The 144,179-nt window shown below is 39.3% G+C and overlaps 10 protein-coding genes, 3 non-coding genes and 1 pseudogene across 13 annotated transcripts; 4 read left to right on the top strand and 10 right to left on the bottom strand.

The window, feature by feature from the left end:
- Positions 1-21,184: 21,184 nt before the first annotated feature.
- On the bottom strand, positions 21,185-22,509 carry LOC103222331 (histone H2B type 1-M-like; annotated as a pseudogene).
- A 131-nt stretch (positions 22,510-22,640) lies between these two features.
- On the top strand, positions 22,641-24,740 carry HIST1H2AL (histone cluster 1, H2al). Its single transcript, XM_073005748.1, has one exon. The coding sequence runs from the start codon at positions 22,692-22,694 to the stop codon at positions 23,082-23,084; it is 393 nt and encodes a 130-aa protein (XP_072861849.1). The 5' UTR covers positions 22,641-22,691; the 3' UTR covers positions 23,085-24,740.
- Positions 24,031-24,776, bottom strand: H1-5 (H1.5 linker histone, cluster member). The gene has a single exon (XM_007973405.3). It carries the CDS (start codon positions 24,709-24,711, stop codon positions 24,031-24,033), a length of 681 nt encoding a protein of 226 aa, XP_007971596.1. The 5' UTR covers positions 24,712-24,776.
- Positions 24,777-28,468: 3,692 nt separating this feature from the next.
- On the bottom strand, positions 28,469-29,580 carry LOC119626717 (histone H3.1). Its single transcript, XM_038005623.2, has one exon. The coding sequence runs from the start codon at positions 29,531-29,533 to the stop codon at positions 29,123-29,125; it is 411 nt and encodes a 136-aa protein (XP_037861551.1). The 5' UTR covers positions 29,534-29,580; the 3' UTR covers positions 28,469-29,122.
- Positions 29,581-30,333: 753 nt separating this feature from the next.
- On the bottom strand, positions 30,334-30,749 carry LOC103221945 (histone H4-like). Its single transcript, XM_007973407.3, has one exon. The coding sequence runs from the start codon at positions 30,723-30,725 to the stop codon at positions 30,414-30,416; it is 312 nt and encodes a 103-aa protein (XP_007971598.3). The 5' UTR covers positions 30,726-30,749; the 3' UTR covers positions 30,334-30,413.
- A 13,451-nt stretch (positions 30,750-44,200) lies between these two features.
- On the bottom strand, positions 44,201-46,933 carry H3C12 (H3 clustered histone 12). The gene has a single exon (XM_073005749.1). The coding sequence runs from the start codon at positions 46,893-46,895 to the stop codon at positions 46,485-46,487; it is 411 nt and encodes a 136-aa protein (XP_072861850.1). The 5' UTR covers positions 46,896-46,933; the 3' UTR covers positions 44,201-46,484.
- A 1,698-nt stretch (positions 46,934-48,631) lies between these two features.
- Positions 48,632-49,300, bottom strand: H2AC17 (H2A clustered histone 17). Its single transcript, XM_007973397.3, has one exon. The coding sequence runs from the start codon at positions 49,251-49,253 to the stop codon at positions 48,861-48,863; it is 393 nt and encodes a 130-aa protein (XP_007971588.1). The 5' UTR covers positions 49,254-49,300; the 3' UTR covers positions 48,632-48,860.
- Positions 49,301-49,515: 215 nt separating this feature from the next.
- Positions 49,516-49,996, top strand: H2BC17 (H2B clustered histone 17). The gene has a single exon (XM_007973396.3). It carries the CDS (start codon positions 49,565-49,567, stop codon positions 49,943-49,945), a length of 381 nt encoding a protein of 126 aa, XP_007971587.1. The 5' UTR covers positions 49,516-49,564; the 3' UTR covers positions 49,946-49,996.
- A 3,247-nt stretch (positions 49,997-53,243) lies between these two features.
- Positions 53,244-53,306, bottom strand: LOC119626932 (U7 small nuclear RNA). Its single transcript, XR_005243104.1, has one exon. It is a non-coding gene; the product is annotated as a U7 small nuclear RNA (small nuclear RNA).
- Positions 53,307-58,285: 4,979 nt separating this feature from the next.
- Positions 58,286-58,357, bottom strand: TRNAM-CAU (transfer RNA methionine (anticodon CAU)). The gene has a single exon. It is a non-coding gene; the product is annotated as a tRNA-Met (tRNA).
- Positions 58,358-58,731: 374 nt separating this feature from the next.
- Positions 58,732-58,802, bottom strand: TRNAG-GCC (transfer RNA glycine (anticodon GCC)). Its single transcript has one exon. It is a non-coding gene; the product is annotated as a tRNA-Gly (tRNA).
- Positions 58,803-75,521: 16,719 nt separating this feature from the next.
- LOC103221927 (olfactory receptor 2B2) lies at positions 75,522-76,463 on the bottom strand. Its single transcript, XM_007973369.3, has one exon. It carries the CDS (start codon positions 76,461-76,463, stop codon positions 75,522-75,524), a length of 942 nt encoding a protein of 313 aa, XP_007971560.2.
- Positions 76,464-103,158: 26,695 nt separating this feature from the next.
- LOC103221924 (putative olfactory receptor 2W6) lies at positions 103,159-104,754 on the top strand. Its single transcript, XM_007973366.3, has one exon. It carries the CDS (start codon positions 103,240-103,242, stop codon positions 104,176-104,178), a length of 939 nt encoding a protein of 312 aa, XP_007971557.2. The 5' UTR covers positions 103,159-103,239; the 3' UTR covers positions 104,179-104,754.
- Positions 104,755-129,533: 24,779 nt separating this feature from the next.
- LOC103221925 (olfactory receptor 2B6-like) lies at positions 129,534-131,479 on the top strand. Its single transcript, XM_038005791.2, is given in 2 exon segments — positions 129,534-129,974; positions 129,976-131,479. Coding segments are annotated over 2 exon segments (945 nt in total). The 5' UTR covers positions 129,534-129,605; the 3' UTR covers positions 130,552-131,479.
- Positions 131,480-144,179: the final 12,700 nt, after the last annotated feature.

The raw sequence follows: 144,179 nt of genomic DNA on the forward strand, positions 1-144,179 counted from the left end.
GTGTGCACCTGTAATCCCAGCTACTCGGGAGGCTGAGGCAGGAGAACCACTTGAACCCAGAAGGCAGATGTTACAGTGAGCCAAGATTATGCCACTGCACTCCAGCCTGGGTGACAGAGCACGATTCCATCTCAGAAGAAAAAAAAAAATTTTCTATTAATTTCCAGAGTTGAACACGCACACAAGTATCTCTAGGGGTTGGTAAATGTGAGTGATGAAACTTAACAAGGTTTTATTGAGGGTCAGAGAATGCAAAGAACAATGGGGATAGACTGTGAGAACAAATAACTTCATCCCCTGACAGTAAGAATTCCCACCGATATAAGGAAAAATAAAAGTGCCTCAGCCATAGTTCTTTAGTTATACTAGAGAAAAGGAATTATTTTTGTTGGAGAAATTAAGAAACACTGTAAGAAAACACTGGGATTCTAAGTGTATTAATTTGGGAAGAGCCTTAAAATCCCAAGGCACAAGGGCAGCAACTCAGGCTTTGAAATCATATAGTCAGGTCCTGGTGCAACCATTTGGAGTAGCAGTGAGGGTTGTGACCTGTATTTATTGACCTTCTGTGAGGTTGGTGCTTGTGTAGCTCATTAAACAGGGCTTACAAATGAGAATTTATAAAAAGCAGTGGTTCTCACACCTGTCAGGCCTAGGCTCCCTTTTTATGTCTAATATTTTTATGGTCCTTTTTACAGCCTAAAATTAAATTCTTAGGTAATACTATTTAACTTAATTTTTCAAAAATTGCTAAAGCACCTTAATATGATATAAAAGCTAAATAAAGGATGGTATTTTAATAATAAAGATGATACTTTCAACCTACAAATGCTTGGGCCCTATACTAGAAAACAAAATGAAGTAGTTGGATGTTTTAGCTCTGTATGGAACTATCCCGAATGCAACAAGGACCAAACCAACTGACTTAGGTAACTCAAATACCACAAGGGGCATTACTCTCAGCAATGTGATTTTTTCTTTTTGAAAAGACCAATAATGCGGAGTGACATTTGAATACAACAAAATACAGTCTTCTCTTAATTTGTAAAGTGATTACATTCTTAAAAAATTCAGTGCACATTAAATTATGCACACACACAAGCATTGCATGCTTATGTGTAAAAGGAATTCTGTTTTAGCCTCAAATAATCAGGTTTTTCACCTTCAGATTGATTTTGAGATACCTGGAAGTCATGCATGAGTTGAGACTTCTTCACAGGACATCTAGCATCCCTGGTCCTTCCCTAAATGTCAGTACTGTGCCCTCTCCCAATCACCAGGACATCAAAACAACAACAACAACAACAACAACAACAACAAAAACCCAACTTATTTAATTTCCAGAATGCTCCCTAAGAACCATCACTGTTCTATGAGAACAATTACATTAATTACTTTCATTGCAGAAACTACATAGAGGACATGTCAAAGCTGAGAGTGGCTGGAGGGCTTCTAATAACGCCAGAATGTCCCCCAGAAATAGTCTGCAGTGCTGATAGTCAGTTGCAGAAGAAAAATACTTGAGGCATCTGCCCTAGGTAGGCCAATTTGTCCATGCGCCTGGTTGGGTATCTCTAAACTTCTTTTCTTCCCTCTAGAGGTTACCTGTGGACATGTGAATAAGCAGAGGGTCTTATTACTGAGAAGAGGTAGACAGCCTGTGATGGCAAAGGGTCATCAACTCGGAAGTCCTCCCCATTTGCTATTGCTCAGGCCAGTTTATTAAAATTCTGCTTCTGTAGGTATAGCACTCCATTGGCTTTGAACTATGGCAACAGCCATCAGATTCACATTCAGCTTTAGCCTGATAAACAAAAAAGCAGAGAAAGCTAATTGAAATGTAAGTAGTTGGCCACTTCTGTGGGGTCCACTGTGATACCAGAGCTCCTGTATACATCCTAGACCTTAAGAACACATGGAAACTCAACTATTCTAAAAATATAATACAGAACCATGCTGATCCCAAAGAAGGAATGAGTTCCCCACAGCCCCCTTCTAGGTAGGGCTTTGCAACAGGTGCCTCACTGCAGATGTCTCAATAGCTTCTCTCATCTGGCCACCAGCAATACTTCTTAAACAGATAATGTCTTCACTGTGTTAAATCAGTCAGAGAGATGTTGATGAATTCCCCTTCTTGGAACTTTATTGCTAGACGTGGAGCAATATGTTCTGGGAAAGATAAGGCATATTGCAACTGCTTATTCTGAGACAGATTCTCCAAATCTCAGAATTTGCTTTCTGGTCTTGTGTCCTTTTTACTGACATGTTGTGCCAGACTAGAAGGAAAGGAATGAAAATAAATGTGGGTTTAGGGGAAGAGGAGGCATGGAGGAAGGCCTAGGTAGGTCAATTTGTCCATGTGCCTGATTGGGTATTTCTAAACTTCTTTTCTTCCCCTCTAGAGCTGTGGGCATGTGCATAAGCAGAGGGTCTTAATGCTAAGAAGAGGTGGACAACCTGTGATGGCAAAGGGTCATTAACTCGGAAATCCTCCCCATTGATTATCACTGAATGTGCCCTTGGAGAAACGGTCAGTACAAAAGAACGTGGTCATCGTCCTAAAGGACATACATCATAATAGACGACAACTAAAGAAGCCTTAATGATATATATAATTGATATATCAGGATTTAGTGTGGTATGTCCTAAGTCAGAGAGATGAGACAGAATGGGCAAATTCTTCAACAAAACAGGCACCATCATCCAGGGCTCAAGAAACACAATGCCCAGGCTGATTAGTTTAGATTTGTTTGTGTGGAAAGGAAAGCACTGTTTTGAACAGTGTTTTTGCCGGGCACGGTGGCTCACGCCTGTAATCCCAGCACTTTGGGAGGTCGAGGCAGGCGGATCACAAGGTCAGCAGATCAAGACCATCCTGGCTAACACAGTGAAACCCCGTCTCTACTGAAAATACAAAAAAAATTAGCCGGACGTGGAGGCGGGCCTGTAGTCTCAGCTACTCAGGATGCTAAGGCAGGAGAACGGCGGGAACCTGGGTGGTGGAACTTGCAGTAAGCTGAGATTGCACCACTGCACTCCAGGCTGGGCAACAGAGCAAGACTCATCACAAAAAAAAAAAAAAAGAAAAGTGCTTTTAAGAAGAAAAAGACGTGACATTTGGAGATTTTAATTGGTCAGAATTGAACAGAGTAATAACACTAGGAAAGAAGACCTCTTTGGCAGTAATCTAGGGATAAATAATCCATACTGGGAGCCCTTTACTTTCCATTGCCAGTGCTGACCTACTCTGCACCCACCTCCTGTCTCCTGGTTATTGCATAGCTTCTACCTGTAGTACCTGCTCCTATCTCTGTGCCTCTCCAGTCTGTGCTCCCCTCAGCATCCTAATACCCTTCTAAAATTTTCGGTCAGATCACCTGCTCCTTGACTCAGAAACGTCCAAAGCCCTTACCTTGCCTTATGAGGTTTTGCATACTCTGGCCCCAGTGATGTATTTGGCCTCGTCTCCTAGGGCTGTCTCACTTGTTTCCTCTACTCTAGCCACCCTGGCCACCTTGATGTTCCTCAAACTGCTGAGCATTGTGTCCCTGTGAGCCCCTGTACTTTATTTTACCTCTGATTAGAACACACCTCCATCATTTTCCCCTTACTTCTGGCAAGTTGCCATCTAAAGGTGACTTTTCTACATTTTTGTTATGATAGAGGGTCCTTATTGGTACCATGTGAGAAATTACCTTGATGCCCTGGTAGGCTCCAAGTACAGTCCCATGCAAGCTCTCCCAGAGGACACAGCACAAATAGGTTTGCAGACTATGCAGTAAAATGCTCAAATCACAGCTTCATTAAAAGACATAGCAAACAGCAAGGGGAAAAAAAAGAGCAAGTTAACAGTTTAGTGTGTAAGTGAATTGGAAGAACCGCACTATCTGAATCAAGTGTGAGCGATATCCATATATCTGAGCTCTCTTACATTGTTGAATCATCTCTTACATCGTTGAATCAACCTGTAGGACAGACACAGAGATATATATGCCTGGTCCCAACCAATTAGTTAGTTGAACAGCCATGGATTTTATTTTTGTTTCTGAAGTAGAGAACTTATGGTGTCTCCAATGTGTGGCTGACTCAAGGCCTCATGAATAATGAGTCAGTGCTTCGATGTCTCATACATCTGTGAATTCTGAATGTGTGGCTCCTTTTGTATATTTTGTGCCTCATGAACATTAGGTATCTTTTGACCCTTCCATCCCTTATATCTATATTTAACAACATATTCTCTATTTACTAACTAGTTATGTCTACTTAAAACATCTTAAGCGTTTTTGCCTACGTTTTACTAACTAAAAGCATATTTATCTTTTATAATAGAATTGCTCATTTACAAAAGTAAATATGTGTTACAATCCATATCATTTATTGGTGTATCCCTGACATATAGTAGGCACTCAATACATATGTGCTGAATGAGAGAATTGTGCTTTCTCTCTCCTTTTCTCCTTCCCCTCCTCCTGCATTTTCTCCTACTCTCTCTCTCTCTCTCTCTCTCTCACACACACACACACACACACACACACACACACACACATTGGACAGGAATCCCAGAGATCTGGGTTCTGGTGTGACAGCATGCTTTTCACAAATACTTCTTGGTTTCCATTCCTTCAAATGTAAATAAAGGTAGGGTTTAGTAAGATGATCTTTGAGTTTCCTTCCAGGATTCAGAGTTTCATCAATAATTTCTTTATTCCTTTGCTCTATGAGGTTTCTTTGTGCTGTGGCTTTAATGTAGCCTATCAAACACATTTCAACAAAATCAAAAGCCTTTTGTTTTGCCCATCATCATTGCTAGGAGGATCACTGCCAAGATCCCAAAGTAGAGGAAATTTTTCCTATAGAACATAACTGAATTTTGTATTAAGCAAGCTAAAACCAGAGAAAGATTAGATTTTAAAACCTTTGAAAGTGAAGCTAGGAGAGGTGCCTCATGTGTATAGTCCCAGCTACTTGGGAGGCTGGAGTAGGAAGATAGCTTGAGCCCAGAAGTTCAAGACTGCAGTGAGCTAGGATGGCCCCACTGCATTTCAACCTGGGCGACTAACGGGACCATGTTACTTAAAACAAAACAAAAACAAAACAAAACAAAGTACACAATCTTTAAAAGTGATATGAAATCAAAACAATAACAATAAGTAAGTCTATGGAAGTTTCCAGAGCTGTCTTTTTAATTACCAAAAAAACTAGAATAACATTCTTATGAAAGGATTAAACAACAATTAAATAACATTATGGATTGCCATCATTGTAAAAACAAGAATTAAAAGGCAATATAGGCTGGGCACGGTGGCTCACACCTGTAATCGCAGCACTTTGGAGGGCCAAGGCGGGCGGATCACCTGAGGTCGGGAGTTTGAGACCAGCCTGACTGACATGGAGAAACTCCATCTCTACTAAAAATACAGAATTAGCCGGACTTGGTGGCACATACCTGTAATCCCAGCTACTCAGGAGGCTGAGGCAGGAGAATCACTTGAACCCGGGAGGCGGAGGTTGCAGTGAGCCGAGATCACGCCATTGCACTCCAGCCTGGGCAACATGAGCGAAACTCCGTCTTAAAAAAAACAAAAAAAACAAAAAAAACAAAAAAAAAAAACAAAACTAATATAAGGTTGTTTATGTATTTCTTATCTATTTAGCTACTAAACTTCTGGAAAACATCTTGTTACTGAAGAACAAAAATATACACTATTCGGCCAATTAACCACTTACTGCTGTATTTCCCTTTTGTTCAAATTGCATATGAAGATACATATAGGTGACCTAATTTGTTTAATTTGCAGTATTCCCAAGATATAAGCTAGTGGTTGCCCATTGAAAGTCTCTTAGGCTGTGATCTTGAGATATGGAAAAGAGAGAAATTTTGAATTTTTGCTTAAAGCCTAGCATTCAAAGCTAAATAGGTATGGCTTATATCTTTCTGGAAGCCATATTATGTTAGACACTACTTTAAAAATAATAATTTTAGTTTAATATATTATACTAAAACATCGATACAAACTATTTGCCAGAGGATTTCTTCAGCTGCTTAGAATGAAGAAAAGTATCCATTAATAAATTAAGGGATTTTTTTGTGTGTGTTTTAATTTCTTAAGGCTATGTTTTATATCATACTTGCTTTAATAGTAGAATTAACACAGAATATAAAACTGAGAGTATAGGCATCACCTATTAATGCAAAAATTCAAGTTTTACATAGAACTAGGAGGTCCTGTAATGATAACTTCTAAAGTGTCTGCACTTTTCAAAGAAAAAAAAACCCTGTAAATTTACATCTCAGTTACCTTAATTAATATTAGAAGTTTGTACATGTGATGTGAATATATATGGAGTTGCGCCTAAAATACATTATTACCCAAGTATACTACTATCATTTACTAGTTGGTTCTTGTGAAATGGTGTTTCAAGAATATTGAACTATATAAATAATTGCACTAAAATTTTGGAGACAACATTGACGCTGGACTTTAAAAGTAATTCTAGATATTAATTTTAATGCATTGTAGCTTGATCATAATTTAATTATTTTTTCCAACATTTTAAATTGACATCTTGAAAATAAACTATAGAATATCAAGAAATTCTGTGTTTATTAAGATATTTATATTTGGCCACATTATTGTGTGCTTATGAAGCTCATCTCAGCAGTGAGATGGAGAATATAGATAGGTCCAATCTTTTGATGCTTTAGCTACATATTCCATGAGCCAAATGACACTTTATACATACATACACTCAATATATTATTCATATTATATTTAATGGAGTTAATGGAATAATAATAAACTGGACATCAATGATACCTTTGTAATTTTGTTGTTCTCTTGGAGTAAGAGTGTTAGAAAATTAAAATTCCATTTCATTTTCTTTTCAAACAACTGCTATACACATAATAAAAACTGGGAGGCATCATTTAGAACTCTAAAGTACAAAAAAAAAAAAACCACACACAGTAACTACATACATTTATTAGCTGTGGAGTATATTAATTGTCCTAAATGCTCAATGTAGAATGTTAAAGTCACTACTGTGACTTTAATAATATGTGGATAAAAGTCCATTGTTGTGCTTTCTAAAATTTTAAACAATATTGTTCTTTAAACACATTATTTAAATTAACAACCCATAATATAGTAAATTAACCTTGGTAAAGGAATTTTTTTTATGACAGAGAAGAATGAAGCTTTTAGATCGGGAAGAAAAGTGAGTTAGTTTTAAAAAGGAAAACTTTTTAGGAAGGATAAAGGACATTCAGTGAAAGGAGTAACATGCACTCATCCTTTAAAAACACTGTTCTTTGATATGTGAGAGAGGAGGAAATAAAAGCAAAAAATGTCAGTGTTTTAAATCTGTCACTAAAAAATCATCTAAAAGTCCCAGAAGTCAACCAGGTGCATCAGTGCACACAGAAAACAATCTAACGTAAACCGTAGTGTAGAGATTTTTAGTTTCTAGTCAAGAACCCAAAGTTCTTGAAGAGGATCCAATTACAAGTTTTGGGGAATAGGAAATCCTAATGAGTGTAGGACATCATGCTGACAGGAGGTGAGGATAATCTCAGATGTCTGGAGAAGCAATAAACAGTAAGTTAGGGCAGGAAAGAGGCAACAAAGCCTGAAAGAATCCCCACTAAGAATTAGTATTGCTAACTCGAGAATTTTAATTAAACAGAACAATTACAGTTGTCAATTGGAATAGATTCAGCATGTAAAACGCCAGGAATCCATGACGATAATCAATCGGAACAAACACTATGATGAGCTGAATAAGAAGCTTACACTGTGGTCTAGGATTTGTCTTCTCCTAGGTCATTGTGCCCTACATCCCTGAGATGAGCATCATGCTCTCCAGGAGGGTCCCATCCTTCCGTTTGTAAGGTTCTGTTGTATTTACGTTGGGGAAAACTCCACCTCCTACCAAGCTATAGATCAAGATTCAAAAGAGAGCTCCCTGGAAAACTCCTTGGTGCTTTGTTCACTGAAATGTTGTTTCAGGAGAGCATATTTCATCTTAATGGCTGTCATTGCTGGGAATCCAAACGCGAATTCCCAAGGCATTCTCAAATTATCATCTGTATCAGCTTCTGCCATAGTCATCCCTACCAGTGTCACCAACAATATTGTTACTAAGAACATAATTTTTTAAAAATGTTTGCTTTATTTTTTTGTCCTAAGGACAGTGATTTCTATAATGGCAACAATTGCAGTGATTTTCAAAATGTAATCTAGGGACCCTTGAGACCCTTTTAGTGGGTCTGTGGGCTAATATTATTTCATAATAATTCTGACACTTATTTTTCTTTTTCATTATTATTTTCAGATGACATTTATATTGCAAGAGATTGAATGCAGAAACAAGAATTCAGCTGTCTTTTATTAAACAAGACATAGAGAGATTTGCAAAAATGTAAAACAGTATCACTCTTCTTTTTATTGTAAAAATATAGCTATTTTTCATAAAATATGTATGCTAACATAAAATGGGTTTATTATTATTTTTAAATGAATTAACCAATTTTTTTGTTTTACTCTATAATATGGTAAATGTCAATAGTTATAACCTACAGAAACACAAATTCTTTGGATCCTAAAGCTCCACCACCTAACGTGCTATAGATCAAGGTTCAAAAGAGAGCTCCCTGGAAAACTCCTTGGTGCTTTATTCACTGAAATGTTATTTCAGAAGAGCATATTTCATTTTAATGACTGTCATTGCTGGCATCCAAACTCTAATTCCCAAGGCATTCTCAAATTGTCAACTGCATCACTTCATTACTTTTTAAGAGTATAAGCGGGTCATGAGACCAGAAGGTTCAAGAACTGCTGCCTTAGGGCATATACCACACTAGTAATGTTCATTTATGTTCAAATGACTATTTTTCAAAGTATTTGGAGTATCCCTTCCTGCACGCTTATGTTATGATCTAGATATACAAATCCATTTAATTCATTTTGCTGTTGATGTCTAGGGATTGGATTTTTTAATGTTTGGTTCTACCATTAAATAAAATATTTTTACATAGTCCCAAGGTCAAATCAAATTATATCCAAAGAAATCTTTCTCCTTCATCCTAATAGCCTCTCTCACCTTAGAGTAATAATTTTAAATGTTATGATATATCCTTCTGTTGTTTATTATAGGCATATATGTTTGTATTCTTAACACCCTTCTATTAAACAATAATGTGCTACATAACAATTTTCTCTATCTTGCCTATTTCACATGTATATCTTAAAGATCATTTATAATATGTGGAGATTTTCCTCCTTTATTATTTCACAGCTGCAAAATACTCTGGGTTTTCTTCCTTTTCAGATTATTGCTCTGTAGTTCTTCCTTGTCTTAATAGCTGCCTGACAGTTTTGAAGAAGTTCACAAAATGCCACCTCAAAATATGTCACTGGGGGCACTTAGGGAACAGCAAATGCAAGGTGGGGTTTTCTCTGAATTCCCCATATTTGCCTATAGACAATCCCTCCAAAAGGAACTAGAGTGTCATCAGTCCCCTCCCCATCAATCTCATCACCCAGGGAAGATTAACTTGTATCACCGGAGAGGAGACTGGAAGTTGATACTATGCAGTCACCTATTCTTTGGAGGGCCCATTCATCTTTTCCAAAAATAATTTCCTTTCCCCTACATTGCCTACATCCCCCTTCCTGTCTTCCCTATGAAGAGAGTATATAAACTTCTAGATCTCACTGGATTTGGGGGCATTCGCTTCTTTTTCATATGATACCTCCATGAACAAAATACATTTTTTTTTTTTTTTTTTAGACGGAGTCTTGCTCTGTCTCCCAGGTTGGAGTACAGTGGCACGATTCCGGGTTCACGCCATTCTCCTGCCTCAGCCTACCGAGTCGCTGGGACTACAGGCGCCAGCCTCCACGCCGGCTAATTTTTTTTGTATTTTCAGTAGAGACGGGATTTCACTGTGTTAGCCAGGATGGTCTTGATCTCCTGACCTCGTGATCCGCCCACTTGGCCTCCAAAAGTGCTGGGATTACAGGTGTGAGCCACCACGCCCGGCCACAAAATAAATTTTTGTGTCTTTCTCTTATTAATCTGCCTGCTGTCAATTTATTTCATACACTTAATTATCAAACCCTCAGAGGGCAGAGGGAGTCTTCCCTCTCCTACAGTTCCAGTCAGATTGTTTTCTAGTTGTTTTAAACATAAGGGTTGATCTAAGATGTCTGGCATAACATTACTGAAAATAATTACTAAAAATAGAATCAATAGTATAGTATTTGTTAACATGTTTTAAAAATATCAATAACTAAATTATTCTAGGACTTCCAGTTCTTAACATCTTCAAAATGTAGTTGTATAAAATGATATAGATCAGTGCTGTCATACTCTCTGGTCCAGGGATGGATTTCTCCTATAATAATTCAAATTCTCACTAATGATGTGTAAGTTAGCAAATTAGTTGGCATGTTTGTTCAGTTGTGTATCACCACCAAAGAAGTAAGTTGCTAAATTAAATATAAATAAATACCTAGCCATAGAACTAGAGGAAGAGATTAAACAATGTATTGTTGGATCAAGAAATCATGTTTCAAAATTTAAACAAATGAATGACTTTTATAGTTCAAGTGTCTGTGAAGTCCAAAATAAAAATACAGACATTAATTCTACCTTATTGGTAGAAGAAATAGCAAGTACCTTAAAAAGTGCATATCATATTGGAATCAAATCTCTTGAAGGCTAGGCAATTCATCCTGACTATGTTTTTCTCACCAAAGAGCTTAACATTGAACCATCAAAATATATTCACTTTACCATCTGGGACATTTTAATCAAACCTCTCATCTGTTCAATCACATATTTCACTTCAGAAAGAAGAACTTTCACTTCTGCCTTGTTTTTCAGAACTATCTATATCTACCACTTTTCACATTAAGATGATCCTTCTCAAGCCATCAGAAAACTAAGTGACATCTGCAATGAAATGGCTTCACCAGTTTTGTCCTTTGGTAATTCTGTCATCTATTTTTGCTGGATCCAATCCCTGGAGACCATCCTGCCTTTCTAAGGGATGCTTCTCTCTTTCAGCTACCTTCATGTCTTTTAATGCAATTGTTGCTTCTTTCTGTCCTGGTGTTGTGCTTTGGCAATGGTCACACCCATGGAGCATAGACTTCTAACAAGGCACAAAGCATGACTTTGAGTTTTCTGTTGTAATTTGATGGAATTGGCCAGGCGCAATGGCTCATGCCTGTAATCCCAGCACTTTGGGAAGCCAAGGCAGGCAGATCACCTGAGGTCAGGAGTTCGAGACTAGCCTGGCCAACATGGCAAAACCTTTGGTAATTCCTTTGGTAGAACTTTCACTTCTGCTTTGTTTTTCAGAACTATCTATATCTACCACTATATCTACTAAAATATATCTATCTCTAAAAATATCTATATCTACTAAAAATATAAAAATTAGCCAGGCGTGGTGGTGGGTGTGGTGGCGGGTGCCTGTAATCCCAGTTATTGGGGAGGCTGAGGCAGGAGAATCGCTTGAACCAGGAGGTGGAGGTTGCAGTGAGCCGAGATTGTGCCACTGCACTCCAGCCTGGGTGGCAGAATGAGACTCCGTCTCAAAAAAAAAAAAAAAAAAATGGAATTAAGAAACATTGAAAAATATATACCATTCACTGTGAGAAAAAACTTCATCTCCTCCAACTGGGAATCTCAGTCCATTCTATGTATGAAGGTGATGGCCTGCAATAACCTTTTGAGGCTGCTATCATCCTATCCCTATTTTATGGGTGAAAAAATTGGTAGACAGAGAAAGGGAGTATTTTCAGTATATCACTTAGAGAATCAGTGACAGAGTCAGTCTATGAACTTTGTGGTGGTGGGTGGCCTTCACTGTAGAAAGGATAGATTCCATGATCTTTTGTACCATCAAATAAAATACTTACAAACAAATAAGAACTAGCCATTTGTATTTGTTTTAATAATGTCATTCTAGATGACAAATAAGATGTCATTCTAGACCTAAAACAAATGTTTTTCTCCCTCTTGTTTCCAAATTTTAGGATAAAAGGCAAATAGAAATTTGTTCTTAGAGAACCCTGGACAAATTCTCTTTATGAGAGAGGATCAAGAAATTTTACCATATCATCACCACTCAATTAAATTTTGCCTTTCCTGTGAGAAACCAGCATGTATAGCAGTCTGCCTATTGAGTATCGTACAGAAATTAAGACAGATTAAAGTCTGTATGAAACTTTTTCAAAAGAGACTATTGAAAAATTGCAACTTATAGGTCACATAATGCCTGCAGACACCCTATATGTCTTTTGTCTAAAATGTCTGCCAACTTGCAGTTGACTATCATTGCTGTCTTGAAAGCAGTGATGAAGTAACATGAAGTAACTTTAGATAGGGAATTATGAGCACTCTCTGTCTAAAGTAGTAGCCCCAGTAGAAAGACCCTCTTTTTTCACCCTCCTAGAGGATGGAAAATTTAGATCTGCCCAAGTAAAGAGCTGAAAAATCTCATTGTGGAAAAGACATAAATGTTTAATTATTTGCAATACATTTTTTGAAAATGTAGCAGTTTAAACATTAACATATCCTCATTCTTAGTTTTTGTTTTGTTTTGTTTTTGTCTGCCTTATTGCTTATTATCAAATAACCAAACTTAGGCCTAGCCCAGAGAAGGGAGTCACCCATTTCTGACTCCTGTGGACTGTTCTCCATGTAGGAAAGCAGTTATTAAGGGCTAAATTGTGTGCCTCCCCATCCCTAATAAATGAAGTCCTAATCCCCAGTACCTCAGAATGTAGCCATAATTGTTTACAGAGTCTTCTTTTTGTTTTGCTTGTTTGTTTGAGATGGAGTCTCTCTCTGTTGCCCAGGTGGGAGTGCCACAGCGCGATCTGGGCTCACTGCCAGCTCCGCCTCCCGGGTTCACGCCATTCTCCTGCCTCAACCTCCCCCCGGGTAGCTGGGACTACAGGCGCCCACCACCACGCCCCGATAATTTTTTGTATTTTTAGTAGAGACGGGGTTTCATCGTGTTAGCCAGGATGGTCTCGATCTCCTGACCTCGTGATCTGCCCGTCTCAGCCTCCCAAAGTGCTGGGATTACAAGTGTGAGCCACCGCGTGTTGATAGAGTCTTTAAAGAGGCAATTAATGAAAATGAGGTAATTAGAGTAGGCCCTATTCCAATATGACTGGTTTCCTTTTAAGAAGAGGAAATTTGGGGCCAGGCATGGTGACTCAGGCCTGTAATCCCAACACTCTGGAATGGTGAGGTGGGAGGATAACTTGAGGCCAGGAGTTCAAGACTCCATCTCTTAAAAAAATGTTTTTTAAACTACAAAATAAGAAGAGGAAATTTGAACACAGACATGCACAGAGGAAAGATGACCTGGAGACCCAGGGAGAAGATGCCATCTACAAGCTAGGAGAGAAAGAAGAAAGAAGGAGGAGGAGGAGGAAAGGGAAGAGAAGAAGGAGAAGAAGAGGAGAAGAAGGAAGGAGAAGGAAGAAGACGAAGAAACTAATACTGCTATGTCTCAAAAAACAAAGAAACCACACCTTGATCTCAGACTTCTAGCCTCCAGAACTGTGAAAAAATTAATTTCTGTTGTTTAAGCCACTAGGTCTGTGGTACCTTGTTCTGGCAGTCCTAGCAAACTAATATAACAGTCAATACATTAATACATTATAATGCTACATGTCCAATCCTTTGTCTCCTTATCATAGATACCACTAGCACTTACTAGTGGATCATAGATACCACTAGCACTTACCTCCCAGGCCTGGAAAAATAAATTAAGTAATGCATAGTATCTAGAAGATAGTACACACTCAATAAATGGCAGCTGATGACTAATGTTATTTTTTTCCCCAATGTGGCAAAAGCAAGATATAAGTACCGTATGGTTTAATCCTTGTGGGCAGATCATTAAATGCAGAGCCATAATGCAAATTTTGACATTCAGGAGTCCCTAACAGAGTATTAGAGCAAACTAAATCAAGAATTTTCAGATATACAGGGAAATAAGCAAGATGAATATGTGAATAACAAAATACTGAAAATAGAAAAAGTAGATGTGGCACTGAAGCAGGTTGTTCTGATATTCCACATTAGTGAAGAACCTACCAAGCTGCCTAAAACAGAGGGAAGGAGTACAGCCCTGGAAGCCCTTTGGAGATTGACATCCTACTCCATATTTGCTAACCTGGTAACTTAAATACCTCAGTAAGTGTGTAATTCTCTTGATTGTCTGCAATACGGAGATAATAATAAACTCCCACTTTTCTTACAAGTACTTTATGAGATGATGTCCACTGCTTCTAAGCATGTTCTTGGAACCTAGATGAGGTGTATATATGAAAGTTACTGTGAAACAGTCATTACAATTTACTTTTCCTTTCAACAAAATAAGCTTGAGAAATAAAAGTAAGCATAATTTTGTAAATGTTCCACCACAATGTAAGCTTCTCCAGGTCATATACTTTTGTATTTCCTGAGTTGAGCATACAGTAGTGGCTCAAATAAATAATACATTAATGAAACTAGTGTTTTCTCAGATCTGTATCAAGTACCACTAGAGTTGTGGACAGTGTTTATGAGGAGTTTATGAACTTTGGTTTTTTAAATGTTGGAACAGAGAATAAGAATATCATTCTCTTTTCTATTCTCTTTAAATATTTCTGATTAAGTGACTGGAAAGAAAAGTGTCAATTTGGTGCTAGCAGATGTTTAAGGCCTCTCTAACACTTGTTAATCTTTCTCTCTCTTTTTTTTTTTGTTTTCAATTTTGTAACAAAGAACAGTTTTTAGGCTCTAAGTAGCAGACAGCAAGCAGCATATAACTAGAATTGAATACTACTGTTTTATTTTATGCTGTTTTATAGTTACCTTCTCTTTATGATCAGAGGTAGAAATTTTCCACTGGAATACTGATGTAAAGCTTTTAAAATAAATTGATTTCATTTTATACATAGTGTAGCTTGTATCCAAATACAGCAAAAAGAAAAAGAATTTTAAAGTGGTACTCACATAACTGAAGTTTGAACAATACTAAATAAAATAACCAATGTCATAAAACAGGAAATGGCAAAAGATACTATGGTTATACAGCCAGCCTTCTGTATATGTGGTTCTGCTTCCATGGTTTCAACCAACCAAGGATCCAAATATTTAGGGGAAAACATCAAAAATAACAACAATTAAAAAGTGACATAAAAAAACACAATATAACAACTATTTATATATCATTTACATGTTTTAAGTATTATGCGTAGAGATGATTTAAAATATAGAGAAGATATATGTGGGTTATATGCAAATACTACACCATTTTATACAACAGATTTGAACATCCAGGGTTTTTGGCATGCTAGAGGAATCAATTCCCTATGACACTAAAAACTACAGTATTTTATATTATCTTTATAAATTATGTCTATTTATATTATAAGAACATATAAATTATACTGTCTTTAATATTAACTATAACTGCTATAGGAATTCGGAAAGGGTAAATATTCTGGAATGCTGCAATTTGAGAAAATTTTTTGGAAGAGATATGACAAGGCTCAACCTTGAAAGAAAAGGTTGTATTATCCATTACAGTATAACACCTATCCCCTAAATATAGCAGCTTATGACAGTAAACAGTTATTACCTCTCAGAGTTTCTGAGGGTCAGGAATCTGGGAGCAGCTTAGCTGAATGGTTTTTACTCAGTGTCTGTCTCTCATGAGGCTGCAGTCAATGAGTGTGATTACCTAAAAGCTTGACTGGGACTGTAACTTCCAAGTTGCAAGAAAAGGCTCACTTATGTAACTGTTGGCTAGAGGACTCATTTTCTTCCACACGTCTCTAGAGGGCTACTCTTAATAAGCGCTGGCTTCCTTCCTCTGCAGTGAGTGATCCAAGAGAGACTGGCAATGATGGAAATCTCTTATATAATCTTGGAAGTGACACACCATCACTTCTGCCATATTCTGACCAACCCTGGTGCAATGTGGAAAGGGCTACACAAAGGTGCAAATATCAGAAGCCATCTTTTAGGCTGTTTCCACAGTACACACTGAAAAATGTGTCTCTCAGCCCTTACAGGCATAATATCACCTGGGGAGTTTCAAATACACCAGATGCGGCCAGGCGCAGTGGCTCATGCCTGTAATCCCAGCACTTTGGGAGGCTGAGGTAGGAGGATCACTTGAGGTCAGGAGTTTGAGACCAGCCTGGCCAGTATGGTGAAACCCTGTCTCTACTGAAACTACAAAAAAAATAAATAAAATAAAATAAAAAATAAGGCATGGTGGTGGACGCTTGTAATTCCAGCTACTCGGGAGGCTGAGGCAGGAGAATTGCTTGAACCTGGGAGGCGGAGGTTGTTGTCAGCCAAGATTGGGCCACTGCACTCCAGCCTGGGCAACAGAGCAAGACTTCATCTGGAAAAAGAAATGTGTGCATATACCAGATGCTCAGGCCCCTCTCCTAATCAATTAAATCAGAATCTCTGCAGTAGGGTCTAGTTAATAGTATTTTTTCCCCACAAACTTCTACCAACGATTGTGATGTATGATTAAAGTTGGGGACCATTAGTTGAAAGAAGAATGAGAAATAGGGAATATAAACCTGATAAATAGGCCAGGCGCGGTGGCTCACACCTGCAGTCCCAGCACTTTGGGAGGTCGAGGCAGGCAGATCACCTGAGATCGGGAGTTCTTGAGACCAGCCTGACCAACATGTAGAAACCCCGATTCGACTAACAATACAAAATTAGCTGGGCGTGGTGGCGCATGCCTATAATCCCAGCTACTCTGGAGGCTGAGGCAGGAGAATGACTTGAACCCGGGAGGCGGAGGTTGCAATGAGCCGAGATTGGGCCATTGCACTTCAGCCTGGGCAACAAGAGCTAAACAAAGAGTCTTCATACCCTGACTCACCCTGGGAGGTTTTCCTTCCTTCTATCCTTTCTGAAAGGTTGAGCAAAGAAACAAACAACAACAAAAAACAAAAACAAAAAAACTGATATATCATTGAAAGGGCCATTTGATTATTACCTAATTAGTGGATAATGTACTACACAAGGAAATATGAGAGATTTTGCTGCCTTGCTCTGAGACAGGTAGAAATAAGGTACTGATCTAAAGAAGTTACAGAACACCGGCCAGGTGCAGTGGCTCACGCCTGTAATTCCAGCACTATGGGAGGCCGAGGAGGGCGGATCACGAGGTCAGGAGATCAAGACCATCTTGGCTAACATGGTGAAACCCTGACTCTACTAAAAAATACAAAAAATTAGCCGGGCGTGGTGGCGGGCGCCTGTAATCCCAGCTACTCCGGAGGCTGAGGCAGGAGAATGGCGTGAAACCGGGAGGCGGAGCTTGCAGTAGCCGAGATCTCGCCACTGCACTCCAACCTGGGCGGCAGAGCGAGACACCCTCTCAAAAAAAGAAGTTGCAGAACACTGAAATTCAGAAGTAGGGACATGCACCACATGGTGGGCATGGCTTTAATATTTGAGACAGTCTTATTTGTCACAGGCCCATGTTTGTGGTGTTTCTAATGCTCCCAACTGGACGCAGATTCAAAATTCGTGATTCTCCCACCAGCATTTGCTTAGTTAAGGAAGCTATGGGGAACGGGTACTATTCTGGGAAAAAAGGCAGCTGTTGAGAGTGAAAGACCTTGAGTTCCCATATCTTTAGGGAAGGGTCTGGCACTTCTTTGGGATTCTTCATACCCTGACTCACCCTGGGAGGTTTTCCTTCCTTCTATCCTTTCTGAAAGGTTGAACAAAGAAGTAATGACATGTGGAGTACCTTGCATATTATCCCTTTAAAGTCCAGGAACAGGGGGTTAAAATGAGTACAGCTGATCACACAAAACCCACAGCTTTCTACAGCTACTAAAAATTTGAAATTTAGGACAATACTATCCAAAGCTACTACAGTGTGATATAAGGTCCTACACATTCTTGAGGCTGCTTCCCCATTTCTGTTACTCCACTTCCAGTTACTGTTCTCCTTGTTCCCTCAGTTCCAGTCACATTGACCACTTTGCTGTTTCTTGACTAATACCAGGTATCTCTCCTTCCCACAAACACCTCAGGGCCTCTTTACTTATTCATTTTTTATTCTGCCTACAATCCCCAAAGGCCCACTCCCTCATCTCTTCATGTTTTTTAAAATTTCAACTTCTTGATGAACATTCTATGATTATGTTATTTAAAATAAGAAATACAAAGCCTATCTTTCTTTTCTGCTTTATTTTCCTCCCCAACATTTAATATTATCTTACGTCATAAAAGATATATATATATATAGTTCCCTTATTAGAAAATAAACTGTGAGTGCATAACTTTTTGTCTGTTTAGTTCACTGTAATATTTCTGGTCGGCGGCCGGGCGCGGTGGCTCACGCCTGTAATCCCAGCACTTTGGGAGGCCGAGACGGGCCGATCACGAGGTCAGGAGATCAGACCATCCTGACTAACATGGTGAAACCCTGTCTCTACTAAAAATACAAAAAAATTAGCCGGGCGTAGTGGCAGGCGCCTGTAGTCCCAGCTAATCGGGAGGCTGAGGCAGGAGAATGGCGTGAACCCGGGAGGCGGAGCTTGCAGTGAGCCGAGATCGCGCCACCGCACTCCAACCTGGGCGACTAAGCAAGACTCCGTCTCAAAAAAAAAAAAAAAAAAAAAAAAATATATATATATATATGTGTGTGTGTGTGTGTGTGCGTGTGTGTGTTTGTGTGTGTGTATTTCTGGTCTAGAAGAGTTTCTGGAACACAGCATGTGCTCAACAAGTATCTACTGAAAATAAAAAGGAACTGGAAAACAGCACTGCATGGGCGGAGCTTTGTGATTCAGTTTGATAGATAGGTGAGGGTGCCCTAAGCCTTTCAAGTGCTGAATAAATATATAAGATTCCTCTTTAATGTACATGAAATATGTGTATAATCATAATTCACAAAGTATTCTCACTGATCCTTACAACACTCACACGACTATGAATTGCTGTTATCTCCAACTTACAAATATAGAAGCTGGGTGTCAAAGAAACCAAAATCTTGACCTCTTGAAGTGGTCATTTGTTTTAGGAGTTGGTCTCCTAATTTCAAAACTGAATACCGGTGTAAGTCCTGTAGGCCAACCATAAAAGAGAAGACAGGTAATGTGGGTTAAAAATAGATTACAAAAAATTTTTAAAAAGAAAAAAGAAAAATGGATTACAAAACAAAAATATTAAAGACAAATAGAAGACTATCTAGAAACAAATTGTATTTCTGAGATTATTGGGTCTAATGGAATAAAAATTATAAAGATACAGGAAAGATAAGATCTCTGCTTGCTCATAGGCAGGGTGTATATGTGTGGGAATGAACAGGAAGGAACTCTGGAGAAGAAGCTTCAAGACGGGAAAACAATGCAAATTGTAATAGACATAAAAAAGGTTTCAGGGGAAGTAAGACTTGGGATGGTCCTCAAAGTGTGGACAAAAAGTGACTTTACAGAAATGGAGGACAGCTATAAGAAACATTTCAGGAAATAATAATTGTACTTTGTGAGCCTAATGTTTCATTCCTTGACTGTATCAGTAACAGTACTAATTTCAGATTGAATAATATTGGTGGATCTAGTAAAGCAATAGACTTCTTCTTTCTTTCTTTTTTTTTTAGTTGGAGTCTTGCTCTGTTGCCCAGGCTGGTGTACAGTGGTGCCATCTTGGCCGACTGCAACCTCCACCTCCTGGGTTCAAGTGATTATCATGCCTCAGCCTCTGGAGTTGCTGGGATTACAGGCATGTGCCCACCAGGTCTGGCTAATTTTTTTTGTATTTTTAGTAGAGACAAGGTTTCACCATATTGGCCAGGCTGCTCTTGAACTCCTGATCTTGTGATCTGTCCACCTTGGCTTCCCAACATACTGGGATTACAGGGATGAGCTACAGCGTCAGCCTAGCAATAGACTTCTGCAAATGTTTCTAGCAACATTTTGGAAGTTGGAGAGAAGACGGTCACTGGTTTTGTCTGCAGACTTGGCTCCTTAACTGTGCTTGGCGCCTTAACTGTCCTTGGCTCTCTGAGCTCGTAGCTCTGAGCTCTGAGCTCTGAGCTCGTAAATTCAGCGAGCTCAGATTTTGTGCTTTTCATTCACATAGGCCCATCTAAGACCTCCAGCTTTTTAATGAGAAAAGATTGACTAATACCTAGAAAAACAACAAAGTTGTTAAGTTTCATGATTCTGGTATCTGATAGTCTGTAGCACAATTGGGACTTGTATTTCCACACTGATTACTGGAAAAGGCAAAATGGTTTTCCCAGCCTAAACACTGGGAGACTGCACTTCTGTCATGGAGAAAAGGCCTTCCCATGACTCTCCTGCCTTCACATTTCAAAAATATTGCCTTTTTGTTTAGAATTCCCCCCTTATTACAGAAAAAACCAGTAAGGAGAATATAAAGTGAGATGAAATGTGGAGCTGACTCAGAAAAGAAACTGACCTACATTCTAAACTCTTAACCAAGGAAAATTTTGATCATGTCAAAAGTATAGTAAACAGAAATGCCATTCTTTATAGTGGTGAGACATTAAAGGTGAGAGGAAAACATGAAGCATAATCAAGTTACATCTTAGAGGAGCTTCATAAGACAGGTGTGAAAGTCGGGAGAAGTGTGGAGTACTTTGGTCTACCTAGGACAAATGTAAAGGAAAGTAATTAGTAGAAAAATTCCATCTGCCAGCATGGCATGTGGATTAGCAGGGAATGATCCAGACCTCATTTCTAACTGGTGGGAAGAGGTGATGTAAATTGGTTCTTATTTCTTTCCTTCTTCTTTCTCCATTTTAATCTCAACACCTTTAGGTCATTTTGTGCAAATTAGGCCTAAAGTGGAGGTAGCAAGAAAGCACATTCCCAGCATTCATGTTACAAAAGAAAAATTGAAAGAGAATGCCACCTGGATTACATGCTAGTCACTGAGCATCCTACCAGGAGGCCTGAAAATTGTGGTGTAACCTGTAAAACGTGCAGTGATATTTCAGTAGAGGTTGATAGGACTTTTACTTTAAATAATACTTGGTTTTCTAGACAATAACTTACTCAACAGGGGATCCTCAGCGTTGAAATTGAGTCCGGATAAGTGAAATACGCACAATAAAACTCCCGTTTTGTGTATTTGACGTTTGTAACATAAAATTCTTGGTAGCAGATAATATTGGAAATATCATAAGGCCACAATGTATCTACTGCATAAATTAAGAAGCATTTATGAAAGGCTTTAGGTTAAAGCTAACTGAACATTTCAAAACTAGGGATAAACGAACGTCAGTTGTTTAGGAAGTGTGGGTATCTCTGAAAAGAGTCTTTAGGGTGTGGGTCAGGAAGAACCTGGTGGAGTTCCAAGTGGACGAACCAGAGAGGAGCTGACTTGGAGCTCGTGTACTTGGTGACGGCCTTGGTGCTCTCGGACACCGCGTGCGTGACAGGCGAACAGCCATCTGGATCTCCCTGGAGGTGATGGTCGAACGCTTGTAATGCGCCAGGCGGGAAGCCTCGCCAGCGAAACGCTCGAAGATGTCATAACGAAGGTGTTCAAGATCCCCATTGCTTTGGAAGAGATGCCGGTGTTGGTGGACCTGCTTCAGCACCTTGTACAAGTACACGGTGCAGCTCTCCTTGCGGCTGCGCTTTCGCTTCTTGTCTTAGTAATAGCCTCCTTGGAACCCTTTTTCAGGGCTGGGGCTGACTTGGTGGGGTCAGGCGTGCTGTAATTTAACTGCAGAAAAGGTACGAAGAATAGGAAAAAGCGGCCGGGCGCGGCAGCGCGAGCCCGTAATTCCAGTAGTTTGGGAGGCGGAGGCGGAGATGGGCGGATCACTTGAGGTCAGGAGTTCCAGAGCAGCCTGAACAAAATGGCGAAACCATGCCTCTCCAAAAACATGTAAAAAATTAGCTGGGCGTGTGATGCACGCCTGTAATCCCAGTTACTGGGGAGGCTCAGGGAGGAGGATCGCTTCAGCCAGGAAAGAGGTTGCGGTGAGCCACGATCGCGCCGCTACGTTCCAACCTGGGGGCAAAGCCAGACCCTGTCTCAAGGAAAAAAAAAAAAAAAGTGGCCGGGCGCGGTGGCTCACGCCTGTAATCCCAGCACTTTGGGAGGCCGAGGCAGGCGGATCGCCTAAGATCAGGGGTTCGAGAGCAGCATGACCAATTTGGTGAAACCCCGTCTCTACTAAAAATTACAAAAATTAGCCGGGCTGTGGTGGCTGGCGCTTGTAATCTCAGTTACTCAGGAGGCCGAGGCAGGAGAATCACTTGAACCCAGGAGCGGACGTTGCAGTGAGCCGGGATGGCACCACTGCACTCCAGCCTGGGCGGCAGAGGGAGACCATGTCTTTAAAAAAAAGAAGAAGAAAAAGCTGTGCGTTGTAACGTCCTATTCACGAATTATTATGCAAATGAGGTGATTAATACATTAGTGTGTGGGACTGGTGGCGATTCTAGATGACGTCATATGCATTTTTGTCCAATCCAAAGAAGCGTGTTTCATAACAGCGATTCCATTGGTTTAAATAAAACTGTAATTTGAGCCAATGGCACAGGTTTATTTTCGCGCCCAGTATTGACTATAAGTAGTGGAGTTCTGGCAAAGTTCTCTAGTCTCTTCTCAGTCTGTCTATTAATCGTTTCTTCGTCATGTCGGGACGCGGCAAGCAGGGAGGCAAAGCTCGCGCCAAGGCCAAGACTCGCTCTTCTCGGGCTGGTCTCCAGTTTCCCGTGGGCAGAGTGCACCGGCTGCTCCGCAAGGGCAACTATGCTGAGCGTGTCGGTGCCGGCGCCCCAGTGTATCTTGCGGCGGTGCTGGAGTACCTGACCGCCGAGATCCTGGAGCTGGCGGGCAACGCCGCCCGCGACAACAAGAAGACTCGCATCATCCCGCGTCACCTGCAGCTGGCCATCCGTAACGACGAGGAGCTCAACAAGCTGCTGGGCAAAGTGACCATCGCTCAGGGTGGTGTCCTGCCCAACATTCAGGCCGTGCTACTGCCCAAGAAGACCGAGAGTCATCACAAGGCCAAGGGCAAATAATGTCTCCATAGCGTCACTTTCCAATACAACGGCTCTTTTCAGAGCCACTTACTATTTCTGCGGGAGAGCTGGGCCACTGGTTAAACATTCGGAACGTTTATTGTGAAAAGAAAAGCATTTTTCATCTAAAGCTTAGTAATGACTTTAGGGACAACCTTACAGGATTCAGGTGACTTGTTTAAGTCAGAATGTGAACAAGTCATTTAATACAGGGCTTACAAGAGTGTTCGCTGTGTTTATTCATCGCGTGTTATATGTACTAGAGACAATAAGAAAAAAATCCAGGGCCAGGCGCAGTGGCTCACGCCTGTAATCCCAGCACTTTTGGAAGCTGAGGCGGGAAGATCGCTGAAGCTCATGAATTCAAGATCTGCCTGGGCATCATAGCCGATAGAAAAATTAGCCGGGCGGCGTGGTGCATCATACCTTTAGTCCTAGCACTTCAGAGGCTGAAGTGAGACAATCGTTTGAGTCGGAGAGGATGAGGCTGCAGTGATCCGAGCCCGCGCCACTGCACGCCAGCCTGAGTGACAGAGCGAGACTCTGACTCGGGTAAAGAAAAAAAGGAATCCAGTACAGAATGATAGTCACATCAAATTGGCTGTATCAATGCCGAACACAGTAACGCCGAAGTAGCTGGCGCCTAAGTGGCTTAAACGCGGAGAAACCACGTACTGACGACGGAACAAAAGTGACCAATCAGATTATAGAGCGGGGCTTTTAAAATTTAAGAAGCTTCTTTGTAGCTAGGCGTCAGACAAAAAGTTTGACACCAACTTCTTAAACCAACTGCTGGAACTCATGCCTTGCGTTTCTCGATGAAGATAGAGGGAGGAAAACTGCCTGCCTGATCTAACACGTTGTGCACAGCAATTTTTTTAGAGATCTCTGGGTGGCTCTGAAAAGAGCCTTTGGGGCTTTGTTGCGGTTTTCACACGCCAGCTTCCTACTTCTTTTTGGCAGCCGCCTTCTTGGCCTTTGCAGCTTTAGGTTTTGCTGCTTTGGGCTTAGCGGCTTTGGGCTTTGCCGCTTTCGGCTTAACTGCCTTAGGCTTGGCAGGACTCTTGGTTGCCTTTTTCGGTTTGGCTGCGGCCTTGGCCTTCTTAGGGCTCTTCGCCACTTTTTTGACGCCAGCTGCCGCGGGTTTCTTCGCCTTCTTCGGCGTCTTCTTCACTGCCTTTTTCGCCCCTGCAGCCTTCTTGGGCTTCTTAGGCGTGGCCCCCGCGGGCTTCTTAGCTTTAGCGGCGCCTGCCTTCTTGGCTTTGGGCTTAGCTTCCCCGGAGGCCGCCTTCTTGTTGAGTTTAAAGGAGCCAGAAGCACCAGTGCCCTTGGTCTGCACCAGGGTGCCCTTGCTCACCAAGCTCTTGAGGCCCAGCTTGATGCGGCTGTTATTCTTCTCCACGTCGTAGCCACCGGCCGCTAAGGCCTTCTTAAGGGCTGCCAAAGAAAGGCCATTACGCTCCTTAGAAGCAGCCACAGCCTTGGTGATCAGCTCTGAGACTGGGGGTCCAGTCGCTTTGCGCTTAGCCGCGCCAGCGCCGGCCGCTTTCTTAGTTGCCTTCTTCTTAGCGGGAGATTTCTCCACAGGCGCTGGGGTGGCTGTTTCGGCAGGAGCGGTTTCCGACATGGTGGTAAGAAACTGCTAGAAGAGAATAAGCTCAAAATCCAAAGAGCAAGTTTTGCATTGCTGCTATGCTCAGGCCCCGGGCTTATATAAGCCGGCGCTGCCCTGTGATTGGTGGAGCGTCCAATCCGCCGCCCTCTGGCCGCCGCCGCTCCCCGTTGGACTCCCAAATTGTGTTTGTTAGTCCTCAAAATTTGATTAAATGCTTAAAACAACGGTACAGAATTTGGCACTTTGAAGCTCCAAAGGAGGAAAACAGCCTCCAGGTTCACATACTTGTTTGTGTTTTCACGAATCTCGTGCAATTGATGAAAGATATTTTTAAAAATCCCTTCTGCTTTTCACAAGAATCCAATGGGCTGAGGGCATCATGTTAGTTAGTAGCGTGTCGCGATAAATTTCTATTAAGTATCCGGAGAAAGTTATTTTTTAAAATTTTCCCATGAGTTCACGCTTTGATTTCTGCAAGAGAAAAGACACTGGGTTCCTTGGTTTGGGCATGAACTTTGTTTCTAACTGTAGCAAGTAACACAGGCACGGGACAGCTGGTTGCCTACAGCCCCAACTTAACCACACAGACTTGACTTTACAAACTGGTTCTGTGTCCTAGGAGTTTCCATGTGCTGATGTCTTTACAGAATGGGATTTTGCAGCTTGGAAAAGTTCCACGGTCAGAGTGACTTCTTCTGCATTGCAGCACCAGTAATTCAAGTCGCTTTGACTTAAGAATCCAACTACCCAGATTCAAATTCAAACTTAAATGTGTTATGTTTCTAATTGAAGTGTTTTCCCTTTTTAGTTCCTGGGCAAATCCATTAAAAAGGGGAAGAAAAATAATATAGATAATTCAGTTTAGAGAAAATTCAAACCTGCAGAAAATTATTCAAGAGCACCCTGTCATCCTCAAATACACAAACTGTTTAGGGGACCCAGGATTCTGTTAGGTTTTCAAAATGTTCTTACTGCTCCCCCTGAATCTCCACCCACATTTAACAAGCTGCACCATCAGGAGTACTCTCTTCTATAAGCAGCCAGGATACATCAATATGGGTATTTTTGTGTGTTTAAATGGTAATATTTTAGAAGAATATCTGGCTATTGACTGAAAAGGTTGGATTGGATATTGAGCGACTTCAGGTTATAGACGTTCAGAGGAACTCAGGAAAACACAGGCAAATACACTGAGGTTGAAATAAATGGTGAAGTTTACAATTTATAAGATGTGGAGGGGATTGGACAGGATGCCTGGATGATAAAAATGATCAAATAATGATTTGGATTCCTAATGAAATCACCAGTCACTTATTTCTCACCCTTGAAATGCTGTGCAAGAAAATTTAAAGTAGCCAACACATTTCATCTTCTCTCTAAGAACTCCTGGAGAGGTTGGCAGACTATGGCCAAATCTGGACAATGGCTTGTTTCTGTATGGCCCTCAAGCTAAGAAGTGCCTTTACGTTTTAACAATATTGTTTAAAACAAAAACAAAAACAAAGGCTGGGCATGGTGGTTCATGTCCATAATCTCAGCACTGGGGAAGACCGGGATAGGAGGGTTGCTTGATTTCAGGAGTTCAAGACCAGCCTGGGCAACGTGGTGAAACCTTATCTCTACTAAAAATACAAAAAATATTGCTGGGTGTGGTGGTGCATGCCTGTAGTCTCAGCTACTTGGGAGACTGAGGTGGGAGGATCACTTGAATTCAGGGTGTCAAGGCTGCAGTGAGCGGTGAGCACCACTGCACTCCAGCCTGGGCGATGGAGAAAGATGCTGTCTCGAACAAGCAAACAAACTAAAAACTAAAAAGAATGTGTGACAGAGACTATATATGGCCTTTAAACTCCAAACTATTTATTATCTAGCCGTTTTGCTGTGTTATAAATTTATCCACAGAGACACAGATATTGTATAGGCCTCTTACCAAACAATGCAAATTGAGAACTAAAGAAAAGGAGATCTTCACAAGAAAATGTTCAAACCAAGCACTTTCTGCTGTTCCAAACACAAAACTTAGAAGGTCCAGGAGAAAAAAACCCCAAAACTCCATGCGTAGTGGGAGCAGGGGTGTAACAATAAGGGCTGACACTCATTCAACATTTACTACCTGCCAGGAAGTAATCTTAAATATGTTCTACAGGTTTCTATTAATTTGCCACATTTACAGCTATACAGCATGAGGCCTAGACAGAGAATGAATAACTTGCCAAAGGTTATACAGCTATAAAGTGGCAGCTCTAAATTTTAAACCTAGAAACATGGCCTCAGCTCCATTATGGAGGGAAAATCCTTGAAGAGGTGAGAAGAGAACTATCTTTGAAGCTTGGAAGAGGCAGTGTCAAGTTGTTCCTACACCTAGCAGACAGCCACTAAAAGAGCTCTAAGTTAATTGTGGGAAGAGGCTTCTGGCCCCATGGATCAAAAGTGGTTTGTTGTTGTTGTTGTTGTTGTTTTTCTGAATCAAATCTTAAGTTTCTGAAAACTGTATATGCATATCCAACCCTTTAAATGTGAGGACTTTTTTGCTCATCTGTGGTGATGGATATCACAAAAATTATGCACAGACCTTTTCTTCTTTCTTTCCCTTCCTCCCTTTTATTTATTTATTTATTTGTTTGTTTGTTTGTTTATTTATTTTGAGATGGGGTCTCACTCTGTCACCCAGGCTGGCGTACAGTGGCCTGATCTCGGCTCACTGCAACCTCAGCCTCCCGAGGAGCTGGGATATTTTTGAGATGGAGTCTAGCTCTGTAGCCCAGGCTGGAGTGCAATGGTGCGATCTTGGGTTCAAGCGATTCTCCTGCCTCAGCCTCCCAAGGAGCCGTGATTACAGGCGCCCACCACTATGCCCAGCTAATTTTTTGTATTTTTAGTAGAGACGGGGTTTCACCATGTTGGCCAGGCTGGTCTGACCTCGAGATTCACCCACCTCCCTCCTTCCTTCCTTCCTTCCTTCCTTCCTTCCTTCCTTCCTTCCTTTTCTTTTCTTTCATCAATTATCCTTAGTGATCCTGTATTTTATGTGTGACCCAACACAACTCTTCTGCTTCCAATGTGGCCCAGGGAAGCCAAAGGGCTGGACACCACTGCATGCCTCTTTGCAAGAGTGAATCCAATATGAGAAAGAAGGGAAGGCACAGATACATGGCTGAGCTGGCTGAGAGCACTCGGGAGAACAACTGCCTTCACATCTCTGCCAAACTCTAAACAGCTGAAAATACTGGACAAGTTTGGTTAGAAACCAGGAAGAGCTTTAAATACCACTTGAAGTTGAATACTCAGACTGATTATCTCGAAAAAACCAAACCAAACCAAACCAAACAAAACAAAACAAAAAACAACAACAAAAAAAACACCTCATGAAAATCCAACTCCACAATCTATGACAAACATATTGTGAAATGACAGGAAAATACTTTTTAAGGTCCACTTACAGAGCTAGAAGTTCATTTCACAGATGACAGCATGCGGTAGGTTAAAGTATCCCTCTTCAGAGGCCCACTACCTAACACATGGCTTGCTAAACATTACATTGAAACAGAACAAAAGTGTTGAGCTTTTGGTCAAAACTGTTACTTGCGTGGGGTACAAATGGCAACTTTGTTACATGCATATGCTCCATGGTGGTCAAGTTACATGGGGTATAGGAGAGCTAAATAGCTTACGTTGTACCAATTAAGTAACCTATCATTCATTCTTTCGTCCCTTCTGAGTCCTGATTGTCTATTGTTCCACTCTCATGTGTACAGTTTTTAGAGCCTGATTTTTGGTTTTTGGTTTTTTTTTTTTTTTTTTTTGAGAGGGAGTCTGGCTCTGTAGCCCAGGCTGGAGGATAATGGCGCGATCTCGGCTCACTGCAACCTCCGCCTCCCAGGTTCAAGCAATGCTCCTGCCTCAGCCTCCGGAGTAGCAGGAACTACAGGCGCGTGCCACCCTCCCGGCAATTTTTTTTTTCAGTAGACGGTTTCATCGTGTTAGCCAGGATAGTCTCGATGTACTAACCTTGTGATCTGGCCGCCTCGGCCTCACAAGAGCCTGTGTACACTCACTATATTACTCGTTCCCTTCCTTAGGGGCAGATAGACAAGCAGGAAACACATTCCTCAAAGAACAGGAATACTTTTCAAAAGTTAAACTTCATCTGCACAATTGTCCCTATGACATGTCTTTTTTGAATGGTAATCCTCATCGGTAGGAGCAGGTTCTGTATGTGGAATTGATTTAGCATACCAACAGCCTGTGACCTAACTCCTGCATTACAGTGCGTTGAGCCACGACTACATTTTGTCCACAACTTGTAACTAACATCGATTTAAGATACGTCTCAAAATCTACAGCTTCCTTTCGGTGACAATTGAGGGGCTCTGAAAAGAGCCTTTTGGGGTTGGACAGACTTTTTGGGATGATAGAAAAACATTTATGCCCTCTCCCCTCGGATGCGGCGCGCAAGCTGGATGTCTTTGGGCATAATAGTGACGCGCTTGGCGTGAATGGCGCACAGGTTGGTGTCCTCAAATAGCCCCACCAGGTAGGCCTCGCAAGCCTCTTGCAGCGCCATCACTGCCGAGCTCTGGAAGCGCAGGTCGGTCTTAAAGTCCTGTGCGATCTCCCGTACCAAGCGCTGAAAAGGTAGCTTCCGGATTAGCAGCTCAGTGGACTTCTGGTAGCGGCGGATCTCGCGCAGAGCCACGGTGCCGGGGCGGTAGCGGTGGGGCTTCTTGACTCCACCGGTGGCCGGAGCACTCTTGCGAGCCGCCTTGGTGGCCAGCTGCTTACGCGGCGCTTTGCCGCCGGTGGACTTGCGAGCTGTCTGCTTTGTCCGTGCCATTGCTAAGTAGGCCTAACTACTCAACACAAATGAGAGAAAAAAAACTGATCATCCCTGTATTTATAGCTGCCCTCGCGTTCTGATTGGACAGTAGACTGTGGCATGCCACGTCTCACACACGGAATTGGCTCCCAGTTTAATCTGCCAGTGAAAGGGAGACATTCCGCCTCAGCTTTGGGTCAAGAAACGTAAAATGGTTTTGATAGCTAAAGAAAAACAAAAACGGAAACAAAAAATCCCCCTAAACTCTAGGAATTTTCGTGCATCAAAATCCTGTTTAAATGTAAGCTTGAAAAATCTAAACTTGCCTTGCACTATTTGAATTATGTGGTGTCATTATTGGTTTGACAAAAAGTTAAGGAACGTGAAGGAAAAGTGAAACTAGAGTAAATTTTTAAGTGGAGGCATTGAAGGGGACATGAAACTCGAGCGTTGTAGGTATGCCAGTATTTCTCAAATTTAAACGTACTTAAGAATGTTTTAGAAGTTGGCCGACTTTTTCTGTAAAGGGCGATATTGAGGCATTTTGAGCGTTGCGGACCAGTGTCATAGTTACACAGCCCTTGCATTCATAGCGGGAAAGTAATCGACACAAGGTAAATGAGACCGGATGTTCCACTGTGACTTGCAAAAACCGGAGGCGTTATAAATTTGGCCGTCTATCAGAGAATACGACACTTTTAACCACTAAGTAATGCTGAAAGGGGCACCGAACCGCAATAAACCTTAGAGACTGCTTATGTAGAATCGCTAATTTGCCAAAACTGCCATACGTTTAGATGTTCTTAGGAAATTAAGGCTCTAGTCTACAGCTCTTTCACAGATTTCATGGGTGGCCCTGAGAAGGGCCTTTGAGGAATGGGATAAGTAAGGAAAACACTCAGCCGCCAAAGCCATAGAGGGTGCGACCCTGGCGCTTGAGCGCGTAAACCACGTCCATGGCCGTGACTGTCTTGCGTTTGGCATGTTCCGTGTAGGTAACTGCATCGCGGATCACATTCTCCAAAAACACCTTAAGAACTCCGCGCGTCTCCTCGTATATAAGGCCTGAGATGCGTTTAACGCCTCCACGCCGTGCCAGGCGTCGGATGGCTGGCTTGGTGATGCCCTGAATATTGTCGCGCAGGACTTTGCGGTGGCGCTTAGCGCCTCCTTTGCCCAGACCCTTCCCACCTTTGACGCGCCCAGACATATCTTGTACTAAGTAAAATGCAACACAGCGAGTCTCGCAGCAGTACTTATAAATATAGTGATAAATCGGACCTGATTGAGAACTGTCCACACCAGCTGCATCCGGTCAGTCAATCGCAGACCTTGCGCCCTGCCAACGACTTCAGGAAAAAAATGGAAAGGGCGGTGCTTAAACTCCAGATTCTGAAAATGATGCCCAATTAAAAGTTACTCAGCTCATCTTGCCCTTCCACAGTGTTTTAGGTTGACCGCCGCTGCAACGGCATTCCTTTGGCTGGATCGTTGCAGCCTATTTTTCCTGTCACCTCTTAGCATCGATTGCTCTAGTGCTTTGTGGCTGCTGGAATCAAGTGGCGCCATCTCTAGAGGGGTAATCACAGTCGTTTCGGGCAGTTGTGAAATCGTGTGTAGAAACTGCTTCCGTACAATCTCGAAGTGATCAGCCTGTGGAGTGGCTGACTGCAAAAGACTACACCTGATGATAGCTCCAAGGTGGGATTCCTCACCTTTCCCAAATTTGGTTCTCTATTCTTTTCCTTACCTTTTATTCTTTCTGTAGCTGTCCTTTCTGTTCGTTTACCTCCCTCGCCGACCACATTTTTGGGGCAAGAACTGATTTCCTATTTTTTTTTCCCTCATTCCACCTAGAAACATTTCAGGAAGCTGTTTGAGAAAGAAAGGTGGCTTTTACCCTCTAGTTCCTTTGAGTGGTGAAGATGCCGCTTGAGCTCCCTCCTGTTCCTCTTTTCTGTTGAACTAGGAAATCAGCTGTGCCCGGAAACCCTGTCTTTTACATTTACAAATAAAATGCAGGAGGGAAAGACCAAGGATGACTTTATCCCAAGAAAAAGAGTTTCAAATGGCTGGACTCTGTGGCTTACGCCTGTAATCCCAGCCCTTAGGGAGGCCGATGCAGATGGACCACGAAGTCAGGACTTCGAGACCAGCCTGGCTGAGATGGCGAAACCCCTTTTCTACTAAAAATAAAGAAAATTGGCCAGGCGTGGTGGAGGGCGCCCGTAACCCCACCTACTCGGGAGGTTGAGGCAGGAGAATCGCTTGAACCCGGGAGGCGGAGGTTGCAGTGAGCCAAGACCTCACTACTGCACTCCATGCACTCCAGCCTGGGCGACAGAGTGAGAGTCCATCTCAAAAAAACAAAAAGCAAAACAAAACAAAAAAACAGTTTCATGTTGGGTGACCTTCCTGACCTAGGCTGGCCCTGCCTTGCCCTGCCTTCCAGCTATCAGATTCCGTTTCTCAGTAATGTTTACCTTTTATATTTCAAAAGTGTTAGATTATTTATGCCTTTAACAAACATGTAATTTTATTCTAAAAGTCAGTCTCTCCAAGTATATTATGAACTATTCTGTGATTACTGTATGTGCAAAAATTACATACTTATGTTGTATCAGTTAATCAATTTCTCGCTGAGCTAGGCTGGCCTCTTCCCCACCACCCCCCCCCCCCCCGCCTTTTTTTTTTTTTTTTTAACAGAGTTTTGCTCTTGTCCCCCCAGGCTGGAGTGCAATGGCGCGTTCTCTGCACACTGCAATCTCTGCCTCCCGGGTTCAAGCGATTCTGCAGCCTTAGCCTCCTAAGTAGCTGGGATTAAAGGCACCCGCCACCACGTTCAGCTAATTTTTGTATTTTTAGTACAGGCGGAGTTTCGCCGTGTTGGCCAGGCTGGTCTCAAACTCCTGACCTCAGGTGATCCGCCCACCTCGGCCTCCCAAAGTGCTGGGATTACAGGCATGAGCCACCATGCCGGGCCTTTTTCCCTCTCTTTTAACAATGGAACCTAAGTGCTTAAACTTGAAGGTTTAAACCCTGTATCTCATGTGGCGCATTAATCTCAGCAATCCTCTTTTCCAACTACAGAAAAACTAGGCAGCATTTTGGACCATAAAACAAGGTACTGAATATGTTATTTTATAATTAATTTTTTCAAGATGAAATCTAGAAGCACTGAAAACCCTTATAAGTGCTCCTTTATCTGGTGAAGGAAACTGTAGAATAAGAAACTTTTATTTTACTCTGTTAGGCTTTGTAGTTGGGCCCTACAAATTAAATTGACAAAAGACAGATTAACAGGGAAAAAGATTTATTGCTGTATATATGCATATGTGAGCATTCACAGAAAGGGAATAAAAGCCCATGGAGGCAGACAGACCCGGGAGTTTGTATACCATTTTAAAGAGGTGGTGGTTTCCTAGGGGAGTAAACTGTGGAAAGGAAAATATAGGGAGTAAACTAATGGAAGACAAGGATTATCTGATAAAGTCTTGTATGCAGGTTCAAGTCATCTCAGGTGGTAAGAATTGTCTCTGAGGGCCATTCTCCTCTTCTGATATAACCAAGGAGGACATCTTTACCAAGGGAAATGTCTTTTACACATGAAAGGAGTTTGTGTTTGTTTTTGTTGCTTCATGAAAGAGAAACTTTTACCGTTTTCAGTGCTTTTTCTGTGTCAGCTGTTTCTCAAAATAATCCTTATAGCCAAGTGGTATATTTTGGGGGAGGAATATTCTGGTTGTCTATATAACATCCTGTAAACCAAAAGGTATCTGAGGCAGGTGTCAATCAATTTAGAAAGTTTGTTTTGCCAAGATTAAGGATGGGTCTGTGATACAGCCTTAGGAGGTCCTGATAACATGTGCCCAAGGTAGTTGGGGTATAGCTTGCTTTTATACAGTTTAGGGAGACAAAAGATATCAATCAACATGTGTAAGATGTACATTGGTTCGGTTCAGTAAGGTAGGACAACTCGAAGTGGGGGCTTCCAGGTTAGAAGTAGATTCGAGACAAAAGACTGCATTCTTTTGAGTCATTGATCAGCCTCCCATTGAATACACAATTTAGTCTGGCTCAGTGAATCTGCATTTTTACATAAATAATAGGGCAGAGGACGCAATCAGATACACATGTGTCTCAGGTGAGCCTCAGAAGGATGACTTTGAGTTCTCTTTATCCTTTGTCCACAAGGAATTTCCTTATGGGAAAATTGTAAGGGAGGTATGTAGCTTTTTATTATAGCTATCTTATTTAGGAATAAAATGGAAGACATGTTTGCCTGACATAGTTCCCAGCTTGACTTTTCCCTTGGCTTAGTGGTTTTGGGGTCCTGAGATTTATTTTCCTTTCACAATCCTATGAAAGATCTCCGGTTTACTGATTGCCTTGAAAATATTTTGCCCTTGGGCTGGGCACGGTGGCTCACTCTTGTAATGCCAGCAATTGGGGAGGCTGAGGCTGTTGGATCACCTGAAGTCAGGAGTTCCTGACCAGCCTGGTCAACCTGGTGAAACCCTGTCTTTATTAAAAATACACACGAAGCGGCTGGGAGCGGTGGCTCACGCCTGTAATCCCAGAACTTTGGGAGGCCGAGGTGGGCGGATCACGAGGTCAGGAGATTGAGACCATCCTGGCTAACATGGTGAAACCTCGTCTCTACCAAAAATACAAAAAATTAGCTGGGCATGACGGCGGGCGCCTGTAGTCCCAGGGGAGGCTGAGGCAGGAGAATGGCCTGAACCCAGGAGGCGGCGCTTGCAGGGAGCCAAGATGGCGCCACTGCACTCCAGCCTGGGCAACAAAGCCAGACTCCGTCACAAAAAAAAAAAGAAAAGAAAAAAGAAAAAAAAAAAAACACACAAAAATTATCTGGGCATAGTGGCGCAAGCGTGTAATCCCAGCTACTCAGGAGGCTGAGGCAGAATTGCTTGAACCTGAGAAGCGAAGGTTGCAGTTAGCCGAGATCACACCACTGGACTCCAGCCTGGGCAACAAAGCGATACTCTGTCTCTAAATAAATAAATATAAATACAAAAATGCTTTGCCCTGGGAATACTTACATTGTTGGGGCTCAGAACATAATTCCCCAAAGTATGGCATATTGACATGCTATAGCTTCTCAGGAGGCTGAGGCAGGAGAATTGCTTGAACCCGGGAGGTGGAGGTTGCAGTGAGCCGGGATCACACCACTGCACTCCAGCCTGGGCGACAGAGCAAGACTCCATCTCAAAAAAATAAAGTAAATAAATACAAATAAATAAATAAATAAATAAATAAATAAATAAGTGCATTGCCCTGAGAATATTTACATTGTTGGGGCTCAGAACATAATTCCTGAAAGTATGACATCTTGGCATGCTGAGTACTTTGAACTAAAGGAGATTAGAGGACCCTCAGAAGCAAAGTCTTTCCGACCTCCTCCTGTTCTCCCCTGGAAGAGAGTCATACAAACCAGAAGGTCTCTTCCCCAAAGTAAGTCACAGAAACTACAACTCCTCTCCCTCAAAGCAAGCCTTAAAACCTAGAAAGTTACCCTCCCTTCTCCCTTGAAGACTCATTCCAAAGGGGTCCTGCCATATCTAGGAGGACGGAATGATATACAGAGAGGCCAAGAAGAATCTGGACAAGGTTTGCTAAGTTTCTTCAATACTGTCTTTGTCTAAACACATTTCTAAATGTCTGTCTATTCTTCATTGGAGGTACATATGAAAATAGACAGTTTTCCCTGGATCTTTGGAACTTCATTTCTGAAGTCTCTAGTGTCAGGTAAAACTTTTATTAGATTCATTTGTTATGCTTTACATTTGTCAACCTTTTTTTTTTTTTTTTTGAGACGGAGTCTCGCTCTGTCGCCCAGGCTGGAGTGCAGTGGCACGATCTCGGCTCCCTGCAAGCTCCGCCTCCCAGGTTCGCGCCTTTCTCCTGCCTCAGCTTCCCAAGTAGCTGGGACTACAGGGGTCTGCCAACAGGCCTGGCTACTTTTTTTGGAATTTTGGTAGAGACGGGGTCCCATCGTGTTAGGCAGGATGGTCACGATCTCCTGACCTCGTTATCCGCTCGCCTCGGCCTCCCAAAGTGCTGGGATTACAGGCGTGAGCCACCTGCCCCGGCTGTTAACCTCTTTTTTGTTATAGTTCAGGCTGTGACCCTTATGGTCTCCCAACTTCTGTGCCCTACAGCATTGACATCTGTGTTTTTCAGATATGTAAATTTTTTTTTTTTTTTCCCGAGGCAGGCTCTTGCTCTGTCACCAAGGTTGGAGTGCGATCTTATCACCTCAGCCTTCCCAGATCCTGGGACTACAGGTGTGATCCACCATTCATGCCCGGCTAATTTTTATATTTTTTGCAGAGATGGGGTTCCACCATGTTGCCCAGGCTGGTCTCGAACTCCTGGGCTCAAGCGGTCCACCTGCCTCAGCCTTCCAACCTGCTGGGATTACAGGTATGAGCCACCACACCCAGACCCTTGTAAATTCTCTGTGTTAAATTGTTAAATCAGATACTTTGTTAGTTCTCTTCTCCTACCAGCATGGAAACAAATAGAAGATTTCTTATTTTTTAAAAAAAGTTTGTTTCATTTAAGTACCTTTTAAATGACTCCTTTTTGTTTTCCTCACTTATGATAATGTTAATTGATATGACAGTTGCTCAGTATATCCTTGTTGGTTAACTGGAATATATTGTGTATTCTTTTCACATTAAAAAAGAGTTGTACTGCCTGAGGCAGGCAGATCACTTGAGGCCAGGAGAGTGAGACTAGCCTGGCCAAGATGATGAAACCTCGTCTCTACTAAAAACACACAAAAAATTAACTGGGCATGGTGGCCTGTACTTGTAATCTCAGTTACTCAGGAGGTTGAGGCACGAGAATCAATTGAACCCAGGAGGCAGAGGTTACAGTGAGCCAATATTGCAGCATTGCACTCCAGCCTGGGTGACAGAGCAAGAAGCTGTCTCACAAAAAAAAAAAAAAATTGTACTTCTACCATGCTCAAGATTGACTAGAAAAAAAGAAAACAAAAGAAATAAATAATAGAAATTAAAAAGATATTTTAAAAAGAGATTTAAAATATTTACTTTTCCTGGCTGGTCGCGGTGTCCCACGCCTGTAATCCCAGCACTTTGGGAGGCTGAGGCGGGTGGATCACGAGATCAGGAGATCGATACCATCCTGGCTAACACAGCGAAACTCTGTCTCTACTAAAAATACAAAAAACTGGCTGGGCGTGGGGACACGCGCCTGTAGTCCCAGCTACTCCGGAGGCTGAGGCAGGAGAATCGCTTGAACCCGGGAGGTGGAGGTTGCAATGAGCCGAGATCGTGCCACTGCACTCCAGCCTGTGCAACAGAGCGAGACTCCGTCTCAAAAAAAAAAAAAAAAAAAAAAAAAAAAAAAAGTTTTACTTTTCCAAGAGAAATGCTAGCAGTGTTTTCATTTCCATATAATTCCCTCTATGCTTAAGCAAATGAATGAAATGTACTTATCTTTTCGATGTTCTGGGGGATGCTTGCTGATCTGCAGTTGTCTCTGACAACTTCTTAATGTCCTTACTTTAGAGTACTGTAACCGCCCAAGGTTGCCCCCTGCCTAGACAGAGCCTATTTATCAATACAGGGGAATTGCAATAAAGAAAGGGTAACTGACGCAGAGCTGGGCATTCGGGGAGTACAGGTTTTTTGTTTGTTTGTTTGTTTTGTTTTGTTTTAGCGGTAGCAAGGTTTATTGTGAAGAGCGAAAGGACAAAGCTTCCACAGCGTGGAAGGCGACCCGAGCTGGTTGCCCAGGGAGTACGATTTTTAAGGATAACTTGGTGGATGGGGAGAAGCCAATGAGCCGGGAGTCCTGACTGGTCAGGGCTGAAAGCACAGGGAGTCGAAGCTGTTTTCTAGCACTGAGTCGGTTCCTGGGTGGGGACCACAAGATCAGATGAACTGCTTTATCGATCTGTGTGGTGCCAGCTGATTCATCAAGTGTAGGGTCTGCAAAACATCTCAAATGCTGATCTTGAAAGCAGTTTAGGGAGGGTCTGAATCTTGTAGCCTCCAGTTGCATGACTCCTAAACCGTAATTTCAAGTCTTGCGGCTCATATTTGCATCTAGTCCCCAGGTAAGAAGGAGATCTGCCCCAGAAAAGGGCTGTTATGGTTTTTTGTTTTTTGTTTTTTGAGATGGAGTCTCACTCTGTCGCCCAGGCTGGAGTGGAATGGCGCGATCTCGGCTCACTGCAATCTCTGCCGCCCAGGTTCATGCGATTCTTCTGCCTCAGCCTCTCGAGTAGATGGGATTACAAGCATCTGCCACCGCGTCTGGCTAATTTTTGTAGTTTTACTTGAGACGGGATTTCACTATCTTAGCCAAGCTGGTCTTGAACTCCGGACCTCGTTATCCACCCGCCTCAGCCTCCCAAAATGCTGGGCTTACAGTTTTTGTTTTTAAACTATAAACTATGTTTCTCCCAAAGTTAGTTCAGCCTATGGCCAGGAATGAACAAGGACAGCTAGGAGGTTAGAAGCAAGATGGAGTTGATTAAGTTAAATCTCTTTCACCGTCTCAGTCATAATTTTGCAAGGGTGGTTTTAGTGTTGGCTTCAATCCTTTTTAATATAGTTTAAAATTTCCATTTGATATGCCACCTATTTATCTCATTGACACCTAGTTTTGTTTGTTTTGCTTAAAGCTTTAGAATTGGTTGATAGGTTGTGTTTTACATGGCTTTTTCCCCCTCTTTGGTCTTCATTCACAAATAGTTTATTTATTAGTACTTCTAGTTCTCACTTCACCTGCTCCAATACACACACATAAACACACCACACACACAAAGACACCCCCCCACATATATATGTGTGTATATATATAGATATGTGTGTGTGTATATATATGTATATAAAACACAATGAGACCCTGTCTCAAACAAAACAAAACACCATTTGCAATTCAGTTTTTTCCTCTCCGTTTATTCTCTGAAATCTTGCATTCTACTTCATTGGCCTTTGCCAGGTCAGAACCTTAAACATGAGACATGGAAACATCAAGTTTTCCTTCTTCCTTGGCCTTGCCTCAGAGAAATGACCATCCCTGCTCTCATCCTCAAAGCATCTTTAAGCGTTTTTTTGTTTTGTTTTTTGAAACACGTTCTCACTGTTGCCCAGGCTGGAGGGCAGTGGTGTGGTCTACAGCTCACTGCAACCTACTCCTCCTGGGTTCAAACGATTCTCCTGCCTCAGCCTCCCAAGTAGCTGGGACTAAAGGCACGCACCACCATGCTCGGCTAATTTTTGTATTTTTTGGTAGAGACAGGGTTTCACCACGTTGGCCACGCTGGCCTCCAGCTCCTGACCTCAGGTGATCAGCCCACCTCATCCTCCCAGAGTGCTGGGATTACAGGCATGAGCCACCGTGCCCCGCCTGCATCTTTAAGGTTATAATGCTTCCAAATGGTATTAAGACCTATTGAGACGCCAGGTAAGGTTATAGCCCCAGCAACTCCAGAGAGTGAGGGGGTAGTATTACTTTAGCCCAGGACTTCACCGTATCAGTGAGCTACGATGGCACTACCGCACTTCAGCCTGTGACAGAGTGAGACCCTGTCTCTAAAAAAGCAAAACAAAAAGATCAATGAAAGAACTTTGAAGATACAGAATCCACTGCCCTTCTTGACTTCTCTTCCTCTTACCGTGCCCTTTTATTATTATTATTATTATTATTATTATTATTATTATTATTATTTGAGACGGAGCTTTGCTCTTGTTGCCCAGGCTCCAGTGCAATGGCGGGTGCAATGGCGAATGTCAAGGGATTCTCCTGCCTCAGCCTCCCAGGTAGCTGGGATTACAGGCATGCGCCACCACGCCTGGCTAATTCTGTATTTTTAGTAAAGGCGGGGTTTCTCCATGTTGGTCAGGCTGGTCTCCAACTCCTGATAGGTGATCCACCTGCCTCGGCCTCCCAAAGTGCTGGGATCTCAGGCGTGAGCCACAGCGACCGCCCTCTGTCCTCTTGCCTGACGTTTACTATGCCATATGTGCTATATTCTTTGAGTGCTTATGGTTTTTTTTTTTTTTTTTTTTTTTTTTTGGAGACAGAGTCTGGCTGTTACCCAGGCTGGAGTGCAATGGTGCGATCTTGGCTCACTGCAACCTCTGCCTCTCAGGTTCAAGCAATTCTTTTGCCTCAGCCTCCCGAGTAGCTGGGACTACAGTCGCAGGCCTCCACGCTCTGCTAATTTTTTGTATTTTTAGTAGAGACGGGGTTTCACCGTGTTGCCTAGGCTGGTCTCGAACTCCTGAGCTCAGTCAAACCGCCCGCTTCAGTGTCCCAAAGTGCTAGAATTATAGGCGGGAGCCATTGCTTCCCGCTGAGTGCCTACGGTTTTAAACCTGACTTGTAAAACTCTATCAGGAAACCTCTTAGTTTCTCCTGAAAGTCTTTCAATCATTGAAAGGATCAGAATTTACTTGTAAAGAATTTAATTGGCTGGGCTTGGTGGCTCACACCTGTAATCCCATCCTTTTGGGAGGCAAAAGCAAGAATGTCAGAGGCGTGTGAACCAGAGCAACTCCATCTTAAACAGCAGCTGGTAAAATAAGGCTGAAACCTCCTGGACTGCATTCATAGATGGCTAAAGCATTCTAAGTCACGGCATGAGATAGGAGATCAGCACAAAATACAGGTCATAAAGACCTTGCTGATAAAGCAGATTGCAGTAAAGGAGCCAGCCAAAACCAAAATGGTGATGACAGTGATCTCTGGTAGTCCTCACTGCTACACTCCCAGCAGGGCCATGACAATTTACAAACGCCATGGCAAGGTCAGGAAGTTACCCTATATGGTCTAAAGAGGGGCGGCATGAATAATCCACACCTCGTTTAGCATATCATCAAGAAATAACCATAAAAATGGGCAACCAGTCTGTTCTACGGAGTAGCCATTCTTTTATTCCTTTACTTTCTTAATAAACTTGCTTTCACTTTGCACTGCGGAGTTGTCCTGAATTCTTTCTTGCAAGAGATCCAAGAACTCTCTATTGGGGTCTGTATTGGGAACCCTTTCTTTAACAGGAAGATCGCTTGAGCCCAGGAGTTCAGACTAGCCTACCAGCCTGGGCAACATAGCAACCCTGTCTCTATTAAGAAGATTCTTTTTTTTAAGTTTATTCAAATGAAAGCTGGGAATAGCCATTTGGAAAATAGACTCCAGGATCAATGGAATCAATCAGAGAGCCAAATATAAAAGTAACGATCTTGCTTATATCGATAGAAAACAAAGAAATTTAGTAGAATTTTAAGTTTCTGTACAAAGGTGGCTTACGAGTTACAATTTGTAGGAGACAACCGCAGAGTGTTTACCCACTTTCCAACTAGTATACAGAAGTTTACAAACATTCTTTAGGCAGAAAGTGTTTACAGAAAGAATGTGCGCTTGGTCGTAGCTAAACAGGTTAACCGAAGGTTCTGAGAAGAGAGATTCTGCTGAGGAGCAGTAAATGATTACTAGGTAGAATGAGTGGATTAGGGAAAAGAGATTAACTTGTAAATAGTTCTCTTTGGAATTTGAATGCTCCTGGGAGACAACATTATCTTGAGGGTCTGTTCAGGTACGGTTACATTCTCTTTTTTTTGAGTCAGAGTTTCACTCTTGTCACCCAGGCTGGAGTGCAATGGCGCCATCTCGGGATCTCGGCTCACCACAACCTCCTCCCGGGTTCAAGCGATTTTCCTGCCGCAGCCTCCCGAGTAGCTGAGATTACAGGCATGCACCACCACGCCCTGCTAATTTTTTGTATTTTTAGTAGAGACGGGGTTTCTCCATGTTGGTCAGGCTTGTCTCGAACTCCCAACCTCAGGTGATCCGCCCACCTCAGCCTTCCAAAGTGCTGGGATTACAGGCGTGAGCCACTGCACCCGGTCAATGGTTATATTCTTGATCTTTTTTTTTCCATAATAGATAATGAGATTACAGGATAAAAAGAATAAAAAACAATTGTTCTCGTTGGTGGGCTGGGACTTTAGGCCGATAAAGAAACTTCAGAGAACAACTTCATCTAGTGCTTTGAGATAGAGGATTTAGAGATTTTGCAAAGCACGGTCAGAGAGAACTTGAAGCTTCTTCAGTTCAGCATGTCAACCCACGATATTTTTGGTTATTAGTTTCTGAGCCTCAAGAAGATGTAACTGTCATGAGGTCTTGAGCATCATCTGGTCTGAGTTGGACAAAGGACAGTGAAGGAGGCAGATAATGCATAACTAAAATCAGTGATTGGAAGCGGGGAGGTCTGGATCTGTCCTAGACATTTACAGAACAAGAACAATGAGGAAAAGACTTAAACTATAATCTAAGAGGCATAATTGAAAATATGCTACATGAATCAGTCTTCAGGGCTTAAGTTCACCTTTGGCATAATAAATTTAGAAGTCCCTGAAATTTTATTTTATTTATTTATTTATTTATTTTGAGACAGAGTCTCGCTGTCACTAGGCTGGAGTGCAATGGCTTAGTCTCTGCTCACTGCAACCTCTGCCTCTCGGGTTCAAGTGATTCTCCTGTCTCAGCTCCCCAAGTAGCTGGGACTATAGGCGCACCACCACACGCAGCTAATTTTTTGTATTTTTAGTAGAGACGGGGTTTCACCATGTTGGCCAGGATGGCCTGGATCTCTTGACCTCGTGGTCTGCCCGCCTCTGCCTCCCAAAGTGCTGGGCTCACAAGCGTGAGCCACCACGCCCAGCCCTTTTCTTTTACAGTATGAATTGAGTGGCAATAGTAAGGTTGATGGAGTCTTGAGTTCAGCTCTTGTTTTTGACATTTACTTATATCTTGACCTCAAAAAAGAGAGCATTGGATAGTATTCATCCACTATATTTTACTTATTCATTGACTCAAATTACCTCTACTTTCATGTTATCACAAATATCTTTGATGAATACTCTTGATCTGTCCTCATATGGGTCTACAGGAGAGTTTTCTTGGAGCATAGGCCTGGGCACAGAAGGAATGGTTCTCCAAATGTCTTTTGCAAAGCCACTATCACTAAACCACCACATGAGAGTGTGAGTTTCTCCGTCTCCCATCCGACACTAAGTTATACCTAGTGCTATAAACTGCAAGTTTGTGTCCTCACAGAATTCACTGTTGAAGCCTAGTCTCCAATGTGGTGATATTAGATGTGGCCTTTGGGAGGTGATTAGGTCAATTTCCCAAGGGAATTATTTACATTTAATCTCTGTTCCCCAAGCCATTTATTCACCCTATTAATTATTTATTGTCCGTAAACAAAATTACCTATATTTCCCATCTTTTCTCTCCCTTCTGAAATCAGGCTATTTAAGTATTTGGGCCTTATTGGGATATTGGATGATCACTCAATGATTCTCTCCCATGTATACATCATAACTTCATTTGCCATTTCTCTTATTAATCTGCACTTTGTGAGTTGATTTTTCAGTGAAACTTCAGATGGCAAAGGGGAAGTTTTTCCCTTGGTTCTCTACCCTACTTGTATAGATTAAAAATTTAATGTAGCTTGTACTAGTTTCCATCTCAGAAAATTCAGTATTTCTAATCTTGTGCAGATAAGAAACCTTATTATTATTAACAGATATATAGAAAAACATGTTTTTTACATTTTAGAACCTTTTTGTTGCCCAGGCTGGAGTGCAGTGGTACAATGTTGGCTTTGCCACCTCTGCCCAGGCTGGAGTGCAGTGGTACAATCTTGACTCTCTGCAACATTCGCCTCGTGGGTTCAAGCGATTCTCTTGCCTCAGCCTCCTGAGTAGCTGGGATTATAGGTGCGGGTCACCCCATCCGGCTAATTTTTGTATTTTTAGTAGAGACAGGGTTTTGTCGTCATGTTGGCCAGGCTGGCCTCAAACTCTTGACCTCAGGTGATCCACTCATCTTGGCCTCCCAAAGTGCTGGGATTACACGCGTGAGTCACTGGGTCAGGCCTAGAATCTCTTTCATATTGAGAACCATATTTTTGGGAAACAGTTTTTGTAGAATCTCAAGATTCCATTTGAGTGGAAATCTACATAAGCTTTATTTATAATATATTTTCAGTGACTTTGTTTCCTGTCTTGTTTTATACGCTTTCAGGGCTTCATCACTTCTGGGAAGGAGGAAGTGGTTCTGAAGCATTTGTTCTCATCTTTTCTGCCTCCTAAACAAAAATGTTTCCTGTTTTGGAACACAAGATTGGAAAATGTTGCTTTGTGAAGCAGAAGCTAACAGAAATCATAAAAATAAATAAATAAATAAATAAATAAATACTGGCCATTAGCAGAAGTGACATCATTACAGTGATTTGTTTCTGTGTTACTAATCAAACTGTATTATTTCCCAAATCTTGACCAGTGACAAGAGTGACTTCTCAATCCAATCTTATCAGAGAATTTAGGTGTATTTCCCCAGTTCTGTGAGGATGAAGGTTGTTTTAAACTTCTGCTTTGATTTCTGAAGTTTCAATAATTTGAGTCTCTGGAATTAACCAACAGTAGAAAGATAAACAGGAAAAAAAAAAAAAAAAGACTACAAATTTATTACCTGCATATGCACAAGAGCCTCACAAAATACAATGCTCCAAGAAATGATACTGTGGGCTAGGGGAGGTACCCAAACGCCGTTAGGATGTTGATCCCAGCCAGTGTCCAGGCCCTTGCCACTGTTGCCAGAAAGAATCCAAGGACAAGTCAGAAATTAGTGAAAGTACAGAGGTTTATTGCAAAGTGAAAAATACACACTCAAGGAAGGAAAGTGCAGGCTTACTCAAGAGAGTCAGTCTTGCCCAGCAGTGATTGGGGCTTCTATCTTTGTGGGTTTCTTTAACCAAGGGGTGGAATATTCATGAAGATTTCTGGAAAAGGGTGACAATTTCTCAGAACTGTGGTGCTATCCATTTTTCCATGAAATATGGGTGTTCTCAGAACTGTCATGGTGTTGGTGTGTGTCTGATTTGTATGTTAATCAGTGTATAAAGAGGTCCCAGGTGAAAGCTCGGTCAAATCCAGTGCCATGTTGGGTCAACTAGGACTTACTCAGCTTAGCAAACATTTAGGTTTTCAGGGTCTTTTTGGCTCCTAGCTTGTGCAGCTATTTCAACAGCTTCCTTTTTGCTAGTCATGTGAAACTGCTGCCTGGAATTTTCTATTCTCTTGTGACCACCCTATATTATTTCTCTCTCAGAAGGGCCAAATAATTGATGTTTTTATACCATTCTGAGACTACAGAAAGAAAAAAGGTCTTAGGACTTCTGCGGGATTGGAGGAGGTGGTGACACAAGTTGTAGGAGGGTGAGGGAGGAAAGGCAAAGGCACCAGGGGAGGAAAGGCAAAGGTTTTCTTGTTATATAGATAAAGTCTCTCTGGTAATCACAGAATAGCTGACAGCCTGTGACAAAGTAGTTTTCTCTCCTTTGAGTCAGTCTTAGATACTTCTTTAGGCAGGAAAAGGGGCCTCAGGGAAAGCCAGTACTTGCATCCATGGTTTACTAATGTAGATTTTCTTGATAGGTATAAATTTCTCTTACAAGAGTTTTTCAAAGCTATTCCTATGTTTGCAGTTTCTCTGAATAGCCATCTTGAAATAGGACAAAGTATACTTTGGGATGGCATATTTTAGTCTCCCACAAGGGGTACTCCACACTAAGATTCAGAGATAAAATCAAGTTCAAGGAGTATTTTTTGTGCACCTAATGTGTTTTCTGGGGCACTGTACAAGGCCCTAGAATATACTACTGCATTTAACCTTTAAAGCAATCTCTTGAGGAAAGTAAAGTGAAGGAAATAAAACTCTTTTACCCCAAAAGATATTTCTTTGACCTATTTTGAAATGGCTGCCTCAGGGCCCGCAGACCAATGAGGCCCTGCGAATCAGTCTTTTGTGGGGGAAATTTCCATTTGTTGCCAGGCCTTCCCTTTCTAGTCCTTTCCTGGATCTAGGAGAGATTAACTGAGAGTCTGATACCTTTTTTATTTTTACTTTTTTAAGAGACCGTCTTGCTCTGTCACCCAGGCTGGAGTGCAGTGTTGCAATCATAGTTCACTGCATCCTTGAACTCGGTGGGCTCAAGCAATCTTCCTGCCTCAGCCTTCTGAGCAGCTAGAACTACAGGTGTGCCCTGCAACACCCAGCTTTCTTATTTGTTTTTCGTGGAGACAGGATTTTGCTATGTTACCCAGGCTGATCTCAAACTGCTGGGCTCAGGGAATCCTCCTTCCACAACCCCAAAGTGGAGGGCATGAGCCGCCACGCCCAGCCTGACAAGAGACATTTACCATCTATTTTTTCTGAGGACTGCTACCTGTGAGGTTTCAGCTACATAACAAGACCCCCCACCCCTTGCTAGCCAAGCCTCTTCCTTTCTCCCTCCTATAATGTTTTGCCAGGATCCAAGCTTGCATTCTTTCTATAACCTCAAGGTGATATATAAATTTCTGTATCTCATTGGTGGGTGGGTCTTCATTTTGAAGTCTCTCGCGTCTATGTGCTAAATACACTTGTATGCCTTTTCTTCTATTAATCAACCGGCCTCACGTCAATAATTTTCTGGGAGTTTCCAGGGATCCAAGGCCAGTGCCCGTTCCACAGTTAAGAATGGCATTTCATATAACCTGTAATCTAATTGTTAGTTATGGGGTTCAGGACATGCTATCCCCAAAGTTCGGCCCCAAAGGACTGCATGTGCAAGGATTTTGGCTTTCCCCTTGAAGCAGATTGACCTTGGATGTACAGATTTACTCAGATAAAGTAAGACCCTTTTGTGAGATGGGCCCAGAGAAAAGGACCATCTTAGAATACAAAGGACACAGGAAGAAATCAGCATGAACAAGCCTTGACGAGTTTCCCCAGTTTTAAAGTTGATTTAAGATAGTCAACCAATGGTGTGACAGCTATCCTCCGTGAGAACGTAAGTGGCTCTGAAAAGAGCCTTTGGAAACAAGTAGGAAACCCAAGCTAGAGCAGGGGATTATGCTCGCTCACCACGAATACGACGCGCAAGCTGGATGTCCTTAGGCATAATAGTGACGCGCTTGGCGTGAATAGCACAGAGATTGGTGTCCTCAAAGAGCCCCACCAGATAGGCTTCGCACGCCTCTTGCAGCGCCATCACCGCCGAGCTCTGGAAACGAAGGTCAGTTTTGAAATCCTGCGCGATTTCTCGCACCAGGCGCTGAAATGGCAGTTTGCGGATGAGCAACTCAGTCGACTTCTGATAACGGCGGATCTCGCGCAAGGCCACAGTGCCAGGCCGGTAGCGGTGGGGCTTCTTCACACCGCCAGTTGCTGGAGCGCTTTTGCGCGCTGCCTTGGTGGCCAGCTGCTTCCGTGGTGCCTTGCCGCCGGTGGACTTGCGGGCTGTCTGCTTCGTCCGAGCCATAATTGAGAAAGCTATGCTCTGAAATAAAGCACTGAATGAGCAGTGGCTTCTACCAGAATTTATAACGATGATCTGATCCTGATTGGTCAGAACTGCTGTGGGAATAACCTGATTGGTTCTTAGTACCATCTTCATTTGGTTCCTGCCACCTCTTCCCCCGCCAACCCCTCCCCCCGACGGAGTCTCATTCTGTCGCCCAGGGTGGAGTGTGGTGGTGCGATCTCAGCTCACTGCACCCTCTGCCTCCCAGGTTCAAGCGATTCTGCCTCAGCCTCCGGAGTAGCTGGGCACTTGCCACGACGCCGCTAATTTTTGAGTAGAGAAGGAGTTTCACCATGTTGGCCACGCTGGTCTAAAACTCCTGACCTCAAGTTATCCGCCCGCCTCGGACTCCCAAAGTGCTTGGATTACAGGTGTGAGCCACCGCGCCCGCCCTCCGTGCAAATTTTATTTATTGTTTTCAACCAATCATGTTAAGATTCCCCCAATGAAAATATAATCTGACCTAGAATTTGTATAGGTCAGTCGTGGTCTTAAATTCATTTCCAATGGGTCGTTTTTCCTATTTCGGATCGTGTAAAAATATATACAGTAGAACAATGTATTTGCTAGTACTTCCAAAAAGTAGTTCTGTTTTGTAACTGCTTAATTAAATCTTTTAATGACTATACCAACACCCAGAACAAAAACAACTTAAATTTAGTCTAGCACATTCTCCGCTAAAACACCAAAACCTTAGTTTTGCCCAGTGTAGTGTGGGGAAGGAGTTTGATAGGAGCTTGAACCAATAAATGGTATCTGACCTCTTCATTAACTGAGTTTAAAGCAATCCAATGGCTTATTGGATTAATTATGTAAATCATTGTTTAATTTCATTAGCATGCGCGGAATTATAGGTTTGGGTCAGTGATTAGATTTTTGCCAGTGAATCTGGGTAGTTCTGACAACAGCATTTTATTAGGATGGAGATTTTAGTTGATCAAAGGACTACCAGGTTCTGGTATTGATAAAGACCCATAAAAACAACAAAAAGGTTGGTTTAACATTTGTTATATTCACAGGAGCAAATGATCACCAGAAATACTTTTGTTTAGGTTTTGTTTTTCTTTTTTTGAGACGGGGTCTCGCTCTGTCTCCCAGGCTGGAGTGCAGTGGCGAGGTCTTGGCTCACTGAAATCTCAAACTCCTGGGGCTCAAGTGTTCCTTCTGCTGTCAAGTTTCTTCTGCCGCCAAGTACAGGCAAGGGGCGCTGCGCCCTGCATTGATTTTTTTTTTTTTTTTTTTTTAGATGGAGTCTCGCTCTGTTGCCCAGGCTGGAGTGCAGTGGCGTGATCTCGGCCCACTGCAACCTCTGCCTCCTGGGTTCAAGAGATTCTCCTGCCTCAGCCTCCCTGGCAACGCTCGCCACCACGAACGGTTAATTTTTGTGTTTTTAGTAAGGACGAGGTTTCACCATGTTGACCAGGATGGTCTCGATTTCTTGACCTCGTGATCCACCCTCCTCGGCCTCCCAAAGTGCTGGGATTACAGGCGTGAGCCACCGCGCCTAGCTTTTTTTTTTTTTAAGAGGCAGAGGTCTCGTTATCACGGTGGTCTGGAACTCAAAGTCCCAAGAGATTTCTCCCCTCCCCACCCACCTGCCTCAGTTTCCCAAAATGCTGAGCACGCGTAAACCACCGCGCCCGGCCCCAAAATGTTTTTTAAAGACCTAGAAAGGTGTTTGTGGGGAGGGTACAATGAAGGACGGTCGTTTAACAGTATAATGAAATAATTGGATAGTATTCACTAGGCCTGATTCAATACCTGTATTTTACCCAATAGGAAACTAATGACCTCAGTGCTTGAACTCGGCCACAAATTTCTGATAGGTTTGGAGAACAGAGTGCTCAGTTCTTCCGTAGAAACGGTGGGTGGCTCTGAAAAGAGCCTTTTGTCTTATAAGTTTACATTTTTAAAGTCCAGTCCTTACTTGCCCTTAGCTTTGTGGTGGCTCTCAGTCTTCTTGGGGAGCAACACGGCCTGGATGTTAGGCAGAACACCGCCCTGAGCGATGGTAACTTTACCAAGCAGCTTGTTGAGCTCCTCGTCGTTGCGGATGGCCAGCTGCAAGTGACGCGGGATGATGCGAGTCTTTTTGTTGTCGCGGGCTGCGTTGCCCGCCAGCTCCAGGATCTCGGCGGTCAGGTACTCCAGCACCGCCGCTAGGTAAACCGGAGCGCCGGCCCCGACCCGCTCAGCATAGTTGCCCTTGCGGAGCAGGCGGTGCACTCGCCCCACGGGAAACTGGAGCCCGGCTCTAGAGGAGCGGGTTTTGGCCTTGGCGCGAGCCTTGCCTCCCTGCTTACCACGTCCAGACATAGTAAAACGACCTGTGACCTAAGTGAGAAAGTGACTGGAAGGAAACTAGAGGGACGCATTTTATAGCGGCTGCTGGGCGCGAAAAAGAAGCTGGGCCATTGGCTAAGCTTGCGGCTCTCTCTTAATGCAAATAAGGTTTCTGAATATACGTATTTTGATTGGACTATATTGATATCGACGTCATCTGAGTAACTTCCAATCAGACAGAAGAGTTTCTCAATCTCATCTGCATATAGACTTGTGAATAAATAGGGCATAACCTAGCTTGTCTTCATTCTTCTTTCTTGAGTGGTCTTTCACTCTCCTCCGCCATGCCTGACCCGGCTAAGTCCGCTCCAGCCCCCAAAAAGGGCTCTAAGAAAGCCGTAACCAAGGCCCAGAAAAAGGACGGCAAGAAGCGCAAGCGCAGCCGCAAAGAGAGCTATTCTATCTACGTGTACAAGGTGCTGAAACAGGTCCACCCCGACACCGGCATCTCATCGAAGGCCATGGGCATCATGAACTCCTTCGTCAATGACATCTTCGAGCGCATCGCGGGTGAAGCTTCCCGCCTGGCGCATTACAACAAGCGCTCGACCATCACCTCCAGGGAGATCCAGACGGCCGTGCGGCTGCTGCTGCCAGGGGAGCTGGCCAAGCACGCCGTGTCCGAGGGCACAAAGGCCGTCACCAAGTACACCAGCTCCAAGTGAGCTCGCCCGCAGCTGCCGACAATCCAAAGGCTCTTTTCAGAGCCACTCACGCTTCCAGAGAAAGAGCCAGTGCATTTTGCTTGTAGTCTTTTGAGTGGGCTACGGCCGGCCTCGGTTAGGAGGGAAGATGGCGGGAAAAAGTAAGCTAAGCTCCCTAGGCTTTTTACGTGTGAGTATATACGCTCAGTCTGACAAATTTAGTTTAGGTTCTTAGGTGCCCTTGGGGAAAAAGCCTTGCAGTTGTGCTTTAAACTACAATTACAAGTTTGCTTTCGCTTACTCCTTCCTTTTTTTTTTTTTTTTCTTTTTGAGACGGAGTCTTGCTCTGTTGCCCAGGATACAGTGCAGTGGCGCGATCTCCGCTTACTGCAAGCTCCGCCTCCCGGGTTCAACCAATTCTGCCTCGGCCCCCTGAGTAGCTGGGATTACAGGCGCCCGCCACCGTGCCAGGCTAATTTTTGCGTTTTTAGTAGAGACGGAATTTTACCATCTTGGCCAGGCTAGTCTGCAACTCCTGATCAACCCGCCTCGACCTCCCAAAGTGTTGGGATAACCAGCGTGAACCATAGCCCGCGCCCGGTCGGGTTAATCTTTAAACGCTTGTAACGTCCCCCTTCTCTGATTGGTCAACGCTCTATTTGAAAAGCCCGCCAAGAGCTGCAATTTGCCAGATAGTCTCATTCGGGTTGTGTTTTTCGAAGAGGTTCTCCGGGAATGGGAATGAATTTTCCGTTATCTGTAGGTGGGATTTTAAAGTCCATGATTAGGAATCCTGAGACAGAAGTTGGAGAATCCCTCATTTAAAGAGAAGCGGACCCCAGAAGAGATCACAGAAATAGGAGGTAAACCAAGAGCGTGGGAGTATAAGGGAGTGGAGACTTTCAAGGCATGATCCCCTCTTCTCAACAGTGCCTGAATTCTCAGCATTGCATCCTCTGCCACAGCGTTATCCTCTCTTAAATAAATTATTTCTACTGTAAATCTTTAAAAGCAAAATAGCAAGCCCCTCCACAATTCCACTCCAGGCTTTAAAATCACCCCGTAGCTTTTCCTTTATTTTCCTGCCGTCACTTCCTTTGCAGCTATGGGTGGAAGGCTATCTCGGACGAATAGTGTCGTCTCTGTCACAGGTGACAAACAGCCCCGAATTATGCCAACTGGTTAGCGGGTCGTGCAAAATACATGTAGGATTTGCCGTTCACTACCCTAAAATGTTCTCTTCCCCAGCACCTTGTCATTAGTTTGGCGCCTCGGGCTTGGCGACAGAGCTTATCGACAAGCTAAGCTACTTGGAGAGCAGTCCCCTAATTTCATCATGTTCCTTAACTTGGCATCACATTTGTCGCCTCCCTTCATTCCTCTTCGCTCTCTTTTACGAGATTGCCCATCCCGCGTCCCTGAGAGAACATCTGAGGGATGATTAGCCTCCGAGTGGGTGAGAGAGCACGTGTGGCTTTCTCTTGCCATCTTGTGGCAAAAAAAGCAAAAGCACAAGTTCAAGGCGTTGTGTTTTCTGGTCCCAGTTAAAATGCTTTCTTCTTAACTTTGTACTGAGTCAGTGGGCTAGGGTAGGGTTTCCATTTTTCACTCCTTTTAATTGCAGGATTCAAGCTTCTTCAAGAGTCGTTAGTGCGGAGGTTAAAAGGGAGCGGGAGGAGGGTGGGGGAGGTAAATAGAAAGAGCGAGGAGTGGGTAAGGGAGGAAGTCCTGTTGAGTTTTGAGATCTGGTCAGAGCTGTCCAAAAGAAATAAACAAATAAAATCAAAAGCCAAAATGCTTTGTACCCTAAAATAAATAATAATAGTATCATGCTTTCTAGTTCTATTAGATTAAGACCCCACACTTACAACTCAATTTAACCTTAATTTTCCGTTTAAAGGCCCTGACTTCAAATACCAACTACACTGAGGGTTGGGACTTCAACATTAAGTTTTTTTGTTTTGTTTTGTTTTGTTTTTTGAGACAGAGCCTCACTCTGCCGCCCAGGCTGGAGTGCGGTAGCACAATCTAGGCTCACTGCAACTTCCTCCCCCTGGGTTCAAGCGATTCTTCTGCCTCAGCCTCCTGAGTAGCTGAACTACAGGCAGGCACCTGCCACCGCGCCCAGCTAATTTTTGTGTTTTTAGTACAGATAGGGTTTCACCATGTTGTCCAGGCTGGTCTTGGACTCCCAAAGTGCTGGGATTACAGGCGGGAGTCACTGCACCTGGTCTAAGTTTGGGGGAACACAATGAAGTCCATAACAGCACTTAAGACCATTTTCCATGCTTTCATCCCAACTTTCTATTCCAAGTTCTCCTTTATAAAATATCTACATTTAGCTTAATTTGCAGATAAGGTGACAGTTATGATATTCCTTAAACCAGAAGTTAAAAGTCAGTTGCTCACAAAGGCCCAGCACATTAGAGCAAAAATATCTGGATATTAAAAATCATGCCTTATCTCTATAAAGAGAGGTGCTATTTGCTATTTTTCTTAAAACACACTAACTTCTGACACCATATTTCATTTTTCCAGTTTTGATAGAGATAATCAACCAAGACATATTTAACTGTTTTCTTAATTCTGCTGGAAGAACAACCATAGCACAAGCATATTGATAAATGCCAACTAATATGGAAACTAACAGGACCAGTGGGAACTTGAGAAGTGAAGACAAAACCTGTGCAATTTGGTTTCACTGATTTCTCCCTTCTAGCAATGCAAGCACACGGACAGTGTGACTTGTAATTTTTCAAGATTATGTGCAGCTTAATATGAAATATTATAAATTTTCAATATTGACAACTAATAAAACATTTATATCATGGTACAGACTATTAAAAAAACAAATCTGCTGACTTCATCAAGCCCTTCACCTCTAAAGTAGAGATCTCATGAAGCCCTTCATCCTTGAAGTTGAGATCTCTGGACATTAACAAAGATTCCTGTATCCATGACAAGCTTTTCACCAAGCTGCTCTTGCTGCCATCAGGGCCCACATCAAATGCCCCGACTTCCCAACTTTCTAAATCCTCAGCTGAAAGTAATTCATTCCTCACTTGGCCCCTCTGGATAGCACATCAGGCCTCACATACATCAGGCATTCAAGAGTTATTTTCTGCCAGTTAAGTAAACAGACAAAGTGAACTAAAGAAAAAACAAAAAATTCAGTTCTCACAGCTATGAGGTAAAAGTGGTGAAAGACGTTCAGAGTTGTTCATTGTGGATTGAGTAGCTACCCGGGTAAATAAACCTGTTCTTTTCTATTTATGTTACATTTGTCTTATTTTTAAATTAATGTTATTCTTTGTGGGGGTGGGGACTTCCTAGCGAAAACCATAAGGCCTGCTAGACAAATTCTAAAAGAGCTGTAACACTATTTTTTATTATTAATATTATTCTTAATTGACAAATCATAATTGTATACATTTTTGAGAAAGGGTATGATGTTTTGATATATTGTTGAGGCTCAGAAAACTATAACCCAAAATGAAGGCCTCAGCAGCAGCCTCAGAAGCAGAAGCTTTTCCCTGACCTCTTGCCCTTCTGTCTCTGATCTGTCATTCTCCCTCAACCTTAGCCACAGAAACTAAAATCTCTCTTCCCCAAGGCAGGTCATAAAAACCAGAACCCCTTTTCCCCAAAGCCAGCTGTAAAACCTACAAATATTATTGTAGCTCCCCTCACCCACCCCATTCCCCAAGGCTTTTTGTATGAAAACTGGCCATTTATGGTCAGAAATTATCTGCCCTCCTTTGTTTGACTGTAGATCATAAGATCCCTATTCCAGAGAGGGACCTGCCCCATACCAAGAAGGAAGGAATGCTGCTCAGAGAGGCCAAGAAGAATCTGGACAGACAGGCCTTTCTGGGTTTCCCTACTGTATTTATTATCATTAGATCCTACCCTTCATGTCCAATCATTTCTACAAGGCTGTCCATACTTTATAGAACCTTAAAAACAATGGACAATTTCCCCTGTATCTTTAGGCTTTCATTTTGAAGGGCTCCCCTGTGATGTACAACTATGATCAATTTTTTTTTCTCCTATTAATCTGCCTTTTAGTTAGTGATTTTCAGCAAACCTTCAGAGGGTGAAGGGGAAGCTTTCCTTTACTCTGTAATGTAATTCAAGGAGTGTTTCTTTCTTTTTCTTTTTTTGCCTTCACTCTGTTGCTGAGGCTGGAATGCAGTGGCTCCATCCCGGCTCACTGCTATCTCCACCTCCCAAGCTTAAGCCTCATGTCTCACTCAGCCTCCCAAGTAGCTGGGACCACAGGTATGCACCACCACGCCCAGCTAATTTTTATACTTTTCGTAGAAGGGGTTTTACCCTGTTGGCGAGGCTGGTCTGGAACTCCTGGACTCAAGTGATCTGCCCACCTTGGCATCCCAGAGTGCTGGGATTTTCATGTGTGGGCCACCATGCCTGGCCCCTTGCCTCTATAGTTTATACTGAAGGAGTTCAGTAAATATCATCCCAAATATTTGCCGCATTGTAAATATGCCGCATTGTCATGCTGATTAATTCATGCTAAAGTCATTTGGGAAATAGCAAATGCACAGAGGGGCTTTTTCTGAATCTCTTTTATTTGATTAAATGCAGATTCTCCAGGAGAAGGAAGTTAATTAATCATGAAAATCCTTCCTAGTCATTTTTATCTATCTTGGGAAGATTAACAGCAACAGAAGTGGAATGGAGAAGAGACTAGAAATTGGCTCCTCGTCCAGATAGGCCACTATCTACTCTGAAAGCCCATTCCTGTTTTCATTATCATACTCTTCCTAGGTCGCTCCAACTCCCCTTTCTCCTTACTCCTCTTAAATATTTAAATATTATTTAAATATTTAAATAATAGAGAAAGAATTTAAGTTGTAGAGAGTTGATAAGATGCTCAATGGTTCCGAGTGATGAATGTGGAAAGGAGGTGGGGAGAGAGGAAAGCTAGTCTTAATACCCTTTTCCTCCAAACCTGAGCAGTTCTTGGCCAGAGAAATAGTCTCCCACACAAGGAGTTTCGTGGCATCTCTAAGAAATTCTGAGGTTAGAAAATCTCTGTAGTTGGCATCCAAAAGAATAAAATGGGCAACTGAGGACTAATACTTTGAGGAATTAGAAAGTTTAAGTTCTATCCACCACTCGCCCTGGCTGCCATCACCTCATTTTATGTCATTTACTGGATTGTCTGTTCTTCCTGGTCTCTTTTTCCTCAACTAAAAGTGATTTCTAAAGTCTCTTCCAGAATAAATAGTTGGCTTGTGAAAATAGATCTCCTCCATATGGATCACATGAAGCTATCACTAACAAATGTCACATACCATAAGACTTGTTTCAATCATGGAAAAAGTAGTTCTACACTGCCAACCTAAATAACTGAGGGAGGCTCTCTAAAATAAAATATATCTTGGGGGACTAGAGCATTGTAATGGAAATATGCATGCCTGAGTAAATAAGGTGAGTATATAGGAAGGTAAAAAAAGACAAAGTTAAAAAATCAATTATTTACATAATTGTTTAGAAAGAATTATACTTGACCATAAAGACTGAGGACTAAACTCTGATTTTTATCTTGCCCAAATTCCCAAATAAGGGGTCTGGGGAGTCATGCCCTACAAATCATAAATTCTCATCAGATGGGTTTTATTTAACCCTATATATCATGAGTTACTTTCCAACCTGACTCTGGCATAAAACATTATGAGACAAGGAAGAAAATCAAAATATTTTACACCAAAAACCATGTTTCTTTGCCATATTTTGAAATGACCCTGCAAAGTTGTTTTTTTGTGTGGGGGAAAATCTGCGTCTGTAATGAATCTCTGTTCCAGAGCCTCCCAATCCTAAAGAGATTAACTAAGATCTGAATAGGAAACATTTGTTGTCATCTATTTTCTCTAAGGGCAGCCACTGTAAGACTTCAAAAGAACTTGGTCTCCACAATCTTTTTCTTAACCTGAACACTCCCTTTCTGTCAATCCCAGGTCTTCAGACAAATTCAACCAATTGTCAACCAGAAAATGTTTAAATTCACCTGTAGCGAGGAAGCACCCCATCCCCACCCCCTACCCCAACACTCCTGCCCCGCCTGGGCATCCTGCCTTTCTGGACCAAACCAGTGTATTTCTTAAATGTATTTGATTGATGTCTCCTGCCTCCCTAAAATGTATAAAAGCAAGCTGCGCCCTGACCACTTTGGTCACATGTTCTTAGGACCTCCTGAGGGGTGTGTCACAGGACACAATCATATTTGGCTCAGAATACATCTCTTGAAATATTTTACAGGGTTTGACTCTTTTCATTGACGAGATCAATAACAAAGGTAACACCAGTTCAAGGTTAGACAGACAGTTACTGGATGGATGTCCTTATAAAAATATTTTGGTGTAAATCTGCAACGGCCTTTATACAAGGTTGTGGTTTTTACAATGTTTTGTGATGGTTTTTATGATCAGATATACAAATATAAAAACTCACTCCTCATGGCCTTCCTGGGCTCTATTTGTCAGAGTTTTCTTAACATTAGTGATTACATTTTGATTCTGACAATTTTCACAATACACTGACAGTGTGCTCTGAGGTCCCAAAGTGTCTGTCTTTACAAAACGACTATCTTTATATAGCTGCTCTCTTTTCAATTTCATGCTTGCTAATAGGAAACTATATACAGAAAGAAGAATGGCAGCCTTGTACAAGATTAGGAGGTAAATTGAATTCACTACTTTGGAACGAGGCTCTGTCTACAGTCACGATATCCAAGAATAAACTGAAAATTCATTTCTTAAATAGGATCCAGGAGAAAATAAAAAGTACAGTTCCATTTTTCTTTTTTTTTTTTTTTTTTTTTTTTTTTTTTTTTTTTTTTTTTTAGATAAATCACATGTGCCCCTGCTTATCTGTGTGATTAGAAAGTTTCTTACTGAGAGCAGTGTTGAGTTTGAGACCAGCCTGGGCAACATGGAGAAACCCTGTCTTTACTAAAAATACAAAAAATTAGCTGGGAGTGGCGGTGCACACCTGTAATCCTATCTACTTAGGAGGCTAAGGCAGGAGAATTGCTTGAACCCGGCAAGTGGAGGTTGCAGTGAGCTGAGATGGTGCCATGGCACTCCAGCCCGGGCGACAGAGTAAGACCGTTTCAGAAAGAAAATTGTATTGCCATGGGCCTATATATAAGCAGGAGTGAAAACGAAACGTGACAGATGAACATCAAAGTCATAATAGACTTGCCCTGAGAAAGTCGTTAACAGGTCTGGGGATGGAGTTGAAGAATACTTACATTTCATGAGTGTTTTCCTCTTTTCTCTAAATATAAAAGAAACTTGTAGTGAATATGTCATGATGTTAATAATAGATCAAATCCTTGTGGTCACTTTTAACTCTTCTATAATTTTTTAAAAGGTAAAATAAGGTGATGAGTAATGAGAAATGCTGATGTTTCGGTTTAGTGAATTGAAAATTGTGGCTATTAACTAATATTTACCAACTCACCAGTATCTAAGATGTACCAGGCCTTGTTCTAGGTATGATGGCAACTACAGTGCCAAAACACAAAAATCTATCCTCTTAAATTTACTTCCCATGAGAGAGAAAATACTAAATGAATAAAAACACAATATACTGCATAGTAATAAGTGCTAAGGAAGAAAACAGAGTAGGAGCAAGACATTTTTTTGGAAGAGTTGTTATTCAAAATAACTTCATGGTCTGGCGAGAGGGTTCACGCCTGTAATCCCAATACTTTGGGAGGCCGAGGCAGGAGAATCATCTGAGCCCAGGAGTTCGAGACCAGACTGGGTAAAAAAAGTGAGACACCTTCCTCCCACCTCCCATCTCTACAATTAAAAAAAAAATACAGCTGGGCTAGGCGGGGAGCACTTGTACTTCCAGCTACTCCGAAGGCTGTTTAAGCCCACGAGTTCGAAGTTGCAGTGAGCTATGATGGTGCCATTTGGACTCCAGCCTGAGTGACAGAGTGAGGCCCTGTCTCAAATAAAATATAAAATAAAATATAAAATATAAAATAATAAAAATAGAATAAATACTTCCAATTCTCTTTAACTGAATCTCCAAAATTTAACTACCTATAAACTGGAAACTCTAAACTTAAATTATAGTTTACAAAATGATAGTATGTAGAGGTGGAGGAATTTCAGCTCATGGACTTAGTATCAATTCCTGCTCTGTAAGATGGGATACCTCTGATTTCTTAACTGAAAGCTGCTTTCTGATTTTCTCCTCTAAGGAATGTGAATACTTCCATTTGCTGTCACTTTCCCTTTGATTGACCTAGCAAGGGAAGGAAGGTTGGTGACAGTATGTCTTAAGTAGCTTTTTGGGGGGCGGGGGAAAAGAAGGGGCTAGCAGAGGATGGTTTCGATCCATCGACCTCTGGGTTATGGGCCCAGCACGCTTCCGCTGCGCCACTCTGCTACATGTAGAATCCTCTTTTGCCGGGAAATTCTTTGTGATGTTTACCTCAAAAGTTGGTGGGGATTTTGGTAAAAGTTGGTGGGGATTTTGGTTTTTTGGTACAGTTAAATAAATCTGATTTCCACCCACCACCAAGGGCCACTAGTTCTATTTATGCTGCAAACATGAGGATGAGTTCAGCGTGTATTGGTATCAAACATTCTGAAAGCAAAAAAAAGAAAACCTCGATGTTTCTGTAAGAAAATAGCCTGTCGCTACCCTGCCTGCTTTATCATGTAGTCAGGATGTAAGACTAAGGCAAAAAACCGTATAGGGAAAATATCCAACTTCTGAAATATAACACGTAGTTTTCAAGAAGCATAAAACGTCGTCGCTGCATTGGCCGGGAATCGAACCCGGGCCTCCCGCGTGGCAGGCGAGAATTCTACCACTGAACCACCAATGCTTGCCATGCAGACGACCCTTGTCGTCTCTAGGAATGCTTTGCCTGTTTTCAGGACTCCGACTGATACCATAGACTTTGTTTTCAAAAAGATATTTAGGTAGTTTTCCGTTCTTATTGAATAGGGCCTCATGACAGAGCCTTCTTGCCTTCTTCCCTTCTTTTCAGGAAGAAAAAAATCCCTTTCACTGCAACTTCAAAGCGTCTCTGGCAACACTGGAGGCTGGCCCGTGTGTGGGCTGCCCGGCTCCGGCACGGTCTCAGCGGCGCAGTTGGACTGCTCCGACTGGGCCTGCACCTTCACCACGCGGGTGCGGGCTCCTGAGCTGACTCTATCCGCCGCTGCAGGGCCCTGGGTATCCACTTGCCGAGTGCTCTCAAGCTCCGGACTCTTAAGTTTCAGGAAGCGCTATGGAAGATGCCACATTCCTTAGTTAGGGAGGCAGAAGACATTTTATGACCGTGGGGAGGCTCAAAGTCCAGGTGGGTTCTGGAGGGAACGGGAGAGGTAGAATAGGGTTATATGAGCACGAAGAATAAAGAAAATGAAGTGGAGGACCGCGGAGGAAGAGAACCCGAGCAGAGGATAAAGGAGGTAGGGCAGCCAAAAGAGGAGGGAGGAGGGGAGGAGCCAGAGGGAAGGTGAGGCAAACGGGAACCTAGTGTTGCTCTCCACTGGTCTCCCCAAAGAAAAGGGAGGCAGTGGGGGATTTAAGAGTTTTGTGGATTTACCTTATGCTTCAGTTGCCATGGTTATGGGGTGGCACTGGAAACTTCTTCCTGGCAAACTGAGCGCAAAGGTCTCATTGAAGAATAATTTCCACAACGGGTGCAGTGATGACTCTAATACAAATATAAAAATGAACCTCATTTGTATAACTCAGTGCGGTAATTGGTGAGGTGTTGATACCTGTTCAAAGGAGAATCCAAAGAGTGCTCGCTTCGGCAGCACATATAGGAGAATCCAAAGAACAGACGCTATTTATAGATCAGGAATATTAAAATAGGTGTGTAAATGAGGCCAAAACTGTTTTGGTGAGATGTTCCCCAAACGTGTTTAAAGAAGATGGCCATCCATTTTGTCCCTACCGCAGTATATAATTAATTTGCATGTCCATAGATACGAAGAATTTTGTATTGCCATCATTATCTACAATTTGCAGAGTTGTAAAATAGCTCCCGTACAATCGGAATCAGATGACACAGAAAGATGTGTTATAGTTTTCCTTTGAAGCACAAATTTTTCCAGCAATCTTTTCCTTTTTAAGGTAGATTGCTGCTCAACCTTACCTGAGCATAAATGTAAGGGCCAAACTCAGAAGTTAAGCTTGCTTTTGAAAGCTTATCAATGCCAAAAGCACTGGTCTGATATTCCTGATCATATTCTGGGGAAAGTCTTGGGTGGGGATTCTTTTCCTTTCCTTTCTTTTCTTTTCTTTCTTTCTTTCTTTCTTTTTTTGTTTTGTTTGTTTTGGTATCTTTCTGTCGCCTAGGCTGCAGTACAGGGCTGGGGATTCTTAAGACCTCGGTTCACAGAATGTGAATGTTTGTGTCTTTCCAAAATTCATATGTTGAAGCCCCAGTTCCCCATGTGACATATTTGGAGGTAGCTGGGAGGTAATTAGGTCATGAGGGTTAAGTCCTCATGAATGGAATTAGTGCCCTTATAAGAAGATACAGGAAAGACGTTACCTCTTTCTGCCATGTGAGGACACATCATGGAGGTAACTGTCTGCAAACCAGGAAAAATACCCGCTTCAGAACCAGGCTATGCTGGCAGCTTGATCTTTCCAGCCTTAGAACTGTGAGAAATACATGTCTGTTTAAGCTACCCAGTCTATGGTGGCAGTTTTTGTTGTTGTTGTTTGTTGTTTGTTTTTTTTGAGATGGAGTCTCGCTCTGTCACCCAAGCTGGAGTGCAGTGGCATGATCTCGGCCCACTGCAACCTCCGCCTCCCGGGTTCAAGCGATTCTCCTGCCTCAGCCTTCAGAATAGCTGGGATTACAGGTGCCCGCCACCACGCCCGGCTAATTTTTGTATTTTTGGTAGAGATGGGGTTTCACCATATTGGTCAGGCTGGTCTCGAACTCCTGACCTCGTGATCCACCCACCTTGGCCTCCCAAAGTGCTGGGATTACAGGCGTGAGCCACCGCGCCCGGCCTATGTTGTTTTTTATAGCAGCCCAAGCTAAGACAGTGATGAAAGATCTGGACTCACTCTCTAGAAGCCTGTGCATGCACACACATATCTGCATTCGATTTCAGATATGGAACCTAGTTTAAAAGAGGTAGGTTAGATACGGTGATCATAGCTTCTCTTAAAGGAGAACAAACTTGCTAAATAAATGGAGAGGACAAATTGCCTGACAGTGCACAAACCAGCCGCATCCTGGACTTATGGTTGGTGTCATGCGCGTCGGTGTGAAGAGACCACCAAATAGGCTTTGTGTGCACAATAAAGTTTTTTAATCACCTGGGTGCAGGTGGGCTGAGTCCGAAAAGAGAGTCAGCGAAGGGAGATAAGGGTGGGCCATTTTGTAGGATTTGGGTAGGTAAAGGAAAATTACAGTCAAAAGGGGAGTTTTCTCTGATGGGCAGGAGTGGGGGGTCACAAGGTGCTCAGTGGGGGAGCTTTTTGAGCCAGGATGAGCCAGGAAAAGGACTTTCACAAGGTAATGTCATCACTTAAGGCAAGGACCGGCCATTTTCACTCCTTTTGTGGTGGAATGTCATCAGTCAAGGCAGCGCAGGGCATTTTCATCTCTTTTGTGATTCTTCAGTTACTTCAGGCCATCTGGGCGTATACATGCAAGTCACAGGGGATGCGATGGCTTGGCTTGGGCTCAGAGACCTGACAGTTGGAACATTCTGCAGCAAAGAATTAGAAGAGCAAAAAGGGGGGGGGGGAATCCTCCAATAGGCGCAAGCACAGAAACCCGTGATTGGTGTCCTTAAATTGACCTGTACTCATTATAGTAGTAAAAAACACACCCCAGGGGGATATTTAACATGCTAATGAGACATGCGATGCATGTGCTACCATGCAAAACCACAGTGAAGGCATGCCCAAGAGACCACCAGAACATGTTTTATAGCAATGTCCTCCCACCTGCTCATGAATAATCATGTAAGACTCCCGTGAGGCGAGTTTGTCCAGTATCACCCAGTACTGTCTCTTGAACAGCCCTCTCTGATCAGCTTTATCAGAGTGTACTTTCGCTTTGCAATAAACTCTTGCTTATTTAGGACTCACTTTCAAATTATTTTGTGCAGTGAAGTCATGAACCTGAACTGGCCCACCAGCAACATTAGAAACCGTACTCCAGTAGTTCTAGGGCCTCTGCTCTCCCTCTTTTAACCAGGAAAGTGGTTTTCGGCCGGGCGCGGTGGCTCACGCCTGTAATCCCCACACTTTGGAAGGCCGAGGCTGGCGGATCACCAGAGGTCAGAAGTTCGAAACCAACCTGACCAACATGGAGAAACTCCATCTCTACTAAAAATACAAAATTAGCCGGGCCTAGTGGCGCATGCCTGTAATCCCAGCTGCTCGGGAAGCTGAGGCAGGAGAATTGCTGGAACCTGGGAGGCAGAGATTGCAGTGAGCCGAGAGCACGCCATTGCACTCCAGCTTGGGCAACAAGAGCAAAACTCCGTCTCAAAAAAAAAAAAAAAAGTAGTTTTCATCAGTACCATCCCTCTCATGCTGCTCATTCATTCATTCTCACACCTACTCTTCAGCCTGGCCTTTGTGAAAGCCCCCTCCTTGGGGAAGCAGCTTAGATGGGAAGGGGACGGGGAGCAGATAATGTGTAAGTAGGTACACACCAAGCTGTATTCCTGAAAATCACCCACGAGGCCCTACTTCCCTGCCTCCTGCCACACATGCCTCCTCTCCTCCCACGCCAGGCCTTGTTCACTGTGCTTCAACCAATGAAGAGCCAGGTAATTCTTTAGAGCCTTCCAACCACAGTGTATTAGCCTGTTCTCATGATGCTATAAAGAACTGCCCAAGGCTGGGTACTTTATAAAGGAAAGAGGTTTAATTGAGGACTGGGGAGGCCTCGGGAAACTCTCAATCATGGCGGAAAGGGAAGCAAACAGGTCTCTCTTCAAATGGTGACAGGAGAGAGAAACGAGAGCCCAGCGAAGAGGGAAGCCCCTTATAAAACCCATCAGATCTCATGAGAACTTACTATCACAAAAATAGCATGGGAGAAACTGCCCCCATAATCCAATTACCTCCCTCTGGGTCCCTCCCATGACACATGGGAATTATGGGAACTACAATTTAAGATGAGATCTGGGTGGGGACACAGCCAAACCATATCACACAGACTCAGTACAGGCTTTGCAGTTTCTCTTCCCTATGCCCATAAACCTCTTCCCCAAGAAATTCCTGCAGGTCTTTCACCTTCTTCAATTTTACTCCTCCTTTAAGTGTCCATTTGTCATCACTGGCGGCTTGCCTGATCACTATTTGACGCAGCAACATCTGCCTTCAAACAGAGAAATGTACACACCCTACCCCTCTTTCTTGCTTTGCATTTTTCTTCATAGCAGTTAGTTCCTTCTGATCTAGCATAAATTTCACTTTATTTCCTGTCCACCAGATTAGATGTCCCCAAAAGAAATGGATTTTTGTCAGTTTTGTTTACTGCTGTGTCTGCAATTTCTGAAAATATGCAGGCACCTAGTAGATGCGCAGTAAGTACTTATCACTAAAGTAATATCTTTTCCTCACCCATCTCAAGGTTCATGGCTGAGGCCCCTATAACAAAAGACAAATTAACAACAGAAACTTATTTATTCTAGGTTTTATGTGACACAGAAGCCTTCAGAGACAAATTTCAAAGATACCTGTGTATTTCTATGCTAAGTTTGATGAAGAAGTGGATAGCTGGGGAGAAATATCATTGTAGGACAGAAGGGGTATGATCTAATGGTAATAAACTGGGGGGATCTTAGCAGACCTGTTTAGATTCTTCTGTATTCCTATGTCTTCAGGGATAAGGACATTTCTTTTTTTTCTTTTTTTTTTTTTTTGAGATGGAGTCTTGTTCTGTTGCCCAGGCTGGAGTGCAGTGGCACCATCTCGGCTCACTGCAAGCTTCGCCTCCCAGGTTCACGGCATTCTCCTGCCTCAGCCTCCCGACCAGCTGGGATTACAGGCACCCACCACCACACCCGGCTAATTTTTTGTATTTTTAGTAGAGACGGGGTTTCACCGTGTTAGCCAGGATGGTCTCGATCTCCTGATCTCGTGATCCGCCTGCCTCGGCCTCCCGAAGTGCTGGGATTACAGGCGTGAGCCACCACGCCTGGCCAAGATAAGGCGCAGTGGCCAAGATAAGGCTTTCCTCCAGGTTTAGGGAGGGTACCTTTGGAATGAAAGTGAGAGTTAATACTTCACTAATTCACTTTATGACCTACTTTAAAGGAAGGTTAAAGAGTGACCTTCCTGCTTCTGATGTTTTCTCAAATGCCAAGGTGCCATATTTTGGGGTAGCATGTCTTGAATCCCATCAAATGAATGAGTAAATTTGTACCCCTTAGCATGGTGTTGTTCACCTCGTAGACACTTGAAGGACGCAATGTTGGTTGGTTACTCAGCATTCAATTTGACAACAGCTCAATTTTCAAATAGTTTAAACCAGTGGTTCTCAAACTTTGGCATGCATCAGAATCACCTGGAGGGCTTATTACACAAAGATACTTGGGCCACAAACTCTAGGGTTTCTAATGCAGTGTGTCAGGATAGAACGCAAGAATTTGCATTTGTAACAAGTTCTCAGGTGATGCCATCAAGGCATTCCATACCTTGCTGGCTGTGATACTAGCAGCGTCAAATCGGTATAGGTCTATAGCAATCTCAACTCCTGCCTCCTCAGAAGAAGGAATTAGACTGAGGGTCATAAGGCGGAGGGAGAGATAGAGGTAAGGTTTCGAGCAGGAGTGAAAATTTTATTATTATTATTGTTATTATTATTTTGAAATAGAGTCTCACTCTGTTGCCCAGGCTGGAGTGCAGTGGGCACAATCTTGGCTCACTGCAATCTCTGCCTCCTGGGTTCAAGGAATTCTCCTGCCTCAGCCTACCAAGTAGCTGGGACTACAGGCACACACCACCACGCCCAGCTGATTTTTATATTTTTAGTAGAGATGGGGTTTCACCATATTGGTTAAGCTGGTCTCGAACTCCTGACCTCAGGTGGTCCACCTGCCTTGTCCTTCCAAAGTGCTTGCATTACAGGCATGAGCCACTGCGCCCTGGGAGAGAAAGTTTATTAAAACGTTTTAGAGAGGAATTAAAGGAAGTAAAGTACACTTGGAAGACGGCCAAGTGGGTGACTTGAGAGACTCAAGTGCACTGTTTGATGTTTGACTCGGGACTTTATATGTTGGCATGCTTCCATTGGCATGTTTCCGGGGAGTTGCATTCCTTTTCCCCTGATTCTTCCCTTGGGGTGGACTGTCCTCATGCACAGTGGCCCTGCCAGCACTTGGAGGGGCTGCATGCACAATGTGTTACTGAAGTTGTACACATGCTTACTTGAGGCTTTCTTCTTCTTCTTCTTCTTTTTTTTTTTTTTTTGAGATGGAGTTTCGCTCTTGTCACCCAGGCTGGAGTGCAGTTGCATGATCTTGACTCACTGCAACCTCCACCTCCCTGGTTCAAGCAATTCTTCTGCCTCAGCCTCCCAAGTAGCTGGGACTACAGGCATGTGCCACCATGCTTGGCTAATTTTTGTATTATTAGTACAGACGGGGTTTCACCATACTGGCCAGGCTGGTCTCAAACTCCTGACCTTGTGATCTGCCCTCCTCGGCCTCCCAAAGTGCTGGGATTACAGGCATGAGCGACTCTCATTTTTATCAACTTTTGTCTCTTGTTTTTAGAATTTTCTTCATGCTTAACAATCCTGATATTCTCATTTTTTTGCTCAAGTTTTCCTGTGAAAAACCAAGTTAACCTATAGCGTTTCTCTAGTGAAAAGGACATTTCTCTGTTAGATTGGGTGGACAACCTTGACTAGATAATTGTCATGTTTCAATTTCTGCCCGTGTACAAAGGAAATAAGAACATCTGTTCAAAGAGATAAGAAATGTGATTTCTTTGAAAAGAATAAGTTGTTTCTTAAATAGAAGACGTAATTCAATTACACTTTTAACACATATGAAAAGAGTGGTTTAGTGGCAAACAGCTGGAATTTGGAGGTACTGGCCAGAATTCAAATTTTGGAACTCCCTGTTACAAAGTATGTGTCAATCTGAGCCTCAGTTTTTACCTGCTACTGAGGGACAATAATATTTGAAACATTATTGTAGCAGATACTCAGTGAGAACTTACTATGTTCCCAGAATTATGCTGAACCATTAAATTTCTGAACCCTTACAGTATTCCCTGTAATCCAGTAATAGTTACTATACCTATTCTGCAAATACAAACGCTATTGCATTCTTGAGCTTACCAGAAAGTATTGTGAACCCCCAAAATTTGAGACAGGTCTCAGTTAATTTAGACAGTTTATTTTGCCAAGATTGAGGACACACACCCATGACACAGCCTCAGGAAGTCCTGACGACATGTACCGAAGGTAGTTGGGGCACAACTTGGTTTTATACAATTTAGGGAGACATGAGACATCAATCAATATATGTGAGAAGAACAGTGGTTCTGTCCAGGTAGGTGGGGACAACTCAAAGCAGGGAAGGGCTTGCAGGTCACAGGTAGGTGAGAGATAAACTGTTGCATTCTTTTGAGTTTCTGATAAGCCTTGCCAAAGGAGGCAATCAGAATATGCATCTGTCTCAGCAAGCAGAGGGATGACTTTAAATAAAATGGGGGGGAAGGTTTGCCCTGAGCAGTTCCCAGCTTGACTTTTCCCTTTAGTAATTTTGATTTTTCTTTCACAGTATCAACAAAGTTTTCAGGATACAACTCAGACTTATAGTCCTTCCATAAATGGTCCTAAAATCATTTGTTGACTGAAACATGGAGGATTCCATTTAGCCAGCTAGGCTATCAGGAGTAACAGTGAACTTCACACATTGCAATTCACAACTGCAATAGCAACTATGTTGTGACTGTCACCTGGCCAACATGATTGTAAAAGTCATAGATTATAGATGAACAGCAATTTTTAAGAGAAGTTAAATGTGGAAAAAATATACATCTTAGAATTTATGAAATTTGGAATATAAACTGTGGGGCATAGAAGCAAACATCTATAACTGAACTAAAATTCTCTCAGGCTTGCAACAAAACTTGTTGTCAGGGAACATATGTTGCTATGATTTGAATCCTTTTAACTATACTGATAGATGTTTTATACTCTAGAACATGGTCTATCATGGGAAATGTTCTGTGTGCGCTTGAGAAGAATGCATATACTGCTGATGCTATGTAGAGCCTTCTATAAATGTCAAATAGATCACTTCGGTTGATAATGTTCAAGTCTTCTATATGCCTACTGATTTTCTGTCTATTTGTTCTATCTATTATTGATGAAGGGGTGCTGAAATCACCTAGAATCATGGCATGCCTACCTCTTTCATCTCTACCAGATTTCTCTGTATGTATTTTGAAGTTTAGTTATCATGTGTATAAATGTTTAAGATTCATATGTCCTTTTGATGGATTGGTTTATTATTATTAAATGATTATATTCTTGGTAATATTCTTTACTCTGAAATCTACTTTTTCTTATAATAACATAGTCAATTCTTTTGATTAATGTTACTGTGGCTACCTTTTCCAATCTTTTACTATTTACTTGTGTGTGTCATTATAGATACATATATATACACACACATTTTTATTTTGTTTTATTTTATATATTTTTTGGAACAGTCTCCCTCCGTCACCCAGGCTGGAGTGCAGTGGCACATTTCATGGCTCACTGCAACCTCCGCCTCCCGGGTTCAAGCGATTCTAGTGCCTCAGCCTCCCAAGAAGCTGGGATTACAGATGTGCTGCTACTGTGTCCTGCTAATTTTCATATTTTTAGTAGAGACGGAGTTTCCCCATGTTGGCCAGGCTGACCTCAAACTCCTGACCTTAACTGATCACCTCGGGGTCCCAAAGTGCTGGGATTACAGGCGTGAGCCACCATGCCTGGCTAGTGTCCTTATATTTAAAGTACCTTTCGTATAGACAGCATATAGTGAGCCTTGCTTTTTTATCAGTCTGATGATCTGTGTCTTTTTATTGGAGCATATGTGAGATACATTTTGGTACTGGAAATGGTGTTTAAAAAAAAAAACCTGTGACATATTTATGGGAATATTATTGTTATTCTTAATGTAAATAACTTTGAAAAGTAAAATATGATAAATATGACAATGTATTTTGTGTCTATATTTAAATTATACACAGAGAGACAGACTGTATTATCTTCCTAATAATTCCACTATCCATATGGTGCTAATACTCATGCACCTTTTAAAAACTATATTGATTTCTTATATCTGCACAAAAGATTTTATTTTTTCACCAATTTTTGCCCTGTGGTCAATTCAGTGTATGTACTGAAAAATGATATAATCTATGTGTTTGTTGTTTTAAACAGGAAAATGTATACAGTTTACAAATTCTCATGATAAGATAGTAATGATACTACGAGTAGGAATAAAGTTGGATTCTTGCTCATTTCCTTAAGAATCTAAAATTTAAAAATCTGACCCTTCAAAAGTAAATTTTATGCTCTTTTCTTTGGAAGATGATGGACTATATAGCCCTAAATGATACAGATGATGCAGTACCATGAATGATGGCCCTTCCCAAAAGATATGTCTAGGTGATAATCACTGGAATCTGCAAATGTTACCTTATATGGAGAAAGATGTGATTAAGAATCTTGGGAAGAGGCATTTATTATAGATTATCTGAGTGAATTCTAAATGCCATCATGAATTCCTGTAAGAGGCAGGCAAAGAGGGATTTGACTGAGGCTCACATAGAAAAGAAAGAGATATGAAAATGAAGCCAGAGCTGAGAGTGATGTGGCCATAAGACAAGGATGAGCAGGGCATGCCAATAGTCACTAAAAAACAAAAAAAGCGGAAACAAGTTCACCACCACCACCACACCTCCTCTGCCCACCACCCTCCAGAGAGAACATGGCCTTGCTAGTACCTTGATTTCTGACTTCTGGCTTCCAGAACTGTGAGATAATAACTTTCTATGGTTTTAAGCCATCAAGTACATGACAATTGGTTATGATAGCCCTGGGAAACTGATACAGTTGATTACTTCACTGTATCCTTTGTTTAAATATTCCATTATACCCCATCTTTTATCTTCAGGAAGTTTTTTAAAAATCTAACCAAATTTCTCCTATATTGTAATTGGCAGAGCCATACACTTTTTGGATTGAAAGAGATCTTATAAGTCACATAGTCCAACTTCCCTTGGACTACTTCTCATATTTGAAAATCGTATCTCCACAGATATTTACCCATTCAAGCCATTTCATGTTTTCTAGCATTGACTTCTATATGCTAAATCGGAATAGCTTCCATCCAGTTCTTTCCTTGGAATCAACTCAATTTCTTTTACATGACATTATTCCAAAGGTTTAGTTTTATCTATTATTTTCTCTGCCTGTTTTTGTTTCTTTGGTCATTAACAGAAATTGTTATCACAAATGTTATTTCACAAAAGAAAATTCCTAAAACAATTTAAAGAGGAAAGGCATTAGGTAGATTGTTTAATTCAATCTCTATTTTATATAGAATTCTATTTTCCCAAATTGCCAGAAATGGTCAGCTATTTCATCATAGTATAACATCTATTTGTGTGTGTGTGTGTGTGTGTGTGTGTGTGTGTCCTTATATCATGCTCAGATCTACTTTTTAATTTTTAGGCATTAGTAGGATTTCTAACCTTTATGAGACAAACTAAGCTATGCACATGATTTCCCTTTAAATACCTGAAGAAAGCTCTGCTTCATACTTTGACAAAGCATTTTCTACTCAACATTGAAAAAATAAATGCCTTCAATAATTCTTCAAGAGGCATGATGTTCTGATTTTTCAATTCTCTAGTCATTATTTTGTGTAGGCATTTTAGTTTTATAATGTATCTCTTAAGATAAAAATCCTCAAACTAAAGCCAATAATCTACATGTTTTATTATCCATATGTCTTAGCTGGGCTTCTATGGGATTCACTGCCAGTCATATTTCTACTAATACTATTCTGTAGTATACGAATGAAGTAAATGTGTCCATCTTGATTTATGTTAAATTTCATCCTTTTATTCATTGCTTTTATTTTTTAATTTTACTCTGATTTCTCTAGAATTATTAATTTCCCAAAGTTTAATGTCATTTTTAACTTATGAAGTCTGTTCTCTTTAAATTCATGCAAGTTATTTATAAGTGCATATTCTAGTAGGACAAAACACTTAAGTCTTATAATGATATTTTCAGGGTGATAGTGTTTTATTAATTACCTTTTGAGTGAGATTTTACAAAAAGATAGGGACAAATGGAACTGCTTTAACATTTTGGTCATTATTGCTCCATTTTGTACAGAAGTAGATAAGAATTGTTTGCAAATTCTATTCAGAAATCAAGATTTATGGAAGTCCTAGCCAGAGCAATCACATGAGAGAAAGAAGTAAAACACATCCAAATAGAAAAAGAAGTGCAACTATCTCTGTTCACTGAGGATATGATTCTATTCCTAGAAAACCCTGAAGACTTTGCCAAAAGGCTCCTGGAACTGATAAACTACTTCAGTAAAGTTTCAGGATACAAAATTAACATTCAAAAATTAGTAGCATTTCTATACACAAATAATGTTCAATCTGAAGCCAAATCAAGAGGGCAATCCCATGTATAATAGCTACACACACACAAAATTACCTAGGAAGACATCTAATGAAGGAGGTAAACGATCTCTATTAGGCCGGGCGCAGTGGCTCACGCCTGTAATTCCAGCACTTTGGCAGGCCGAGGTCAGGAGATTGAGACCATTCTGATTAACACAGTGAAACCCTGCCTCTACTAAAAATACAAAAAAATTAGCCGGGCATGGTGGCAGGCGCCTGTAGTCCCAGCTACTTGGGAGGCTGAGGCAGGAGAATGGCATGAACCTGGGAGGCGGAGCTTGCAGTGAGCCGGGATCGCACCGCTGCACTCCAGCCTGGGCGATAGAGTGGGACTCGTCTCAAACAAACAAACAAACAAACAAACAAACAAAAAGATCTCTATTAGGATAACTACAAAACACTGCTGAAGAAATAATAGATGACACAAACAAATGGAAAAACATTCAATGCTCATGGATTGGAAGAATCAATATTGTTAAAATGGCCATATCAGCCAAAGTAATCTATAGATTCAATGCTATTCCTATCAAAGTATGAACGTCATTTTTCACAGAAGTAGAAAAGCTATTCTAAAATGCATATGGAACCAAAAAAGAGCCCCACTGGCCGAAGCAATCCTAAGAAAAAAGAACAAAGCCAGAGTCATCACATTACCCGACTTCAAACTATCCTATAAGGGCTACAGTAACCAAAACAACATGGCACTGGTACAAAAAGAGACACATAGACCAATGGAACAGAATAGAGAACTCAGAAACAAAGTCACAAACATATAGCCATCTGATCATTGACAAAAATAAGCAATGGAGAAAGGACTTCCTATTTAATAAATCGTGCTGGAATAGCTGGCTAGCCATATGCAGAAGAATGAAACTGGGCCCTTATCTGTCACCATACACAAAGATTAACTAAAGATAGATTCAAGTTTTAAATGTAAGACTCAAACTACAAGAATCGAAGAAGAAAACCTGGGAAACACCATTCTGAACATGGGGCTTGGGAAATAATTTATGACGAAGTCCTCAAAAGCAATTGCAACAAATACAAAAATTAACAACTGGGACCTAATTAAACTAAAGAGCTTCTGCATAGAAAAAGAAACTGTCAACAGAGTAAACAGACAACCTACAGAATTGGAGAAAATATTTGCAAACTATGCATCCAACAAAGGCATAATGTCCAGAATCTCTAAGGAACTTAAACAATTGAACAAGCAAAAAGCAAATAACACCCATTAAAAATGGACAAAAGAAATAAACAGACACTTCTTGAAAGAAGACATACAAGCAGCCAACGAACATATGAAAAAATGTTAATCATCACTAATCACCAGAGAAATGCAAATCAAAACCACAGTGAGATATTATCTCATACCAGTTGGAATGGCTATTATTAAAAAGTCAAGAAACAACAGATGCTGGCAAAGCTGTGGAGAAAAGTGAATACTTATACACTGTTGGTGGGAAAGTAAATTAATTCACCCATTGTGGAAAGCAGTTTGGGGATTTCTCAAACAACTTAAAACTACAATTCCACTCAGCAATTCCATTACTGGGTATATATCCAAAAGAAAACAAATCCTACCAAAAAAACACATGAACTCATATGTTCATCACAGCACTATTCACAATTGCAGAGACATGGAATGAGCCTAGGCACCCACCAACAGTGAATTAGATAAAGAAAATGTGGTACGTATATACCACGGAATACCATGAGTCATAAAATAGAAAAAAATCATGTCATTTGCAGCAACATGCAGCTACAGGCCATTAACCTAAGTGAATTAACACAGGAATAGAAAACCAAATACTATATGTTCTCACTTATAAGTGGGAGCTAACCACTGGGTACTCATGGACATAAAGATAGCAACAGTAGACACTAGGGGCTACTAGAGTGGGTAGGTGGGGAGGGGGACAAGGGTTGAAAATCTAACTATTGATACTGTGCTGAGTACCTGGGTGACAAGATCAATCATACCCAAAACCTCAGTATCACAAAATATGCCCAGGTAACAAACCTGCAAATGTACCCCCTGAATCTAAACTAAAAGTTGAATTAGAAAAAAAAAAGAAATCAAGAATTATAGGCTGGGTGCAGTGGCTCACGCCTGTAATCCCAGCACTTTGGGAGGCCAAGGCAATTGAATCACCTGAGGTCAGGAGTTTGAGACCAGCCTGGCCAACATGATGAAACCCTGTTTCTACAAAAAATACAAAAATTAGCCAGGCGTGGTGGCACTTGCCTGTAATTCCAGCTACTCTCCATAGGCTGAGGCAGGAGAATTGCTTGAACCCAGGAGGCGGAGGTTGCAGTGAACTAAAATTGTGCTACCATACTCCAGCCTGGGTGACAGAGTAAGACTCCATCTAAAAAAAAAAAAAAAAAAAATTATTATACGTATCTCTATAACATAGTTTAGTAATTGTTATTCTAAATGAAGCCAGAATATATATGTATATAGTCACAAGGTAACTGATGGCAAAATATATATAAAATTTTGTCATATGGCTTTAGAACTTACCAATATGCAATTTATTAGATCAATTAATGGCTCATTTAAAAAAATATAAAATACTTCAACCTCCATCACTCTGGTTTCTCTACTATTTTCTCACAATTCTTTAAAGGACCCTGACATTGCCTTTGAGCTGACATCAAAATTTGCCTCTGGAAATCTGGTATATCATTTAGTTGGACTTTAAGATATGAATACATTTTTATTAAGGAATGTCCCCTCATATTTCAATATACTCTATTAGTGTTTTCTCCTATTTTCCTTTAAATTATAACTCATTTCTAAAAATAAAGGATAGAAACTCAGCAAGCAGCATACATTTATTTATTTTAACTGTTAGCACAGCTGTTCCTAAAGTGTGGTCTCCTAACAGGCAACATAAGTATTACCTGGAAATTTGTAGAAATGCAAATTATCAGGCCTCACCCCAGACTTACTGCATTAGAAGGTCTGGGGGTAGGTGACCCCCACCAATCTGAACTTTAAAAGCCCTACAGATGATTCTGATGCAAGTTAAAGTTTTAAGATCCACCATGTTGGGTTAGAATTATGCTGAAATTTATGTTGTTACTGTGAGGTTTTGAAGTAAAACATTCTAATTGTATTTCTTAGTTACTGCATTTTATATTTTTATGACATATTTGATAAAAGAAAAAATTGGAAAAAGAATAATAATGAAGCAGTTAATATAATTATAGTGTAACTCACAAAATCAACCAAATAACCAACTTATAGTGTTTATTTTCTCTAGCATTTTTACGGGCTCTGAAGTCCATATGGAAGAAGTTGAAATTACGATCTATGCTACCTCAAGGGAACTAACATGAAATTAATAAGCATTTCTTTTTGTACAAGAAATGTGCATTAAACAAGCTGTGGACATGATTATATAATGTGCTTTCTTATGACTTAACCTATAAGTGCTTGCTTTCGTTTCCTTTTTTTTTTTTTTTTGAGATGGAGTCTCACTCTGTTGCCTAGGCTAGAGTGCAGTGGTGTGATCTCTACTGCAACCTCCACCTCCTGGGTTGAAGCGAGTCTCCTGCCTCAGCCTCCCTAGTAGCTGGGACTACAGGCCCACACCGCCACGCCCAGCTAATTTTTGTATTTTAGTAGAGACAGGGTTTCACCATTGTTGCCCAGGCTGGTCTTGAACTCCTGACCTCAGGCAATCCACCCGCCTCAGCCTCCCAAAATGCTAGGATTACAGGCGTCAGCCACCATGCCTGGCCCCTTTAAGTGCTTTCGAGGTTAAAAGGAGAGAGATAATATATACAATAGAGGAACAATTTTAAAAGGTTAAAAGCAGGCATTTGATTTCAGTCTAAAATGTAGCTACAACTTTATTTGGTAGATGGAATAAGACACTTCAACTTAGGAGAAGTGCGAAGGAAGTACAGAAACAACAGAAGATCAAAGTAAAACTGGGGGTTGGAGAATCATTGTGGATTTTAGTATTGTGTTGATGTGGGAATAGTGTTAAAATTTAGGCTAGGGCTGTTAACCTTATATTGATAATTAAGACAAGGTTTTGGATACTTCTGTTAGATCTACAATTGTCTGAAAAATAATTTGTGCCATGGAGTTTGTGTGTGTATGTGTGTAAGGATGAGGGCATCTGTATGTGTATCAAATGTTTTGTTTCTGGGGAAAGAATTTCTAAGCTTTTATTCTGGTTTCAGAGAAGTCTAAGACTCCCTGATGTATACAGACTAGTGCTAAGATGTTTGAGACCTTAAAGATTTTAAGGCTATGCTATTTTGAGAATTCATAAAAGATCAGTTCTCAAGACTTGTGCAATGAATATATTTAGGCAGTGGAAAACAGATATAGTTCTCTGTCGACATTTTATTTGAAGACCACCATAATAGTTTTTCTAAGAATAGTAATGATAAAGCAATTTGGAGAGAATTAAATTATAAGCTATGTAAAACTGAAGTCTTTAAAAGGCCTATAATTTGGGAATTCCTTATTTATTTATTAACACCCTTGCAAGCAACCTCTCAAAAGCTCCCTTTACATCTTTGTTTCTAAGTGTGTGTGTATGTGTGTATTACTGAAGAAATGATTTCTGGATCAGAAAAGTCTAGTTTACATTGAATTGTACAAACATTGATGTAAAGTTTGACAAACCTTGAAAATGTTTTGATTAGTTTTTGGTGCATTGGAAGGCCAGTTCTGGGGGCTTGTTCAATGAAAATGTTTAGGCAACAAAAATAAATATAGCTTTTTGTCAAGGAAATTTTCTTTGAGGGAGATTACAATAGTTCTCTATAGTAATGACAAAAATAGGGCAACTTGCAGAGAAGTTAGTAAGCTAAGTAAGCATTGTGTCTTTAGCAAAACTTACCATTTGTATATTTCTTATTTCTTGATTAAGAAGACTCTTGCAACCAACCTTTTAAAGGCTTCCTTTACCTCTTTGTTCCTAAGTGTATATATAAGGGGATTCAGCATGGGTGCAATGATTCCATAGAAGAGAGAAACCATCTTTCCCCGGTCTTTGGAACGGGGTGAAGGTGGTTGCAGATACATGGAGATAGCTGTACCATAAAAAAGTGACACCACAATTAGATGGGAGCCACATGTCCCAAATGCCTTTCGTCGACCTTCAGCAGACTGGATTCTCAACACTGCTTGGACAATAAAAGCATACGATATAAGGACAAGTGTCATGGGTATTAGAAGGAACAGCACACTGATGAAGAATAGTTCAGCCTCATTTGCTGTTGTCTCAACACAGGACAACTTGAGCAGAGCAGGGACTTCACAGAAGAAGTGATCCACTTCTTTGTGACCACACAGTGGCATCTTAAGTGTCCAGGTGGACTGTAATACTGAATTGCTAAAGCCACTAATCCAGGATGCAGCTGCCAACTGGAGGCAGAGCCTCTGGTGCATGACAATTGAGTAATGTAGAGGTCGACAAATAGCTACAAACCTATCAAAGGACATGATGGCCAGGAGAAGACATTCAGTGGAACCCAAGGCCAGGAAAATGAAAAGCTGGGCCACACAGCCACCATAACTGATTACTTTCCTGGTGTTGCATATGTTTACCAGCATTTGTGGAACTGTACTTGTGGTATAGCAAAGGTCCAGGAGTGAGAGATTGCTAAGAAAAAAGTACATAGGGGTGTGGAGTTTGAAATCCAAATGTAACACAAGAATTATTGTCAGATTGCCAAAGATTGTCAAGATATAGGAAAACAGAAACATCACAAAGAGTGGAATCTCTAGCCATGGTTGATCTGTGAAACCTAACAGAATGAACTCCTGTGGGACACTCTTATTTAGCCAATTCATGTTGAATGGTTCAACTCTTCATTCTCTGAAATACAAGAAGTCAGGAAGTTAACAACACACTTACTGATTTTGTCAGCTATAATCATTTTGCTAGCAATTTACATAAAATTACAGACTGATCCAATTAATGTGAAAAAGTATTGATAAAAATATAAATATTTATCCATCCAAGTATTTAAAAAGTGTTTATATATTTGTAACAGCGTATCAGCAAAGTGAATTTCAAGAATCCATTTTTTTTTTTTTTTTTTTTTGAGACAAGAGTTTTGCTGTTTTGCCCAGGCTGGAGTACAATGGCGCCATCTCAGCTCACCGCAACCTCTGCCTCCATGGTTCAAGCGATTCTCCTGCCTCAGCCTCCCCAGTAGCTGGGATCACAGGCATGTGCCACCACACCTGGCTAATTTTGTATTTTTAGTATTGATGGAGTTTCTCCATGTTGGTCAGGCTGGTCTCAAACTCCCAAGTTCAGGTGATCCGCCCGCCTCAGCCTCCCAAAGTGCTGAGATTACAGGCATGAGACACTGTGCCTGGCCTAATTTCAAAAATCTTAAGCCTTTTTTTCAGTTTCCAAATTGACATAATGTATCCTTTGATATTTTACTGTTTGTAAATGTATTTTTCACATTCTTCCTACCTAGGTATCTACTGTGAGGTAGATGTAGATACAGTTTCCTGTCATTTGAATTCATTCTAATTTCTCCTCAAGGCCAGTGAGATTCCCTGATTGTAGGAATCAGTTAAAATTAGTTAAAGCCACCTCCCATTATTCCCCTTCCCTCAAAAAAGTCATGTAGACAGTATCTAGTAAGTTATCAGACACAATTTAAGGAGACACATCCTTTTCATTTTAGAAGCTCATAGAATTTGTATAGATTCCTTAATAATATGATATTTGAAGTTGACAGGCTGGTCTCATATCCCTACCCTCTCTAATTAGTTACATTCATGATATTGGAATGCTTCTAACCCTTTGATCTCCACACTTCTCATTTGTAAAATGAAGATGATACAGTGGTCCCCCTTTATCAATGGGGGATACATTCCAAGACCACCAGTGGCTAGATACCTGAAACTGTGGGTAGTGCCAAACCCTATATATACTATTTTTTTTTAATACCTACACAACTATAATAAGGTTTAATTTATAAATTAGGCACAGTAAGAGATTAAGAACAATAATAAAATGGAACAAGTATAACAGCTGCACACCCCCATTTATTGTAATAAATGTTATGTGAATGTGGTGGCCCTTTCTTTTTTTCTCTTCAAAACACCTTATTCTCGTGTACTCACCCCTCTGTGTTCTGATGATCTGATAACCGAGATGGCTACTCAGTGACTAACAGGCAGGTAGATGCTCTAAATCAAGCTTGTCCAACCTGAGGCCCATGGGCTGCATGCAGCACAAGATGGCTTTGAACGCAGCCCAGGACGGCTTTGAACGCAGCCCAGGACGGCTTTGAATGTGGCCCAACATAGATTTGTAAACTTTCTTAAAACATCATGATATTCACTGATGATTAAAAAAAGAACAAACTCATCAGCTATTGTTAGTGTTGCTGTATTTTATGTGAGGCCTAATACAATTCTTCTTCCAATGTGGCCCAGGGAAGACAAAAGATTGGACACCCCTGCTCTAACTAGAGGGATGATTCCTGTGACTGGGTGGGACAACACAAGACTTCATCAGGCTATTCAGAATGGCGTGAATTTAAAACTTCTGAATTGTTGACTTCTGTAATTTTCCTTTTAATATTTGCAGACCGTGGTTGACTGTGGGTAACTGAAATTGTGCAGAGCAAAACCACAGATGAGGAAGGACTACTGTAATATTTTTCTAAGTTGTCTTGATGTGAAGTATAAATGATGTGAGGTATAAACACACACACTTACCCTAGACTCACGCCTTTAGAAATGGAGAAAAGTGGTTGAAAGGAACTATAGTGATCCAAGGTCTGAGGTGCTCAGGGAGGAATTACTTATGATTTTTAGAACTTTAAATTTCCTAGGGTTACCAATGGAAATGACTATGCCTGTTAAAACTCAACATCTGATTTCCTTCTTAACCCACAAACCATCAACTCCAACAAGAGGGGGTCATAGTAAGCATATGATGTGAGTATAAATGTGATCTTTACTGTAAATTGCCTAGCAAAGTGCCTGGCACATAGATGCACAGCCATGTCAGAGAAAGTACAACAGTTCTGCAGGAACTCTGAGATGCTTTGAGTAGAGGCTATTCAGCCCCATACATTTCCTGGAGGGACTAATATGCCAACTCTACCAGCTAAACATGTATTCATCCCCCCAAAAATCTTAATGGGACATTTAATTATTTTATTACTTTATCAATATCAGAATATTTGTTTTTCAATTTCCTTCATGTTCAGCAAAATGTTAGCAATGTGAATTTTAATTTTTCTAGTTATTTTAGAACCATTCGTTCCCTAATAAATGTCTCCTTGACTCTCATATGAAAAGAAATTTGAGATTTGTAGTCATAGATGTGGATATGAAATGATAGTCAAAGGTATTTGTAAGTGAAAAGAGGAAGTTACTGAACATTTGTATAGCATGATTCCATCAGTTTATAAAAAGAATATTAGTATAACATATATATACTAATATATAAATTAAAAACTACCTTGAATGATACAGAAGAAAGTATTACTCCTAGGAAATCAAAATGGTGGTGAGTAAAGCAGACTTTACTAATAAATTTACCTATTTTTTGTTCAAGTTTTTAATAAGCAGACATTACTTTTGTAATATATTTTTTTAAATGACTGCTGACCAATTTATTCTCTGTATTCTACTTTCAGACTAGCATTGCTTTAGTTAAGACTTTGATCTCCATGAGGGTGAAAATATTGTAAGAAATATAATTTTTTTATTTCTTGATAATTCCTTAAAATTCAGTCTGAAAGTACAAAGAGTTTTTTAAAGGATGGATTGTAGGAGCATTTTGTATCTTACTAGTTATATATATATATATATAACTAGTAATATATTTTGCTAGCAATTTACATAAAATTACAGACTGATCCAATTAATGTGAGAGACAGAGAAAGAGAGAGCGCCAAGGAATGCAGGAATCAGATAAAACAAGGCAAATGGCCTCAGTAAAGACAGATTTCATATACTTCACAATTTCTTTGAGTTGCACAAGCGTTGAAGAGATCCCCTCAAACCCATAATTTTGGGATGGCTGAAATGCCCCAGTTTATTCAGGACTGCTGAATGTACTCCTGCTATCTTGACATAGTCACTAACAGAGTCAGTCCTATTCTCAGACGCGTTCCTGTTTGGATAAATTATAACGTCTCCTGTCATTTATTGCTCAGGAGATCTCTCACTATTAAGGACACTGCATGTGCTTTCTCCTTTAACATGGGTCAATGGCCCTTCCTTCCTGACCAGGCCGTCTGTCTTACTTTTCTCCTTAGAACTCAGCTAAGAGACTGCCTCACCAAAAAGCCCTTTCACTGAGGATTAGAGAAGAAGGAGAGAATCAGTTAACTCTTTTCAAATTAATTGACTGCCTTACTCTGAGATTCAGTCCTTACAAAATAAATAAACTGCCCTCTCATCAATATAACATATTAGTGTATCCTGTTATGTAATATCCCCTCACATTCTGTAGTAAGGGCACAAGGAGGGGGGAAATATTTATCACTCAGGTAGGGAGCCCTGGAGCTGAATAACAATGATGCAGCCGGAAAGCAGTGAGGGGAGGAAGCTGGAGATTTCAGAGCACTGAATTCTAATATTCTGTCTTACTCATCTTTGCATACTTTCTCATCTTCTAAACAAACAGTTACCTCAAATATTTACCCACTCTTAAAATGATATCTTTAAATAGCTGTGGTATCCTTTTGTATTTCATACATTTTATGTAATTTAAATTCTGATTCATATCCCTAATTTTAGGATTAAAATGTTTGTCAACAACTAAAAAGCAAAACAAAACAAAACTAGGAAGTCCTTATCTGCATCTTTAAGATTATATCAAATAGGCTACTGAGTACTTACCTGTTAACACCTGCTCCAATTGCTTGCAATTGTGGCTAATGTCTTAAAGGTGGTAGATTTCTCTGCTTTCCAATAAAATCACATTGCCAGCATCTCCAGATACAATTATTCTCATTTTGAATAGCAAACATTCCATTGACTAGCAAAACAAAACATTTGAATTATGTGATATATCTAGCAGATCAGAAAGAGAGCGTAGCAAGTGGATTAAAACAGAAGTTAATGGAAGAGAATTTTAGAAAGCTGCTGAGGGGATCTTTATAGTTTTTATCTGTGATCACTTTAGAATGTTTTAATCCCTAGTTTAGAATACTTACCTAGATGAATACGCATCCTTACCTCCTTTCTTACCTGTGTATTGGTTGACCTTATATTTGTCATCTCCCTCTTGAATTTTCTCATTATATATTTTTAACATTAAAAACAGATGAGGCTCAACAGAGTCTTGGAAGCATCTTTTTAAATTGCACTGTGGAAAAAAAAAATCGAGACAAGAGAGGCAACAAGAGTTTTAGTCCCAAACCTGCCATCTGAAGTCACTGTATAATTGGGCGAGTTAGTTAATAGCTTCCGCTGTCAGTTTTATTTTCTGTAACATTATAGCGTTGCTATTTTCCTTACAGCATAAAAACTGTTTACTTCTATGTTTTCTTAAAGTTTCTCATATCCCTGTGAGATACATTTCCAGATATCGTCTTTTTGCTGGAGTATGAGAATGAATCATAGGACCATTTTCTCCACACAGCTGATACATTGTACAAGGAAGTTTGTAAAAGAAAAAAATTCCTGTTTATAAAAGATTAATTTTGTAGGTAGAAACCTGAAATTATATACTCAAAGAAATTACTTTCCCAAAGTCCTAGGTCTTGTAAGCAGCAAACTGAAGATTAGAACAAAAGACTAACCTTCTCTAAAGTTCTTATTTCCCATAGAAATTACAGATATGCTCAAAATAACATTATGTATAACAATAAAGCACCTAAAAGATGAAGCTAAGTCAGATTTTTCCAGCAGATAATTTGGTCTTTGCTGAGATTTGAATTACAGACTATAACATGAGTGCTTACTTAGAACACTCAAATTTTAATGTAATTTTATTTCATAATTTTTAGAAATGTTTTCTACTTACCTCCATTTTAAGCATTAGAGGTAGATCTTTTTTTTTTTTTTTTTTTTTTTGTATAAGAAGGCTTGAGTTCAAACAGGACTAATTTAAAGTGCACAGATAAACATCTTCATACATTTAGTTGTGTAATTGATTTCATGAAATTTTTTTACTTATTTTAATTCCACTCAATATGCAGTAAGTCCTGAAGTCTCTACTCAGAGTTAACTAGATAATAAGGATGAAATATTGCTGATGACCAGAATGTGGTGTGCAGCATCACATCACTTGGAATTTAGGGTGTCAACTGCTATTCTTGGAGGATCTTTCGAGTCAGTTTTGCAAAATGGATAAAAGAATTTTCTCTATTGATTGTATTGTTTGTTTTGATCACTGGCAGAAATCTCAATCACTGAACTGCAAAACCCCTCCCCGGCCCGGCGACCCCAGTTTATAGTAGTTAACAGCATACCCAGTGGGAAGAGAGAGGAGATGTCTATGAAGTGATGTTCCTCTTTCAAAACTGATTTGCTAAGCAAAATCCTTTCTCTAGGGACTGAATCCTCAACTTTTTCTAATGCAAAAGGAATGACAATGGGGACTAAAATACTTTATCAAAAAACACTGGAATTTTATGCTATTGAATTGAAGTTAGTTTTCTTCTGTAAACTATTTCATGAGTTCTTTAAAGCCAATTACTTCTATCAGGAGAGAAGTCTTTATTTTTATTACTATTTTTTTAAAATCACAGCTGCACATGCCAAGGGAATAATTTTTTTATTTTTTAAGACAGAGTCTCACTCTGTTGCCCAGGCTGGAGTGCAATGGCGTGATCTCGGCTCACCGCAACCTCTGCCTCCCGGTTCAAGTAATTCTCCTGCCTCAGCCTTCCGAGTAGCTGGGACTACAGGTGCGTGCCACCACGCATGGGCTAATTTTTTTGTATTTTTAGTAGAGACGGGATTTCACCATGTTGGCCAGGCTGGTCTCAATCTCCTGACCTCGTGATCCACTCACCTTGGCCTCCCAAAGTGCTGGGATTATAGGCATAAATCACCGCGCCCAGACCAAGGGAAGAATGTTTTTATTTCACGTGTAAAATCTCTAAGATGAGATCCAAGATCATGTTCCCAAAACTTTGATTTCTATATCAGAAAATAAGCTACCATTTATCTCAAGAAAATAGTGTATTAATTTGATTTATGGTATATTTTGTATAAAATGGCTTTTTAAAAAGTTAATGTGCAGCAATATATCTGGTATATATTTTCTTTGTTGGATTTTGAGTTTTCAGTCTCAGTTTCTAAGGTCTTCCTCAGTTCAGAATTGTATCTGGCCCCTTAAATTACCTGGTTTCAAGTTTATTTATAGTACAGTATTTAATCCAAACGTAACACTTTTATTTTCTATATGTTGTAATATGCAGATTCATTTAAGTTGTTTTCTAGATTAATAAAATTAGAAGACATATGTTTATAATTCTAGAAAAAATATTTGGTATCCATTAAATAGAAAAAAATACTTTTAACAATTTTGAAAAAATACTACAAATAGCTCAATAGGAAAATAAATTACATAGGCAGTTTAGAGAATAGCACATTCAAATGATCAATAGATATAAGAAAATATGATCAAGTTACCAAATATAGAAAGATATATCTTTTTAGTTCAACATCTCCTTCTGAGAGAAGGATATATTAAAGTAAAGATGATAAAGCTCCCCATTTTCACCAGATCAGAAACAAAAGGATAAATGAATTTTATTGCTAAGGTGGATGAAGGAAGACAGTTACTCACAGATTATTGGTGGATATTTAAAGTGTTATAGGCATTCTGGTGAGAAATATGGCAATAGTTGCTTACAAACTATATATATTGTCATTCTAGCACTGTCACTTCTGGGAATCTTTCCTAGGGAAAGGAAATTAACAGTATGTAAGGACACATGGGCAATGACGTTTATTGTAGAGATATTTTAATGACCAGAGATAGAGAAAAACGTGTTTTTTTTGGTAGATAGTTTTCTAAATAATTAATATGTTCACTGAACAGAATAATATGCATCCATCTAAAATAAGGAACTATAGGTCTAACAGACAGCTTGGAGATATTTTCCTGGGGTATCGCTGGGTGAGCAAATAAAGAAGCAAAAAAGATAAAAAACATGGTCCCAGTTTTATAAAATATTTAAGGCACCATAAATATGATTTTCTGTATTGTGTGTCTGTGTGAGATTACATAACAAAAGACCTTTTTTTCCCCCAGAATAGTAAGAAAGGCCACTTCTTACATAATTAACAAGAGTAACTTGGAGAGAGGCAGACAGTAATATTAGGAGGAGGAGCGGGTTGAGGAGGAGAAAGAGGTAGATGGGACATGAAGTAAAACTGGAAAGAGAAAGAAATTAAGATTTCACATACAATTGATTTTTTAAAAATGTAATAGCAGTGGTTACCCCTGAATAGAAGACCAGGAATAAGGGGAAAAATTGTACTGGTGTGTGAACTTTGTTTTTTTACAATATTTTCAAAAAGGTTTTATTTATTTATTTATTTATTTATTTATTTATTTATTTAGACAAGAGTCTTGTTTTGTGGCCCAGGCTGGAGTGCAGTGGCGTGACCTTGGCTTACTGCAGTCTCCACCTCCTGAGTTCAAGCAATTCTCCTGCCTCAACCTCCCGAATAGCTGGGACTACAGGCATGCAACACCATGCCCAACTAATTTTTTTGTGTTTTTAGTAGAGACAGGGTTTCACCATGTTGGCCAGCCTGGTCTCGAACTTCTGACCTCAAGTGATCCGCCTGCATCGGCCTCCCAAAGTGCTAGGATTACTGGTGTGAGCCACCGGGCCTGGCCAAGAGGTTGTAATTTAAATAAACAAAAGTATGGTTTAAAAAGAAAGTAAAGAACTAAGCAAGAAAATATGAATAAATATAAATATTCTGTAGAATGAACCAATTATGCAAAAATGGAAATGATTTCAAAAGTTCTGAAACTTAGAAACTATCAAGTGATACCCACTTATGCAAGTTCTGGAAGTAGGGAAGGATCTGCTGAATTTATTATTACTAGCCAGACATGTGCCATCCTTTCAAAGGATTATTTCACTCAGTCCTCATAAGTGCTCTCTGAGAAAGCAATTCACTATCTCCATTCTATAGATGTAGAAACTGAGGCTTAGGGTGATTAAAATAGAATGTGTCAGGGAACTGGTGACATAATATGGCTGTTCCACTTTTATTTATTTATTTTTGTATTTTGTATTTTTGTTGTTCTTTTCTTTTTTTTTCATGACTTCCTTCTTACCACTAGGACTTATTTTTCAGAAATTTACTTGTTAGCATTTTAAAATAGAAAATGTATTGAATATTAGAACAAAATACTGTAAGTAGCAAGGTGGGCAAAGTGTTTTCTGTCAGATAAATATTAAGGAAGCATGAAAGACTGGATATAACAACTTTCCCAGGAGAAATGGAGATAGGATAAGGACCAAATTTTACTAACGTTTAAAATGAACCCTTAGTACTGGAGTCCAAAGGTAGTGGGTAGTATTCTAAGAAATCAAAGGGAATGCTGAAACTTTCTCCAAACAAGGCTAGCCCAACAATAATTTCCTCAACTAATTCCATGTTGCCATAAGAAATCCAAAAAAGCAAAGCCTTCAATACAAAGAATCAAGTCCTGTTTTATAGTTCTCTCTCTCTCTCTAGATATACATGTGTGCATGTGTAAATTTTTTGAAGCATTTGTGTGTGTTTTGGACCTGATACCCACTACTCCTAAAGTTTTCAGAGGGTATATCCTCCAAACAAGAATATTCTCCATTTCCAGCATAACCATCACAACTAGGAAATTCACACCATTGCAATACTGCCATCCAATCTACACACCACATTTAAATTTTGTCAGTTGCCTTAGGAGTGTCCATAATCAACTTTTCCTTTTGGTCTAGGATCCAACTCAGAGTTATGTGTTGTATTTAGTTGTGATGTCTCCTTAGTTTCCCTATATCAGGAGCAGTTCTTCAGCTTTTCCTCATCTTTCATGACATGGTATTTTTCAAGAATGTTGGCCTGTCACTTAGTAGGTTGTCTCTCAATTTGGGGCATTTGACTTTTCTTCATTATTTATTTTTGGCAGGAATACAACAGAAATACTGTTATCTTCTCATTCATCATATTAAGAGGCATCTGATATCCATGTGTCTCATTATTTGAGATTTTTTACCTTTATTACCTGGTTTATGAAGTGTCTGCTAAGTTTGTCTGCTACAAAACTAATTAATAAGTATTTTGCATTTATTAACTGAGATGTATGTTGTAGAGAGTTACTTTGAAACTGTATAGACATCATGCTTGATATATATATATATATATATATATATATATATATAGACATCATGCTTGATATATCCAGGCATTGCCTGGATAAATTCCTTTCTACCTAGCAAAGGAAAAGGTGAACATCCTGAATCAGAGGAAATGACCACAGACTGGATTTATGGACTCCCAGGGCCCACATGAAATGAATTTAGGTGAAAACAGTATTTATCATTTGACTGCCACGAATCTCCACACTCAGTAGTTGACCAAGCAGAATCTCCGTTCTGGGGAGATTTCAGAGAATAATGTTTCTGTTAAACACTTGAAAGATGTATTGAACTCCAGTTGCATTATCTCTTTAGCCTGTGCATAAAACAAATTGAGATTGATGAATGAAATGGATTATTATAAGCTTCATAAGGTGGCAATTTTAATTAATTGTTACTTTCAGTTTGACTTGCTGTCCTATTTGTCCACCTTGACATCTAGCAACCTCTCACTGACACCTTGATTTTAGCCCACTGAAATAGATTTTTATCTTTTGATCTCCAGAACTGTAGGATAGTACATTTATGTTGTTTTAAGTCACCACGTATGTGGCAATTTGTAAAAGCTGCCACAGGGATATAATAAACTAAGTGAGCTAAATTTCAGCTTTGGAGAAGAAATTAACTGTATTTGAATGTTCTGCTTCTATTTCTGAATCAACTCATGAGACTGTTAGCTTTGTGTGTGGCTGAAAGCAAGAGAAAGATCTTGAATCTGTCCATCTATAGGTGAGCAATTGTGGCTTTTAGCTGTCATACCCAAGAAAATCCAAAAGTGCTTGATCTGTCTGAAGCAGATTGGAATGCTATATGGAGGCCATATATGCCTTGATAGAAGTATTTTAGCAGAGGCTACCAGATTTCTGCAGCACAGCCATGCCTTCTTTAGCAAAAAATGATCAACTGAGGGAAATAGAAAGGTAGAGAATCCTAAATTACACCTTTAAAAACAGGACATTCAGATCTTCAGGCTCACGGCTAAAATAAAATAAAATAAAATAAAAGGAGACCTCACATTCTTAATTGTCTTAAGAAATGTAGATTATAGATATATGTATATAGATATACACATATATCTGTGCATAATTAAATGCAAAGCTCTTTAAATGAATTGCTGAGTGTACTTTACTGATTCTGTGAGCTTATTTTGAAATAATTTTAGACTTAACAAATAAGTTACAAAAATAGTTGAGAGAACTCATGTATACTCTTCAACTAGACATTTTACATAATCATAGCATAATTTTCAAAGCGCAGGAAATTACCATTGATAAAATACTGTTAAAATTTTGCAAACTGGGCCAGCTGCAGATGCTCACACCTGTAATCTTAGCACTTTGGGAGGCCGAGGTGGGAGGATCACCCAAGATCAGAAGTTCAAGACCAGCCTGGCCAACATAGTGAAACCCGGTTCTCTACCAAAAGCACAAAAATCAGCCAGGTGCAGCAGTGCACTCCTGTAATCCTAGCTACTCAGGAGGCTGAGGCAGGAGAATCGCTTGAACCCGAGAGGTGGAGGTTGCAGGGAGCAAGATCAAGCCATTGCACTCCAGTCTGGGTGACAGAGCGAGGCTCTGTCTCAAAAAAAGAAAGAAGAAAAAAAAAGCAAACTCTCACAAATGTCCTTTTACTATCCCAGAATCTCATCCAGGATCCCACATTGCATTTAGTTGCTGTATCTCTTTAGTCTCCTCCTCCAACCTGGGACAGTTCCTCAGTCTGTCTTTCATGACTTTGACACTTTTGAAGATTATTAGCCAATTATTTTATAGAAGTACCTTCAGTTTGGGTTTGTCTGATGTTTTCTTATGGCATATATTGAGGTTATACGTGTTTGGCAAGAATATCATAAGAACGTTGAGGTGCCCCTTTTAGTACCTCATATCAAGATGTTCACGATGTTTTATTGTATTACTATGATGATAACTTTGAACACTTGGTTAAGATAATTTCTTCCAGGTTTCTCCACTGTAAAGTGACCATTTTTCCTTTTTAAATTTATAATTATCTTGAGAGGGAATATTTTGAGATTATGCAAATATTCTGTTTCCCATAATATTTTTGCTACTTACGTTGGTGTTCATCAGTGATTCTTGCCGGCAACCATTATTTCTGTAGCATCTATTTTCCATTTCTATTGCTAATTCTACATTTATTTATTGGAATTCTACTGTAAAGAAGAGCTGTTATTTTCCCCCGTTTGTTATTTGTTCAGTCATTTATTTAAACTCATATAGACTCATGGGTATTTGTTTTATTCTATTGTTTGTAGTCCCAATACTATCATTATTTAATTTACTGCTAAAATTGTCCTAGATTTGGCCTTTGGGAGCTCCTTCAAGTAGACTCATGTATCTTTTTAACATGCCCCATCACTATTTGAAAACTTCTATACTCTGTGTCACCACCAGCTGTTCTAGGGTCATCTTGGACTTTTACTTCCCCAGCCCTAGAATCAATAATTTTTCTAAGGATCCTTGGTTCCTTTTACTGGAAAATATATTTAGAAATCAAGATCTAGGCACCAGGTGTGCTCATTGCTACTGATTTGTTATTGCTTCCAGACTCTGTCAGTGAACAGAGCATACACATACATTTTTATTTCTGTACCTAGCTCTGTGTGTGTGTGTGTGTGTGTGTGTGTGTGTGTGTGTGACCACAGTTCATACTAATGCCTCCGATTCTAATCCAAATACCACAGAGTTTGTCTGCATCAACTCCCTCCATTCCTTTCTTGTACCTTCTTTCTTGGACAGTGAGAAATTTGGCTCTCATTATCCATAATATATGTACTTATTTGCTCAATTCTAATACACAAATAGCTTTAGAATTACTAATCCACTCTGTTGGGAATAACAATTTTACTAACTAGTGTACAATATTTATGTACAGTTCTTTTTGCTTTTATCCTTAGATGAGTCTGTCATCAGCAAAATAGTCAAGATACTCTTTTTCCCAAAGTTAATTAGGTTAGTTTTTTTTTTATTCCTTACCCTCTTTAACTTGCTTTTGTTGCTCATTTGTAATGCAGGTGGGTTAATTTATTATTCTCTGTATTTCTTTTGGGTACCTTCCATTCCGGTTGACTTTAATTATTTATTTAAATTTGGATATGTGAAGCATTACTATGGCTATAAAAGTTAGAACACACAAAATGTTATATGTACTTACAAAAGTGTCACTCCCCCTCAGCCTTTCAATTCCACTAATTCTCCCATTTTTTATACTGTATTCCAAATCACCACCTCCTCTAACCCTGTGGGTAACTAATCTCATTAGTTCCTGGTTTATCATTCCTGTCTTTCTTTTTGTATAAAGGGGCAGATATGTGTATCGTTCATTACATGTCCTTCTTTCTTATATGAAAGAACTGTAAGATAGTACATTATATGAAAGGTAGTATAGACTGGGTACAGTGGCTCACGCCTGTAATCCCAGCACTTTGGGAGGTCCAGGCAGGTAGATCACTTGAGGTCAGGAGTTTGAGACCAGCCTGGCCAACATGGCAAAACCCTGTCTATACTAAAAATATAAAAATTGACTGGGTGTGGTGGTGTGCACCTATAATCCGAGCTACTTTGGAGACTGAGGCAGGAGAATCGCTTGAACCTGGGAGGCAGAGGTTGCAGTGAGCCAAGATTGTGCCACTGCACTCCAGCCTGGGTGATAAAGTGAGACTTCATCTAAAAAACAAACAAACAAACAAAATAGAACGATGATATATAGTACTCTTTGCACTTTGCTTTTTCCATTTAACAATATAACCTGAAATCACTCTGTATTACTTCATACAGATCATCTTTATTCTATTTTAAAAGTCTTTTTAAAAACTTTTTATTTTGAAAAAGTTACAGATTTACAAGAAATTGCAAAAGTAATAATAGAGGTCTTTTGTACCCTTTACCCAGTTTCCCACAATGGAACATCTTACATAATAATAGTAAAATAACCAGGAAATTGACTTTTATACAATCCATAAGTTTTACTCATTTAACTAGTTTTACAAGCATGTGTGTGTGTATAATTCTATGTAACTTGTCACATGTAGCTTTGTGTAACTATTGCCACAATCAAGATACACTATTGTTCCATTTCTACAAATATCTCTTGTGTTACTCCTTTCTAATTACACCTATCTCTTTCTGTTCTCGATGCCCCATCCCTAACTCTTGGCAACCACTAATTTGTTCACTATCTTCATTACTTTGTCATTTTTGAGAATGTTTGTTCATAAATGAAATCATATAGCATGTAATATTTTAAGATGAACTTCTTTCACTCAGCATAATTCCTTTGACATTCATTCAAGCTGTTGCATGTATCAATAGTTTGTTCCTTTTTACTGTTGAGTTATATTTCATGACATGGAAGTACTATAGTTTGTTTAACCATTCACTCATTGAAGGACATTTAGGTTGTGTCTGTGTTTTGGTACTACAAATAAAACTACTATAAACAGCAATGTCTAGAATTTTCTGTGAGCATAAGTTTTCATTTTTCTGGGATAACTGTCAAGAAATGTGACTGCTGGGTTATATGGTAAGTGTATGTTTAATTTTTTAGGCAGTTATTTTCTAGAGTGGTTGTGCTATTTACATTTCTACCAGCGATGTATTATAGCTCATTTCTCTGTATTCTTGTCAGCTTTGGTGTCATCAGTATTTTTAAAAATTCTTCTATTAAGTATGTAGTGATATCTCTTTGTGATTTTAATTTGCATTTCCCTAATAGGTAATGATGTTGAACATATTTTCTTGTGCTTATTGCTGTCAGTGGTAAACATCAGCTCTGTGGTAAACATTAGCTCCTGTCTTTTGGCCATTTTCTAGTTGGATTGTTTGCATTTTCACTGTTGAGTTTTGATAGTTTTAAAAATATATATTCTAGTTAGGAGTCTTTTGTCAGATATATGGTTCGTAAATACTTTCTCCCTGTCTATAACTGTTTTTTAAATGCTTTTAACAGGGCCTTTCACAGAAAAACATTTTCAATTTTGGTGAAATCAACTTATTTGTTTTCCTTTTATGGATTACGCTTTTGCTGTCACGTTTTAACATTTACTGAGATTCTTGAATATGTTGGCTGATGTTTTTCATTGGTTTTGAAAAACTCTTAGCCATTATCTCTTCAAATTTTGCTTCTGCCTTGTATTTTCTCACTTCTCTTTCTGGTACTCTAATTATTTGTATCTTAAATTATTTGTATACATCTATACAAATCATTATGTTCATAATTTGTTTCTATTCTTTTTTTCTTTCTTGTTGTTAGTTTGGGATTTCTTCTACTTATTTGTCTTCCAGTCACAATTCCTGTATTATGAGGTTAAAATAAAACTAAAGGGTTTGGTAGGTTTTTTTGTTTTGTTTTTTTTCGGGGGGAGGGTTTGCCTTGAAAAATGAATTACATGCTAATATCCAGAACCTACAAAGAACTCAAACAAATTTACAAGAAAAAAGCAAACAACCCCATCAAAAAGTGGGCAAAGGATATGAACAGACATTTCTCAAAAGAAGACATGCATACAGCCTACAGACACATGAAAAAATGCTCATCATCACTGGCCATCAGAGAAATGCAAATCAAAACCACTATGAGATACCATCTCACACCAGTTAGAATGGCAATCATTAAAAAGTCAGGAAACAACAGGTGCTGGAGAGGATGTGGAGAAATAGGAACACTTCTATGCTGTTGGTGGGATTGTAAACTAGTTCAACCATTATGGAAAACAGTATGGTGATTCCTCAAGGACCTAGAACTAGAAGTACCATATGACCCAGCCATCCCATTACTGGGTATATACCCAAAGGATTATAAATCATGCTGCTATAAAGACACATGCACACATATGTTCACTGCGGCACCATTCACAATAGCAAAGACTTGGAATCAACCCAAATGTCCATCAGTGACAGACTGGATTAAGAAAATGTAGCACATATACACCACGGAATACGATGCAGCCATAAAAAAGGATGAGTTTGTGTCCTTTGTAGGGACATGGATGCAGCTGGAAACCATCATTCTCAGCAAACTATCACAAGAATGGAAAACCAAACACCGCATGTTCTCACTCATAGGTGGGAACTGAACAATGAGATCACTTGGACTCGGGAAGGGGAACATCACACACCGGCGCCTATTATGGGGAGTGGGGAGGAGGAGGGATTGCATTGGGAGTTATACCTGATGTAAATGACGAGTTGATGGGTGCTGACGAGTTGATGGGTGCAGCACACCAACATGGCACAAGTATACATATGTAACAAACCTGCACGTTATGCACATGTATCCTAGAACTTAAAGTATAATAATAATAATAAAAGAAAAAAAAATGAATTACATTTATGTATTTTTAAAAATAATTTCAACTTTTATCTCAGATTCAGGGGATACATGTGTAGGTTTGTTACATGGCCATATTTTGTAATGCTGAGGTTTGGGGTCTGATTGATCTCGTCATCCAGGTATTGAGTATAATATCCAATAGTTAGTTTTTTAACCTTGCCTTCATCCCTTCTCCCTTGTAATTCCCAGTGTCTATCTTTGTATCTGTGCGTACCCAATGAACATGCTGTATTTGGTTTCCTGTTCCTGCATTAATTTGCTTAGGATAATGCCCTCCAGCTGCAACTGTGTTGCTGCAAAGGACATGATTTTGATATTTTTAATGGCTGCATAGAATTCCATGGTGTGTATGTACTACATTTTCTTTATCCAGTCTACTCTTGATTGGCACCTAGGTTGAGTCCATGTCTCTGCTACTGTGAATAGTGCTGCAATGAACTTATGAGTGCAAGTGTCTTTTGGTAGAATAATTTTCCTTTGGATATATATTCAGTAATGGGATTGCTGGGTTTAATGTTAGTTCTGTTTTAAATTATTTGAGAAATCTTCAAACTGCTTTCCACAATGGCTGCACTAATTTACGTTCCCAACAACAGTGTAGCCAGACTAAATTTGTAATTTGTTATTATTTTACTTTTTATTTCTAGAATGCATATTTTATTCTTTTTTGTGTATTTCAATTCTCTGTTGAAAATTCTATAAGTTTATGTATTTTATCCATATTTTTCTCTAACAAAATAATCATAGTTATGATCAAATATTTGTTTGCTAACCTTAAAATCTGGTTCATCTAGGGATCTCTTTCTAAGGCCTCTTTAAAATTTTTTGATTATTGATTATATGGTCTTCTTGCTCTTCTCATGTCTAGTAACTTTTTATTATATACTAGACATTGTATAAGTGGACAATAGGAGCAATAGATGATGTTATTTTCCACCAAAGGGGTTTCTCCTTTAGGTAGATCAAGTAAGCAGATTTTCTTCCACTTCACTGTCCTTCACCCCTACTTTCATATCTCCTCACATACCAGCCACAGTAAGCATTTTGATTCTTTCATTTTGGTAAATTCTTCTAAATTATCACTTTTCCTTTCTCTCTATGTACATTTTGTTCTTTTTATTAGTAATTCACCCCTTAATCATCCATCTCTCTAAATTTTCTTCAAAATAAACTAAAATCAATGTAGAGTAAAATAAGTGCTAAAGTCAAACTGCAAATAAAGAGCTTCTGGTATTCTGCCAAATACAACAGAGAGGAATAGCTGTATTAGTCCATTTTCATGTTGCTGATAAAGACATACCTAAGAGTGCGAAAGAAAAAAAATAAGGTTTAGGCCAGGTGCGGTGGCTCATGCCTGTAATCCCAGCACTTTGGGAGGCTGAGGCAGTTGGATCACGAGGTCAGGAGTTTGAGACCAGCCTGGCCAAGATAGTGAAACCCCATCTCTACTAAAAATATAAAAAATTAGCTGAGCATGATGGCGGGCATCTGTAATTCCAGCTACTCAGGAGGCTGAGCCAGGAGAATCACTTGAACCTGGGAGGCAGAGGTTGCAGTGAGCCAAGATTGTACCACTGCACTCCAGCCCAGGTGACAGTGTAAGACTCTGTATTCCCCTACAAAAAAAAACAAAAAAGAAAAGAAAAGAAAAAAAGATTTAATAGACTTACAGTTCCACATGGCTGAGGAAGCCTCACAATTATGGTGGAAGGCAAGGAGGAGCAAGTCACATCTTACATAGATGGCAGCAGGCAAAAGGAGAGCTTATGCAGGAAAACTCCCATTTTTAAAACCATCCGATCTTGGGAGGCTTATTCACTATCATGAGAACAGCACAGGAAAGACCTGCCCCCATGATTCAATTACCTCCCACCAGGTCCCTCCCACAACATGTGGGAATTCAAGATGAGATTTGGGCAGAAACATAGCCAAACTATATCATTCTGCTCCTGGCCCCTACCAAATCTCATGTCCTCACATTTCAAAACCAATCATGCCTTCCCAACAGTCCCCCAAAGTCTTAACTCATTTCAGCATTAACTCAAAAGTCCACAGTCCAAAGTCTCATTTGAGATAAGGAAAGTCCCTTCCACCTATGAGCCTGTAAAATCAAAACAAGTTAGTTACTTCCTAGATACAATGTGAGTACAGGCATTGGGTCAATACAGCTGTTCCAAATGGGAGAAATTGGCCAAAACAAAAGGGCTACAGGCCCCAGGCAAGTCCAAAATCTAGTGGGGCAGTCAAATCTTAAAGCTCCAAAGTGATCTCCTTTGGTTCCATGTCTCTCATTCAGGTCATGCTGATGTAAGAGGTGGGTTCCCTTGGTCTTCGGCAGCTCCACCCTTGTGGCTCTGCAGGGTACAGCCTCCCTCCTAGCTGCTTTCATGTGCTAGTGCTGAGTGTCTGTAGCTTTTCCAGTCACATGGTGCAAGCTGTTGGTGGATCTACCATTCCAGGGCCTGGAAGACAGTGACTCTTCTCATAGCTCCGCTAGGCAGTACCCTAGTAGGGACTCTGTGTGGGGGCTCCAACACCACATTTCCTTTCCACACTGTCCTAGCAGAGGTTCTCCATGAGAGCCTTTCCCCTGCAGCAAACTTCTGCCTGGATATCCAGGCATTTCCATATATCCTCTGAAATCTAGGCAGAGGTTCCCAAACCTCAATTCTTGACTTCTGTCCACCTGCAAGCTCAACACCACAAGGAAGCTGTCAAGGATTGGGGCTTGCACTCTCTGAAACCACTGCCCAAGCTGTACATTGGCCCCTTTTAGTCATAGCTGGAGTGGCTGGCACACAGGGCACCAAGTCCCTAGACTGCACACAGCATGGGGACCCTGGGCTTGGTCCATGAAACTATTTTTTCCTCCTAGGTCTCCAGGCCTGTGATGGGAGGGGCTACTGCAAAGTTCTCTGACATGCCCTAAAGACATTTTCCCATTGTCTTGGTGATTAACATGTGGCTCCTTGTTACTTATGCAAATTTCTGAAGCCAGCTTGAATTTTTCCTCAAAAATGAGATTTTCTTTTCTGTTGCATTGTTAGGCTGCAAATTTTCCAAATTTTTATGCTCTGTTTCCCTTTTGAAGCTGAATGCCTTTAACAGCACCCAAGTCACCTCTTCAATGCTTTGCTGCTTATAAGTTTCTTCCACCAGATACCCTAAATCATTTCTCTCAAGTTCAGAGTTCCACAAATCTCTAGGGTAGGGGAAAAATGATGCCAGTCTCTTTGCTAAAACATAACAAGAATCACCTTTGCTGCAGCTCTCAACAAGTTCCTCATCTCCATCCAAGACCACCACAACCTGGATTTCATTGTCTATATCATTATCAGCATTTTGGTCAAAGCCATTCAACAAGTCTGTAGGGAACTACAAACTTTCCCACATTTTTCTCTCTTCTTCTGAGCACTCCACACTGTTCCAACTTCTGCCTGTTACCTAGTTCCAAGCTTGCTTCCACATTTTCGGGTATCTTTTCAGCAGCATCCCACCTTCCTGGTACCAATTTACTGTATTAGTCCATTTTCATGCTGCTGATACAGACATACCTGAGAATGAGAAGAAAAAGAGGTTTAATGCACTTATCATTCCACATAGCTGAGGGGGCCTTACAATCATGGTGGAAGGCAAGGAGGAACAAGTCACATCTTACATGGATGGTGGCAGGCAAAAAGAGAGCTTATGGAGAAAAACTCCCATTTTTAAAACCATCAGATCTCGTGAGACTTATTCACTACCACAAGAACACCATGGAAAAGACCTGCCCCCATGATTCAGTTACCTCTCACTGGGTCCCTCCCACAACACATGGGAATTCAAGATGAGATTTGGGTAGGAACACAGTCAAACCATATCAATAGTCAAGTGCAACAGGAAGAATTTTTCACCTGGGCCTTGATTCTTTCAGTATTATTTTTATAAGATGAACATCCTCATCTGAAAGAACATCATAAGGAAGGAGATATAGTTAAAGGAGTAATGATAATTATCAAAGAGCTACTGTATGTCAGGGACAATGCTAAATATTTAGTGTTTCTTACCTTATTTAACTTTCACAACAACTCTTCAAAGCAATTTTTCTCTCTAATGATAGTAAATGAGCCTTCCTAATTTTCGAGCCTGCAGTGATTGTTTCTGAGCTAGAGTTTCAGCCATTCTCTAAAGGCTATTCTTCTTTCTCTTTATTCCAGAGATGATTTAAATTCTTATTCTTTATGAAAAATGGTCAGTAGTTTAATGCATTTGGAGCATAAAACAAACAGGTGCTCTTTAGATAGAGTTGGAAATGTGAAGTTGGTACAGAACCACATCAATATTAAAGAATATGCATGTATTTCTCTAGATAGGGTCATTTCAGGACTTTACGTATGGGCATAACAAAGCTTATATTTTAGGAGGGCTCCTTTTGTAGCAAAGCGAAAGATGGTTTGAAATAGCAAGATACTAGAGATTAACAAAGGAACAGGCTAGCATAACAAATCATGCAAAAGTTAATGAGCTACTGAGCTAGCACAAGATGAGTAAAAACAAAAAAGTTAGTTGGAGGTATGAAAGACAGAAGTTAAAAGTAGCCCTAGAAACTTATTGAATATGAGCATTCAGGGAAATAGATGACCTAAGAAAATGGTGGTATTTCAAGACTTGTTGACTGGACAAATCACAAAGGGACAAAAATCAAAAAGAGCAGGTTTGAAAAATAAAGTTTGAAGAAATAATGGACATTTGACATCAAATTTTATACATACTTGTGATGTAACTATTATAAGTAATCTGTTCTTCACTTCCACAAAATCTACAATGATAACAATTAAATTGCAATAAAAAAAGACTGAATTAAATGTAATTGCATCTGATGGAAAAGATGACTGATATAGCTTTCATTTCTTTTCCTGAAGACATTCTATGATGTCATATTACAAAATGTTAAGTCGTATGGTAACACGTTGGGAAGCACTTCTTGCATCACATATAACCCTTTGATTGTATCATTTTATTTCACAGAAAGTAGCTTTCCATGACTATAATGGTTCCATCAGTTACAAGTTTAAATGTATTTGTAATGAGTTAGGAATGGTGGTGGGCCAAGAGTGAATAAAAGGGGTAGAAGCGAGGTGGCAAAAAATAAATTTAAATATTGCTTCTAAATTTTCTTCTTTGTTTAATAATTTAATATCCCTTCTTGAGTTAACTGCCCCATAAGGACCTCATCTCCTTCACTTCTCAGAGGGACTCATTATCTCAGATAGGAAATTCTTGAGAGCATCAAATTCTCTAGGTATATTTCCCTAGTTTCCAAGAGAAAATATTAGCTAACAGATAGTAATATGAGCTAATAACTGAATCTAAGCATAGAAAGCAATTATCAGGAGGAATAGTCATCTGACCATGCCAAGAAGTTTGTTGGCATACAGAATTAATATTGATTAATTTTGACTGCACCTCTATGTGTTTCAGTATTTCTGTCTAAAGAAAACAAGTTGCATGTCATTTGTCTGTAAATTAATGGAGATGATAGTCTTATCATTGTTTCTAGCTAATATATTCTATCTCTACTTATATAGTTAGTGGTATTAAGATTACATGACTTTAATAATGTTTATATTTAAAACATAGTATTTGACAAACTAATGACCAGATATTTTCTGTTCTGTTGACAAAAGTACCTGGAAATAGTCACTGAAGTTAGTAGACTATTAGCATACTATTAAAATTTAAATAACATTTTAAATGTACAAACTGCATTTATATGTTATATTTCATGTGTATCATCAATTAAAACCTTTGGTTGCAGAGGTAAAATGTAAAATTTATCTCCCTTAGAAGTTTTTGATAGGTAAATATAGAACATATGCTTTTGAGATACAGTTGTTTCTATATTATTTACCTTATGACTATAACAGATAATCAAGTGATCTGAAACGATTGCATACTGTTATTTACTGCCTTTTTAAAAAACCAAAACTTGTTAATTTATTCTGACTTAGCTGATGTCATTTGTCAGTCAGATTGATAATAACTGTCTTGAAATAATTTTATACCAAATTTGGCAATTTTGAAATAAAATTCTTTTAATATTTTTGGCCTTTTTAATATTAATTTTAAATGTCAAAAATCAATCTTTTTCTTTTTTTAATTCACCCTCCTCTTGATATACCTATATTTGTCTTAAATAGAAAACATTCAAGTTAAACTTTATTGTTAAGGATTTTAAAATTGCATAGAAAATTCATCTTAAGTAAACAAAATGGTAAAAGCACTTTAATAATAGCACTTCTTTGCACTGCATATACTAAGCAAGTGGTAGAGGATAGGAAACACAAAAAGAAACCAAAGCACACATATATCCTGGTACATCTTTTCCATGACTCTAGGTTCTGCTCTGAACTAAGTATAAGGTGGCCACTTTTGGTACCTTAATGCTTATTACTATGTACTGGTCTTGATGACGAAAATAGACTCTTGAAGATTTGATGCTGTCTCTTATCTCTCTCTTGGGTGAATCTGCATTGTGTGTGTGCATGCCTATGTGTGTGTCTGTGTGTGCTGGGAAGAGCGATATTTCCTCTGAGGAAATATCCCAGAGGATAACTGTCCCCCAAACCTTGTTAGGGATAATTAGTGACAGGAGTTTTTGAAAAGCAAGTTTTACTCCATAGGGTGATTAGAAAAGGAAGTATCCAATCCCATATCAACTCCGAACCCTATAAGGAGAGTTTCCTTTTCAGACTTGAATCTTTAAGTGTTTCCTGTGCTGGGTGTACATCAGAGACCCCCCAACTTCCCTCATGCTGCTTCTTATCTGGCTCCTTATCTGGGGCTGGGTGGTGGAGTATGTGGATGTACCTCATAGCTGTACCTCGGGTGATGTAACTATTGCGTGCTCATCAACATTCTCTCTTCATTCACTCAGATTTAGCTCTGCTAGGTACTGTTGCCCCTTTGTTTTTTTCCCATTCTTTTGGATTTCCTAAATGTCATCTTTCTCCTCTCCTTGTCTGCACTCTGGTCATCCCATTTGGACTTCCAAGTGAAGTCCCAAAAAGAGAAGCAACACAGACATGGCCTTTCTGAGGTTGCAGTCAAATTTGGTAAGTTAATGGTGTAGTAAGAAATGTGACCTAGGCCTCTAAACTACCCGAGGATCTGGTTTCCCTAGAACCTTAGGCTGTGGTCAAAATCATGGACAATTAAATGTATTATGCCAACACCTCACAGTCTGTCTATGCACTTTATTTACATAGATTTGGTCAAATTTTAAAGATTGTGGTGTAATACCATTAATGTTAGGAGGAAGCTAGAGAGAGATCTTTGAGTTTATTAGTGGAGTTATTACCAAAAACTTAATTTAGAGAGTAGAACTTAATGTATTAGAAAATCTTAAGAATAAAATTATGAACTGTAGTTCTGCATTGCATGAGAGTATGTTGAATAATGAGCTCTCAGTAATTGTGAGTGGTAAGTATTGATACTGGGACTTTGAACTCCAACATGGAGAGTCAATGAAAGAAACAAAACGTTCTTCTAGGTTTCTTATGACTTTGAATTTACCTCATTTTCCATTTGGCACAGAACGAGCAGCCTATCTAGCTATGAAGTGTGCCCACATGTTTCTTAACCCTGGGACCTGATAATCCATTCCTCCAAACTAACTAAGCAGTAAATCCCCAGTCTGGTTCTTTATAAGCTAATTAGCTAATAGTTGGTGTTGGAGTATTATTTGGTTCAATTTTTTTAAAATATTGTGAAATTTATATTACCTGGTCATGGTTACAGAAGTCACTCAAGAAAACAAGTTTGTCTTGTTTTCCAAAACAATAGTAACACATTTAAATGCCAGAACTGATGAGCTGCTTCACTATAATTAAATAGTTAATGTGTATGGCTCTTGTGAGAAAATTGTCATGTCACTGTATTTAGAAGCCATTCTATTGAATTCAAATAAGGATAGACATACACATATCATTTAAAATAATATTCTTGGCACACAAAGAAATTATGCATTAGTTATTTAAAGTCCATAAACACAGGAATGCAATTCTCACAAAGGGAAGGTTTGATAAGGAAGAGTAATAACTGAATTGATATGATCATATAAGGAGAAAGGCAGTGAACAGATGGCTTAACCACTTTGAATCAAAATGAAAAATTTATGAAGATAATCCTAGTTGAATAATCCCTGGTTGATTTGAGAAAGAAGAAAAATAATAAAACAACTTGGGTTTCTTATATTCCACTTTATGGCTGACAAACATTCATAGGGAAAATGCTGATTATGATAACTATGGAATGAGACAGTCACTGCCAATCACAGTCGCCTTGCACTTTCTTCCTGTAAGTACAGATGATGCCAGGCCTAGGCTTATTTTGGCAGCAGAGTTTCTGTGCCCAGTGAACTTAGTGTTAACCCATCCTAGCAGGCAAATTTTAACTGTATTTCTCATTTTCCGAATAAAAATGTGATTTGTTTCTCTGCATCTTTGCCCGTAAGTTACCTATCTACCTTATTCAATTTATAACCAGTAAGTCTTTTTATATTGAACTTTGTGCAACAAGTCAAAGGACATGAGTTTTAGTCAAATTTTACTATTTATTTTCTCTCTTTATGTGCAGATTTAGTATAATTACTGCGCTGCTCAACTCTACAGTGAGAATTGTGATTGATGAAGTGATCTTTGGAGTGAAATCACAGGGGATCTAGTCGGCTCCATGACCCAGTCCTGTGATCTGGGGCAGGTTATTTCATCACTCTCAATAGCTTAATGTTGACAAATAAAACTGCTGACCTCCTGGGACTTCTTTGAGAATGAAGTGAGGTAAACTCTATCACACAGTTAACATTAGTGCCTTAGCTCATAAGAGGTACATATCGGTTACATTAATATTTAAATAACTTGTAATTTATATTTGTAAAACATTTTGAGATATCTAAAACATAGAAATTTACAAAGACAAATAGAAGAAAACATGTATACTCTACCATTGAGAATTAATAGCTATTCCTTTATGGCCATATTTTCTTCCGATATTTTTAAAGAAATAAAACATTTTAGATAAAGAGAAAGTCCCAGTCCTTAATCCAATTTTCTCTCCAGAAGCATCCAGTATCATCAGTTTGGTATCGACCTTTCCAGTTCTTTTGTGGGTACCTATATGTTCTTCTTTAACCATTATATAACATCATCTTTTAAAATTCCCATTTTATCCAGCTAGATATTATCACATCCACCCCTTCACTACTGTAGAAACTTGTTGCAGCCTCTGGACTGATGATTTTGACAATCCTTTAATTTCCAGTGTCAACATTTGTGTGTGTGAGTGTATGTTTCTGCAAAGATTATGGTGACTTAAACTAAGTGTCAAAGTTTAATGTATGAAATCTTAAAGCTGTTGCTGGGAACACATGTCATAACATGATTTAATTATGGCAAAGCATTCTTATAACAGTGGGTTTGTACCCTGTTTTGTGCCTCTATGTACCTGAGAGATACAAAAGATTCCCTTTTAAGAGTCACAATGCTATTGCTTTTTACTAACTGCTTAGTTAGAAAAGTATTCAAAAATATTAGTAAGTGGGACTCTGCCTTTAGTTAATTAATATTATATAGTGCATTCACCTTAAGACATAAAATCACCACCAAGTAATTAAAAATGTAAGGAATGAAATCTTTTCATTCTATGAGATCATAAGAATCAGCTAAATACAATATTCGATTCGGCTTCTTAGAAGTGGATTCTTTGGGAGAATAAAATGTGGAATACTAGTTCCATTGGAATTGAGTTTGGGGATTGCCTTATTTCTGTCTTTCTATCTGTGTGGAAAAGCATTCCCAACATCAGAAAAGTCACTCAATCACAGGGTTTAAATACATCTCAGCGGTGTAAAACAATTCATCACAGAGGCTTTGGATAGGCTGAGGATATTGAGGTGATGATGTAAGCTTTTCATTGCTGCCTTGTCTGACACATCTATGTCAGTCATGCCCAGTAAATAAAATGAATAGGATCAGAGATATAGATATAAATAATAATGAAGTAATCTTCTTCCTAAAATTTTGCTTGATCGCTTACACCTTGTTGAGTTTAGATATGACTCTAGGTTTTCCAGTATTTATGAGACAGTATTTAGAATAAGATTTCACCTAATAGCAAGTCTGGTTCTCTGATCCAGAGACACACACCACTATTTATTTATTTCTTTTTTTGAGATGGTGTCTGGCTCTGTTACCTAGGCTGGAGTGCAGTGGTGTGATCTCACCTCCCTACAACCTCCACCTCCCAGGTTCAAGCAATTCCCCTGCCTCAGCCTCCCAAGTAGCTGGGATTACAAGCGCCAGCCACCACACCCAGGTTTTTTTTTATTTTTTATTTTTATTTTTTGGTACTGTTAGTAGATGTAGGGTTTTACCATGTTGGCCAGGCTGGTTTTGAACTCCTGACCTCAAGTTAATCCACCCGCCTTGGCCTCCCAAAGTGCTAGGATTACAGGCGTAAACCACCACCATGCCCGGCCCAATCCACTTTGTCTATCCAAGGGTCACGTACGGCTAGAAACATTTACTACTTCTCCATTTTTAAAAAAGGTGGAACATTTTGAGTGTTAATTCCCTTAGCTTTTGAAAGTAATTTTTTACATCCTGCCCAATTGAAAAACAGTGATGCAAAATGTTGGTAAATCATCACAGCCGGGAGCAAAAAAAAAAAAAAAAAAAAAGGAACTCTCCCAAATGCTCTGCTCCTCAGACCAAATAATGATTTAATCCATACCTATTAAAATTTTGGGTTAAGCATCCCACATATCTAAGGAAGTTGCCATTCTACTATTTTACCAATCATTCACTTTTGAAGGGCTATATCTCTGCTATTCACAGGCACTCATCTTTCTCTCAACAGGTAATATGTAGCCACAGGTGATGGAAAAGGATAATACAAGTTCTTTTGAAGGCTTCATCCTGGTGGGCTTCTCTGACCGTCCCCACCTAGAGCTGATCCTCTTTGTGGTTGTCCTCATCTTTTATCTGCTGACTCTTCTTGGCAACATGACCATCATCTTGCTTTCAGCTCTGGATTCCCGGCTGCACACACCGATGTATTTCTTTTTGGCAAACCTCTCATTCCTGGACATGTGTTTCACCACAGGCTCCATCCCTCAGATGCTCTACAACCTTTGGGGTCCAGATAAGACCATCAGCTATGTGGGTTGTGCCATCCAGTTGTACTTTGTCTTGGCCCTGGGAGGGGTGGAGTGTGTCCTCCTGGCTGTCATGGCGTATGACCGCTATGCTGCAGTCTGCAAACCCCTGCACTACACTGTCATCATGCACCCACGTCTCTGTGGACAGCTGACTTCAGTGGCATGGCTGAGTGGCTTTGGCAATTCTCTCATAATGGCACCCCAGACATTGATGCTACCCCGCTGTGGGCACAGACGGGTGGACCACTTTCTCTGTGAGATGCCAGCACTAATTGGTATGGCCTGTGTAGACACCACGATGCTTGAGGCACTGGCTTTTGCCCTGGCAATCTTTCTCATCCTGGCACCACTCATCCTCATTCTCATTTCTTATGGTTACATTGCAGGAACAGTACTTAGAATCAAGTCAGCTGCTGGGCAAAAGAAAGCCTTCAACACTTGCAGCTCCCATCTAATTGTTGTCTCTCTCTTCTATGGTACAATCATATACATGTACCTCCAGCCAGCAAATACTTATTCCCAGGACCAGGGCAAGTTTCTTACCCTTTTCTACACAATTGTCACTCCCAGTGTTAACCCCCTGATCTATACACTGAGAAACAAAGACGTTCAAGAGGCCGTGAAGAAGGTGCTAGGGAAGGGGAGTGCAGAAATATAGGAAGGGGTGATTAAATTTTGGGATTGTCTTTTGACCCATCTTCTATACATGTTGTTAGACCTAGCAAATATAGGAATGTTTTGGCATTGCAGAATGAAGAGGCATTTAATGAGATGGGGGAATTCAATGGTTTAGCTAGGTCAAGAAAGTAGGGACTGGGAGCAGCGGCTCACACCTGTAATCCCAGCATTTTGGGAGGCGGGAGTATTGCTTGAGTCCAGGAGTTTGAGACTAGCCTGAGCAACATAGTGAGACCCCTATCTCTATGAAAAACATAAAAAGTTAGCCAGTCATGGTGGTGCATGCCTACAGTCCCAGCTACTCAGGAGGCTGAGGTGGGAGGATCACTTGAGCCTGGGAATTTGAGGCTACAGTGACCATGTTTGTGCCACTGCACTCAGTCTGGGTGACAGAGCAAGACCCTGTCAGAAAGAAAGAGAGAGAGAGAGGGGAAAGAGAGAAAGAAAGAGGAAGAAAGAAGGAAAAAGAAAGAGAAAGAAAGAAAAAGAAAGACAAAGAAAGAAAAAGAAAGAGAAAGGAAGGAAAAAAAGAAAGATAGAAAAGAAAAGAAGAAAACATGTAAAAAATGTAATATTCCTCCTGAGTTGACAGTCACTTGTATTCCTTTCAAGTCCTTCTAAATCAAGCATCATCACCAGAAGCCTCCAAAATACTGGCCGTGAATATAGACACCAGCCATTTTTGTTCTCATACCAGTTTCTATCACAATTATTTAATAGGTCCTCAACAATATATGAAAAGAAATATCTTAGAAGGACTTAGTAGGTCCTCAACAGTATATGAAAAGAAAGATCTTCGAAGTCGTGCTGAAGAAGTACTTATTTTTTTCTAGAAAGTTCAAATGTGCTTTTATAGTGCCAAATGCTTGAATGAGAGCCAAAATAAATTGTTTAATTATCCAGGTTTAGTATCTCCAACACCATAACCAACCGTGGATTCCGCACATGTTGAATTATTTATATAATTGAGTTTAATGACATTTCTGTTTGATTTTCTGAGGTGATAGAGAATCAAGAAGAAAGGAGATAAAGCAAGACCATGAGGTGTTTGCTTTATATAGAAGGAAGAATTTCTTGTTACTACTCGATCCTTGTTATTACTTGTTAATGGCAAAAGAAAGCTAAGGAGTCTTCTTGATTAAAATGTTTGAAGATTATTCAATCTCTGCTTTTCCCATATGTTGTCAGGATAACCTTGAATAGAGGCAGAGAGAAATGAGATTAATTCTGGGGGGATGTTAGAATCTTAATGATTGGGTATTCCCCAAGTGTTGATTTCTTCACATTTACCTTAATGATAGCAGTACCTCAACAGTCATCAGGGAAATTGATTTGAATGGTTTGTGTCAAATGAATGGATGTCCACCTTAAAGGTAAGTGTGTTTCTTCAGATCTGACATATCATTTGAATCAATCTCATCTCAAAACTTTGGAAAACATCTATTATGTTAAAATTTCTGCAAATGAATAAGGGATTCCAAAATTTGGGAGTATTGCCAGCAGCATCATTAGGAACTGGATACAAAATGGGTTTAGCAATTTCTCAGTTAAGCTCCCTCAAAAATTTTAAGAAAGGTCAGGTTAATCTAGAAGCCTTAGAAAATATACCACATAGTTAATGTATTTTCCTCAAAACATATAATTGTCAGATACAATGTGCGTATTTACCACTTTTTGAGCTCTTACTCTTGTATTTTATCCAGGTGGATTATATTATATTATATTTAGATTAGTTAGGGTTTATGAGAATGGGGTTTGGTTTGGTTTTGATTGTGGAAGATATACAGTTATTTCCATAAGAAGGCAGAAAAATTAGAATATATTTGATTTTTCCTACATTACACTGAGTAAAATATGATATTTGTCCATGATGATGTTTATTAAAGGAATCAATTCAGCCAACAAAATTGAGACCCACAGCTTAGCATTTTCCATCTCTTCTACTAGAAAACAACTTATGGTATGCGTCTTACTAGCATGTATATACTATACATTTCTAAATAAATAAAAGTCCTTTTAGAATCATTCTCTAAAAACAATGATTATATTAATTTTTTATAATCTCCATACTGTTTAGACATGCATTACTTTAGAATTCATAGGTAAGACAGAAGATTAAAAAAACAGAGTATAAATCTCTATAGATACATTGATTTTGGAAGCACCCTGTGGAATTTCTGACTAATTTTCTTCAAAACTTTATTTTTTCTCCATAAGCTTTATGTTAATTACACTCTCTTCTAAAAAACTTAGAATCATTATTATAGGTTTTAGGGAATAATCAGTGTTAGATCTCAAGGGAAAAATGTCCTTAATAACATTGGTTATGTCCTTAAAAACACTAACATGGCCCAGCATCACCTTTTACTTAGTTTGTAGGATAGTTTATAAAGTTGACATAGCTTACTTAGGCATAAAGTGAGTTGAATCAAATATATTCTAATAGTTCTGCCTTCTCATGGGAATCACATAATACTGCCTATAATTTTAAAAAAATCAGAAACATTTTATTTTTATCCTCTACAGATTCTTCCTTTTGCTAATCTATGACTCATTCTTACAGTCTGGTCTTTTACAGAGACAGAGCAGATGGAGGTTTAGATAAAAGAGCATCAGGATCCAACCCACTGTGCACAATTGCATATCTCTTAGCCATGATGCTGAAACTAACTCCTGGAGAAATAAATATTACATATATGCCTCTGTGCATGTTTTTCTACTCACTGTGATTTTGAATTATGATCTATAAGAGGACAGCTCAATGAGTGCCTATTAATCAGATTAGCACATCACTTTCCATCTTGTTGTCTTGATGGGTAATACAACAGCCATGAAGACAACTTTCATCTATTTTATATTTTGTCTGTTTTCAAGGTTTTCTTCCTTATTTATCCATTCAGTAAATATGTATTAAGCACCTACTATGCACTAGGCATTGTTCTAGGTACTGGAACAAAATACACAAAAATACACACCCACAAAATCATCATAGCATTGAGCTTATATTCTAGTGGAGAAGAAAGAAAACTGACAAATAAAAGAAACGTGATAGTTAATATCTTTGTAAGTGTTATGACGATAAGTATAACAGGGAAAGGTGGGAGGAATTATAGAAGGGCTGCAATTTCAAATGGAGGAAGTCAGGGAAGACCTTAGAAAGTATGTTCAAGCAAAGATCTGATGGAGATAAGAAAGCAAAGAAAACACATCTGTGGGAGAGTGATCCCAGAAGAGAAAGTCGCAAGCACATATTTTTTATCTCAGGAAAATGAGGAAGAACCAGAGAAAGGGACTGAGTGAGCAGGAGGAAGATTAAGACCAGGTGTATCCTGAAAGAGCAGAAAGCGTTTCCAGAAGGAAGGAGTGATCAACTGTCTAACATGTGACTAGTAGGTCAAGTGAGATTAGAAGTTTCATGCCGTAAATGGGAATCATGTATATGCAATTCCTAGGAGAAAGATCTGTAAAGCCTCCTTCACATGATGTGCTTTCATAAGCTCCTCCTAGTTAATTCCACTCCTATCATCATAATATACCCCATCCAATAATAAGCAGTCAGGCCTGGTATCAGAAGTCAGTATCTTAAGTTTTTCCTCCAGGTTTTTCAGTTACCTTCCAGTTACCTTCTGGTCTCTCCCTGACCCTTTCATGTGGTATTGCATGCAGCTCCAGCCTATCAACACTCAGAGAGTTCTCACCCGGAGTCATGCATACAGAGTCTCAGGAAAATCATGCTGCTGCAAGCCACTCTTTCTTTCCCCAAATCTGATACACATACGTCAAAGATAAAGTTAACTTTGAGGTTATATAGATCCACAGAGAGAAGGGTCAAGTGTTTGAGAACATGGGCTTCCTTGCATAATTGGAATTTCATCTCTACTTTAGATTTAACTTCTCCATTCTTCAGTTTCTTCACTTAAAAATGTGAATAATAATACTGCCATTCTCCAGGGGCTATTTTGATGTTTAAATGAGTTAATATATGAAAGCATTTAGAATGGTTCCTGGCATGTTGTAAGCACAATGCACATGTTTATAGTGTTGTCACAATATGTAAAACATGGTAGAGATAAAGACCGTTAGAACAGTATTAGCCTGAAACAAGTTGATAATAAGTTTAGATGGAAAAACAAAAAAATGAAAGAATAGCTAAGAAAACACTGAAAAGTAAAAACCATGAAGGAGCACTGGCCCTTCCAAACATTATCTTAAAACTCTATAGTTAAAATAACGTGGTACTAATGCATGACTATGCCAGTGGAATAGAATAAAAAGTCCAGAATTAGACCCAAATATATATGGTAATTCAGTATATTACAAAGATGACATCTGAAATAACTAGGTAAAAATGGAATTATTTTTATTCGTGCAAGATCATGTAGATCATTATTAAAAAACATAAGATCCTTTCCTTACACCCACTACAAGAATAAACTCCAAAGGAATTGAAGATCTAGATAAAATTGAAAACATAAAAGTATCAAAAGGAAATGGATGAATTCCTCTTGATGATTGACTAATTTGTCTACATATTAGAAAAAAATTATGGCAAAAATATTGTAAACAAAGTCAAAATGCAACCGACAAAAGTAGTAGAAACTATTCACGATGTATAGCACAAAGGGCTAATATCTCTAATATATAAAGAACCATTGAAGGAGGAAGAGCCAAATATCAAATAGAAAAATGGAGAAATGAAGCAATCAACAAACCAGACAAAAATTATTCTCAACATATAAAAAATTTAAATGCACATATAATTAGACAAGCACAAATTAAAACAATATTGAGATACTATTTCTCACTTATTAGATTGACATTAAAAATATTGGCATGTTCTTTTAGTGAAGCTCCGTGGAAACAGGAGTTCCAATGGCCAGCAAGAGCTGAGCTGAGCTGCCAGTTGTGGGAGAAGTCAATTAAAACAACAGCCAAAATGAAAGGAGCAATCCTTTAAATCCATTAAAGTAAATGCCTTTAATCACTTATTCTGATAATATTGTAAAGCAGCTAAACTGGAGTAAGTGCTCCCCACACTTCCATTATACCCTGTGAACTAGCACAAATCTGGGGAATCTTCTCAAATGCTGAAAGTCCCAAACAAAAGGCTCCTGCAGTTCTGTCAGAGGCTTCCTAACCAGAGTGACTCCATCTTGAATAAAGGCTGGATAAAGCCAAACCTGCTGGGTTGCCTTCCCAGGGAGTTGGACACTCTTGGTTACAAGATGTTTATGGTTGAGGGACTGAGTTAATGATGTTAACTAACTAAAGACCCAGAACTTATTGAAATGTCCCAATACTTTAAGAATGAAAAGCATTCTTAGTTTAAGGATAGATTTTGCTTTAAAAAATAAAAGAATACTCATAAATTCTTACTGAAATCAATAGTAACATAGGAAAGTAACAATACTAGTAGCCTGTCAGAAGCTGATCCTAGACTTTTAATAAACACTCTATTCTTAACACCCTATATAAGCAAGCAGTATGTTTAAGGTGGTGTGTTCCTCCTCTTGCTTTCTGAGGATGCTCTATTTTGTAACTGAAGTCTCTAATAGGTCATCTTAACTTCACCATACTCTGCGACTTGCCCTGAGTTCTTTCCCATGCAAGATCCAAGAACCTGCTCTTGGAGTCTGCGACAAGTCCCCTTTTTCAGTGACAGTTTTATGGACCCAGTGGTTGAAGGGAGGGACAGGAAGAATGGCTGCAAGTAGAAAAGTAGTTAATATTGAGTAAAAGTGAATAAAAGTGCCTTTAAGTTTACCATCCCCTTCTTCCGGTATGGAGGTATTGGCAGAGGCACCTGAGGAAGATGTTGGCAAAAGACCCCAGATAAAGAAGCCTCTAAAAGGAAATGCCTGGGCTAGGAATACCAAGACACCAAAGAGCATAGCAGGCCAGTGGGGGGCCCAAGTTCTTGGCTGCAGCTCTCCTAGGATTGCCATACATTGGCTGTACATCCAGTCTGGTGTGAGGAGGCAGTTTTCCCCTAGGGATTCTGCCAGGTAAAATCTTTGTAATTGCCTGTGACCAGACTTGAAACATCACACATAGGTATCTAGACAGGAGCCAGAATTCTCCTAGTGTACCTTGCTGTTGGGAATGCAAATGAGTTCAACCCTTCTGGAGGAAAATTTGGGAATATCTAACAAAATCACGCATGCTCTTATCTTTCTACCCAACAATCCCATGTCTAAGAACTTACCCTGAAGATACATCTCCTTCAATACAACACATATGTACAAAGTTATTTGTGCAGCATTTCTTATAAATTAAGAATATTGAAAACAACATAAATGCCTCTACATAGGAGTGATCATATAATAATGATATAGTTATACAATAGACTATTATGGAACAAGGAACATCTTTAGGAACCAATATGCAGTAATTTCCAGGACATACTGTTAGGTATAAAAAGCAAAGTACAAAAAAAGTATCTATAGCATGTGACTTTTGATCAAAGAAAGCAGAGGACATAAAAAAATACAAGGATGTATGCTCATAAGAAAAAATAAAAAGATAAGCAAAAAAGTGAAGAAATTTATTTCTGAAGTGACAAGTAGAAAGAGGGTATGGAAAAAATGGTTCAGTGAGAATGACAATGGAGTATCAGGTTTATTCTTAAAAATTACATATTTTTGATGCTAGCATAAAAAGTATTTTTAGTTTTAATTTCTATTTATCTGTTGCTACTAGATAGAAATGCAATTGAATGTTTGAGTATTTATCTTGTATATTGCAAACTTGCTGAATTCACTTAGTACCAGAAGCTTTACTGTATACTCAATCAAGTTTTTTACACAGGCAATCATGTCATCTGTGAGTAAAGCTACTTTACATCTTCTTTTCCAATCTAGATGCCTTTTCTTTGCTTTGCCTTAATGCACTGGCTATAACTTCCAGAACAAAGTTCAATAGAAGAGGTAAGAGTGGACATCCATGCCATGCTTCTTATCTTAGGAGAAAAGCATTCAGTTTTTCTTCAGTAAGTGTGTTGTTAGTTATACATTTTTCACAGATGCTCTTCAGCAATTTGAGGAAGTTCTCTTCTATTAGACTACTATCAAAATGGATGTTGCATTTTGTCAGACACTCTTCCTTCATCTACTAAGATGGCCATACGGCTTTTCTTTTATATTTTCTGTCTTGATCAGTGGCAGAATATTCTATCAGATGCCAAAATATGCCACTTTAGCATAAGGATTGTTTTGAGCTAAAGGCACATGAAAAACAGTAGGTACAAGAAAGGCACTCTGACCTTTCTTTTTCTTCCTAAAATCAGTAGCTAAAACTTCTATTGGAAAGAAATGTTCTTATTACCATAGATGGGAAGTTGAGTCCAAAAGAATTCTGTACAAACAGACCTTGTTAAAGTAACTCATATCTTCCTTTGCTCTCCCCCATTTATTTTAGTTACTTTTCTACAAATTGTCTTTCTTCAACGTAGTGTAGAAGCACTTGGGTTGTGCCACTTCTTTGGGTCTTCATTTTCCTATGAGGCCTCCCATGTGTATGTAAAAAATCTGTGTGCTTTTCTACTGTTAATCTGTCTTGTATCAATTTAATTCTCAGACTTAGCCAGAGAGCCTGAGAGGACAGAGGTAAGTTTTGCCTCCCCTACAATGTTTTATACCCATATTGAAATTTGGTCAGCTCTTCCTATGTACTATTTAGAAAGGTATATTGAAGTATCCCAATATGATTGTGGAATTGTTTCTATCTCTTTTTAACGGTCTATTTATCTTGTACATATTTTGAATAATTGTTATTGGATACATACAGAAATTAAAATTGTTATTTCTTCCTGGTGAATTGAATCTTCTTCCATTCCAAAATATTGCTCTTCTTTAGCTGTGCATCTTGCTTTAGCATGTACTTTTTATTTTATTTATTTATTTTTTTTTTATTTTTTATTTTTTTTTTGAGACGGAGTCTCGCTCTGTCGCCCAGGCTGGAGTGCAGTGGCCGGATCTCAGCTCACTGCAAGCTCCGCCTCCGGGTTCACGCCATTCTCCGGCCTCAGCCTACCGAGTAGCTGGGACTACAAGCGCCCACCACCTCGCCCGGCTAGTTTTTTGTATTTTTTTAGTAGAGACGGGGTTTCACCGTGTTCGTCAGGATGGTCTCGATCTCCTGACCTCGTGATCCACCCGTCTCGGCCTCCCAAAGTGCTGGGATTACAGGCTTGAGCCACCACGCCCGGCACTTTTTAAAAATAATAATAGAGCAACGTAAGCTTTGTTTTCATTCACATTTACATATGCTTTTTACTATTCTTTTACATTCAAATATTGTGTCCTTATAGTTAAGTCTTATTTTATAAACAGCTTATGGTTGGATTTTTTTCCTCCAGTCTCATAATTTTAGACTTTTAGTTTATTTATTGTATGTGTATTCAATATAATCATTGATATATTTGGATTTATAGTTATTATGTTACTATTTCTATTTGATTCACTTGTTTTACATTCTCTCTCTTTTCTTTCTCTTGAATTTATCAATTTTTAAATTTCATTTTACCCTATACTAGCTAATTAGTTTTACATTCTTTAACATTCTTTCAGTGGTTGCCCTGGATCTTGTATGTGCATATTTGGGACCAATTATAGATTAACACAATTTAAGACATTTATTATTTTTTAAAATCTTAGACAACCTTAATACCATTTGCCTCATCATGCCTTCTGTGTTATTCTCCTTATGCCTTTTTAATATATGCATACTTTTAATCCTATAAGATATTACTATTAATGTTTTGCACAATCAACATTCATTTACAGTTATCCATATGTTTACTTTTCCTGTTGCTCCATATCTTCTTGTATTTTTAGCATTTTCACTTGAGTTAATTTTACTTCCTTTTCAAAAACTTATTTTAGTATTTATTGTCATATCTCTCAACTGGCAATTAATTCTCTTGGTTTGGGTTTCTTTTCTAAATATGCTTTTACCTTGAATTGTACTGGTGCAGGTTAGGTTCCTGGCAAGAAGATTCTGAGACGGAGGTTGGTGTGCAGAAATTTATTAGGAGATACTCTGTAAAACACTTGGGAAAGAGAAACAAGCTTGGCAGAGGGAAAAGTTGAACTTTAATGCATTCACAAAGAAGACCTCAGCAGATCCCATAGGGAACTCTGAAACTAGGATGGCTCTTAAAAATTGTCCCTATTTGAGGCAAGAGTGGCTTTTATGCCACCATTTTGATTGGTCATTGTATGTGGGCTGCTTCTGGAAGAAGGAATGACCTCTGGTAGGTCAGTTTTCATTAGCTAAGGCAACCCCTAAAGAAAGTTGACAGCTAGGAAATACGTCTTTTATTTCTGAATAAGGACTGGCTAGCATGTTGCAGTGTCTACCATAGTCCACTCTTTGTGTTTTGATCCATTTCCTTATATGTATTCTTAGATATGTATTCTCTTTTAAAATTCCACGGAGCTTCTTTTCCTAAGGAAAACTAGTGAAGGTTAGTGAGATGATCTACAACTTCCATCACTCCAGCTGGTTTAGAGGCCACGGCTGATGTTTATCATAGCCTTTCTCTGTTATCTATTCCAGACCTCCCTCATCTTCAGCAGATCCTGGTAACTTAAACTGGTGAAGTGACTCAAATCTTGATTCCTGACTCTAGTCACTACGTCTTTTTTTTTTTTAAATTTTATTATTATTATTATCCTTTAAGTTCTAGGGTACATGTGCATAATGTGCAGGTTTGTTACATATGTATACTTGTGCCATGTTGGTGAGCTGCACCCATCAACTTGTCATTTACATCAGGTATAACTCCCAATGCAATCCCTCCCCCCTCCCCCCTCCCCATGATAGGCCCCGGTGTGTGATGTTCCCCTTCCCGAGTCCAAGTGATCTCATTGTTCAGTTCCCACCTATGAGTGAGAACATGTGGTGTTTGGTTTTCTGTTCTTGCGATAGTTTGCTGAGAATGATGGTTTCCAGCTGCATCCATGTCCCTACGAAGGACATGAACTCATCCTTTTTTGTGGCTGCAGAGTATTCCATGGTGTATATGTGCCACATTTTCTCAATCCAGTCTGTCACTGATGGACATTTGGGTTGACTCCAAGTCTTTGCTATTGTGAACAGTGCCACAATAAACATACGTGTGCATGTGTCTTTATAGCAGCATGATTTATAATCCTTTGGGTATATACCCAGTAATGGGATGGCTGGGTCATATGGTACATCTAGTTCTAGATCTTTGAGGAATCGCCATACTGTTTTCCATAATGGTTGAACTAGTTTACAATCCCACCAACAGTGTAAAAGTGTTCCTGTTTCTCCACATCCTCTCCAGCACCTGTTGTTTCCTGACTTTTTAATGATCGCCATTCTAACTGGTGTGAGATGGTATCTCATAGTGGTTTTGATTCGCATTTCTCTGATGGCAAGTGATGATGAGCATTTTTTCATGTGTCTTTTGGCTGTATGAATGTCTTCTTTTGAGAAGTGTCTGTTCATTCCTTTGCCCACTTTTTGATGGGGTTGTTTTTCTTTTTTTCTTCTTGTAAATTTGATTGAGTTCTTTATAGGTTTTGGATATTAGCCCTTTGTCAGATGAGTAGATTGCAAAAATGTTCTCCCATTCCGTAGGTTACCTGTTCACTCTGATGGTAGTTTCTTTTGCTGTGCAGAAGCTCTTGAGTTTAATTAGATCCCATTTGTCAATTTTGGCTTTTGCTGCCGTTGCTTTTGGTGTTTTAGACATGAAGTCTTTGCCCATGCCTATGTCCTGAATGGTACTACCTAGGTTTTCTTCTAGGATTTTTATGGCATTAGGTCTAACATTTAAGTCTCTAATCCATCTTGAATTAATTTTCGTATAAGGAGTAAGGAAAGGATCCAGTTTCAGCTTTCTACTTATGGCTAGCCAATTTTCCCAGCACCATTTATTAAATAGGGAATCCTTTCCCCATTTCTTGTTTCTCTCAGGTTTGTCAAAGATCAGATGGCTGTAGATGTGCGGTATTATTTCTGAGGACTCTGTTCTGTTCCATTGGTCTATATCTCTGTTTTGGTACCAGTACCATGCTGTTTTGGTTACTGTAGCCTTGTAGTATAGTTTGAAGTCAGGTAGCATGATGCCTCCAGCTTTGTTCTTTTGACTTAGGATTGTCTTGGAGATGCGGGCTCTTTTTTGGTTCCGTATGAACTTTAAAGCAGTGTTTTCCAATTCTGTGAAGAAACTCATTGGTAGCTTGATGGGTATGGCATTGAATCTATAAATAACCTTGGGCAGTATGGCCATTTTCATGATATTGATTCTTCCTATCCATGAGCATGGTATGTTCTTCCATTTGTTTGTGTCCTCTTTTATTTCACTGAGCAGTAGTTTGTAGTTCTCCTTGAAGAGGTTCTTTACATCCCTTGTAAGTTGGATTCCTAGATATTTTATTCTCTTTGAAGCGATTGTGAATGGAAGTTCATTCATGATTTGGCTCTCTGTTTGTCTGTTACTGGTGTATAAGAATGCTTGTGATTTTTGCACATTAATTTTGTATCCTGAGACTTTGCTGAAGTTGCTTATCAGCTTAAGGAGATTTTGGGCTGAGACAATGGGGTTTTCTAAATATACAATCATGTCATCTGCAAAGAGGGACAATTTGACTTCTTCTTTTCCTAACTGAATCCCCTTGATTTCTTTCTCTTGCCTGATTGCCCTAGCCAGAACTTCCAACACTATGTTGAATAGGAGTGGTGAGAGAGGGCATCCCTGTCTTGTGCCAGTTTTCAAAAGGAATTTTTCCAGTTTTTGCCCATTCAGTATGATATTGGCTGTGGGTTTGTCATAAATAGCTCTTATGATTTTGAGGTACGTTCCATCAATACCGAATTTATTAAGCGTTTTTAGAATGAAGGGCTGTTGAATTTTGTCAAAGGCCTTTTCTGCATCTATTGAGATAATCATGTGGTTCTTGTCTTTGGTTCTGTTTATATGCTGGATTATGTTTATTGATTTGCGAATGTTGAACCAGCCTTGCATCCCAGGGATGAAGCCCACTTGATCATGGTGGATAAGCTTTTTGATGTGCTGCTGAATCCGGTTTGCCAGTATTTTATTGAGGATTTTTGCATCGATGTTCATCAGGGATATTGGTCTAAAATTCTCTTTTTTTGTTGTGTCTCTGCCAGGCTTTGGTATCAGGATGATGTTGGCCTCATAAAATGAGTTAGGGAGGATTCCCTCTTTTTCTATTGATTGGAATAGTTTCAGAAGGAATGGTACCAGCTCCTCCTTGTACCTCTGGTAGAATTCAGCTGTGAATCCATCTGGTCCTGGACTTTTTTTGGTTGGTAGGCTATTAATTATTGCCTCAATTTCAGAGCCTGCTATTGGTCTATTCAGGGATTCAACTTCTTCCTGGTTTAGTCTTGGAAGAGTGTAAGTGTCCAGGAAATTATCCATTTCTTCTAGATTTTCAGTTTATTTGCGTAGAGGTGTTTATAGTATTCTCTGATGGTAGTTTGTATTTCTGTGGTGATATCCCCTTTATCATTTTTTATTGCGTCTATTTGATTCTTCTCTCTTTTCTTCTTTATTAGTCTTGCTAGCGATCTGTCAATTTTGTTGATCTTTTCAAAAAACCAACTCCTGGATTCATTGATTTTTTGGAGGGTTTTTTGTGTCTCTATCTCCTTCGGTTCTGCTCTGATCTTAGTTATTTCTTGCCTTCTGCTAGCTTTTGAATGTGTTTGCTCTTGCTTTGTCCTTTTAAAATTGGGCTTGCTTCACTTGTATGTTTGCTCTGAAAATTGGACAAGGATTTGCCTAGAGTTGACAAAGATACTACTTCCTGTCTCCTCATGTAACAGTAGCTCTAGCTCTCCCTGATGATCAGGGTAAATTGTCCCTGCTTAAGGTGATGACTCCACTTTTTACCTGCTGGTGCCTTAGTCTGAGAAGCCTGATAAGTTAGATTCTTGCCTTGGTCTTTGGTGGAAGTTTTCTCTCTTTGGGAACCAGGACCTCTGAACCCACAAACCCCAAAACTGTGGGAATGGGATGCACAAATTCCTCAAGTGGATCACTGACAGTGATGAAAAGTACAGCCATTCCTGCTTCTACTCCTTGGTTCCCAGACCCATGTATTTTGTATACTAGATACAAAGTACCATCTAAGGGTGTTTGATTTAGAATGTAAACTGAATCCTGGAGCACACCTCTTAGTCTAGTAAAGTTCTGCCTCCTATAAAGTACCACTATAAGGCTATAGTGGTACTTTAGCCTTACCATTAAAAAGACATTCGTTGTTTTTTCAGGATAGCAGCTTCTGTGTGGTGTAATATATGACACAACCAATGGAGTCATAATCATTTACCCACTGCCATACTTCTTCACTGCATTATTCTTCACAAAATGTTATATGAAATCTCCTGCCACTGTAATATAAACCACCAGATAGTAAAGAAGGTTGAAGACTTATAGGCAATAAAGATAGGCTCATACCCAGCATATTCTTGCCTATACTTTTCAAAATAAATTGCTGCCTCTTCTGATTTGGAAAGTGTCTAAGCTGGTAAACTTGTCTTCAATCTGGTCACCAATTTGCTAGATCAGTTTTGATAAGAGGGAGCCAAAGATGTTGGGTCCACACATTGCCTCCATCTCTTTTACCAGAACTACTGTATTTACAACTCTGTTGTGCCAGGACTGGGATGGTTAATGATAGAGGCTGGCTGATGCCAACTAGCTTAGGCAACTATCCAGATGTTGAGTCCATCTTCCATAATGGATAGTCCCTGGTGGACATTAAGGTATAATGCAAAGTTCTTCGCACTTGTACTAACTTCCATGTAACCATCTACATACCCTGTTTCAGACAAAGTGGTCTCAGATCTTCCATTCTTGCTCCTTAATTAATCATCCAGGCCATTTTTTACCTCCCATTATATTCTTTCTTGGGTCGCTTCTTTCTTCACACAAAAAATAGATGGCCTAGTTCACTTCTCAGAGTTCTTCCCATTGGGAAGATTTCTCACCAATGTCTTTAGGACCACTCATGAGTGGTGTTGTAGTGTAAAAGCAATCCATTTTCAGCTCCTGTGAACACACTGGGCTGACCCCTCTATGAGTTATGTATGAGCTTTCTTCTCTACTGCAAGCTAGTTATTAGCCACCCCCAATTTGTGCCACAGACAGACATAGAAATGAACTGAAGGAGAGGTCCCAATGCAGAAAAGATGAACATATAAGACCAGGCTACCTGCTCATGAAGCTTACTTAGACTGCCAGCCTTGCTTGTGCCCTGTCCAGGATATACCATTTCCATCTAATATTGCATTTCTAACGGCCCACCCAACCTTATGATTTGATGAATCTGGACAGAACCCAGCTCATGATGGGCAGTTCTTGCCTCATAGTTACTTGACGTCATGCGGTCAGACTCTAACTCTACAATGCCTACTAGCATGTCATAAACTGGTTTTACAAACATTTATAGTTCTCTATTTCAGATAACTTTAAGAACTCTAGGGGTCTACACTGCAATTCTACTATTGGAGTTTAACCTGTGGCTTCACATGATGCCTAGAATTGTGGAATACTATAATTATGTTGCAGTCTGGAATTTCTGAAGAGCCTTTTCCTGTTCTAGGGCCCACTCAGAGATGGCAACCTTCCCTATTGGTAAATACGTTGGAGGAGTATCCAAAATGCATTTACAGCTGAGGCTGCAACTCACAAAGTCTTATGGGGAGCTTAGGAGCTAGGCTGGCCTTTCAGAGTTTTCCCAATAGAAGCAAAGAAGATGAGTCTTTGTAAACTGTGGAGGAGGTAAAACCTTGGTCAAGGCATTTCCCTATGGCCAAAGTAATTTCTAGGGATGATTCATCGGTCATCAGTATCTTAGGACCTTGGGGATGAGTGCCTTGCCCCTGAAGATGTTATCTGGGTGGAACACCATAGTATCTATTAGAGTAGGTCTGTAGATCAAGAGGAGCTGCATCCAAACGCAATGCTGGTCATAGGATCCTGGACTTTGAGGCTGATGCCATGATTGGACAGACTTTTGGGGATCATGGAAAGAAGTAAACATATTTCTTATATGAAAAGATTGTTAACTATGATAGATTGATTATAAAAATATTTCTAATTCTATAGCCCTCTCTGTATTTATGCCACTTACAATGTAACTTTGTAGCATCTCCCATCAAGAAGTAAAGTCTATTCCCTGAGCCCTTGAATCTGAGTTGTTTTGTGACTTCTTTGGTCCACAGAATATGCCAGAGGCTTTGCATGCTTCCAACTCCCTTTCATGCTTCTCTAATTTTATCTTGAGAACATGCTCAGGATAGCAAGGTGAAAAATGACATACACTGAGTAGAGCTATTTTAGCCCAATTTTCTCAACTGAGGCTTCAGCCAAGGCTAGCAAAATTATTGTGCCAAACTGTATTGTCCACAGATACATACATGAGACTTAAGGAACTGAACCACTCAGCTAAACCAGGGACTTCTAAGCAAAAATAATTATTTTTGGATGTCCCAGGGACTTTGTGGTTATTTCTTCCATAGTATTATATTGAAAATAGATAGCAGATACAATTTATGACCCCTTTTATAGGGCCACCATAATTTAAATACCAAATGTGATAACGACATTGCAAGAAAGGAAAACTAGGGACCAATCTCTTGTGAGCCTAGATATGAAAATCCTAAACAATTGTTAATCAATTTTATCTAGTGTTATACAAGAAGTATAGCATATTGCACTGGTGGTGTTTATCACAGGATAGAGTGGTGTAACATCTGAAAATCATTTCATACTATTTATCAATTAAAAAAATTTTTGGCAAATCTCTATAGATTTGGACAAAGCATTTGATAAAATTAAATGCCTATTTATTTTTTTAAATCTTAGCAAACTAGGAATATAGTGAAAATTCCCTTAAGCTCATGAAGAATACTTACAAGAAACCTGCAGCAGACATCATACACAATTATAAAGTATTGAATGAGACAAAGAGGCCCACTATCATCACTTCTTTTTGGCATTATACTGATGGTCCTAGTTTGTGTAATAAGACAAGAAAAATAAATAAAATACACTAGAAATGGAAAGAAGTATAATTATCATTTTTTCCCAATGACATGATTGTATGGGTTCAAATGCAAAAGAGTCTACATAGAAACTATTAGACTAATTAAATGAGTTCATGAAGGTCACTGGAAAACAGATCAATGCACAAAAATCGATTGTATCTATACATATCAGCAACAGACAAATAGTAAAATGAAATAGGGAGATAATTTGATCAAGATTTTGTGACAATAAAAATGACAGATTTTACTACTGGAGGTATTTTTAAAAGGAAGCCTCAAAAGAACACTTTCATCTTTGTACCCAAATAACTTCTTTTTGATAATTGCAGCATCAGATTAAGGGAATCACTCTTTTGACTGTCCTTTCTTGAAGGAAACCTTATTGTTGTCTTCAGTTAGTTCAGATATTTCTCATATCACGTGATCTTACTATTCACTGCTTTAAAATCATTATTCTTATGAATTTCAGTATGGAGCATTTTATAATTGTAGTAGAATTTCAGCCTCTTCCCACACCACCCTCATTTCCTCTTAACATGAGCCAACGTCTTCAGTTTTTTCTGCTGTTATAGAATTTCTTTTACAGAAAATACAACTGGCTCACCTGCCTTATTGATATAGAATTTGATTCTAATTTTCAGCAAATTTGCAAGACAGAGCATTTTATATAAAACATGATGTTCTCCCTCATTACTGTTCCTTTCCACAGTGCATTCATCATTTATGTACATGAAAGAACTTATTTCCACTCAATAATTTTTGCAAAACATTCAGTGCAAAGAATAGTATAAAGTATATTTCAACCAAATACAGCCATCAGAATGAGATAAATATTGCTAAGGATTTATTCAGCTCTCCCACTAAAGCATTCACACATTCCTATGCTTTCACAAATTAGAATACTATTTCTAAGGCCAATAAGATCTGTAAGGTTCTCAATCTCACACCTTTCCAAATTTTCCTATGCATTTGTATCTAGCTTCCATTCTTGAATCCTTGCTTTTTGGGGGCCTAGCTAGACCCTGCCCTGAACTCTACATACCCAATATACAGGCATAAGTTACCAAAATTACATTTATGAAAATGCCTAAATTCTTCGAGAATCATGCCACTCTAATTTTGGGGGCAGTAACTAAAATTGGTTGAGTCATAATATCAGTTCATGGAAACCTATCTAATCCAAGAATGCTCCAAGTTTTATCTGAGCTTCTACATACTAAACATAATGATGTTGCTGACCTTCCCATCATAAAAGGAAAAATATAAACTAAGAATGAGGTTTGGGTTGAGAACATGTTATGTTCTCAGGTACCATTAAATCAAGCACAAATACCCATGCACATTTGTGGCAGTAGCCCAAGACCCTCTCTTGTTTTGCTCTGATACACTGTTTTTCAAATTCTATATTCACCTAGTCTCTCAGATATTTAATACTTGGCGTTTCCTAAAGTACTATTAAAGGTTTGTCTTTCTTAATGCTCAGTTCCCCCTTACATACAAAGTTCTTCCTGAGAGCTAAGCCTGAGTGATCCAACCCCCAAGGCTAGTCACTAAAATATTACTGTAGCCAAGCCTATTTCATTCCGATATAAGGAGAGGTAATTGATTAGATGGTCATAAATTAATATACAAAATTATAATTATATTGTTTCAAGAGATCTTTCACTACTAATCAAGTAAGTAGTCCTCTGGGAAATTAGGGTAAACGGGGAGTGTTGAGTTTGGCAAGAATCATCCTTAAGCATTAGTCAAAGAGGAGAAATTAAACTTGAACAAAAATGTAGATTCATAGTAGATCTAGGTTTCCTAACAAATTATGTTAATTTAGGAAGTTTGTTTAACCTCTCTAAGCCTCCATTTCCACATTAAAAAAAATAAAGTGTAGCAATTGTAAGGATAGAAATGTAAAGATACAAATGTAAGACATTGTAAGGATAGTAAACATTGATATTATTAGTAGTAGTAGTAGTAAACTGCAGATTCTCCCCTGTTTCCAGTCCCTTGATAACTGAGCATTATTTCTTAATTTTTCACTTTAAGGACTACTGAAATTTTTTAGTTTATTTACCTTGGTTCATTCTGCAAACTAAAGATTTGTCTTTATTTTCTTATTTGTTTAACCCTCTGTTTTTTGGTGTTTTTTTTTTTCTTTAAATACTATTCCCTTTACTTAAATTATCTATTATAAGCATTTATGGGAAAAAAGAAAATTCAACATTATAAACACTTTCCCCTGATTAATCCCGCCCTCATGCTCACTCTTACTTTCAGTGATAAGCACTGTTACTAGTTTGGGAAGGTTTTTAATGGTATGCATTATTTTTTGTGGATTACATCTTACTCTTTTTCCCTGGTTTACTTGATGCCCCTTCCTTCACCCTTCACAGCTGTCAGCCTCTGCCCTCTTCAGATTGCCCACATGAAGGAGCTAATAAGTATTCTTTATTATTCTTCACTCTCGTGTAATTCCATGCAGGTGCACAATACATAAAGTTATATTGAGGGCATTTTAGTCATTGTTTATGTAATTAAGATCATGTTATTTATTCCTTTTTACATCTTCATTTTCTCACTCAGCAACATCACAGGCAAATACTTCTGGATTAGGTTAATTACTTAGTCAATTTCCTATTGAGAAACTAATTTTTTCTCTACTTTGGCCACCACAAACATTGCTACAATAAAAATCATTGTTTCTATGATTTGCGTACTGGTAAATTTTACTCCATAGGATAGATTTCCATGAATGGCATTGCTATGTTGATGAGTAGAATATTTTTTTCAAGATTAACTGCCCTATTTATTTCTAAAATGTCAGTGACACTTTGAATTTCTAACCATAATTTATGAGAGCCTTTTCCCTTCAGCAACATTAGAAACAGGAGTTACTGCTAGTTACATTGTTTTTTCAGTCTGATAAGTGGCTCATCATTACTACTTTAATATATTTGTCTGAATATTTGGGAATTTAAAATCATATATAGATTTTCTATTCTGAGTTCACAGTATATATATGGTCATATCATTTAGCATTTTTTCAATTGTGTTATTTGTATTTTTCTTGGGCTTTATAAAAACTCTACTTATAGATACCAACCTTTTTCATAACCATATGAGAAAATATATTTTCTCATATCTACTCATCCTTAAAAGCTGATGAAACTACATATTAGAATGTATAAAAACAAATCCTGTATAGAAAAAACTATAGAAAAATATAAATCTTTTTTTAATCTTGGAAAAATATCTAGGAAATTACATTGAACTGAAGAAGAGTTTTTTAACTAAGGCTAGAAATTCAAAATCTATGAAAGAAAAGAAACCTATTTGGATATATAATGAAGAAAACTACTTTATGTAAATCAAGGTAAAAATATTTCTACATCAAATTAACTGGAAGCCTATTTTATTGCATAATAATTGACCTCAGGATTTCAGAGTAAATGGACAATTTTCTGTGGCTTGACAGAACTTGCTTAGTAAAAAGGAAACGAACACTCAGTTTGGTGGCACAAAATCCAGACGTTATTTGATAAAGTATTTTAGTCCCTACTGTCATTCCCTTTTGTCTCAGAAACAATTGAGGAGACAATCCCCAGAGAAAGGGCATTAGGGAGAAAATCTAAACTAAAATGAAGTATCACGTCACAGAGATCTCCTCCTTCTCTCTTCCCATCAGGTATCATGGTCAATTACCATAAACCACATGAGGATTGTTATCTTCTCCTGTAAGCCAGAGCACACCCAACATTCGAAAATAAAGTTTCCTATCCCTCTCATTTATTTTGTAAACCTGGTGAGGAGAATTCTGGAAAGACGAATAAATACCTTCATACTTGGTAATATAATATCAGAAAAACATGTCGGATTATGTCCGGAGCGGCGCGCCCCGGCCATAGCGAGTAATTATTGACGATTAGATGCCTGAGCTCTATTCATTTCCACCTCTCACCTCCTTCCCAGATTTGTCTTTTCCCTGTATTAAATACCTCGCACAAGATGGCGCTCTTCCTGCTTCTTCTTCACCCATCTTTCCCGCGCGCGCGAAAATTGTTACTTCGTAGCAAAATTGTTACTTCCTAGCGCAGGCGCAACATGACGACCGACCGTTGAAACGGAAACCTGCCTGGCCGCGCCCTCTGAAATGAGATCATTTCCGCCTTGGCCCAACCCCTTCCTCTCCAAGTGTATATAAGGCACTGCATTACTGCCATTAAACGAGACTTGATCAGAGCACTGTCTTGTCTCCATTTCTCGCGTCTCTTGTTCCCCAAATTCCCACTCCCTCCTCCAGGGCCTGCTTCGACGATCCCGCGGGCCGGGATAGGATTATCTGTAATGCTTTGTACCTACTCTCATATTTTCTAAATTAATCCTGAATGGAGATCTTGTAATTTGCCACTTACAGAGTGAAACAAGGGAAAAGTGAACAAACTTCACCATATCAGTTTTACAATTAATAGCTTACGAAGAGGTTATTGAATCTGCATGCTTCCATTTCATCCTATTTGAATTTAAAGCTTCTTGGACACAAAAATCATCCTATCACTAATGCTTAAAATAGAGGTAGGTAGAACACATTTCAGAAATTTATTATATAAAACTTGCTAAAATTTGGGTGTTTTGAGCACTTATGGACTGTTTATGATTATCTCACTTAGAAAAATTTGACTAAGGCTCCAGTTTCTTAATTCCATTTATTTGTTTTATACTACTATTTGCAATGTTTTGTTAACTCTACTGGAAATTAAAACTTTGGAGCAGAGCAGTCTTGGATTCAAGCCTTCTGTCTGCTATGTACTAGCCTGCGAAAATAATCTCTCTGAACCTCTAGATTCAGATTTCCACCTGAATAATTAACCTTTTGTGAAACAGACAAAAAATATTGGCAAACTTTTCATCTATTCTAAGCCAAATTGCACTGTTGTGTGAAAAAATTACTCCTAGTATTTATCCTTATACTCCAGCAGGAACATGGGGGTTCACTGTAGTATTTTTAAAGCTTTTTATACATTCTCAGAGGTATGATAATTATAGAAAACTTAGAAGCAAACAATTTTTATATCGAGTGGAAAACAGAAAACTCTGGTGTTACAATAGATTAAACTGCTTCCCAAAGTCATTGAGTAACTTGCCCAGTTGTGAAGTGACTTAGTAGCAGCATCTAAACTACAGCTGTTGTCATATTTCTTATCTCAATGCTCATTCCATAGTAAACAGCTTAAAATAAAATTTTCAGGACTTTGCTGAACCTCATCATTCTGAATCCTCTGTCAGCCATGTACTGAAAAACTTCGGTATGTAGCTAATGGATGCAATCCCAACTAATATACAAGCAAACGGGTAGTGATTATATTTATTCGGGCAATAAAATTGAAATATCCTGAGTTATATGTAGATAAAAGTTCTAAAAGTCCAAATAAACCTTTTCAGCTCTTGCTTTTTACAATACTCACTTTTGTTTTTGCTTTTTTTTTTTTTTTTTTTTTTTTTTTTGAGACAAGGTCTCTGTTGCCCATGCTGGAGTGCAGTGATGCAATCATATCTCATTGCAGCCTTAACTTCCTGGGCTCAAACAATCCTCCCACATCAGCCTCTTGAGTAGCTGAAACTACAGGCACATGCCACTACACCCAGCTGATTTTGTATTTTTGGTAGAGACAGGGTTTTAACATGTTGCCCAGGATGAACTCCTGGACTCAAGCAATCTGCCCTAGCTTCCCGCTGGGATTACAGGCAGGAGCCACTGCACCTGGCCCAATACTCACTTTTTCTTACCTGCAGTTGTAACACAGTTGCTATGCTATCTGATCCCTTTTGTCTCGCATTATTAAAATATGTTCCTATCTTGATCAAAGGAAAGCTTGTTAACTCAAAATGAGAATGATATCTTCCGAAGATGCTGTAAACAGAATTCTATTCAGGACCAGAGGAATAGATTGTGTAGCCTTTTGAGGTGTCAGCCATGACTGGGCACCACCATCAGCACAGGTGTAATCCGCGAAATAACTGGTTATGTTATCTGCAAGGATTTCCGAGATACAAGTTTCCTACTTGTTTCCATTGTTAACAAGTCCTTCCAATCCAATGATAGTGATAAGAATAACAATTCAAATTACTTGAAACTTCTGTGTGCAAGATAATATTTCAACATTTTTTTTTTTTTTTTTTTGAGATGGAGTCTCACTCTGTTGCCCAGGCTGGAATGCAGTGGCACGATCTCAGCTCACTGCAACCTCCATCTCCCATGTTCAAGTGATTCTCGTGCCTCTGCCTCCCAAGTAGCTGGGATTACTGGCATGTGCCACCATACCCAGTTGATTTTTGTATTTTCAGTAGTGACGAGGTTTCACCATGTTGGCCAGGCTGGTCTTGAATTCCTGACCTCAGGTGATCCACCCACTTCAGCCTCCCAAAGTGCTGGGATTACAGGCATGAACCACCACGCCCAGCCAATTTTTCAACTTTTTAACAAAAGTTCTCTTTTTTAGAGTGGATATGTATTGAGGTTACTAGATATTTGAAAGATGGGGAAATTTTGCCCCAAAAATGAGCAGAGCAGAATATAAGAATGAGTTGCACTACAGTCTCCCCAGTACTTTTCTTCTCCTGCAGGAGAAATCTGGGGCAAAATTTCCCTTACTGCTGTGGATCATGGACATTACCTATAACAGAAGTTCATTTAATACTTTTGTAATTGCTGAACCTCAGTGAGAAAGGGTGAGAAGTTAATTGAATTCCTCCCTTCTAGAATTGTCATTAGTCAGGGCTTCTTGGAGAGTTTGTTTTTGGCTGAATTCTAGGCAGAGAAATGCCAGATACAGGGCTGGTCAGGGAAAGCCACTGGCACAAGTAAGGAGAAAGCATATGCAGTGTCCTCAGTGATGAGGTATCTCTTGAACAATAATTTGAAAATTATTTTAGTCTCCAATATTACAGCTAGAGAGACTTATAACTTATCACCCAAACATGAACCCTTTTGAAGATTGAGCAGTTCTATTAGTAATTGTGTCAGAACAGCGGGAGTAAACTCGCAGTCCTGGGCAAACTGAGATATGCAGTCAGTCACCCTAATTATATAGACTGAGGGTATTTTCCAACACTTGTTAACTCAAGGAAATTGTGAACTTGTGAAATCTCTTTCTATGGATTCCACTTGTTCTGCTTTTCAGAATTCCTATAATGAGTGGCAACCCTTTTCGATTTTTTTTGTCAATAAGATGCCGAATGCCCAATGCCCCTGCAGTCCAGTCTTTAGAAAATGTCCATGTAGATTAACGTAGATTCTGTTTTAAAAATCTGTTAAGAGATAAAAGTCTAAATTCATATAAGATTGTTTCAGTTATAAAGTCTAAAGCAATGCTTGTCTTTATAGTAAAACATACAGTATGAATGTGTCCTCACTTAAAGTAATTATGTAATATATAATAATTTTTATTAATAATAAAAGGCATTATAATATTTATTAAAAATTAGAAAGAGCAAGGATAAAGTTAAATATCAAAATCTGATTTTTCTCCCTCTTTCTATTTCCATTCCCCAGAAGTAACAACTTTTAACACGTCTGTATACTTCCAGGTAATTTTATACATATATGAATACTGACCAATATATTATATTCCCTTATGTAAACACAGGGACGCATGCTAAATACATGTTCAGGAACTTGTTTTTTTCCTTGAGGATTTGAGTATTTTTGTACATTTATAGCTATATCTGAATTTATATCTATACCACATTCCTAATTTTATTGACAGCTGCATAGCATTGGGACTCATTTGAGAGGCTATTAAAAGCTTTCCCTCCCATTCTACACTAAGAACTGTAGAATAAGTGAGCAAAATTAAAATACATATTGAATAATAATTTGTGATTAATAATAATAATAATTTGTGATTAATAATAATAATTCGTGATTAATAATTTGTAATAATAAAAATTTGTGATCTTATCCTTAAACTTACACTTTTACACTAACAAAATAATAATAAAACAATAGAGGGTGGCGTTAGCAAGATAGATGACTTGGAAATTTTTAACGGGTAGCTTTGACTTATATTAGTACTTAGCAAATCTAGGACTCTGAACAGCCTCTGCCATGGATGTCTCAGAGTTCCTGTATCATATGATACTTTCATTCACATTGCTGTGTGCCATTATGCCAGGCAATTTACATTAAAGATCACATTTATACTTCACATCAGATAGTTACTATTATCTCTGTTGTTAAAGTTGATGGTATTGGAGCTGTGGAGAGAAGAAGAAGATAAATTTTAACTCACAGAGTCATTTTTTATTGGCAACCCTGGGACATTTAGAGTTCTGAAAATCATACATAATTTTTCTCTGAGCATCAGAGGATGACTACAGTTCCTTTTGTCTACACTTTGTATCACTATCCCAGGAAGGCATTATTATACTCATTTTATAGATGAGAAGCTTGAAGCTCACAAAGAGTAAGAAATAATCCCAGGAGGATGTAACTAATGACTTATTTAGTAGGGACATGGACCCAGACTTATCTGCCTCCAAATTCCATGCTAATATCTTTTTATTCTGATTTGATAAAGTCCTAGAAGGCAAAAGATGTTTCCTTGAGATGTGTCTAATAGCTTGCTAAAGCCTATATGTATAGTTTTTGAGGTGGTCTAAATAATTTTAATTGTTTCACATTGTATGTTCCCACTGGTAAGTGGGAACTAAGCTATGAGGAATGACACAATGGACTTTGGGGACTTGGAAAGGGCGGGAGGGGGCTGAAGGATAAAAGACTACACACTGGGTACAGTATACACTGCTCAGGTGATGGGTGCACCAAAATCTTAGAAATAACCACTAGAGAACTTATTCATGTAACCAAACACCTCCTGTTCCCTAAAAACCTATTGAAATTAAAAAAAGTAAGAAACTAACAAATTCTTTGTTTCAGATGACAAGACAGTTTCCTTAGCATTGAGAAATCAGAGTGAAAAAAAATGTGTTAGGGATTATGACTGAATCTAAAAATAGCTATCTATGTGGAAAGTATTAGAAAGATTAACCAAACGACAAAAAATCAAAGAACAAATTTTGTGATAGTTGTTTAAATCAGGAATCTACTTTTTATATTTTAGCTTTCACTTTTGCAGTGTTGATACAGATATAAAAAGATTAAATTTTAGAAATACTTTGGTAATTATGAGCATTTTCAGCTGTATATTTTTCATGTTATAAAACAAGCAATATCAATTCTGTAAATACCTTCAAACAGGTAGTAAAATGACTATAAGTAACTGAAATAGTCAACAAATGGGTGTTAATTGACTTCCTGAATTTTTCTGTTTCAGGAAACCAAGAGTTGAAACATTAATCATGAATTGGGTAAATAAGAGCATCATACAGGAGTTTATTCTGCTGGATTTCTCAGATCGACCTTGGCTGGAGTTTCTACTCTTTGTGGTCTTCTTGATTTCTTACGTCATGACCATCTTTGGCAATCTGACCATTATTCTAGTGTCACGCCTGGACTCCAAACTCCATACCCCTATGTATTTTTTTCTTGTCAATCTGTCACTCCTGGATCTTTGCTACACCACATGTACAGTCCCACAAATGCTAGTAAATTTATGCAGCATCAGAAAAGTAATCAGTTATGGCGGCTGTGTAGCTCAGCTTTTCATATTTCTGGCCTTGGGGGCTACTGAATGTCTTCTCCTGGCTGTCAGGTCCCTTGATAGCTATTTTTGTAGCTATTTTTCAGCCTCTCCATTACTCAGTTATCATGCACTAGAGACTCTGTCTCCAGTTGGCAGCTGCATCCTGGATTACTGGTTTTGGTAACTCAGTGTGGTTGTCTACCCTGACTCTCCAGCTGCCACTCTGTGACCCTTATGTGATAGATCACTTTCTCTGTGAAGTCCCTGCACTGCTCAAGTTATCCTGTGTTGAGACAACAGCAAATGAGGCTGAACTATTCCTTGTCAGTGTGCTCTTCCATCTAATACCCCTGACACTCATCCTTATATCATACGCTTTTATTGTCCGAGCAGTGTTGAGGATACAGTCTGTTGAAGGTCGACAAAAAGCATATGGGACATGTGGTTCCCATCTAATTGTGGTGTCACTTTTTTATGGTACAGCTATCTCCGTGTACGTGCAACCACCTTCACCCAGCTCCAAGGACCGAGGAAAGATGGTTTCTCTCTTCTATGGAATCATTGCACCCATGCTGAATCCCCTTATATATACACTTAGGAACAAAGAGGTAAAGGAAGCCTTTAAAAGGTTGGTTGCAAGAGTCTTCTTAATCAAGAAATAAGAAACATGCAAATGATAAGCTTTGCTAAAGACAAAATGTTTACTTAGCTTAGCTTACTAATTTCTCTGCAAGTTGCCCTACTTTTGTCATTACTGTAGAGAACAATTGTAATCTCCCTCAAATAAAATTTCCTTGACGAAGAACTATATTTGCTTCTGTTGCCGAAATGTTTTCATTGAACAAGCCCCCAGAAGTGACCTTCCAATTCACCAAAAATTGTAATCACAACATCTTCAAGGTTTGTCAAACATCCCATCAATGCTTGTACAATTCAGTGTAACTTAGACCCTTAGAAAAGCCAGAATTTCTTTCTCCAGTATCTCACACACACACACACACACACACACAAAAGCGCACACACACTAAAGGAGGCTCACTGAAACTCTCAAACCCCACCACTTCAAATTTGGATCTGGGTTAACAATTCTAATTTTAAAATTTCCACTCCCACATCAGCATAATAAGGAAATCTATAATAATTTTTATTCTAAAATTATAACCAGATTTTCCATTTTCTTACCATATTTCTGTAGTCATGTTTTTCCTACTAAATGAAAGCATTCTTTTTATTTCCTTTGCAAATCAAACCCTAGATATTTATTAGGTCCAGCTAATTTTCTTTTACATGATTTTTTTTTTCCTAATTCTCCCAACTATCAATATTATCTACCATTCTTTTAAACCCTAAAGCACTTACAGCTTAGATTCCAAAATGGCACATTATGTAATGATTTCCAAAGATTTATTGTTTGGTACTTTTGTTTTGCATAATAGTAGTCTAATTATATTTTATTCTTGAGTGTACAAAAACTACAGCATACATTTTACCACATCACCTTTAGAAGTCATCGTAGTGCTGAGGAAATAGCATGCATTTACATTATTAGTTGATTCTTTTGGTTATTGAGTGATTCATTTACATTATAATAATTTAACAACCTTGCTACCCTTCTTTATCCATTGTTTTCTTCTACTAATGCATTATACATGTAGAAAATACAATAGCTTAAAATATATTTATCATGTTTCTTATCAAAACCTACAGTACTTTTGCCATAATAAAATGTTAACAGAGAAATAAATCTGGTTTGCCAAGTTCTGACTTCAGTTTTCTCTCCTAATGGGAATAATTATCATAAAAAGCATAAATGGAAGCAAAATACTGATGAAGTATATTTAAAGCGTAAGATAATAATTTTCGGCCGGGCGCAGTGGCTCAAGCCTGTAATCCCAGCACTTTGGGATGCCGAGACGGGCGGATCACGAGGTCAGGAGATCGAGACCATCCTGGCTAACACGGTGAAACGCCGTCTCTACTAAAAAATACAAAAAACTGGCCGGGCGAGGTGGCGGGCACCTGTAGTCTCAGCTACTCGGGAGGCTGAGGCAGGAGAATGGCGTAAACCCAGGAGGCGGAGCTTGCAGTGAGCTGAGATCCGGCCACTGCACTCCACCCTGGACAACAGAGCCAGACTCCGTCTCAAAAAAAAAAAAGATAATAATTTTCTCACTGAAAATTAATCCATTGCTAAAGGTCCAAATAAATGAGAGGTCAGATTACTGGAGACAAATGTGTATCTCAAAGCCAATGTCAGTGTAGTTTGATGAATTATGAGGACATAGAAGAGAAAACAGAATTCCAGAAATTGAAATAGTTAATTTTTAAAATGAGAGGTTAATTGATTTAACTAATTTTATAATTGCAGATTTGGTTTTAACTAGTATTTATACTTGTATGCTGGTGTATAATTTTATACTGGTAACTTCTATAACTAAGCTATTATCAGTTACCTTGAGAATATAAAAAATATATTAATGATTCGTATAGAACAAGACACATTAAATTAACTGTCTCTCCTTTTTTGCAATTCTGAGAAATTTATTTTTCTAATACAAACCACTTTTAAGGAGAATGTATTTTGGATTTTTTTATACTTATAGTAAAATATACATAAAATTTGGTAGTTTAACCATTTTTAAGTGTACAGTCAGTGGCATTAAGTGCAATCACATTGAGCGTCAATCTCCAGAATTTTTTCATCTCCTGAAACTAAAACTCTGTACCCATTAAAAAATAACTACCTATATTCCATATTTTGTCCACACCAGCCCCTGGCAACTGCTATTCTCTTTTCCGTCTGATTTTGAACAGTCTAGATACCTCATATGAATGAAATTGTAGAGTGTTTTTTCTTCATGGCTAACTTATTTCACTTAGCATAATGTCTTTAAGGTTCATCCATGTTGTAGCATGTGTCAGAATTTCCTCCCTTTTTAAGACTGAATAATATTCTATTGTATGTATATACCACATTTGGTTTATCTATTCATCAGTTGATAGGTATTTGAGTTGTTTTCACCTTTTGGCTATGTTGAATAATGCTGCCATGAATATGGGTGTATAAATATCTGTCTGAGTTCCTGCTTTCAGTTCTTTTGGGTATATACCCAGAAGTGGAATTGCTAGATCATATGGTAATCCAACTTTTAATTTTTTGACAAACTGCTATACTGTTTTCTATAATGGTGGCACCATTTTTCATTCTCACTAACTGTCCACAAGGGCTGTAATTTCTCCATATAGCTCATTTTAATAAAATTAATTTTTATAAAGTGTTTTGTGATATATATTTTATGATACAGAGAATAACCAGAAAACAGTAGAGTTCTTTTTGTTCATATCTATTTCTATATTCTCACTCAAAAATTGATTAATGGAAATTACTCAAGAAGAGAGGTTTTATTGTAATGGGACATAAATATTCAAATAAAAGAGCAATCAGGTCCAACCAGGAATAGTAAACTAAATTTAGGGAATAAAACTGCACATCATATTTTGGAGGCTGAGGCAAGAGAATTGCTGGAGCTCAAGAGTCAAGGCCAGCCTGGGCAATATAGCAAGACCCATCTCTAAAAAAATAAAAAAATAAAATTGAACATCAATGCAAAAGCTTTTACTACATGTTATATTCTATGTAATAGTAGAAATTATAAGATTGCCAGTGACTCTCATAAGGATAAAACTAAGGACATATATTCATGGTACCACATGTAAATTATCAAATTCAGTTCAACTCATAATAATCCTTATAACAGATATACCTATCCTTATGGGAGTTTTTGTAATAAATTGCATCCATGATAACCATTTCCATTGAGGTCCAGAGAAACAAAATGTGAAAAAGAAATGACAGATAAATTGAAACATTTGGGAAAATGTCATATAGAAAAGGAGTTAGACTTTATTTGTTGGTTTCTAAAATAGAACTAGTAAGAAGTATGTGGAGACAATATTGGTTGTATGGAAGGACTTGCTCACAGTCAGTAAAAAACAAAAATGGAATGATTTGGCTTCATGAATAATAAAATTTCCTGGCCAGGCACAGTGGCTCATGCCTGTTATCACAGCACTTTGGGAGACCAAGGCAGTCAGATTACTTGAGGTCAGGAGTTTGAGACTAGCCTGGACAACATGGTGAAATCCCATCTCTAAAAAAATACAAAAATTAGCCAGGCATGGTGGCGCACACCTGTAGTCCCAGCTACTCGGGAGGCTGTGGCAGGAGAATCACTTAAACCTGGGAGGCGGAGGTTGCAGTGAGCCAAAATTGTGTCATTGCATTCCAGCCTGGGCAACAAGAGCAAGACTCCATCTCAAAAAAATAAATAAATAAAAAATTTAAAAATAAAATAAAATAAAATTTCCTTAGCAACAGTTATTCAAGTATATCACTTTGTGGAAATATTTCATATGGTATTCAAATACTGGAAGGATGGTTGGATTACATGACTTACAGGATGATTTCTAACCCAGAGATTCTGTGAGTCTGTGAGTATAAATAAAGAAGGAATTTAACTTAGGAATAAAATAACTGTCTAGAGCCAAAAGTTCTGAAGTTTTGGAATGTTTAATTAAAGATTAGGATGAATAGTTATCTATAGACATTCATAGACTGAAGCTATGTAGCCTATTATCCTCTGATTAAGCAGCATAACATTAACTTGCTTTTTATTGTTTTATGACTTTTAGTAAATTTACACAGTTGTTCACCAGTTGTACTTTATGATTGTTTCCAGTTCGGGTTATTTTGAGTATGTTTATATGAAAATGCATAGACAATTTTTTATATACATAAATTCTCATTTTTCATGAGCACACATCTAGGAGTAGAAATGCTAGGTTGTAATGGCAAATCCATGTGTACATTTTTAACAAAATATGAAGCTGTTTTCTACAGTGATTATACCATTTTATATTTTTCTCCGCAACACATGAGGGTTTTAATTTCTCCCCATCCTAACTGACACATGTTTTCAGCCTTTTGGAGTATAGCCATTCTAGAGTATGTGTAGTAATGTCTCATTATGTACTTATTAGCATTTTCCAAGTGATTAAGGATGTTGAGCATATTTTCATGCACTTATTAGCCATTTATACAGCTCCTTTTATAAAACATACATTCAAATATTTTGCCCATTTGTCAAATGAAGTGTCTTATTATTATCAAGACTTTTCTATGTATTGTAGACACAGTCTTTTATCAGATACATATTTAGCAATTATTTTCTCCTAATCTGTAGCTTTTTTCTTTCTTTTTCATTTTTGACAGAGTCTCACTCTGTTGCCCAGGCTGGAATGCAATGATGCAATCTGAGTTCAAGCTTGTTTCATTTTTAACACCTTCATTGAGATATAATTTGCATACCAGAAAACTTTCTCATTTACAAGTACTGTTCAGGCCCTGCCAGGTTCAAGCTTGTTTCATTTTTAACACCTTTATTGAGATATAATTTACATACCATAAAACTTACTCATTCAAAAGTATAGTTAGCAGGTGGGGTGGCTCATGCCCGTAATCCCAGCAGTTTGAGAGGCTGAGGTGGGAGGATCACTTGAGTCCAGGAAGGTGGAAGCTGCCGTGAGCCCTGATTGCGCCACTGCACTCCAACCTGGGTGCCAGAGCAAGACCCTCTCTCAAAATAAAATAAACAAAATAAGAAGTACAGTTCAGTGGTTTTCCAGTACATTCACAGAATTCTGTAATCATCACCACAGTTGAATTTTAGAAATTATAATTATCCCCCATAGAAAACTTGTGTACCTTAGCAGTCATTTTCCATTTCACCTGCTCTTCACTTCCAACCCGAGCCATTGGCAACCATTAATCTACTTTTCATATCTATACGTTAGCCTATTCTAGACATTTCATATACATGGAGTCATATAATACACAGTCTTTCGTGACTGACTTCTTTCACTTAATGTTTTCAAGGCCCATTCATGTTATAACATGTTTCAGTACTTCATTCTGTTTTATTGCCAAATGATATTCCATTGCATAGATATACTTAATTTCATTTATCCATTCATCAGTTGATGAAAATTTCAGTTGTTTCCACTTGTTGGTCTTTATGAATAATGTCACTATGAACATTTAAGTATAAGTTTATATAGATACATGTTTTCATTTCTGTTGGGTATATATTCTATGTATGAGTGAAATTGCTGGGCCACATAGTAACACTATGTTTAATTTTTTCTTTTTTTTTTTTAGACACAGTCTCACTCTGTTACCCAGGCTGGAGTAGAGTGGCACAATCTCAGCTCGCTGCAACCTCTGCCTCCTGGGTTCAAGCGATTCTCCTGCCTCAGCCTCCCGAATAGCTGGAATTACAGGCACCCGCCACCATGCCAGGATAATTTTTGTGTTTTTAGTAGAGACAGGGTTTTGCCATGTTGGCCAGGCTGGTCTCAAACTCCTGACCTCAAGTGATCTGCCTGCCTTGACTTTCCAAAGTGCTGAGATTATAGACATAAGCCACTGCACCCAGCCACTATGTTTTCCAAAGCAGCTACTCTATTTTAATTCCCACCAACAACATAAGAGGATACTAAGTTTCCACTTTATTGAAAACACTTTGGTACTGCCATTCTTCATTATTATAGACATCCTGTTGGTTGCAAAGCAGTATCTTGTGGTTTTGCTTTTATTTCCCTAATGACTAGTGATATTGAACATCTTTTCATGTTTTTATTGGTCATTTGTATATCTTCTTTGGAGAAATGTGTATTCAAATCATTTGCCCACTTTTTAAGTTGAGTTGTCTTTTTATTACTGAATTACAGAAGTTCTTTACATATTCTGGGTACAAGTCTTTGTTGGAGATATATTTTGCAAAGATATTCTCCTGTTCTGTATTTTCAATTACTTGATGGTGTCCCTTGAAGCACAAAGTTTTTCAATTTTGATGAAGCCCAATTTATCTTTAAGTATTAAGAAACCACTGTGTAAATGAAGACCATAAAGATTTTTACCTGGGTTTTCTTCTAGGGACTTATAGTTCAGCCTCTACATACATTTAGGTCTGTGATCCATTTTGAGTTAATTTTTACATATGGTGTGAGGAAGGAGTCCAGCATCATCTTTTTAGATGTGCATATCTATTTGATGTTTGTCCCAGCATCATTTGTTGAACAGACTATTCTTTCTTCAATAAATTATCTTAGCACCCTTGTCAAAAATCCATTGACCATAAATCTGTAAGTTTATTTATGGACTCTCAATTTATTCCATTGATCCATATGTCTACCTTTATGCCTGTACCCTGCTTTCTTTATAACTGTAGTTTTGTAGTAAGTTTGGAAATTAGGAAGTGTGAGTCCTTCAACTTTGTTCTTCATTATTAACATTGCTTTGACTATTTTGTGTCTCTTGCATTTCTATACTAGTTTTAAGATCAGCTTGTCAATTTCTGCAAAACAAAACAAAAAACAAAAAACAAGAAAGCCAGCTGTGATTTTGTTACAGATTGCATTGGATCTACAGATCAATTTGGGGGGTTTTGTCATCTTAATAATATTGTTTTCCAACCCATGAACATGGGATGACTTTCCATTTATTTAAATCTTTCATTTTTTTCTACAATGTTTTATAGTTTTCAGTGAACATTACTTTTACTTTTTTTAACAGAGCTCCAAAAGAGGTCAAACCTCTCTATTGACTGAAAGGCTGCCAGAGTTTGAATACGATGCCACTGAGCTTGGGATCCCCAAGTTAAAATATCACAGACTCCAACTAGCTTACTAAGATTCAGCAGTTTCTCTTGGATAGACCATTTAACTTTGTTTGTTCTGTGCCTTAGCTTTATTTCCAGAGTTGCAGAAAAGACAAGTCACAGATCGGGAGAAAATATTTGCAAAACATACATATCATGACCCATGAGGCCCCTCCTCTGCCACTGCCACTGCCACTGAGATGCTCTATCTCACTTCCTACCTATTACTTTCCCTTGTGAGCAACACCTCCCTTAGTGCCAAGGACATCAAGGAGATCCTGGACAGAGTAGGCATGGAGGCAACTGATGACTGGCTAAACAAGGTTATCAGTGAGCTGAATGGAAAAAAATATTTAAGATATCATTGCCCAAGGTATTGGTGAGCCAAAGCTCAACAATAAGAAAACACATAAACCAATTAAAAAATGGGCAAAATATCTGAACAGACACCTCAACAAAGAAGAAATACAAATGGCAAATAAGCATGTAAAAAGATAGTCAATGTCATTTTTTGTTAGGAAATTGCAAATCAAAAAACAGGGAGATACCACTACATTCTCGTTAGAATGAACTAAAATCTAAAAATCGACAATACCAATTGCTAGCAAAGATGCAGAGTGGCAGAAAGTCTCATTCATTTCTTCTGAGACACAGAATAGTACACCAATTTCCTGATCACTGTAATCCATTCCATGACCCACATAGATATTTTTCTCCCCACATGTTAAGAAAGCAGATCTCCCATGGTATTCATGGACTTCTCTTTCTGAGTGGAAATTCACAAGGGTATCTTCTAGTTATCTATTCCAATCTCCCCCACCCTCGTCTAGCATCTTGAAGGGTCTTGGTTGCTAACCTGGGATTGTGACCCAAACCTTCATTTCTAAAGGTCTGAACCCTTGGTAATCATGCTGTCTTCAGTCTGAAGTTGCTGCACCTGTCTATTCATAGTTATGATGGAACACAGGAGGTAGCCAAATGGATCTTCTGTACTCCACATGAATTCTTCTGTGGCCCCTTGTCTAAAATGAGCCCTGCTTCCTCCTGCTGATCAGGGTCAATTTCCCCTGACAGTATGGTAAGGTAGTTATCTATTGCTGCATAACAAATCACTCCAAAACTTACCAGCTTAAAACAACAAACATTTATTACTTCACAGTTTCTTTTAGGTTAGGAATTGAGGCACAGCTTAGTGGGGTCCTCTGGCTCAGGGTTGGTCTCACACAAGGATACAAAGTGTTGGCTGGAGCTACAGGCATCTTAGGTCTTAATGGGGTTTCCAATCTCACCCACTGATAGTTGGCTGGTCTTAGAAGACCTACTTGCAGGGTTACGCATTTAGGCCTATTCATATGGCTGCTCCATGACATGGAAGCTATCTTTCTCCACCATGAGTAATCCATCAGAAAGAGTGAGAGTGAGTGCACCTAACATGAAAGCCAGTCTTTTTAGAACCTAACATCTTGGAAGTGACATCACAACACTTCTGCTTTATTCTAATTGTTAGAAATGAGTCAATAATGTCACAGGATCCTTCAGGTGTCACTTCACCAGCCAGAAACCTCTGTGGCCGTCTGCGCCTCTGCTTGAGTTTAGCTCGTGCCCACTGGGCTCATTTTGCCCACTTGGCTCAGCAGGCTGCACTCTGTTTGCACTACCGGCCCAGATCCCATGCCTGCCGAGGGTGAGCCAGGCACAGAGTAGTGAGGGTTGTGTGAGTGAGTGTGGGGTCTGGCCACTGAACATAACCAGACGCACTGACTGCTCTGGCGGAATAGGCAGCTCCTGGTGCCGACTCCACGCAAGGCTGTGGCGGGACCAGGTGTACCGCAAGCAGCTTCCACTGCAGGCACTGGCGCCTGGATGAGGGGAATGTGGTGGTGCCTGAAAACTTGACGATGCCACAAGAACCCCAAGGGTTGGGCGGGGCACATGCTACATCTCTCTTGTTCACACCACCTGCAGCTTGGTGAATGGGGAGAGGGTCGGTTTCAGCCCGTTTGTGTTACAACTGGTTCAGTCCCACCATCCCACTCCAACCTACTCCTGGGCTGGCCCAACCACACCCTGCCTCCCATTGCATGAGGCAGCCACCTACACCAGTGAAGGTGGGTAGGGCTATAGTGTTACAGCTCTGGTAGGGGAAATCCCGAGATCTGGGCCCTCAGAAGAGTCACCAGTCACCAGGTTTCACTCCCACAGTTTGACAAACAGGAGTGTGTCACTGCCCACAGCTCAGTGAGCCAGCCTGGAAAGTGTTACAGCCCTTTTCACGCCTGCCATTCCATGGGTCTCGAGTTCTTGACCTGTGTCCAGGAAGAATGAGGTCACATGGACAACTGGAGGGTGTTCAAGGTGAAGAAGAGCTTTATTAAGCAACAGAACAGTTCTCAGCAGAGAGGAGACCCGAAGTGGGTAACTCCTATTCGCAGGCAGGATTGGACTGAATCTGGGGTTTTTATGGGCTCAGAATAACCCCAGGAAGGTTATTATGAGCCCATCCTCGAAAAGGAGGAAGTACATGCTGATTGGTCCGTGGGCGGGAGAATTGGTCCATGGAGAAAGTATATGTTGATTGGTCAATGGGTAGGCAGGGAAAAACCATCTTCTGATTAGCCAAAAGGCATCAAGGAAGTTCTCACTCTATGTCTTGGACTCCATTTGGAACTGGCAGCCCAGTCCTGAGGCTTCAGGCCATCCTTGGCTTGAAGGTCGGGTCTCACTGCAGACCCGACCCTTCCCACCTAGTAACCTATTTGCCTCCTGCCATCATCAATAAGACTAACTCATACTTAATAGAAGGGATTACACATAGGGGAATATAGCAGTAAACACAATACTTAATGGAAATGAAAATATCAAAGAGTGGAAAAATAATAAGCACTTAACAAACATAATAGAATAAATAATCCAATGTTTATCTTTTTCACTGTCTTGGATAAGATAGTAATTGTGACACAATATTGTAACTTCCTCATTCTTACCTTTCTCTGGATTGTGAGATCCTTGAGGGCACATATGTAACATTTATTTACATCCCAAGTGTCTTTCACAGTGCCTGAAAATGTCTAATAATAGAAACATATTACATATCCCAGAGTCATTCTGCATTATAAGATTTTACGGGAATTATTCCTGAAGGATACACATAGAACAAAAAAGTCACTGATAGAGAACAGCTTTCCTAGGTACTCTCACTAAATCTTTACTCACCAAAATGCCATCCAGAAGTGAGGGGATGATTATTTGAGTTCTATTGGGAAAGTTTCCAATTTGATGGTGTGAATAATAGTACTGGGTAAATCCCCAGGGCTGCTGAATAGCTCTAAGATGCAACTGTAAAGAAAAGGGAAGACAACAGTGACAGGAGCTGACTCACTTTAGCTCTCCACTGTAATCAGTCCTTAATTGACTGTTTCTCTTCTAAGGCAGACAACCCCAGAGAGTATTCCATTTTATGAATTATAACAAAACTCATTTGAAACTTTTTAATAGTTGCATGCAGCATAAGCAGAACATGTTAATCGATTCTACTCTCCCCAGAGCTGGATCCCTGTGGATATGGAGAAAATAAGATCATTGCTGTTGGCAGCTTAATTCTAATAACTATTATAATGAGATCTCTAAGGTCTTGTTCTTCCTTCCAACTTTTATAAAGAACTGCAGAAGTTGAAAATCACTTTCCCACTTGCTCTAATTTTAAATGTCGATGTCATTACTCAGAATCCCTTAAGATTTTTCAGTTATACAGAGAGAATCACATGAGTAAATGTAGCCATCTTTCAATTTTACCAGGAAAAAATGGCCTAAGAAAAACTACTTTTATCAATAAATCCAAACATTTCTCATTCTTTAGTCTCTCCAATCTATAATTCCCTTTTTTTTTCTCATCTCCTTCAGAACTTAACTATCAGGGACAATAAGTCAATTGTTAAATGAGTTAGTGAGTTGAGTATCTTTCCTTTTTACTTAGAAGACAGAGAAAACATGAAAAAACAAACGACATTAAACTGAAGCTTAATTTTAAAAATTTACTTCCAACATTTATTTAACACTTATAAATGTTAAACATATAGTCATAATTATATATTACATTTTCATATGGTTATATGTTAACTTTTTTATTTTTACAAGACTGAATAGGGAAAATTAAAAATTCACTTATTTGAAACTCCTGTTATCTTTGCATATTTATGTAAATCATAGCATTTTAGAAATTGAAGAGGAAGAAATTCGTGCAAACCCATTCTACAAGGCCATTGTTATTCTTATACCAAAACCAGACAAAATGCAACAAAACCAGAAAACTCCAGGCCAATATCCCTAATGAACATAGATACAAAAACTCTTAACAATATAGCAAACCAAATTCAATAGCACATTACAAAGTTCATTCACTATGATCAAGTGAAATTTGTCCTATGGTTGCAAGGATGGTTCAACATACACAAATCAATAAACATGATATATCATGTTAGCAGAATCAAGGACATAAACTACATGACAAATAAAAGGCATTTGATAAAATTCAATAGGCTTTATGATAAAAACTCTCAAACCATATGTACAAGGAATATACCTCAAAACAATAAAATCCATATATGACAAGCTGACAGCTAACATCATACTGAATATGGAAAAGTTGAAAGATTTTCCAATCTCTAAGATTTGGAAAAATATAAGGATGCCCATTTTCAGAACATTTATTCAACATAGTACTGAAGTGCTAATCAGAGCAAGTAGGCTGGACAAAGAAATAGAAGACATACATACTGGAAAGGAGAAAGCCAGATTGTCCCTGTTCACAGATGACATGATCTTATACATAGAAAATCCTAAAGACACCACCAAAAAAACTGTCAGAACCAATAAACTAATTCAGTAAAGTTGCAATATACAAAATCAGTGTCCAAAAATCAGTAGTGTAATAGCAAACTATCTGAAAAAAATTCAAGAAAGCAATCCCATTTATAATCACTACAAAAAAAGATACCCAGGAATAAATTTAACCAAGGAGGTGAAAGACTGCTACAATAAAAACTATAAAACATTGTTGAAGTATATTAAAAAGTGCACAAATAAATGGAAAGATATCCATGTTCATGGATTGAAAGAATTAACATTGTTTAAATGTCTATGATACCCAAAGCAAGCTATAGATTCAATGCAATCAAAATACTAATGATATGCTTCACATAGAACAAATAATTCCTAAATTCATGTGAAGCCACACACACACACACACACACACACACACAAATAGCCAAAGCCACTTTGAATTGTGCTTTTGAGGTCTTTGGACAAGAAGAGTAAACCTGGTGGCACCATACTACTTGACTTCAAAATATACTACAAAGCTATAGTAACCAAAACAGCATGGTACTGGCATAAAAATTCATATAGACCAATGGAACAAAATAGAGAACCCAGAAACAAATCTACACAATTGCAGCCAATTGGTTTTCTGCAAATGTGCCAAAAACACACACTGGGGAAAGGCCAGTCTCTTTAATAAATGGTACTGGGAAAACTGATATCCACATGCAGAAATGTTTTTAAATGATGCTTTTAAAATTCCTTTTTATTTACCACATTCTCCTTCCCTTTGTCTCTATTCATCCCTATTGCCATGCACCTCTCCTCTGTAAGCTAATTGTGATAACATTGTTTTTTTAACATTTGCAAAAGGCTAACTGAAGATAAAATATATTCAAAATTGCCATTTTAGTAATGGACAGAATATCCTTCCTGACTTTGGCAATCTTGGTTGCAAAATTCTGTTGCTTACAAAATGTGAATTGTAGAGATCCAAGTTGACAGTATTTCATGGGAATAAAGAACTGTGATATTTAGTAGATACAGTTATAATCTAAGTTAAAAGATAACATTAACACTGTAAAGTAGATGCATACTTATGCCACAGTAATTAGATTAATATAGTCCAACTTATGGTGGGCAGTAATTTCCCTGTATCTTGCATTTTTCAAAAATGCAAGTAGTGAGCTCAGCCATGGTTGTCACATTTTCAGGTCACTGTCAACATTGACGGCATGTAGAAGACAGCAGGTAGGGTGATAATACACCTGATAACCTTGTTTATAAGAAGAGTTGAAGGAAAGTGAATGTCTTAGACTACAGAAAATTTAATCAAGATGTAGTAAATGCCTATAATATGTTAATGGATATTGGCCAGGTGCAGTGGCTCACGCCTGGCCGACATCCATTCGGTTCAGCACTTTGGGAGGCCAAGGCAAGAGGATCACTTGAGGCCAGGAGTTTGACACCAGCCTGGACAAGATAGTGAGACCTTATCGCTACACAAACACGAACAAAATTAGCCAGACCTGGTGGTGTGTGCCTGTCGTCCCAGCTACTCAGGAAGCTGAGGTGGGAGGATTGCTTGAGCCTGAGAGGCAGAGGTTGCAGTGAGCTGAGGTCGTACCATTGCACCCCAGCCTGGGCTACAGAGCAAGACCTTGTCTCAAAAAAAAAAAAAAAAAAAAAAAAAAATTTAATGATGTAATATGACGAGGTATTAGATTGATGTGTATTCAATAAAGTTAAAATAGTTT

Source organism: Chlorocebus sabaeus, chromosome 17 (assembly GCF_047675955.1).
Source record: "Chlorocebus sabaeus isolate Y175 chromosome 17, mChlSab1.0.hap1, whole genome shotgun sequence".
NCBI lineage: Eukaryota > Metazoa > Chordata > Mammalia > Primates > Cercopithecidae > Chlorocebus > Chlorocebus sabaeus.

Bases quoted from the DNA above. Each gene is read 5' to 3' on its own strand.
- LOC119626717 (XM_038005623.2), bottom strand. From the start codon at position 29,533: ATGGCACGGACAAAGCAGACAGCTCGCAAGTCCACCGGCGGCAAAGCG.
- LOC103221927 (XM_007973369.3), bottom strand. From the start codon at position 76,463: ATGAATTGGCTAAATAAGAGTGTCCCACAGGAGTTCATTCTGTTAGGT.
- H1-5 (XM_007973405.3), bottom strand. From the start codon at position 24,711: ATGTCGGAAACCGCTCCTGCCGAAACAGCCACCCCAGCGCCTGTGGAG.
- H2BC17 (XM_007973396.3), top strand. From the start codon at position 49,565: ATGCCTGACCCGGCTAAGTCCGCTCCAGCCCCCAAAAAGGGCTCTAAG.
- LOC103221945 (XM_007973407.3), bottom strand. From the start codon at position 30,725: ATGTCTGGGCGCGTCAAAGGTGGGAAGGGTCTGGGCAAAGGAGGCGCT.
- H3C12 (XM_073005749.1), bottom strand. From the start codon at position 46,895: ATGGCTCGGACGAAGCAGACAGCCCGCAAGTCCACCGGCGGCAAGGCA.
- H2AC17 (XM_007973397.3), bottom strand. From the start codon at position 49,253: ATGTCTGGACGTGGTAAGCAGGGAGGCAAGGCTCGCGCCAAGGCCAAA.
- HIST1H2AL (XM_073005748.1), top strand. From the start codon at position 22,692: ATGTCGGGACGCGGCAAGCAGGGAGGCAAAGCTCGCGCCAAGGCCAAG.
- LOC103221924 (XM_007973366.3), top strand. From the start codon at position 103,240: ATGGAAAAGGATAATACAAGTTCTTTTGAAGGCTTCATCCTGGTGGGC.